This window comes from Protomyctophum bolini (genome assembly GCF_963924005.1).
Source record: "Protomyctophum bolini genome assembly, chromosome: 13".
NCBI classification, from domain to species: Eukaryota; Metazoa; Chordata; class Actinopteri; order Myctophiformes; family Myctophidae; genus Protomyctophum; species Protomyctophum bolini.
The window spans coordinates 13,717,075-13,861,253 of NC_137874.1; the positions used below are offsets into that span (position 1 = coordinate 13,717,075).

At 42.3% G+C, this 144,179-nt stretch overlaps 3 protein-coding genes across 5 annotated transcripts; 1 reads left to right on the forward strand and 2 right to left on the reverse strand.

Moving 5' to 3' along the window:
• The first annotated feature begins 18,079 nt into the window (after window positions 1-18,079).
• LOC308326732 (relaxin receptor 1-like) lies at window positions 18,080-116,620 on the forward strand. Of its 3 annotated transcripts, none has more exons than XM_080779736.1 (21): window positions 18,080-18,405; window positions 31,367-31,506; window positions 66,364-66,516; window positions 68,223-68,306; window positions 69,152-69,257; window positions 76,230-76,301; window positions 80,587-80,658; window positions 80,953-81,024; window positions 88,135-88,206; window positions 88,845-88,919; window positions 91,350-91,421; window positions 95,878-95,949; window positions 98,337-98,411; window positions 100,522-100,593; window positions 101,041-101,112; window positions 101,857-102,086; window positions 108,157-108,302; window positions 110,217-110,312; window positions 111,873-112,041; window positions 114,702-114,920; window positions 115,173-116,620. In XM_080779736.1, the coding sequence occupies exons 2-21, from the start codon at window positions 31,434-31,436 to the stop codon at window positions 115,400-115,402; spliced, it is 2,232 nt and encodes a 743-aa protein (XP_080635862.1). In that variant the 5' UTR covers window positions 18,080-18,405; window positions 31,367-31,433; the 3' UTR covers window positions 115,403-116,620. The 3 variants fall into 3 exon arrangements, with proteins under 3 accessions (XP_080635862.1, XP_080635863.1, XP_080635864.1); XM_080779737.1 differs by having other exon boundaries at window positions 110,217-110,309; XM_080779738.1 differs by having other exon boundaries at window positions 115,136-115,173.
• Window positions 45,142-46,455, reverse strand: LOC308327045 (terminal uridylyltransferase 7-like; the record flags this gene model as incomplete). The annotated part of the gene is made up of 1 exon (XM_080780180.1): window positions 45,142-46,455. One exon carries the CDS (start codon window positions 46,453-46,455, stop codon window positions 45,142-45,144), a length of 1,314 nt encoding a protein of 437 aa, XP_080636306.1.
• On the reverse strand, window positions 56,410-58,587 carry LOC308327046 (terminal uridylyltransferase 7-like; the record flags this gene model as incomplete). The annotated part of the gene is made up of 1 exon (XM_080780181.1): window positions 56,410-58,587. The coding sequence occupies one exon, from the start codon at window positions 58,585-58,587 to the stop codon at window positions 56,410-56,412; it is 2,178 nt and encodes a 725-aa protein (XP_080636307.1).
• Window positions 116,621-144,179: the final 27,559 nt, after the last annotated feature.

The window sequence follows — 144,179 nt, forward strand, 5'->3', positions numbered from 1 at the left end:
ATGATCATTTGAGTGCACCAGAGGCACACTACTATGCCGAGGGCTGGTGCAGGAGGGTCGGTGTGCCCTCGCACTACACCGGAGGTATACAGGTCTGATGATGGGAAAGTAGTGGTGGAGGATGAACTCCTTAACTTCATTGTCATAAAAATGAGAACTTTGACACAAGATGAAATTGTCTTGCTAACCTGTAACAACTTCTCGGCTGAATGGATTGAAGAGTCCAAACGGATTCTGTTTGAAATGTGCAAGACCACTATACGCAATATCAAGCACAAAGGACCACAGAAAGACTCAAATAATGTAAAAGACTGCATGAAAGTGCTGAATGAGTGCGGGGAAGACATCCCCAGGTTTGTCTCACACCATCTGGACCAGCTTCCACCTGTTGGATTTGGCAGCATTGATGCCTCAGCACTGCTCAGTAGAGTAAACCAGCTGAGCTGGGAACTAACCCGGGTAAAGGAGACCTTGGAGGCCCAGTCTGGTGTAAATGAGAACCTGGGGGAGGCTGCAGCGACCATGGACCGTAGGCTGACAGCGATGGAAAAACTCTGCGGACCCTCCGGCCGGACACCCAGAGCGGGGGAAGCACCAGTGGTGAGGCCCCGCGGATCCTCTGATCGGGCCCACGGGGCCAGTGGTACAGCAGCGGCAGTGACAGACCCCCGTGGACCCTCTGGCCCCGCCCTTGGGGCTGGTGGAGCCTCAGTGACGGTGATGGAGCTCCGTGGATCCTCTAGCCGGGCCCATGGGGCTGGCAAGATGCCAACGACCCGGGAAAGGGGGGAATTGGACCTGGCAACGCCCGACCGCCAGTCACGGGATGAGACCCTGAGCCCCTCACAGTCCCCAGCATGGACCACAGTCGTCAAGACGGGGAGGAGTAAGCAGTCCAACACCGGCACTGTACGTCCCAAACAGGCGCAGAGGAGGAAAATAGGAGTAGTAGGTACGGGCACCGAGAGCAACATCACAGCAGTTACAACCAAGCTGGTGAGTGTGTTCGCTACCAGATTTACCCCTGGCCTTGAGGCTGACACCCTAAGTACCTATCTATCTGACAGTTTAGGCACGCCTGTAACATGTCGCAAGATAGACTCACTTCAGAGCAGGTATAGCTCCTTCCACATAACTGCGGAATGTGAAGACATAGCAGTCATGTTTGACCCCAAACTCTGGCCAGCTGGCGTATATGTACGTCGGTACTTTGAGCCACGCAGACCCAGAGACAGCAATGATGGCACAGCCCTCAGATCTGGAGGGGAGAAAGACCTACAGCTCCTAAAGAACCTGATCGCCCATGCATCTCCACTCGGGAGCCAAAGCCTGCTTCAGGAAACTGATGGACCATTATGAACTTGCGTGTTGTCTCATATAATGCCCGAGGGTTGCGTGTGGGACACGGCGAGGCAGACAAATCACGCCGTGTCGTTGTTGACGAACTACTACTGAATTGTGACGTTCTATGTTTGCAAGAGACATTCCTGGCCAGACAGGACCTGGAAGGACTCAGCTCTGTTCATGTTGATTTCCATGGTGCTGGTGAGTCCACAACGGATCTCAGTACAAAAATAGTCCGGGGTAGAATACCAGGTGGAGTGGCAATCTTATGGAACAAAAGATATGACAATCTTGTAAATGTGGTTAGAATGGATGTTGATTGGGCCATCGGCATTGAATTTAACTGCAGTGACAAAAAGTTTATAATCCTAAATGTCTATACTCCCTATGAATGCACTTTAAATGAAGATGAGTATCTGAATAGATTGGCATGTATCATGTCTTTTATTCATGACAACGCGTCCACCTGCATCTATGTAGTCGGTGATCTGAATGCAGACATATCAGATGCCAATGCATTATTTGGTAACCATCTTCTCCAGTTCTGTACTGAGTATGGCTTGATCCTCTCTAGCAAGGAACTTTTACCCTCTGATAGCTACACTTATATCAGCGAGGCTTGGCATACAACCTCATGGCTCGATCACTGTATAAGTACTGTAGATGCACATGACTCTTTACAGTCCATGCATATCAACTATGACTTGGCTACTACTGACCATATTCCTCTCTCCATGTTGATCAATGTTGGTAATCTACCTCTGCTATCTCCAGTAGAGGGCAGCAAGAAGCCAGGGAAACTAGATTGGACCAAGGCCACCAAACACCAGTTGGAAATGTATCAAAGCCAAACTAATGCTCTGCTAGATAACATCAAACTCCCTAAGGATGCAATTTTGTGTCACGACTTAAATTGTAAAAATCCACACCATAGCATTGATCTGTGCACAATGTATGAACATATTGTGGAGTCTCTTTTAACTGCCAGCAAGCCTTTATATAAACATAGGGCAAATGGTGGCCTTGCCAGGCCAGGTTGGAATACATATGTAGCAGAACTGCATGCTGATGCTAGTAGGGCTTTCAAAGAATGGGCTGAATCAGGCAAAAATAAGTCTGGTCACCTGTTTGAACGAAAAAAGCAGACTAACGCTAACTTTAAATATGCACTCCGTTTCATTAAGAGACAGGAAAATACAATGCGGGCTGATGCACTTGCAAAGAAACTACAAAATAATAGTTCTACTGATTTCTGGAAAGAAATCAGAACTATTAATAACTGTAAAACATCTCTACCGTCAAGTGTCGATGATGCAAGTGGCCCGGAGGACATATGTAATCTGTGGCAGAAAAAATTCTCTGATTTATTTAACTGTATTCCAAGTAACCCTTTCCAAGTTGGCACAGTTGATGCAGATGAGGAGGTGGTTATCACAACACAAGAAATACATGAAGCTGTCCTGAAATTAGTTAACAATAAGGCCTGTGGTCTGGATAACATTGCTGCCGAACACTTGAAATATGCCAGCAGGAAACTGCATATTTTACTTGCCATTTGTTTTACTGGGTTTTTAGTTCATGGATCACTACCAAAATCCATTTTATCTGTAATTCTAGTGCCCGTCATTAAGGACAAGGTGGGTAAGCTGAATAGCTCTGAGAACTACAGGCCAATAGCTCTAGCCAGCATCTTATCTAAGGTACTGGAAAGAGTTCTCCTCAGTAGGCTGGAGCAGTATTTACTGACAGCTGATAATCAGTTTGGTTTCAAACAGAAACATGGCACTGACATGTGTATCTTTGCGCTCAAGGAGATATTGGACAAATATGCAAGTCAAAACACCACGGTATTTACATGTTTTATTGATGCTTCTAAAGCCTTTGACAGAGTCAATCACTGTAAACTTTTTAACAAATTATGTTTGCGAGGGGCCCCTAGATGTATAATAAGGATTCTGGTTTACTGGTATGCACACCAGACCATGCTGGTTAAATGGGGTAACTCCATTTCCGCTCCTTTCCATGTGACCAATGGGGTAAGGCAAGGCAGCATTTTATCTCCTTTCCTTTTTAATGTTTTTATGGACGATTTATCTGTACAGTTGAATGCATGTAAAACAGGGTGTATCATTGGTGACTGTTTCATCAACCACCTCATGTTTGCAGATGACTTGGTGGTTCTATGCCCATACAGTGCTGGTCTCCAGCAGTTACTAAAAGTGTGCTCACAGTACGGCCTCGACTTTGATGTGAAGTACAACGCTAAAAAGAGCATAACTCTGATTGTGAGAAGTAAGGAAGACAGTAAGCTGGTATTTCCTGATTTCTACCTGTCTGGAATGGCATTAAAAGAATGCAAAGAGACCAAATATCTGGGTCATTTTATAACAAATGACCTATCTGATGATAGAGATATATTTAGAGAGCGGCGTAAACTGTATGCCCAAGCCAACACACTCATACGCAAGTTTAATTTCTGCTCTGCTCCTGTGAAAATATCACTGTTTAAAGCTTATTGTACTCCGCTGTACACTGCCCACTTGTGGCGACACTACAAAAAGGGCAGCCTGCAAAAAATGACAGTGGCATATAATGACTGCATGAGACTGCTGCTCAAAGCCCCAAGATGCTGTAGTGCCAGTCAAATGTTTGTTGAAATAAATGTACCCACTTGCCCTGCTGTGCTACGAAACCTGATGTACAGATTTATGTGCAGGTTAACAGACTCTGAGAACAGCATCATTGCATCACTCTCTAACCCGGCTAAGAGCTCTGTCAGACTATCATCTAAGCTGTGGAGCCACTGGCGTTCTAGCCTGTATGTACAGAGATAAGTCCCCCCTGTTTGCTTGTTTATGCTTTGTTTATTTTATTTATAGTTTGTTTACTTTTGTGTTTTTATGTTTTATGTGTTCTGCCCTATGGACCCCCCTGTGAGTGTCTTGAATAAAGTTTGAATAAAGTTTGAATTGAATTGAGTTGAATTCGTTTTTTTATTTGTGCACTGACCACTGATTTAAATTCTGTCCTGTCCTTTAAGAAGGTAATTTGCCACTACAGTACTTTCACTTCAAGTAATGTGGCAAAGAAACCGCATCTTGATTGATTCTTGATTGCGCTGCGTGATACGTGTCAAGACAAACTGATTGTTTCCTGTGTAAACCGCGCCCTGACTGTCTCCATTATCTGGCTGTGCAATCAGAGATCTGGCTGTGTAATCAGAGAGAGAGAGAGGGAGAGAGAGAGAGAGAGAGAGAGAGAGAGAGAGAGAGCTTCGTGATACTCTAACTGGAACCTTGACACCTGTGCAAACATGTTCCATGGCTAAAGGGATATACGTAGGGCCTTAGTCCTACTCCTCCTCCAGTGTTATTTTGACTGGGGGGGGTCATATTTTGACAGCAGGAATTGCCTGTCATAATTTGACCCCCCAGTATTCGGATGTATTAGGATGTTGATATTCATTCATCAGCCAACACTCCCCACTGACAGGTAGTCGTCCCCCAGAGAGGACGTATAGGGCCTTAGTCCTACTCCTCCTCCCAGCCAACACTCCCCACTGACAGGTAGTATCCCCCCCCCCCCCCCCCCCAGAGAGGATGTATAGGGCCTTAGTCCTAGTCCTCCTCCCAGCCAACACTCCCCACTGACAGGTAGTACCCCCCCCCCAGAGAGGACGTATAGGGCCTTAGTCCTACTCCTCCTCCCAGCCAACACTCCCCACTGACAGGTAGTTACCCCCCCCCCTTTTAATTTACATCAAAAGGGCATGTGAGTGTCTAATTCAAACAAAGTGTTTTTTGACTGGGGGTCATATTTTGACAGCATAATTGCCTGTCATAATTTGACCCACCAGTATTCGGATGCATTATTATTAAGCCTTTTGAGCTGCACTGAAAACAGTGAAAACAGTGACATATGCTGGCAAATCCCATTGACGTATGTGGGATTTGCTGGCTCTTACATCACAAACAGAGCACTTGTTTGAGCCAGAAAACCCCAGACCACAGAAAATGTACTGAATGTTAAAACTTCCACTGCATATACTGCAGAGATTACCAGATTACATTCTCAAGTAAACCACCAGGACCAAGGTTTAGAACACAGGCACACACTGAAAGTTGAATTGATACTTGGATCAAAACAAGCACAACTGAACTCTGATCGTGTCGCAGGGACTAAAGAATCAACCTTGCCAAATAATTCAAGCATCTTTAATTCAAACATCTTGTGGCTAGGATGAAAGGGAAGCCCTGAAACCAAACACACCCCTGTCATGTCATGAATAAAGTTAAAAAGCCTTTAATGCCTCTGAACCTTTATTTTTTACTTCATCCTTGACTTGTCAGCACTCGTCTTTTGGAAGTGAGCCTAAGTGCTTCACCTTCTTCGAGAAGCTGTATAGACTTTGTGAGCACCTCTTAACCGGCTGTTTACCTACTGAACTCTATACAAGAGCACCCACTGTGTCTTCATTTTTGGTCAATTGTTTCATCATTTCTCACCATTACATACTGTAACTGAACTTTAGAGTTCACCAAGTTTAACTATACCATTTATTGCGACCGAAGGTTGCAGTTTACAGTATCATTAGATTATTATTAGATAGATTACAAGATATACAAGATATAATAATCTTGATTATTGATTAATCACATATTCTTAACTATGCACATTACCCTGTGTGTTTTTGTAGGAACTGAAAGATGAATGGCACTCACTCACTCTTTGTCTCTTGCCTCCTTAATGCTGCGTGATTTGCGCCTACATAAATTGTGCAGCCTTTTCTGTTTTTTCACCATTCAGATAGGCATAGGGCCACGTAAAGGCCGGGTTCTCTTTCCTTTATAGAACATTGTTTGAATCTATCAGATACCAGAGCAACAACCAGTGCAGGGTGGGTGGAAGTAGGGGTCGTATATACGTACAGTACATGCAATGCTTTTCGGCTTCAGGGTTTTTGTTAAAACAATTCTGTCTGTCTCTCTGATCCATTGCAGGTGGTGTGGGTTTGATCCTGAGATAATTTGGGCTGCTTTCGCTCTGATGTGTTAATCACATCACAACACTGTATGTTTTAGCTCTGTTCCAGCCATCTGACACTGATCAAATATGGTGTGTTTTCAATAATTCAGTGTGAATCCTGCCTGCTATCTGCCTCTATGGCTGGCACACAGGCAACCATACAGTAACAACTCAGTCAACACAGCTAACTCAGTACATTTTACTTTACTTTACAAATACTGCACTTAAATACAGATTTGAGATAATTTCCTTCATTTTCCTTTTTTTTGTTATACTTCTACTCCCTAAATCTATTGTACTTTTACTCCACTACAATGTTTTGTTAGTTGTTAGTTATGTGCACATTATTACAAAGTGTACATTAACTATTTTATCCTTGGGTTATTTATAAATAGCATACAAGCTCACAATGAGTCATGGTGCCACAGTCTTTCTTTCTTTACTAGGATCCCTATTAGCTTCCACAAAGTGGTCGCTAGTCTTCCTGGGGTCCACACAAAAATGTATACAATAAAAACAGATGATAATTGAAATTTAGAACAGACAATGTTATCAGCCATGTGTTGCGAGTTTGTGAATAAAAGATGAAAACCCTACAATACCTTGTCCCAAATTGATCACAGTCTTTAAATCCTGTTCATGTACTGTGACTAAGCAAAGCATTTCACGGTGGAAGTGAAATCCATTGTCACACCATTATCTGGCTAGCTGCTGGGCTCAGCAAGATAAGACGTTTATGATCCAGTGGCACTGTCACAGGACAGCCCTAGCTGCAATTTGTAACACTAGATATTTTATAATGGGTCGACCTACAAAGTTGCAACACCAGCCATAACAGCCCATTCAGCCAAACTGAAAATTGCTGATCGTATATTGATTGTAATAAACACGTGTTAAACTTGCCAACATTGCAACTGTACGAAAAGCTTGAATTATCCTCTAAATCTCACCAACATTGCAGCTGTACAAAAAGCTTTTATTATCCTCTTTCTATCTGCAAAGTGTTTGTTTCATAAAACTTTGGAAGCAAATATAAGGCCTCCTATATGCACATGAGATTTGTGCTTGTTTTCAATTACACAACCTCCTGCTGCTTCCTGCATGTGCACTTCCAAAACGGGTCGTATGTTTATAGGGCCGTTGAGTGATTACCAACTCGAGGAGCAGACATGGTCTTTTAATATCCCCCAAAGCACTTCATTACCACTAGGTCATTGTAACCGGGCGTTCAGGCAGGCAGTTTAGGGGGACAATGGTGTTTACAATGGTGACAATGGTGTTATTTTACAGTATGTCTGTTGGCTGTCACCTAAGGAGTTTCCCAAACTCTTTCAGCTTTGAGGCTCAAAAGATATATTATTAAAGATAAGGTGATCCCCGGAACCCAAAATAGAGCGCCTGAAGTCCTAACGTCACTCGCTCATCCCCTGGTTCCAAGTATTCCTCTATGGAGAATAAAATGGGGTCATCTTAAAATCGTCTCATAAGAATTGTGGTCCAAAAATAAACAAACTGTCCCGGTGATATTGTCGGGGAGGTGTCTCTGTATCGTTTATGACAGTCATCCCAGGTTTAACAACAACACAGACAGCTGTGTGTGTGTGTGTGTGTGTGTGTGTGTGTGTGTGTGTGTGTGTGTGTGTGTGATTTACTCAAGACCCACAAGAATGGGTCCATTCGACTGACCTGAGGCGCTACAAGTGTATTATTGCAATATTCATCACGTTTAAAAATGTAGAAATGATGACTTCAATATTATGTTCCCCAAATATGACTTAATCCCCAAACACTGTACTGTTGGAAGGCAGTGACACATCGTGGGATTGGGAATGTAGCCTATAATGAGGGCATAATGTTCCTTGCATGCAATTAAAAAGTTCATAATGACTTTTTTTGATCACATCCTCATATACTCGTTTATCAGCTTTTTGCTAGGCATTTATTCAGTATTTTTACAACAAGAAATATGCACTATTTGCAAAAGTATGTGTACAGTGCTGTAGGCTATGTACGCAGCTCTCAGGGCCTAATCTATCTATTCCAGGATGTGTTAAAAAGTTACAGCAGGTCTAATACTCGGTACTCAATACTCACTAGTGTGCCAGTAGATTGCTCTACGACGCGCTACGGTTATAGTTATTGTTGGCAGTTCACCATAGATATGCTTTTTGGTTGGATGAGTTTCCCAGCAGATGTTTTTTAACACACATGAGGAGTCTTGTATATGTGCCATCTAGCCGGTCTTGTAATTCCTCCTTCATCCATGTCTCAGCATAACTTTATATGGTATCTGGGAATACGATGGGAATAACGACAGAAAACAAAGGACATTTCATGAACCAAAAATAAAGCCAGTATGTTTACAGCATTTCATCCGAAGATCTGAAGTGGAACAATGCAATTAATAAATCAGATTTGGGGTTTCCCTATAATTTGTTCCTGGTGCATTTCCTCTAATATCGGATTTCCCTCATTTGACTTTGCCCCGGGCTGCACCTCGTAAAACTAAGAGCCTCAAATTGTTTTCTATTGGAAACAGTTACAACAGTAACAACAGCTGCTTCTCTCATTTATACATGATTAATGGTTGAGCGCTTCCGGAAGTAGCTTCTTGACGGTTCTTATTCCTAGAAGACGGTTAACAAACCACACAAAAGTAATTGTAAAGTTGCATGCTTCTTGGCCACTGGAACCCTATACTTCCAATAGGTACAGTATCTACTATACTAGACCACCTAATTCCCCCTCTACACCAAATGTTTGCGTTGTGAGCTTGTAGATCTGCTATTTTAGCTGAATGTGGTATAGGGATCATGTGGTCATTATAGTCAATACTGTGTGACATGGAGAAAAACTCATGTATTTGTATGCCAGAGTATGCCATGTCAGAATACAATTCTAGTCCTCATGGCACACAAGAAGTGTGCATTGTGCAACAACAGCCACAAAACTCAAAATACTTTGTATACAATTATAGTTTTTACCACCTTTTTCCTCCCAGTTTAGTTAGAAACTGATAGAAACTGCCTTCTTGCTCAGGGGATAAATACGTAGAATCTTGACCATCAGGTCAAAATTCGTGTTAGATCCTGTGTCTAGGTGAGACATGACCTTTGACATGATTTAAATGTCTCAACAGAAGAGCAGGAGACCATATACAACCACCCCAATTGTACAAGTTAGCCTATATTGTATTAACATGCTGGATACAATTAAAATGTATTCATTAAAAAAGGTTACATAGTGCTGCTAAGTTGCGCTAACCACTCTCTGTCTGCTTGCCTCTCTTTGCCTGCCTCTGTCTATCAGAGGTCTTCTGTTCCTGCTCCTCTCCTTTTGCTGGCTTATTGCTTTCTTCTGCTAGTTTTGATTTGTTACTTTTTTCTGTCTTTATTGAAATACTCCTAAATATAAACTGTTTCACATAGTACGATTTTATATATACATACATGTCTTAATGATACAGTATATGAAGTTGCGGTATATTATTTTACTGGACACTCTATAGTCTATAGTCCCTACCATGCAAAATAGACTCGGAGAGAGCACGGAGAAAGTTGTGAGACAGCAGAGAGATTGACGGAGTGATGTTCGCTCGTGGTTTATTTCAAAGTACACAGCAACAAAGCACAGCAGGCTCCTCCGACAGCCTTACGGCCTCAGAGAGAACTGACCAACTTTCTTTCAATTCCAACTGGTATATAAAGAATCACAATACACATTTGCTCAGACAGTGACCACCGTCCTGGAGGATCCCCCCCATATAGTTTGGAATTTGGATCACTGGCCGCCCTTTGCTTATTGCAAATGCAATGAGCCCTAACTATGGAAGCCAGGCAGAACATGTCTGTCTGTCTGACTGTGTGTCACGGTGTACCCACCCGCCACGACCAGAGGGCGCAGTTACTATTGAAGCCAGGCAGAACAGCGCAGTTAGCTGTCTAACGTGTGTGTGTCTGTGTCAGACTGCCACAACAGCGCTTCGTTGTCTAATGTGTGTGTACCACACATAACTGTCTAACGTGTGTGTGTGTGTGTGTGTGTGTGTGTGTGTGGGTGGGTGGGTGCATGCGTGTCACTGTTCTCACACAACAGCGCTTTGTGCAGAATAGCCGACAGTGAGTGAATGGATATTCAGCAAACTGCAAAACCACACATAGCTGTCTTCACGAGCTGCGTTCACTTCGTGCGTCTTACTTGTCTCTATGTAAATGTCCAACGCGTGTGACTCAGGAACTGAACTCAAGTGAACTCAGAACAAAAGGCACAGTATAAACAACCATCACCCTAGGGGTCCCCTGAGAAGTCTCAGGCAGACACCCCCATGTGACAACAGGATGAGCACATATTTGTCCCAAGACGTGAAATATTGTAGAATTATGGGTTCCCAGATTCCACAAAGTAATAACGAAATAACTTCCTCTGCATGCCTCTCTCTCCCTGACGCTTCTCTCTGCCCGCCTTTGCCTCTCCTCTCCCTGCCTGCCTTTCTCTGCCTGCGTCTCTCTCTGCCTGCCTGTCTCCCTCTTCTTGTCTCTGCCTGCGCCTCTCTCTAGACGAAAATCTACACTAGATGATTATAGGAGGTGTGTGTGTGTATGTGTGTGTGTGTCTGTGTGTGACGCTGTGCTCACACAACAGCACTTCGTGCAGAATAGCCGACAGTGTGTGAATGGATATTCAGCAAGATGCTAAACCACACATAGCTGTCTTTACGATCTGCGTTCACTTTGTGTGTGTACGCTCGCGTGTGTGTATGCTTGCGCGGACGTGCATGCGTGTATGCGTGCGTGCGTGCGCTGCAGTGGTCAACAACACCGACGTAAATGATGTTCAGCACTGATTTATGCAAAAAATTATTAAATGTATTATTCATCATAACCAGTACAGGCAGGCCCTCATTTTCAATGTAATGAACAATAATGAACAGCCAGGAATATACATTTATACACAGCAATATTAAATATATGAATCAGAAGACAGAAAATACTCAAAGAACTAAAACAGACCAAAACATTATTATGTATTAAAGCAGTTACAATCTTAAACAAAAGTGTTGTAAACTATCATTTCCTTGAATTGACCCAAGAAGGCATTCATCAGATTTTTGACCTCACTTGATTAGAGCAGTGAACAAAACTGGACGTGAGGAGGATGTAACGGGATTCTGTAGCCAGATCACCTGAATTATGCGTTTTTGTTATTCATGTACGGGTATTTATAATATGTTAGAAGTGAGAAGGGTGTATTGGTACTGAAAGTATTGAATAATGAACAAAGTTTTGAACTCTTCCTCCGTGGATATGCGTTCCATTTTTGACAAATAAAATTGCCAATTGGGTGCTGGGAATAAGCTATGGACATGTACTATGTGATGTTTGGGGAAAGCCCACCCCACCTACATTCACATTGAGTTCAGGTTGTCCCTGGCTATACAGTACATGGATAATATAAATCTGAGAGATAGTCAGTGAATAGAGGAAATATTCTCTGAGACTTATATTTAGAATTGCACTGTTTTCATATTAATATTTCAGTTGTAGATGGTGACATTATTCAGACAATAGTTGTGCAGACTATGATATGGACTGATGGCATAGGAGTGAAAAGAATTGAGTCCCTTGTTTGTGCCGAATCAGTACTCGTTGCACTTCCTCTGGTGTTGTGGGTGTGGACTTCGTTAACATTAAGGAAGTATTTAGACAGGTACATGGGTATCTTGGTGGTGTATCGAATCTTGTGGACCAGACCCATTGCAAGATGCTGTACTAGGAGCTTCTCTGTCCCTTAATGGTATTTTCGTCCAGCATCACCCGGTGTGGTCATGGGTGTGCTGGCACACTTTCCCCTAAATTGCTATTTTGGTCAAACACATTTGACACATTATAATTGTATATTCAAAGACTATGCGCGATTCCACGCATTTGTTCGTTCAGTTTCATCATCCCATAACGCAGCAAATGGCGTTTAATCCAATTGACCGACCTTTCCTTTTCGCTTGATACCGTTTCGTAGGGACGGCCTACACGCTCGATCTATATACTGTACTAAATGAAAGCCCGAATTTCGTAGTTTACATAGTACTTTGAAAAAGACGAGTGTTCTTGGCTCTGTGCAGGGTGGAGAAAAAAGGGGTGCAGCAACGCAACACTCACAATGGATAAGGGATCTCTTAAAGGCAATGGCATATGTGGCATGGTGATTGGTTAAAGTATTGTAACGCCCAAACCACACCTATGCATAATATAACGGGTAACGGAGGTGTTTAGGGATTTAGACAGGTAACCAAAATACCAACTTTAATGGGGAAACACCCCTTCCCCACTGCTAAATCCCAAAACAGTGTATTTAGAAAGATGAGATGAAATTGGAGCCCCTAGTGTGCCCAGCTCAGAACTGGTATCCTGCCTCTGGCTATTGAGGTATAGGGCGATTTTCAGCGGTGCCAGAAGAGAATAGATTAAATGATGTGGAAAATGAATTTCATTTTATGTTTTATAATTTTATTGTACCCTGTATGATGATTTGAGGGTTCCACTGTTTGAGGCAATGCAACAAAGAAATCCTGATCTATTTTGGGAAGATGATGGACAGAAGTTAGACTGGTTATTTAATTATGAAGTATTTAGGACAGCCCAGTTTGTTTCTAGAGCCTGGATTAGAAGACAATCCCAGCTCTTCAAGTAGGCTAATGGTGTATTTTATTTTATGGTATTTTATTTTATGTTGTATATTATGACATCTGCCTTAAGGATCTGGAGCGTCAGTTTGGTATTCACTTGATCATTGTTTTGCAAACCGTCATGTCGGTTTATTTTAATTGTTTATGTAAACTGTAAAAAGTGTCCTGTATGTCCATATGGGCTGGGCTTCTTCGGAAGCATGACACTTAAATAAATGATCAATCAATCATGTTTGTGTTCACACAAACCTGGAAAGCTGGGCATAGGAGGGGCTAGCGCCCCTCAAAAATAAGACACGATGATGATGCCAACAAAGCCCAACAACATGGCGTCACTAATAATAGGGGATAATAGACATACACACAAATATATATTGCACTTTTTTTGTCTTAGCCTAGCTGCCTTTGTCTTGGCCTAGCTGCCTTTGTCTTGGCCTAGCTGCCTTTGTCTTGGCCTAGCTGACTTTGTCTTGGCCTAGCTGCCTTTGTCTTGGCCTAGCAATTTGTTTTTGTTCTGCTGAGGGTAAGTTGTCCTCTTTCTATTACTAATTGGCTGTGAAAATGGCTAGTTTAAGTTTTGAGTTGAAATGCATAATAATTGCATTGTATGGGTTCATGCTATTTGTATCAGTTTGACGACAAATAACACATTTATACCACATTGTAATTATTGATGGTTGCTTTGCACCAGCCAATGCTTTTCTTAGTGACTCATGTAGTGCAATGAGGATTAATGCATGTTGCTTGGTAGGAAAATGTATACTGTAGGCCTACTTAATTTTTTATTTTGCACACATACTGTACAGGTAGGCAGTGGCAACTTGAAGACTCACTGTATTTTATGTGTCTGCTGCAGGTGAAAATGTCAGTGTCAGCATTTTTCCTTTCATTAATTATGAAGTTACTGAAACATATTGAGCAGTTAAATATTTTCTGCTGAGGGTTTGATATTCATTGGCAACTCAGAGACAAACTGCGTGCGTGCGTGCGGTTACGTCAGCCTGTTTATTCTGAAATTAAATACAAACTAAAAAGAAAAATACACTAAAATCCCGTCTATCAAAAAATAAATGACCACAAGACAACGTTTGGATAAGCTACAGACAGACAGTCCGTGTGGTATCCATCATGCACTGTGCTGATTCTCTCCCTGGTTTCACCGCCTTAATAACATCATGCATCTATAGGCGTCTGCAGTGCTCCGGATTGTGTCAATGGAACTAACGCAGTACTTTTGAGTTCCTGTATATTTTCTACATGATTTTTTAAATGAATGAATGTTATGTTATCAATAAAATATGAGTGTTTGGGGGCCTACTTGCAATCTCCTCTTGGCCCACCAGTGGGCCCCAGCCCACAGGTTGAGAACCACTGATCTACTGTGTCTGTATTACAACAGCAGTAGGTCTGGCCTATCACATTGAGACACCCATCAGATCTTGCTCTACCGATAGGTGTGAATCTTTGCAATTACACTCCAGTTTACCAAGGAAGAACCTCCATCCCACGCCTATTTCCTCCAGAAAAGATTTTCCACCATTTCGCGTTTTCGATAGACATTTTATTTGGAGTCACGTCAAGATGTATCAGTTTGATATTTCATATTCCATTCACATTGGTTGATTGCAAACTCCAAACCTTGCAAGCCCTGGGTGGCCAACTTGGCCAGGCAGAGATCTGCACTCCAAGGAGCATACTTTTACTTAGTTTATATTATTTTGGCTTAGATAATGTTATAGCTTATTTTGTACCTTGTTTTGTCTTCAGCCCACCCTCAAGTCTCATTAGAGGATAGAGAGGGGAGTCGGTCCCCCAGGGCGGGGCTGTAAAATAGTGATAAATGAATTACAAAATATGATTAATTTCCAACTGGGGACTGTGAACCATCTCCCAGAGGGCATTAGCTAGTTCACGGCATGTAGAACACGGGATGGTTCGTTAACTATATACTCTCCTCGCCTAAGGCTTGCAGTTGGCTGGCATTTTGTGAAATGGGACAGTACTTTTACTTTTGGTGCTTATACGTACAAATACTGTGCTGTGCAGGACTTTTACATGTAACATTTAGGCATTTAGCAGACGCTCTTTTTAAAGTGATATATTTCACTTTTGGTAATGTTATCGTCTACTCTGGCTTATGTGAATACCCCAGACAGTTTTTAAGTTGCTTGATTCAGTAATTTGATATTTGAAATTCATTTTAGCTGCCACGCCCCCTTTTTAACTTCAAACTCCATTTTAACCATGATAGATTCATCAAATACCTGGTGACTGGTATCTGGTGACTGATACTGCCCTCCTAATATGTGTTTTTTCATTTACCGTTTTCATTTATTATCTTTTCCAAAATAATGTGGGAAGAAGCTACCAGTGGCTTTGGGACTGCATGGTCGTATTCCTGCTGGAGATTGGGATAGATTGGATCCTTCATAATTCCACAAGCTTTGCTGACACACAGCGATAGATGCAGGGCTTCAAAGGGGGGAGATCACATCCGCTGATGCGTTTGTCCACTCCACACAACCCTCTGCATTGCTTTGCGGTTGAGGTCGGTGTATAGCTGCCATACCAGGCAGTGAAGCAGCCAGTCAGGATGCTCTCTGTGGTGCCTCTGTAAAAAGCTTTTAGAACATTGGGGCCCATGCCAGCTTTCTTGAGTCGCATTGTATATATATAGTCTATATACAGTACAGTGGTTGGAAATGGAATAATGGTTTTGCCCTTTGGATAGCTGGAGAGAGAGGCTGGCAATCTATCCTTTTCTTTTACTTACTTAACTCAACTTAAATCTTGAGTCGCATTGAAAACCATGAACAACACCCTCAGCACAAATCTATCTCAAAAGCACATTTGTGACAAATGGGAAATAAAAAGCACCTATAGCCTTGGATCAAGACGGTCAGAGATTATATATTTTTTAATCAATTCTGACCTTTTATGTAGGCTATCCGTCTTGGTGATTTCCCCATAAAGGCCCTTAGGCAGCATACCTACTGTTAACAGTAGGCCTACAGGTACAGTTTGGACAGTTGGAGTCAGGCTGGTAATTTCCTGCAGCATTTGACTTCAAACTCTTCAAAACATAACCACTTAAAGTCGGACTGCAATGGCTTTTTTTGGTTCATTTTATTTTTAAGTTTCAGTCTGAAATGAAAGCCTGTATTCGCTAGCATGGTATCCTCTTCGCGTTTGAGTAAGACTGCGCTGTGATTGGCCAGTGCACTTGTGCAGCGCTACTGTTTGTTTACAAGTGAGAAAAGGTAACCAATAGACGCCTTAACAGACTCTCTCACTGATGAGCACCAGCATGCGCACGTGCATATATCTGATTGTGTATCTGATTTTTATTGTGATCTCTCGCCCTTGAAATATAATAATCCTTGCGGTTTCTGTTGTGTGAACAATAATAGCAATTCAAAACACCCATTCAAACCACACCTTCTGTCACTGTCATAAGAATGCAGGGAGCACTCATGATAATGGCAGCAGTCTGTTTGTGCACGCGCAGCTGCAGCCCATCAAGCCTAATTTATGCTCCGTCCCACAAAGGGGTCGCGTGGGCAGAGAACGGCAGAGACTAGCAGACCTCTAATCATAGATATTTAAATAAATAGATGCCTCACTGGCCGCTGCAGGTCGTTGGAGCGATGCGTGTGCAAAAGGGGGAGAAGTGCACAGGAAGTGCTGAAGGAACGCTGCGTCGCTGCCCAAGTGAAGTCACTCATTCGACTCCTCCGCGTCTCTCGCTGCCACTCAAGTGACTACTGGCCAATCACAGTGTGCCTTTCCGAGACTTCTGTTACTCAAGCGGCTTCCGCTCCTGCTTCCGCTTTATGCATCGCATGAAATCTCGGGAAAATGTTGCCCCCTCTCGAGAACACACGCCCCAGCCGCACACGCCCCAGCCCAAGAGGCGTCTACCTTTATATGTCTATGCCTTTAATAAGCTCACAACAGTCGCATCGATGCATAGCATCCGCGACGCAATGTGAGCTTGTATATAAGTTGTTCTCTGAGCGCAATACTGTTGCACAATGAAGTAATGTCTTCCTAGGGTGCACATGAACTGAATTTATGTGATTGGTTGGTTAAATTCACGTCACATTTGGAGGACATTTGACATAATTTCTCCTTTCATTTTCAATGGCAAATATTGAGATTTGTGGGGACAAAAGCTGTATATAGGAGGGGTTAGTGCCCCTCAAAAAACGAGGGGCGCTCTTATCATTATACATCTCATTAACAACTGAATTTGTGATTGGTAGGCCTATCATTGGTTAGCCGATTTGCTCGTCTACATATGTTTGTGTTGCCACAAATTTACGTCATATTTGGCGGACATTTGACGTAATTTCTCCTTTAATTGTCAATGGCAAATATTGAGACGTGAGGGGACAAATATGTCATATGGCGGACATTTGACCTAATTTCTCTTTTCATTGTCAATGGCAAATATTGAGAGTGTGGGGACAAAAGCTGTATTTAGGAGGGCGCCCCTCAAAAATCACACCTGTGTGAAGTGAGGGGCGCTCTTAATCATGACATAACATGTCGATTTGATCAGACACATTCTCCTTTCATTGTCAATAGCATTTAATGTTTGTGTTGGCACAAAAAGCCGATTTGCTCAGACATATGTCTCCTTTCATTGTAAATGACAAATCAAAATCAGTTGTTTAATTGCGAGACGCATAGCCTACTCAGCCATGCTACTGCATTCTCTATATTGAAGCATTAATTAGTCATTCCTCCTGGATTTTTTTGGTGCCCCTTATGAAAATACAATGATTTTACAATTATGGAATTAAACATACTAATTTATTGCGAGCAATTTGCAAAAGCATGCCAAAACTAACAAACTACTACTAAATATCTACACAGCTGCTCCATATATCTCTCATTTGAGTCTCTCTCAGAGAGAGAGAGAGAGAGAGAGAGAGAGCGAGAGAGCGAGAGAGCTTCTGCTGGTTATAGTTTGAGTGGGGTAGCCTCGATACCCAGGCTTTCATTTTCGTCGGGGCAAAACAATAGGGAGCAGCGACAGCAGAGGACAGTCGAGGCTGTCTTATACGAACCTGTTCGTTTTTCCTTCATTCGAGTGTTCATTTGCAGCTTCTGACATCTGAGTTCTGACTGACGGCGAACTGGCTGTGACTGGCTGTCCTGGTTGTTGTTTAGTGCCTGTCTACATGACTTACAGGCTCTGCTCTGCAAGGAATATATAACCGAGAACCGACGCTAGCTTGTTCGGGGCACAAACACCGTACTGGAACGGACCATGCGTGCCGGTGGGAAAGTTTTGCGCACCAGGCTGGATAAATTGGTCACACTTTTCATGATTAACTTCATCCCAGGTAAATTACCACACCTTTTATACACGTTCTTATGGCATACTTTTGGCGAATTCATATCCCTTTATAAGCCTACTTTACTTTATAGCCTACGTAAGCTTGTATATTGTTTTATTTACTGCACTAATGGGCGTAGGTAGATAAACCCTATTACCTTGTAATTTAGTGAATTAGTGTTGCATTGCGACAGTAGTACGGCGGTTAAACTCATTATATGGAAGGTAGCCTATTGTGCATTTTATGACTAAAGCATGAAACTTTCAGAATATCATCTACACACCCCAAGGTTTGATTTCAGACGTGGAACCACTTTCTGACTGACCTCTGGTGACCTTGAGGGTTCATTGACCTCATAGAATTGCATTTTTGCACGTTTTGCTCCATTATTTTCCACTATAATAATTATTTGTTTGTTAAATGGAAGTTTTGTTCTAATGAATGACAACTTAAATCCCAATAGTCTACAGAGATGGTGAATCATGTCAACCTTTATGATATAAATGTTATGACATTGTAAACATCTAGGAGAGCGGTTAAGCATGACATGACTAAAGCATGACACTTTCTACAGTGCTAGCAAAATAAAATAAAGATGCAGCTCTTCATACAGCTACAAAAAGGACTGTATGAAGGCATTGGTGGAGATGGTCAAAGCCAAGAAAGCTGCACAGGAGCTTTTGTGGCAGCGAAGAGTAAAAAATGACAAGAACCACAGAAGGAGATAGTTGTCGTTATTTTAACATTATTGTATTGGTCTCATTTCTTTAATTAAGTTATGGAAGAAAAAAAATACAGAGAGACTTTGTTGATGAGTTTGTTTGGTTTTTATATCCAATGAATATCGTTACAGTATATTCAAAGGTGCTATAGGGCATAGCAGTGGTGGCCATTTTCTGGTTCCATCCAGCCAGAATCCATTTTTTTTCTGGTTCCATCCATCCAGACTCCATTCTTTTTCTGGTTCCATCCATCCAGACCCCATTCATTTTCTGGTTCCATCCATCCAGACCCCATTCATTTTCTGGTTCCATCCATCCAGACCCCATTCATTTTTCACATATAGAGCCAAACAATATATTCCAAACAATATATATATATATATATATATCGATCATTCTAAGCCTATGTAATCAAGCCATCCAGGATCATGGTAAATAATTAATGACCATACATTCTGTGAAAAACAAATACCGGTATCTCAAAACAAAGGCTATTGTATATTATATAATTAAATATCTAAAAATAAATCACAGAATCAAATGTTTTATCGTCATGATTCAGTAGGGTCCTGGATGGCTTGATTCTATAGGCTAGGCTTATTCTTTTTTTATATAATAGAAATTTCTATGGGAAAAAAACAATGGGGTCTGGAACGATGGAACCCGAAAATGGCTGCCAATGCTACTGTACGCCCTATTCATCTCATGATTTTGGTTTTGGGGCAGTATATGGCGAGCGTTCAGGGTTCATATGTTTTGGGGGAAGTAACTGTTGAATACTCTTAAGACTTTATATTTTTGGAAAGTTAGCTATAGAAGTCATTGTTCTCACATTAATACAAAATCTAATTAAAACATTTAAATGTTCAAAATGAACAAACCTGCAATGTCACCGGTAGGCAAGTCTCTGAACTGCCCACAGCCCTACTCTGAGACACAGACTGAGTGGACAAAAAAATTACCATAATGAGCACTAGTGAGTTCACTTAGAACCACAACCTCACACTCAATGGTCTTTTACCACTATCCTCATCATCTCTCTCTTCATTCCCTTCAGCCTCTACATCTTCTTTGTCTTCATCTTTGTGTATTAGACCTTATATTAATCATATTGGAAAATTCTGTTTTGCGCTTCAATTAGGTTATTGCTGCTCAAGGCCGCCAGACCTTTGAGGGCAGGGGGTAGTTGGGGATTAAGGGTCTTATGTATAAAAGGCAGGTGGCTCGCGCACATCCAGTTCCTGTCTGGTGCTGGACTAAGGTAATACAGTGAAGAGAAGAGAGTCCGCACACAGGTTTGCTCCAAAGGTGTTTTCTTTTATTCAAAACGCCATGAATAAGACTGATCACCTGATGAAAGCCGTTCACGGCCGAAACGTTGTGTCTTATTCATGGTGTTTTGAATAAAAGAAAACACCTTTGGAGCAAACCTGTGTGCGGACTCTCTTCTCTTCACTCTTGCTTATGTATACCTCGACACATTGCCGGGGCCTGGAATTGAATTGATTTCCCAGGTGCCTCATTCAGCTGTGGCCATCCTTCCTGTGAATGGGTTGTAGACGTTCCAACAGGAACTGTATTGAGAGACTAGGCATGGTACTTTCTCACAGGGTAGGAGAGTAAGGAGACGGTATCACATTCACATCCTAACAGGAAGGAGGACAAGCACAAGCATCTGATAACGCTCGATGCCTGCTTTTATCACAGACATGTTCATCAGTGTTCCAATGCAGTCAATGCATTACATCAGAGTGTGCATCATGCCGTGCTTTCAGATTCCAAGACGTCCGATCTACCTCATGAGCCACTACTGCCCCGTCCCTCCACTGGATTAGACATTTTAGACGAATTATTATATACTTTATGCAAATTATGCAAATGAGGAACAATTTCATCATTTAGTTATGGCAAGAGATTAATTTATCTAACATAATATAGATGTAGACTCTAAAACAACCTTGATATGTTGACTAAAAGCAATAACACTTTATAGCTAATTCCTAATTTGTACCTATGTTTTACATAATTTATGCCAATTATGCTAATGAAGAAAGGGTGTATCACTTCACCATAATAACAGATTAATTTCTGGATATCACAAACATAGACTTTGACTCTTAAGTCACCTTTCGAAGTTAAATGGATGCAAAATGATAGCCATTTCCAGTTAATTTGCTCATTAAGAAATTTATTTGCTCAAGATTGCCTTTTTTCACCTTAGAAATATTGCACGAATCAGAGCCTATTTGTCCTTGGACGATGCAAAAACGCTAATCCACGCCTTTGTTTTTTCTCGGCTTGACTACTGCAATGCACTTTTTTCAGGACTGCCTAAGAAAACAACTGACAGATTACAACTTGTCCAAAATGCAGCAGCCAGAGTTTTAACTAGAACTAAGATGAGAGAACATATTACTCCAGTTTTGGCATCACTGCACTGAAATGTGTACAGCCTGACATACAGCCTGACAATTTCCAGATGTAAATTCAGAAGTGTTTCCATGTCTAAAAAAAATTTCATGGTATTTAGAAACACTGTAGAAAGTGTCATAACATGCACAATACCTTCCATATAATGAGCAATTCTGAGGTCAATGACTCCTCAAGGTCACCAGAGGTCAGTCAGAAAGTGGTTCCACGTCTGAAATCAAACCTTGGGGTGTGTAGATGATATTCTGAAAGTTTCATGCTTTAGTCATAAAATGCACAATTGGTTTGGTTATCCGCCGAGAACAGCTGCCATATAGCTGCATGGGATCCAATCAAGTTGTGCAAAAGGTCCACTTCGACCCATGTTGTCAATGTCTTTTGATTAATAGCCTACTTTATTGTGGACAAGCAAATACAATAAAGGAAGAAGCTGGTGGTGCAGATTGTGCAGAAATACAAATGATTGGTAGTTTAACGTGGTTGTTTTACATTGGACGGCAGAAGGCAGTGGGTAGAATGGCCATTAGTGTGTGTGTGTGTGTGTGTGTGTGTGTGTTATGCACAATCTACAAAGCGCTTTGGATAAAAGTGCTATATAAATTAATTTAAATCTATAAAAACATTATTTTCCTGCCACAAATACAACATCTTCAAATGTTGCTGTACGTTGGCTGCACTTCACCCAACAGCATATAGATAAGGGAGTTTTATAGTTATTGGTCATGTTTTAAAACTCTACTTTGCATGTTTGTAATGTGTGAGATAATGTGTGAGAAGTAGGCTATGTGATATCTCGGTACAGTTGGCAGGTAGTTAAAGTATAGCTCAGTTTCACTGCATCTTAAGGTTATTATAGTTAATAATAATAATTAAAAAAAAAACTAACTGAAACTGTTTTGTGTATGCCTATTCACAGAATGTGGTAAAAGCGTAGCTCTGGTCCATATAGCTCTAATGCGTTGCAATGCCCGATGACGTCCAAGGCTCGCATAAATGCAGACCAGCCTCTCGTCTTTAGCGTAAATAAAAAGAACGTTTTTGCTTCTCACCAATACAAAGGCGGGTTGTGTCATTAGAAAGCCTACTTAACTTAGTGGAAGCACTCTGAGCCCCCCACCAAGGTACTTTTTGGCCAGAAAAATATTCTCTGTGGGTTTTCTCTTGGCAATATCGGTAGAGGGCGCAGTGGAGTAACTAAAAGTATTGTTTTTCTTCATATCATTCATGATTGCCAATGCCCAGGTAATTAAAATGCCTCAAGTGGCCCTGCTGTCAATAGTAAAGTACAAAACAACTATAGTAAATCAAAACTAGAAATGGAATAATGTACTGTATACAGTTCTCTCTCCAAGATCAGGAGAGAGCGAGGCACATCACACATGCCTGCAGGCCTACGACTGAGCTATTCTTATCGAGCAGTTCGGCTTGTGTATAATATTATTTGTCGTTTATTTTTGTTATCACAGGTTAAAAGAAGCATCAGTTGATACATCACCTAATCGCCCGGTATCGCCCGAAAAGATTAATAATTTTTATCTTTTCGGGCGACGCTCCTCCGCCCACTTTTTGACTATCGGCCATTCGGCTGCTATCGCCGGTTGTCGCCGGGTCCCATAGACAAATAATGCACTTTCGGAAAATTCGTTTGGCTGTCGTCCGCTGTTTACTGTAAGGGGTTATGGATTTTGAAATCAGGGACTGTCTGGAAACGGGCCTGTTTGTCTAATCACAGGACTCCAAACAATCCTTATTTCAGTCATGGTGAAGGAACTATAGTAAAATACGCACATCAATTAGTGGAGGTGCTGGGTTCAAAAAGTGACATAGGAAAAGAGAAGGGAACCCACACACTCATATGCTCCAAAAGATAAATGTATTGACGACGTTTCGAGCCAAGGCTCTTCATCTGGTCAAACTCGTTTGGAGCATATGAGTCATGGTGAAGGGACATTGCTAGCCTATACAAAGCCCCTATAAATGCTAATGCTGAGCAATAAATCCCTTTTCATTCACATGTCTATTGGTCTTTCAGACCAATTTTGAGTTTTTGAAGTCGTTTATCTTTGTTCATGAAGCTCTCAGAAGTTTAGACAGACAGTAGGCTGACAGGAAATGGGGAGAGAGATGGGGGGAAGACATGCAGTAAAGGCCGTCGGGATCGGGAGTCGAACCCGCGGCACACATCGGGAGTCGAACCCGCGGCACACTGGATTACCAGCCAAGGTGCCTGGACCATTGAGCCATGGCCCAGGCTGCAATTATATTTTCTGAAACATTTTATTTTAAAAACCATTATAGGGCAGCCCCGTTTAACAGTTTATCTGAATATCCACGCACACCCCTATAAAATAGACGATTTAGAATTTTCATGCAAAATGACACATTTTGAAGCAAAATAGCACAAAGCACAAAAAGTATTATTTCACCTGCCATGTCTGTAACTGGTAGACAGCTTTCTGAACTGTCCACAGCCCTCCTCTGTGACGCAGACCGAGTAGACAGAAATCGTGCCATCTTATAAAGAGCAATAGTGAGGATATAGATATGAAGATAGATTGAAAATGGGTAAGTGGTACTTTAAATGCAGGCCCGGATTAACCATGGTGTTTCATTCTTTGCCAACTACATTGGCAAAGAATACGTCAATATCCGTACCCTCCCATATGGGACGGTATATGCCAGCTACGGATATTTTTGTATTTTTGTAGTGTACGTGTCCAGTGTCCCTTTAAGCTCTTATACCATCTTTCACATCAATAACTTTTGTCATGATGTTTTAAATCACAGATGAACTTTGAGATGCCTCATTCAGCTCATTGGCATTTTGTGGATGCCTGGGTCATACGGCGGAAGAACCTGCAGAGGTCTTTCATCTCTGTTCTCTACACACTCATGCTCTCTCCATCTAATTCTAAGTTTGTGGTCTCCTTACATCAGCTTATTTATGCTTTTTTGGTGCGGCCACGCGGTGCAACAAGGAAGTCCAATAACTGGATGACGCAGGTTATTATAGTTTTGCAATTTTCATAAGTTCTGATTTTGTTTAGATTTTATCTGATTAGAAAACAAAAAACAAAACAGAAGAGGCTATTAGAAAACCTGATTTGGATAGGGACACATGATCTGATGCAGAGGGATGTCACTATATGACGGAAAGAGATGGGTCTGTTCCAAACACTCTTTCTTTCGCCCCATAAATCCCAGTAGAAGTGGGGGAATATGTTGTGAATTAAAAAGTCAGATTCTAAAACTGGATTTAGGGAAAACATTATGTTTAGTGAAATGTCAGTTCATTTTAATTGGTTTTTAAAGTGGGTTTTGCTATTTTAGATTATTCAAAAGCCTTCGTTTCTGAGTGGTGCCCAAGGAACAGCAATGTCCCCATGTCCACGTACGTGTCCCTATGTTTAGAGTACCAGTAGGGGGAAAAGTGGCGCTGGTGTGCTAGAAACAGAGAGAGAGATAGTGTTGCACTGTTGCCTGCTAATTACAGAGAGAGAGAGAGAGAGAGAGGTCTGCTAATTCCCCCACACAGTAACTCTGTCATTTATCAACCGTTTCGGACACGGGGCGGCTCGCCGGAACTGGGCTGGCACCCTGGGCACGTTCCTGTGGGCCTGGAAGTTCCGTTGAGGCGGGGACCCTCAGGTGTGTGGAAATAATACAGGCTCAAATTTATACAAATTTCTTTCCACCAAGCTGCTTCTTCTCATATCTGCATAGTGCACATTACTGTAAATCACCTCCATTGAGCTTCCTTCAATTGCACGGTTGCCTGCTGCCAATTACAGATAAACTGATCGTTATCTGCTCATAAATGAAGGCTCCCAACTTGAGCGAAAGCACCATAGTGGAGAAAGCAGCAGCTAAATTAACTCTTTCCAAGGTCAGGCTTGACTAATTCAACCTAATTAATGAAGATTAATGATGAATCTCCTACTGTATATTGGCCGTTTTGGAGGCTGATTCCCCAGCTGTGGCACCCGCTTTGAATGTTATAATCAGTCCCCACAGGAATCCGCTGAGAAAGTCTTGATTCCGCGGAGAACATTTCTAATTCCGTGGAGAATAATCCTTGATTCCGCAGCTTAGATAATATTCAGCAGAGATGAACTAATTTAACCTAAAATGACCAGTTATCAAGCAATGTTTTTATTTTGTTTAAATAATCAAGTAAAAACTTTTATGAAATGGATACAATTAATTGTAATTATGGATGGGTCATAATAATCAAAATATTCCAATAATGGGGATTTTGGGGATAAAATAAATAAATGATAATTGTTATAATTATAATAATTATTATTATTCATGTTTTAAGTATTTGTTTTGGTTGCAAAGGTTATTGTCATTCAAACCCTGGCCACAGTAACTACAGTTTAGACTTCAGAGGATACCTAATGTGGGTGTAATATTTATTTCTGCTTCAGCATTGTCATTGTGAGGACAGGACACAGATTCAGTAGAAACCATTGACACAGATTCAGTTTCACGTCCAGATATTAGGACGGACCTTATGTGCCACACTAACTGTAGTCCCCCAGCCCTGTGAAGAAAGTGTCCTCACTCCTCAGACACCTCACCATAAATGCAAGAACATTACTACCTAGCCTACTGGTATTCTGGGAGGAAAAACTGGGTGTCCGACTATTCCTTTCCGCGGAAGGTCGAGAAATCCTGAGATTCATGTGGGGACTACACCAGTATGTTCTTAATTCTTAATCAAGACCGATTCAATGCCTACCGCGACTAGGAAATGCGGAAGTGAAATCCCTCTTGGTGACGTACACATTTTTACACTCTATAATGCCAAGAGTGTCAACGGGGATCAGTACAGTGAATGACACAGCAACCACTGCAGTCTCCTGACAATACCATAAGTTTAAAAGAAATGCGGCTTTAGTGCCTTTTTTTGGATCGACAGTTGAGATAGATGTGAAACGGGGAGATGCAGCAAAGGTCGTCGGGCTTGGGAATGGAACTCCATGTCAGGCTGCATTCCTATATGGAATGCACCTTAACCGATAGGATCAACATTGAGGAACATAATTGGTTTCGTTTCCATCACATTTGGAACGGTTTCCAGAACCGGTTCATGACACTGTCAGAGCTGGTATATGGACTTCACGTCTGCTATAGTATTACTGGAATCGTTAAAATTCGAAAGGATCCCAAATCTTATAACCACATGTCTGTTTCAAAAATATTTTTTCTATTTATTTTGGGGCACAAAAGTAACTATGTCTTAGCTCAGGAACTTGGAGTACAAGCCAGTGCAGACAGAAGGTGGTTAGAAGTGCCATGGTTCCAGTCCAACACAGAAAGATAAATCAGATTATTTAGAAGGGCTGAAGAAGACTTAGAGATGAAACGTATAGCCGCCCTACGGCCTAGGCCCAAAGGCACACCAGGGTATCTTGTTATTTTTGCTATAACTTATTGATCAAAAAGCCAAGCCCAAATCTGTTAATCTAACCTCCTCTTTGTTCTTATATGAGAGTTGTTTTGATATATGAGAGTTGTTTTGATTTGCCAAATTTCCAATCTGTTTCCATTTGATCTCTCTATGAATCTTTATGGTTGGAATGAGAAAAACACAAACCCGGCTGTCCAAACCCGGCTGTCCACTTGAGCATGTTCTTGACTTTGTGGATCAGTTCACTTCCCAGTTGTGTTGCAGTTAACATATTATATCGGAAACCCAGACGTTTTTATTTCCAGGGAGAGAAAAAAAAAGTCTGGGTCCGAGTCCACTTCAATTCGGCATAGAGTAGCGCAAACATCGCTCACTCTCCGCTTATTTCTGATCTGCACCTTTGTTAAATTGACACACACGCACACATGTACACACACACACACACACACACACACACACACACACACTCCTCTCTCTCTCTCTGTCGCTCTAAGAGTCTAAGTAATTAGTCTCATGTTGCGCAGCTGCGCATAGTTTCTCCCGGCGGATTCTGCGTGGAGCTGCCTATGCCATAGAAAGCATAGGTGAGTTCCAGGCTAACATATCATTGACTGCTGTCAAAGTGAGTAAACAAACCCAGTAGGACTGGAACTTATTTCCCTAGTGATTTTTCTATAAATCACGTTGTGACGGGTTGTGAGCTTGTAGATCTGTTTCTTTAACATAATACATATATTCTCTAGAAATCCCAGAAAAATATTTGAAATCATTTGGGGAAAATCAAAATCTCAATACAGCAACGCACTGGTATTATATTTCATTGCGATTTGTAAAAAGTACTTAAAAAGGGCAGATGACAGTGATGTGACAATTTAATGAGATTTAAAGGTAGTGTAAGTAATATTTGTGGGTTAAAACAAGTATTTTGTTAAAAGGTTAAATCACTATATTGTGATAGTAATCATTGCTGTATAGAGCAGGGGTTCTCATCGTTTTTGGCTGGGGACCCCCGGAAATGCTTTGGCCTTTGACCCACGCTCTCCCCCCCCCCCCCCCCCATAACAAACTGACTGTAAAAATAACCTTAATAATAGAGAAAATATATCGTAAATGAATACTGAAACCAGATATAATCATTAAGGAATGTGTATGCAATGCATGTACTATGTGCACTATATCACTATTCCATTTTCCAGCCATTCAGTTGCAGTTCCGTGCAACAACCGGGATGCATAATGTTGCTTGCTTACCTCGCGATGATTACGATAAAGTCTCTAGAAGCATTAATATTCTAAACGAGAGGCATGTTGAAGTCAGAAATGAGACAGAAGTATGCCCATCTGGTCAAAACCATGGAGAGCTCCCTAGATGCTTTAAATGCTCACTGTTATGATTCACAGGGTGCATTTGGGGGTAGCACGAGTGATTTATAAACGTCTTTTACTGACTGAGCAAATAGTTCACCCCCTGACGAAGGCCATGCAGCCAAAACTTGTACTTTGTTTTTTTTTCCTTTTATTTTTATGTATTCATGCCACATGCCTTTCAACTAAAGGGATTGCAACTGTAATTGCCTTCGTTTTCCTGCTGCTGTGCCAATGGGATTATTCATTTATCCTTGACCAAAGAACACCTCGTATATAGTCTACGACCTGGCTAATATGAATGCACTTCATTTAGTGCAACTAAATGAAGTTGCGACTAATATCGCAACTGTTCTTGACTAATATGACCCCAGCGAACAACTTGGGAACTGTGAACAATTGTCTATCCGGGGCGAAATACCCGAAAATGACCACGCCCTTTTAGAAATGACCGCTACTTCAAACATGGCTCTATCTTCTAAACCGTTGGAGCTACAGATTTTCTGGTTTAGAAGATAGAGCCATAGATAGAGAATTGTTCAGTTCCCAAGTTGTTCGCGGGGTCATATTAGTCAAGAACATATTCTCTCCTAAATGAAGTGCATACATATCTTAGTCAGGTCCTCTAAAAAAAAAAATACGATCTACAAGCTTTAGGTTATCTCTGTTATGTTTGCTATTTCTGAAAATCTAAAAAATAATGACATTGGTGTGATTGGATTCATTCCACCAGTAAATCTTTTCCATTTCCTGAACAGTAACTTTTTTGTATATTGTAGGCTTAAAACGTCTCCACTCGCCGGTGACAAAACATCACATAATGCCAATTCCAGCTCAGAAATGAAAAGATGCTAGTTTAGCCGACAATCGGACCAATAGTATGTCGGAACTAAAGCCTGTACCCACCTAGGCTATACACATCACGACAGCCCAGCAACCAACAGTAACAGACACTTCAGAACCATGGACAGCAACCGCAGCAACAGACTTACATGAAAATCATTATGCACATTTCAGTCAGATAACTCACGAATAGATTGAACCAATCTTTATTATCGAATGAGAATACAAGTGTGCATATAATATTTTATCTTGGCGTTCGGCTCTGCTACATTTTTCTCCCTGCTCGGCACAATTAAACACCATCATTAAGATGATCCCGCACAGGAACGCACCCAGGGTGCTGGCCCGATTCCAGCGAGCCGCCCCGCATCCGAAACCGTTGAGAAATGTGGGGGTCCCTCTACTGTACTGTACTGTACTGTCACTGTACTGACCCACAGGAACGCACCCAGGGTGCTGGCCCGATTCCAGCGAGCCGCCCCGCATCCGAAACCGTTGAGAAATGTGGGGGTCCCTCTACTGTACTGTACTGTACTGTCACTGTACTGACCCACAGGAACGCACCCAGGGTGCTGGCCCGATTCCGGCGAGCCACCCCGCGTCCGAAACGGTTGAGAAATGAGTTGCCGTGTGGGGGTCCCTCTACTGTACCCTCTGCTGTACTGTACTGTACTGTCACTGTACTGTACTGGCACACCCGAAATCACCATATATACAGTTAATATGTTCGTGTGTGTTTGTGTGTGTGTTAGGTTGCGCACAGGTGGTGAAAAACAACCATGCTGTTTTCGTGCTCAGACGCACCCACCCACCCAGCCACCCACCCACACACACACACATACAGTAGCTCCGTAAGGGAGTGGTTGCAACACTCAAAAATCTACCGCTGGAAATGGAAGGAGGCTGCCCTATTGGTTCACCAATTGAAGGAAGAGCGTGTATGTGTGAGAGATTATGTTCAGGGGATGGAGGGAGGGAGAGGGGCTTTTCTTTTGAAAACAAAACGCCTGCAGTCTCTGAGGCTAGTGAGTTGAGGTTAAATACTGCTCTAAAGTGTGTGTGTGTGTGTGTGTGTGTGTGTGTGCCCGCGCGCGCACACACATTTGAGTAATGTTTCCACTACTGATTACAAGTGAGTAGGCTGTGCAACAGTTACATTGCCAAATAGTCTATGAAGGTGAGAAAATAAATCGGGGATCAGTGTAGGCCAGGGTCCTCATCTGGAGATGTGTGATACCTATATATGTTTTGGAGAACATACAACTATGAAGAGAGCTACGTCTCACATTATTATTGTTAAAATAAAATGCTAGTATTGACTTGACTTGATTGTTTACTGTATTCGTTAAAGTGAACAGAAATTAAGATTTTACGATATTTTTAGGGGGAAAGTGGCCTGAAGCCAAGTAGAACATGACCTGTACTTCCCCGACTGGCAAGTGCCTCCGAGACCTTAGTGTCAACCCCTGCCCTCTATGAACAGGTTAACCCACACCATTGCAAACAGCAGCAGCGTCCAAATAATGGGCATAATCATACTAGCCGAAAACATTCTGGAACATTCTGTGGAATGGGTGGAACAGGAATGTGTGCAATTCAGTCATGGATGACTGGCAAATTTTCTTAACCCATTGAGACCAGATTCTAAAAATGTCTGGATAAACGTCAGTGGTGCTCAACCTTTCTCATGTCAAGAACCCCCAGAATTATCTGTATTTTGGCTGCGGACCCAAATCTGAAAATATGTTGTTCCAGGGACCCCCCCAAGAAGCAAAGATTTGAGTTAAAAAAGTTCACTGTGAAAGAATATATATTCAAAGTTCTGCCACATTTTCATGGTTTAAAAAAAATAGCAGATCTACAAGCTCGTAGTGCTATGAGCTAGGGTTTGAGGTGATGATGTTCTTCCCCTCTTTTGCACTAGGTGTGTTGGTGTGTGTGTGTATTTAAATGTTGTACGAGTCACTGTGTACCTGTATTGTATCTGTATGCTGCAGGGCGGGTCCAAGACAAATTTCTCCTTCGGGAGACAAAAATAAAGGAACCTTGATCTGCTATTTTTTGATAGCTAAAGTATAACATAATGCTTAAAACACAAAAAGGAAAGGGGTTCCCGTCTAGAATGGAATGATGATCTGATGGCAGACTGAATCATCTTCCCCTCTTGTGGTTGTTCTGTTGTCTACTGACAGGTTCTGCAAGGAATATCTAACCAGAACCAGCAGCTTGTTTGGCACAATTGGACCGTGGGAACGGACCATGAGTGCCGAAAAAAGTTTGAGCACCAGGCTGGAGAAATCAGTCGTCCTTTTCCTAATCAACTTCATCCCAGGTAAGAGTATTGTTGAGAAACTCACTGTACAGTGTTTTGTTTTGCTTTCGTTTTAAGCTTCATTTACCCACTTTGCGCACAAAGCCTTTATTCAGCAACGCCCTAGTGCACACCCAGACGGAGTTGCGTATTACAATCTGGGAACTGCCAAATACAACCACAGTCTTATCACTACCCCCCACCTTGCTTGGTGCAACTAACTCTAACCTTTTTGGCTTTGTTTTCAGCCAGGCGGCTGCTTGTTTATCTTGTACAACTTGTCAATGCTGTCTTTACCCCTAGGGTGTGTTAGTCAAGTGGACTGAGACAGCGCTTTGCTGTTTTCGGCAACTTCAGTAAATGTTTCCTTCCTTTCAAATGCTAGAATCAGTAGGATCCCGAGGCCCCCCTGCAAGGATCCCGGTGGGCACTTTCACCACAGTGTAGCCTATAACATCACGGAGATGAAGACTTACCATCTTTGGAAAATAGCCCATTCAGCATTGCTCTGCTGTAAATCTAGATGTCTAGCATATGGACCTCGCACTCCCACAGGCGGCAACACCGTTTGCGGTGGTGGCTGTGTTGTGGTGTTTTAGTTAAGCAATATTACATGAGAGGGTGTTCTTTATCGTCATTAATTCACGCCTGCGGTGCTGCAGGAGGCAGCGCAGAAGTGCATTATGACACAGAACACCCTTGAGTGTAATATTGCAATTATAAGTTATATAGTGCTTTTCTGAGTACCCAAATATGCTTTACATGGGGGGGGGGGGGGGGCTGAACTCTTGGTTGTGCTACTGAAACAGTGAAGGAAATATGCATAATAGCAAGGTTTATGAACTACTATGCTTAACAGTCGTGAGAACAGGGAAAGTCAGCTCTCTCTCTAACTCTGTCTTTTACACATTGATGGCATGAATTAATCATCCCATGTTAACTTTTGGACAATTTTGTCCAAATCATCATCAGTCAAGTCCAAGTCATTTTCAGTCATAACTTTCCTACAAAGCACAGAGTATCATATTTTTCTATCCGTCCTTGATCCATGGCTCAGGAGGTACAGTAGGCTATGATTATCGGCTCCCCCTGGGTTAGTGTCGAAGTGTCCTGCGTGTGTGTGTGTGTGTGTGTGTGTGTGTGTGCGTGTGCGACTGTGCGTGTGTGTGTGTGTGTGTGCGTGAGTGCGTGCATGCATGCATGCATGCATGCGCGCTCAGCAGCATATAGAAAACAGTGCCGGACAGGACTGCAGCTGAAGCTTTCTTGCCTCCAGTCAGCTGATCACTGTGTCCCAATCAATTCTAAAAAACACAGCGATTGATGAGGATATCCTCATCTTCACAGTAAAAGGCACACCTCCAAGTGCTGCCAAATAAACTGAATCTGTCCTTCTGGTATCACAGACTCTTACTGTCTACACTATGGACAGCATCAAACCATAGAGTCTATGTCCCATATACTGTATTAAATGGCTGTCATTTCTACAAAGGACTGTACAAGCCAGGCGTGACAGAATTGTAAACATTATTGCCAAATAATGTGTCACCCATGTTTGATTCCTCTGTTGTGTTTCACAAAAGATCCTGTGTGAAAGCAGAAATGTTTCAACGCAATGACCCACATGTATTTGCAAATATAACTGCAAGAACAGCAGAGGTTTTTCTATTGGAAGTTGGCTGTGCTTTTTATTCAAGTTCAGAGGAAGCTTATTTCCTTACTAAACAAATAAGCAACAAAGTCTTATGCACACCTGTATGCTCTGAGGCTCAATGTATTTCAGAAAAATGCATATAAAGTGTACAAAGACCTGCACACCGTCTGCACTTGCAATACGGACTTTATTGGCAACGTTTCGGTCAAAGACCTTCTTCAGGCATCTTACTAAACAAATAAAAATACCAACCATTACTACAAGCCATTATACAACTAGGCTATACGTGTCAGCTCATTGTTATATTTGGCAGCTTGGGCCATTTCCACAGGCTGGTGGTCAGAGGCTTGAGTCGGAATCGATTAAGCTTAGCCGTTCTTCTGTGACTGTTGTTGTCCGATGTGGAATGAGATAGCAGATGTACAAGCTCGCACCGCAGCGCGCTGCCCCCCTTTCATCTCACACTCAGAGGCGTCATTCCAAAACCTACACGGTGTGTGCACTGCAAGGACGCGCTGTGATTGGCCAGTCGCTGTGATTGACGAAGTAATTGTACTTCATTACTTTACACCACTGCTATCCAAACCTGGCAGTGGTGGAAATTAACTATGTGCTTAAGTACTGTACTTCTTTTTTCCTGTTTTCAAAACAGTTTGTACTTTTTCTACAATTATTTAATAGACTTTCGTTATTACAAAATGTGAGTAGTTATTCCAATACGGTCCAATAGTAACCTAGCTACTCTACTGTACCTCTACAAATAGCCTATTGTTTTGTTGCCCATGCCCAGAATTGGGACACTGGGGTTAGTGTTGTCTGAGTCCAGATTTAATTATCCTATTTTGCTGTACTACTTCAGGGTCATTTTAATTAGATCATGTATTCCCGTAACTCCTCCGTTTACGTAAGTTTAAAATTATTTTTGTGTTTGTGGGGTATTGGATGGTTCATTAGTAGTTTGGTTTTTGTAGAGGCAACATGTCTCTCCTGGAGAATCAATAATATGTTTTAGAAGTTAGAGTTAGAGGTACAAGCTTGGATGGTGCACAATGTTTTTTTTCTGAATTCTCTCATTAGTAGTTTGTTTTTAAGCCCCGCTGTGATTGGCTAGTAGTCGCTGTGATTGACAGTTCTAATTTTTGCAACTATGCCTAAACATAACCCTAAACCTACTGTAGCCTCAGTAAAACTATGCCTAAACCTAACCTCAGTAAAACTGTACCTAAACCTAACCTTAACCGTAACCCTAAAGCTATGCCTTCCCGGGAGCCAATCAGACACATTGTAAGGCGGGTTGTTGATGGGAGTCATAATCACGTGTCCTTGAAGGGGCTCCTGCGGATCCTCTGAAAATATATTCATTATAGCATCACAACCAATTTCACCACTTTAACCCTATTTAATACTTAAGGCTATTCCAATGTATTCATTATAGCATCACAACCAATTTCACCACTTTAACCCTATTTAATACTTAAGGCTATTCCAATGTATTCATTATAGCATCACAACCTTTTTCACCACTTTAACCCTATTTAATACTTAAGGCTATTTCAATGTATTCATTATAGCATCACAACCAGTTTCACCACTTTAACCCTATTTAATACTTAAGGCTATTTAAATGTATTCATTATAGCATCACAACCAATTTCACCACTTTAACCCTATTTAATACTTAAGGCTATTCCAATGTATTCATTATAGCATCACAACCTTTTTCACCACTTTAACCCTATTTAATACTTAAGGCTATTTCAATGTATTCATTATAGCATCACAACCAATTTCACCACTTTAACCCTATTTAATACTTAAGGCTATTCCAATGTATTCATTATAGCATCACAACCTTTTTCACCACTTTAACCCTATTTAATACTTAAGGCTATTTAAATGTATTCATTATAGCATCACAACCTTTTTCACCACTTTAACCCTATTTAATACTTAAGGCTATTTCATTATAGCATCACAACCAATTTCACCACTTTAACCCTATTTAATACTTAAGGCTATTCCAATGTACCGGTATTCATTATAGCATCACAACCAATTTCACCACTTTAACCCTATTTAATACTTAAGGCTATTTCAATAAAGGAGAGAACACACCAATATGGAATAGCAAATGTTTATTGGAAAGATTTTGGCAGCAGTTTAGCAAAATGGCAAAGGCAAAATTATGGCATTATTTTGGGGATTAGACTCCAAATGCATTTATTAAATAAGATTAGCTTTTAATAGGGAGAACCCCCCATTGGAGCATTGGAGTCTAGACGCTGGTGGTGGCAGCTGAGCAGATGACCCTCCTTCCTTCTCAACACTAGATGGAAAGGTGGAGTCGGGGATGGAGGTGGGTTGCTTGTGGCAGACTGAAAGGAGAATGGAGAGGTGTCAGAGGCAGAGATATTTAAAGGCGGAGTCGAATCACCCGATTGGCTGCTGCAGATTGCTAGGATTTGAGAACAGATAATGATGGCCGAATGAATGCGTTGGTTAAGATCTTCCTTATTGAACCTACGCTAAAAGCTACATTTCAATAAAGGAGAGAACACACCAATATGGAATAGCAAATGTTTATTGGAAAGATTTTGGCAGCAGTTTAGCAAAATGGCAAAGGCAAAATTATGGCATTATTTTGGGGATTAGACTCCAAATGCATTTATTAAATAAGATTAGCTTTTAATAGGGAGAACCCCCAAAATAAGTCTTACCGAGGCAGGTGAGACCTGAAATGAAGCAGAATATGGCAAATGATACTTTAATTTAGACAGCATGAAGCAACAGGGAAAACTACGATTACTTTGAGCGACCACCACCAGCTATATGCAGAATGACGATTTAGGAAGCATGAAAGCGAGATGGTCGTCTAAGACCTGAGGTTAGCAAGGCTGGAATTGACCTTGCATTTAATGGCATGGGGCAACCAGCTATAGAAGCTGTATGCAACTGTTATAAGGCGTGAGCCACCAGCTATATGAAGCTGTATATGCAGATGATCTTAGGCATGTGCGACCAGCTATACGACGCTGGATATGCAACTGTTCTAAGCATGAGCAACCAGCTATATGACGCTGAATATGAAACTGTTCTTTAGCATGAGCAACCAGCTATATGACGCTGAATATGAAACTGTTCTTTAGCATGAGCAACCAGCTATATGACGCTGAATATGAAACTGTTCTTTAGCATGGGCCACCAGCTATATGACGCTGAATATGAAACTGTTCTTTAGCATGAGCAACCAGCTATATTTTAATATATTTTTAACCCACGATTTTGTAACACATTTTTCACCCCTGTGTCAATCATCTAATGTGATCCTGGGCTCTACACACCCTCCGCCAACCTGGGGAGAGCAACGGACTTAACTCATGCTTCCTTCATGCTTGAGTGTCCAAGTTGCTCCTTTACACCTGACAGGGGGAGTTTCCCTGGTTGGACGTAGCGCGTGGAAGGAACACGTTATTCCAACCAGTTCCTTTCCCCTCCATCAGGCGCCCCAGCTGGCCAGGGGGAGGCAGTTTAGAGACCAGGATTACTGCATGTTTTTGTGAGGGTATCTACCCTAGGGGACACGGGGAGAACATGCAAACTCCACACAGAAAGGCCCTTTCGCCAACCCCACCTTCGGGTATGGGCACTGATGACGCGGAGGAGGAAACACGCCGCCAGCACCCACAGCGTCCCGAGCGGGAATCGAACCCAGGACCTTCTAGCTGTGAGGCGACAGCACTACCGACTGTGCCACCGTGCCCCGCAACCAGCTATATGACGCTGAATATGAAACTGTTCTTTAGCATGGGCAACCAGCTATATGACGCTGAATATGAAACTGTTCTTTAGCATGGGCAACCAACTATATGACGCTGAATATGAAACTGTTCTTTAGCATGAGCAACCAGCTATTGCCTATATGCAGCTGATCTTCGGCATTAACAACCAGCTGTATGAACTTGAAGCTGTATGTGCAACTGTTCTTAGCATGAGCAACCAGCTATGAAACAAGGCATGTTAAAGCCGAGTGTGACAAATTTGGACTCATGAAGCGATATTTATAAAGCAAGATAGCCGACTGAGACCAGAGGCCATTCATTATTTGAATCTAATGGCATGAGCAACCACCGCCAGCTATATGAAGCTGTATATGCAAATGATCTCAAGGCATGAAGCTAGTTTAAACAGATTGGCAAAGTCAGACGTATGAGAGCCATTTAAGGCCTGAAGCAAATTTAGCCAGAAATGACTTAATAGCATGAGCGACCATGACCAGCTATATGTAGCTGAATACGAAATTGATCTTAACGAATAGGCTATACGCTGAAGGCTTCGGTGAGATATGCAGCAAAGCCAACAATAGAAGGCTAACCTGAGAAATATCCCCAAAAAACCTATAAAAGGAGCTGCATAATGAGCAGCTGAAGACCAGAAACTGACTACCAAATAACAGCTTGGGTTCCCTATGCAATTTGCCTCTATTGAGCAGATTTGAAACGCACCAATCTTGATACGACAAGGTGCCATAAGGCTTGAGTGAGCCGAGACAGCATACTTGAATATGCAATACTAAAATAAAGGGCAGAATGGTGAACGGACACTGAAACTTTGTGGCACCAACAAGCAATGAATGACATACATGAAATACCAATGAGACTGATTGCAGCTGATGATTATAGCATTGGCATGTACTGTATGCCACCGAGGTACTGTCGTTGATGCATTGATTGACGACAGACGAGGCCTGGCTGCAAACCTGACCATTCCAGCATCCGAGTCTTCCGAGATGAACGGCACTCATTTTCCATTAGCATTGATCATTCACCATGCAGGAAGCCGGACATGGAAAGGAAGCACAAAGCAGAATATCAAAGAATGCTGATGAATAAGCATTATTATGATCATTGAGTCCAGTAGCTAATTTAGTGCTCTGCTTTAGCATGGCCATTATGTTGGCAGCAGACAGTGACTTTATCTGAGGGCTATTAGCAATGACGTCGGCACATGACTAACCTTTTAGCAGTTTAAGCATTAGTTGAAGTGAAGCTGAAGGAGCAATGCAGTCGCCATGTGCTAGCAGGCTCATGACCAACTGAAACTTTAGCAGATTTAGCAAAAGCTGAAGGAGCAATGTAGTCAGCACGTGTTAGCAGGCTCTTGACTAACCTTTTGCAGTAGTTGAAGCATTAGCTCAAGGTGAAGGAGCGATGCAGTTGGCATTGTTATCATGACTGACCTTGTGGTAGCAGCATTAGAGGTTGATGAGATTTTTAGCAGGCTGGCAGCAGGCTGAGAAGACAGAACCATGGCAGGAGCAGTTGAAGTAGCGTAGCCGAGATGATTAGTGGGCTTGCGGCAGGCTCAGAAGACAGACTTCATGGGAGCAGCAGTTGAAGTAGCGTAAATGGGACTTTTTAGCAGGCTTGCAGCAGGCAGAGAAGACCGACCTCGTGGCAGCAGCAGATGAAGTACCATAGCTGAGATGATTAGCAGGCTTGCCGCAGGCTGAGGAGACTCATGGCGGCAGCAGTTGAAGTAGCGTAGCTGAGATGATCAGCAGGCCTGCAGCAGGCAGAGAAGACCGACCTCGTGGCAGTAGCAGATGAAGTAGCTGTGATGTTTGGCGGGCTTGCAGCAGTTTGAGGAGACTTGTGGCGGCAGCATAGCTGAGATGATTAGTAGGCTTGCAGCAGGCTGAGGAGACTCATGGCAGCAGCATAGCTGAGATGATTAGTAGGCTTGCAGCAGGCTGAGGAGACTCATGGCAGCAGCATAGCTGAGATGATTAGTAGGCTTGCAGCAGGCTGAGGAGACTCATGGCAGCAGCATAGCTGAGATCATTAGTAGGCTTGCAGCAGGCTGAGGAGACTCATGGCAGCAGCATAGCTGAGATCATTAGTAGGCTTGCAGCAGGCTGAGGAGACTCATGGCAGCAGCATAGCTGAGATCATTAGTAGGCTTGCAGCAGGCTGAGGAGACTCATGGCAGCAGCATAGCTGAGATGATTAGCGGGCTTGCAGCAGGCTGAGGATGAAATGCATTCTGAAATGATGGCAGCTGATTTAGTGGCATCTGGAGCAGGACCTGAAGCAATTAGAGAACGCATAGCAGCAGCATTGACTGAAATGATAAGATGTCATGAGAGCAGCAGCATTGCCTGTGATAAAACTATATGTAAGCAGCAGCAGCATGGCCTGTGATAAAACTATGTAAGCAGCATGGCCTGAAATGATGAGACGTGAGCTGCAGCAGCAGCAAGTGGAGCATGACCTAAAATGATAACATGTAAGCAGCAACAGCATGGCCTGAAATGATGAGACATGATAGCTGCAGCAGCAGCAAGTGGGGCATGACCTAAAATGATAACATGTAAGCAGCAGCAGCATGGCCTGAAATGATAACATGTAAGCAGCAACAGCATGGCCTGAAATGATGAGACATGATAGCTGCAGCAGCAGCAAGTGGGGCATGACCTAAAATGATAACATGTAAGCAGCAACAGCATGGCCTGAAATGATGAGACATGATAGCTGCAGCAGCAGCAAGTGGGGCATGACCTAAAATGATAACATGTAAGCAGCAGCAGCATGGCCTGAAATGATGAGACATTATAGCTGCAGCAGCAGCAGCAGCAGCAGCAAGTAGAGCATGACCTAAAATGATGAAAAACATAGCAGCAGCAGCAGCATGGCCTGAAATAATGAGACATTATAGCTGCAGCAGCAAGTGGAGCATGACCTAAAATGGTAAAAACATGTTAGCAGCTGAAACATGGCCTGAAATGAAAGATCAAGTTAGCATTGGAACATGTTTGCGAAACCTGAAATTAAAATATTTAAACAACTGCACTTTGATAGCTCACAGGAGATTCATTGACTCAAGACAGACATGCATGCAAATAAATGATTTCCTCCTCTGCCATCTCTTGATATGAAACTGGGTTTACGTTTGTAACCTATATTTTTAGAGCAGTAGCTCTAGCTGTGATATCATGTAAACAGCAATAAAGGTAGAATTGAAATTGCAGGCATGAGTTAAGAATTAGCTGAATTTTAGGCATGATATAGTAGCTATAGATAGCATTAGGTGCAGGCATGACAATAGCTGTATATGCAGCATGGTAGTTAGCATTAGCTGGATTGCAGGCATGATAAATAACATTGGTTGAAGCAGCAGTAAGAGCAAAAAAAATAATTCATAATGGCATTAAGCTACAAACTGTTGAAAGCTGGAATTGAAGCAGGCAAACAATGCATCTGGGAGGAATGAAGTCAGCTTGTTGGATTGGAATAGGCTGCAGGAGGCTGTTTGATGAGAGCAGGCCGCATGGAGGAAGTGAGGTAAAGTTCTTCGAGAACAGCAGTTCTGAACTTAGCCCCAGCTAAAAATATTTGAAAGAGGGCAGGCATGCAGCTAGTGAGCTGCCACTTGTGAGCACTGAGTGTGTACGCCACGGAGCACAGCGAGAGCACATCTTGCTTGTTGCAGACTGAAAGGAGAATGGAGAGGTGTCAGAGGCAGAGATATTTAAAGGCGGAGTCGAATCACCCGATTGGCTGCTGCAGATTGCTAGGATTTGAGAACAGATAATGATGGCCGAATGAATGCGTTGGTTAAGATCTTCCTTATTGAACCTACGCTAAAAGCTACATTTCAATGTATTCGTTATAGCGTCACAACCAATTTCACCACTTTAACCCTATTTAATACTTAAGGCTATTTCAATGTATTCATTATAGCATCACAAGTTCACAACCAATTTCACCACTTTAACCCTATTTAATACTTAAGGCTATTTCAATGTATTCATTATAGCATCACAACCAGTTTCACCACTTTAACCCTATTTAATACTTAAGGCTATTTAAAAAAAACAGCTCATAGATCTGCTTTTTCTTATTGAAAATTGTAATAAAAAAATATGAATGTATTTTAACACATCTTCTCTTATGGGGGTATCTGGCACCAAATATTTTCAGATGGGGGTCCAAGTTTTTTTGGGGGGGTTTTTGCATCAAGACGAGCCTTCCTGCCATGGTCAGCACCACATCAACGCTGGTGTGTGCTCCCTCCCCTGTGTTTTGATTGTCTGCTTTGAAATTGATGACAAGACGTGGACCACAGACCACAGGCTCAATGTTAGTTGAAAGGTTGCCAGATTCACTTGAGTGGTGATCGCTGTTTGGGATTCTGCTTCGTGCTCGGGTGAATAACAATTGGAAAAATGAAATTATAAATCTGCAGCCTGCGCCATGCTGAGCTGCTGCAAGTCCCTGCTGCTCTGTACACACAAACTTACCCTGGTTTCCTTATGCATGTTTATATTGGATTTGAAATCAATTAATGTTTTTGTTTGTACACAGCGAGGGCAATGCCTACACCCAGGGGTGGAAAAAGGACTCACATTTTTTTCATTCTCAATAAATTAGCCAGTTATGTAATCCTGATTGTGATCGAATGGCCAGAAGGTTGAATGTGGGTTAGGTATTTTGGACAGTAATATTAAGCAAACAAGGAAGAAGTAATTTCAATTCCTTGAAACTGATTCTAAACCCTTAAGCTTTATTTAGAATAGAATTGCAATGTTATCTCAGGCAATGGATTAGTATGGAGCCTTTCATAGTGGCTACTGGCTACATGGCCTTGTATGGCTATATTGCTTTTATGAATCAACTTCCAAATATGGCAACTAGTATCCCAATTAAACCTAGTTTATTACTGTATAATAAGAATTGCACAACAAAAATAATGTATTCATAAAAGTAGTCCCTGCATGTGACTGCCTGCACTAATGAGGAAGTTTATCTGTAAATGCATGGAGAATACAGCAATATTTGCCTTGAAGGCATGTACCGCACGTAAACGCACACCAAAAACAAAAAAGTAGCCTATAGCCATCATATCCCTCTATACCAGCAGTCATCAGCCACTGATGTAGTGTGGTGCAGAAACGCATTGCCCTCTCGCTGTATTTTAGCGTTTTCACTGTTTGTTTAGGTACAGTAGCTCAAAAATGAAACTAACGTCAAAGCGGTCCAACAGGTATAGAGGTACTATAATAGGTACATAGGTATTAAAGAGTTTAGAGAGCACAATTTCTGTGAGTTTGTTCAAGATGCTGTATGTGGTGCATAAAAAGGTTATGTATAGGAAGGCAGACCTGTCCCAGACAATGTGTGGGAGGTTCTGGATGTTTTATTACGCTACTAAAAGTAGATTTTCAACTCCACAACAGTCCTGCTGTGGACGATGTACAGTAGCTCACTCTTCTATTCTGTGAACGTGTGAAAATGAGAGAGTATCGCAGGGCTCGAAATTAACTTTTCTCCTTGGTAGCAACGGTGCTACCAATTTCAAAATTAAGGAGCACCAGAAAGAAATTACGATATAGATGTAATCAATTTCTTACATTCATAAAAACAATAATGTAACAACAGTGTGGTGTACAAATAACATAACATGATGAAAGTAGTTAAAAAGGCATGGTAGGCCATCACTATTCAATATGCTGGAGCCAGAATTTAAAATGTAGTGTCCAGACTTTCTGTCTCTCACAGTAGGCTGACAGGAAATGGGGGACAGAGATGGGGGGGGGGGTGACATGCAGTAAAGGCCGTTGGGATTGGGAGTCGATCCCGCGGCACACTGCCAGGCTTGGACTACCGAGCCAATAATATTTATTATTATGGATATAAATAAGTAAACACAATATTTCTCTGGCAAATACATGGACATTGTATTTTAACACGTATGGACAAACCCAAACCTTGACATGAAAACGGAGATTACACACATTTATCGATTGAGCTAGGCCTATATGGAATGGAAAAGTTATTAAACGCCTCTTTACATTTTTTTCTTAAAATTGCTAAATACAATGCACAAGTACTTAGTATTGGTAAAATTGATTATTTGCATTGGAAAATTAAATGGCAATTATTTGTAATTGGAGTCTGACATTATTCAAATGTGTCAAACGTCGACTTTGTTAGTTAGGCTGCTGCAGCGTACAGATTAAACAACTGTTCTGTGTTAGGGTTTCAAAACGGTTTCATTTTTGAGTGGCGCTATAGCCCCTTCTATATCCAGATTTGAGTGTCAAACATTGAAGATGTAAGTGTGTAAACGCAAACATTGTGTAAACACAAATAAAACATTGAAGACAGTGTGTAAACTCAACATTGACGACAAAAGTGAGAAATTGTGATTGGCCGGCGTGATTGGGTGGGAGATGTGCCATTGGTTGAGAATAAGATGATGTATGATGACAAGAGCTCCCCTCACTTGATTTTTATTATCATTAGGGCTTTGATGCAAAAGCAGCAGCTGCATAAGTTGTGGTGCTTAATGGAATGCATAGTTGCTCTCCTCAACTGCTCTCAACTGCTGCATAGCAAGAAAAGAAAAATGTATCCTCACGTCGATCCGCAAAACACTGGATCATTCACATTCACTACGTATATACAGTACTAGCGCGTAACGGTAGAACACACTACTGGCCGTGAGCACTGGTATGTCATTAAAAAATGTTTAAAAAAAAAAATCCAGAACTACATTAGTTCTATTGATCCAAGCCGAAACACAATCAGCGTCTACTAAATTACTAAATACTGTTCTGTTAGTTCTATTATATTATATTCATTAATCTCGTGTACCCCAATGATACTATTACCCACAGCAGTACAAAATAACTATGATGACTTTCTGGGACATTTTGTGTCAAGTGGTGATTCAGCACGCTCCATTGAATTGCATGGCTGGTGATGCCAGGACCCGAGGGTTGCAGTATCATATCAAGACTTTCATTAACAAAAAACAAGACACGGGGCATGGATCCCACGTCGATCTCGGACTTCATGCGTCATCATCTGTCAGTAGAGGGTTCCCATAATGTGAGTCGGGGCACTTCATTTATTTAATATAAAATATAAAATATAAAATAAACATTAACAAAATATATATAAAAAATTAATGAAAAATGTCATGGCAAAATCATGGCCCCCTCATGCATTGGAATGCTCTAATATAAAGGACGAGGCGGCCGTGATTTTTCCATTACCTTTTGAATATATTTGAATATCTTTTTTTTATGTTTTTTTAATTTGAAAGTAAAATATCCCTTTAATGTGCAATATTGTTTTCTCACTCAACAGTGAACTAATCAACATGCAGTATAAGATAATACAGCGTATTGGCACGTTTCTGTGCAGCCTGTATGCACTTATACTGTGTGACAATTAAACTTTAATACTAAAAAACTTTAATACTAAAAAATAAAAAAAATTGCTTCGACATAAGTACTCAACCAACATACTGTGAAAGGAAACAGGCAGCCACTGTTGAAAAATTATTGTGCAAAGATCATTTGAGAACCACTATGAGAACCACTACAGTCATTTATAACAGCGTCACAAACAGGACATTCTGGTGTTTTTGTCATGTGAGCCTTTCTCTTTTCTCTCACTTTTTTCTGTGCATTGTGTAATACCCTGGAATTGAACCCGGGTCTCCCGCATGGAAAGCCAACATCTTAACCACTAAGCCAAAGGGATATCCCTATGACTCAGGGGGATATTAGACTTATGAGGCCATCAGGCTGAGGCTGAGAGCCACTGCTACACTTGACAACACAAGATCTGGTTCCAGGGGACACCTATAACATTTGTCTATGTGGCATTCTTTGCAAATCTAGCGGATCTGAAAGCTGACAACACTGTCCATCACGGCACGTCAGCTTGTAGATCGGCAATTTTTTGAATGGCTGAAAAAAATAAAATAGGGTAGAAGTGTTTAAACTGTTTCTCATCCTCCAGTCTCATTGACTTTAACTATAAAGTTAAACATTAAAAAAGATAACTATAAAACTATTGAACTATTGAAAAAAGAATACTAAAGGAGATACTAAGTTGGTCAGTCCAGTGGTTTGCGGCATTCACTCGTGTGTGTGCGCACACACACACACACACACACACACACACACACACACACAGTTTAGAGTTTAATTACCTCTCTTGTTGACATGATGTACCATAAATTAATTTGTTGTGTTTAGTCATTGTTCTGTTCCTGTGCTTGAACTTCCTAGTGAGAACATCGGGATCGAAGAAATACTCCATCTCATCTGTGTATTGATGAGGATATGTATCGATAGGTGTCCCAAACACCTTTCTGCCATTGATGAAAGCCTTCATAATGAAGTTGGTCATTCTCCGCGACAGCCCTGTGGCCAGATTATGACTCACATCAAATGGATCTTCCATTACAATGTACTTGGAGGTCCACTGTTTTGCAATTTTGGTGAGACAGGCTTTCTGCCGGATGCAGATAACATGCTCCTTGAAGTCAAAGTCTTCTGTGTAAAAGCGGAGCAGGCCAAGCCACAGATCCCCCACCGTTTCAGTGTTCAATCTGTACTGAGACCACTGTTTAGGCAGTGCTTCCAAATCATCAAAATAATAGATGTTCCTCCAACCATCAGCCAGCACTTCTGGTTTCTCTTCTCCTTCATAAAGCTCCTGCAGCACAGGAATCACTGGTGGGTTTCTCTGCTGGAGGAAGAACAGGACCATGATCGCGTAGGCGTAGGACGAGAGGCTGCCACAGGACGCGTCCCCTATGTGACACATCTTGGCAAAAACTTTCATGATATAGCAGAGGATCGTCACTCTCTTGTCGATAGCAGAATATGTTGCCAATAGGCGCGTGTTGTGCAGGGCCAGGGTGTTGTAGAGACTGATGTCTCCTTCCAGCTCTGTGTGGACGTGAATGAATTTGACAATGGGCACCTTGGCTGTAGTGATTAGCAAGATGTTCCTCAGACCTGGGTGTTTCCTCAGTAATTTTGTCAGGTTCTCAATGATCCCAATGCAGTCCAGACCATCTGAGGTTGCTTGTCCCTCCATCACCATGCAGATATCAAGGTCGCTCTGTCTAAATCCAAAGCCATTCTTAGATGATCCAAACAACCGCAGCTTTGCTCTTGGAAACTCCCTTCTAACAAAGTTCTCCAGTTCGTGAACAATGTACTCTCTCACATCCCTTTCCAGTTTCTTAGGGGCAAAGTCCTCATAGCATTGCTCACACACATAGTTGAGAGTTTTCATGAATTTAGGTGTCATCGGTGACCTGCGACCCCTCCTCTTAGGGCTGGTGGTGTACGGCTTGCCCCGGTTCCTCTTGGCTTGGTGACCTCCGTCGGTTTGGGGGCAGAATCCCTGTCCTTGGTCCAGGATCCTCCAGCTTTCTGTCTCATTTCCCATATTACTCCTATTCCGACCTCCTGCCTTGGCATGGCGAGCCCTTCCTGACTCTTCCATGGAGCAGGTAGAATATTAAAATTTCAGTATTTGTATGGGTTATATGTATGCATGTGTTGACATGCCAGCATGAAGCCTTACTGATGCCCTTGCCTGTTTCAGTCTAGAAGGTGGTGGGACCAGTTGTTCATGAAACCTCACTGATGACTTTGCCTGTTTCTGTCTAGAAGGTGGTGGGACTAGTTGTCTTTTATTTTTATGTGGCCTGCATGTGACGACACATATCTGACCAGTGTCAACACAGTTTAAATTATCTTTCCCTTAATTTGCGATGGAGACTGGACACCAGCGTGGCGTCATTATGACATCAGCATGATTGATGATTTCCAGACCCAATGTTAACTCTTAATGTAGCAAGCAGTAGCCTAATTCATCTAACCTGACGCTGCCAGATCCAAGAAGCTTGCTACACAAATTAGTTTCACAGCTTATTGGGATCTGGGATCTCGGGAGCAAATTCAATGACAGGGCTGTTCCTCTTTTTCAAGATACTTGGTAGATGATTGGATGGGACCGTCTGTCTATCACCGTGTGGGCGTGCAAACACAACTAATCATATTGACGTGTCTATATAGCGTCACATCCGGTTTTGCACATATCCCGCCCTTAGCTCACGCTGATTGGTTCGAACTGGAGCTGTTCGGTGTTAGCTCAATCCCCTGAGCGATCTCAGATGGATCCTGTGTTGGGGAACATGGTTACCCAATACCGCCCCCATCTGGCAGAGTCAGGTTATAATTCATCTGCAATCACAGTTGAATTGTGCATACAGAGTTGATGTCTTCTCCTCTTTCCAGCTGTGACCTATTGCTCGTTATTGCTTGCTCGTTAAGCCTGAGCAACAGAGTAGTGTAACGTATTAAGTCCCTATACAGAGGGACTGTAGGGCAGCGGTGCCCGAATGGTTTGCAGAGCGGTCTTGATACCGGAAGGTCGCCAGTTCGAATCCCCCGACCGGCACGTTAAAATTACCACCGCTGAAGTGCCCTTGAGCAAGGCATTGAACCCCTACCATGAAATGTTCTATGAGCAGGTTGTGGCTGTAAACAAGCATCTCGAGCTTAGTCCACTTCCCTGGGTAAACAAAGAACTTTGCTTTGCTGTATAGGGAGAATTAAATGGCATGTCAAAATTTGAAAGAATTTAGAATCTATTCAACACATCGTGATCGAGCATCATGATAGTTCAGGCAATTATGGCAGTTAAGATGTTCACTACACACTCATATTCCCGCAATCCTAATGGTTGAATTGTCTTTTTAAGCAGAGCGCTTAGCAAAGGTCTCAGCACCTCCTCTGCAGCTTGCCTGTGAACAAACTCCCTCCATATCCCCAGCCTCCTCGTTGTGGAATTTAGTTCTTCACTATGTCAATGTTACATCTGTGTATCGGTTATCATCATAGTTTAGCCTTTGAAAGGATGTTATGTCCATGCAATAACTGCAATTTTAGTCTTGCTTCAGGGGAGTTTGTGATCTCAGAATTGATACAGAATGTGGCGGTGTGACTCTGATCGTGCGATACTACAGATGTATCTGTGCAAGCATCAATTTCATGCTTGCACAGATGCAACTGTAGTATCACACGACCAGAGTCCCCAAACGAATTGCATTATCATGTAATGCATTATCATTGCAAAACTAATTTCTTGTGAAAGAAAGCCGCAATTTATAAGATGACAAACTTTCACTTTTCAAAAATTCAGGTGGATATTTTGTCAGACGTATTCCATTCCTATGTTAGATCATGAATTGGAGTCTTGTGTATATGGTTTGCAATCACACCCACGTGCCCAATGAGGCAGATGCGGTCTCTTTTGGTGAGTCCTATATTTTCACTATTTTGGTGAGGATCCAAACATCAACCAAATACACTATGAAATAAAAAATGCATAAAATATATATTTTTGAGTGTGCAACCACTCCTATAGACAGCTTTGTGTCCCTGGCTGGGTCTGTCTGTCTGTCCCTGGCTGGCTGTGTACGAGCACAAAAATAGCACTTGGTTGGTTAGTTTTCAACACACACAACAAAGAAGTGTCACTGTTGTGCAGCCTAACACACACCCACACCCACACACATTAACTGTATATATGATGATTTTGGGTGTGACAGTACAGTACAGTAACAGTACAGTTCAGTAGAAGGACCCCCACACGGTAACTCTGTCATTTCTCAACCATTTCCAGCTCGCCGGAACCCTGGGCGCGTTCCTGTGGGTCTGGGACCCCCACACGGAGTTGCACCACTCACTTCACACAGGTGTGATTGTTTTCATACAACTATTCATTTAAAACCAAATCCCTACAAATATCAAAGAGGTATTTCAACGTTTAGGGGACAGGCTTGCAGCCTGCTGTGTGGCACAGTGGGAAAGAAAGTGCTTTCCCCACCATAGATAGACGGCTGGTTAAAGTTGAGGTGGCAATAGTATTGTGTAGCCAGACGATAAATCATCTCTGCCAACTGATACTGAATTCAATGTAGGGGCTAGATCAGCAGTGAAACAAACTTATGCTGGCATGATAACCTACAATTTCATCCCAATACGATGGACCGTCCTAAAGTCAGTTCTACTGGTGACAGCTAAATGCAAGATATCTAAATGCAATGTAGTTGCTAAAACTGAATGACATAACGTTTACGTGTAAAGACAACGGCATTGAGCAACCAATGCAAAGACGGTAGGATGGTCCTTCATATTGTCAGTGATCAGATTGCGTTTGAATTGATTCTATTTTGCACATGCACACTAGGAATGCCCAAGGATTCAGCTTAAAGGACAACTTTTGTTTTTTTTAAACCAAATCATGTTTTAGTTTGTTATTAGAGAAAGTAAAAGATCAGCGTAAATTTTGTTTAATTTGCTGCTTTCTTTCGTTATAACAATTTAAGCTTTTTTGACAGCGGATGGGGGCATTCGAACAAGTGGCTAAATATGTACTTTTTTTTTTTACAAAAACATTTATGGTGATTTCTTATTATTTACTGCTGGAGAGACAGCTAGACCCTGGTTACTGAACACAGCAATGATTGCTATCGGAATACAGCTTTAACCTTTTAATAAAAAATATCACTCGCCTTAAGGCAAATTGCAGAAAGCAGCCACCAGCGCTGGTTTGCACTGTTGCCAGTTCTGCTTATTATAAGCGACTTCGGGCTAGTTTTCCTGTAACATAGCTTAATATTCATACAGTAGTTGCCTGTTGCTTTGTAGCCTTTGTATTTTGTGCTTATTTCTGAAGTGTATAGTTGCTTATTTTGGCTTGATTTCATGATTCGTTTAAAAAAATAGCTGATGTAATAGGGCTCAAGTAGTGAAACTAGTTTCTTCTTTTGGATTTGTTTTCATAGACCTTGTCGCTTGTTTCACTCACAGAATCTGGCAACACGGAGCAAAGCGCATGCATAGGCGCACTCCACAGGTACTGGCACGCTCTCTCTCTCTATCTCTCCCTCTCCCCCCCACCGTTCATGTGCGCAGTGCTGCGAACCTGTGCGAAGTGTCCGTGACACAATTCTCCCTTTGCACAATGTAGTAGACGGGACTTCCTGGTTCTGTAAGCCCCGTCTCTTCACTTCCGGCCCATCCACAGTGCATTGATTTCGCTGCATTTCTACGGACAATATTATTATTTTCTCGTCACTGGTAAATTCTGTAAGTACGTTTAAAAATTACTTTTATTTGTATGGTTCATTAATATACCTTTCGTTTTTATCGGAATTGTTTTATCGTGTGTTTATTTCCAAAGAGAAATGATGTGGATTGCTACTAGGCGGTAGGCGGTACTAGGCGAATTGGCTGTGCACACTGCTACTGTAGATTCTAAGGTAAACCTTTTATTATGCTACAATCTGTTTAATAAGCTAACGTTTGTTAAGTGTTTTTATCAGTGGTGTCTTTTAAGCTTTTGGGGCTTTATTTAATGTATAAATAAATATACATCAAAATAAACGTTTACTGTTAGAGCAAGGACCCGTTTGGGGAAGCACCCTATGATGGTTTAATTTGTTTGTGCATACTGCATATACAGCATATCATCATGAGACATCATCACGTTTGTTAGACCTAGACTCGTTTGATAATGACAAAGAACACGTTAGCAACATTAGCATCATCATCATGACATTTAGCATCACAGATTAGCTCCGTCTGAAGCCAATCTCTCATATAGCCATTAATAAACGGTTTGCATAATTACAGTACATTCAAGCACAACTCAATACAACAACTGTTAACTGTGAATTCAATCAATTCATCATAATGATAAATGATGTTTGTGTTTGTGATGTTTTATAATGTTATGCCAAATATGTTCAGTATGTCTGCTTTTTCCACCACTGCCTGCATCTGATCACAGATAAATTTATTTATCTGTACAAACACTCTGTACTTTATTATTATTTTTTCATATTATAAGGCCTACATACTCTTATTATTGCATGACAAAAGGTGAAATTGGGCTATCTACATGCTCACAAGTCACAATGCAATGTGGTCTTGTAGATCTTTTTTTTATTATTCAAATATTAATAACCCTGTTTCTGTGTGTAGGGACCCACAACCAGGTAGCCTTCATGAGAAAATAATAAAATAATAATAAAGTACAGAGTGTTTGTACAGATAAATACATTTATCTGTGATCAGATGCAGGCAGTGGTGGAAAAAGCAGACATACTGAACATATTTGGCATAACATTATAAAACATCACAAACACAAACATCATTTATCATTATGATGAATTGATTGAATTCACAGTTAACAGTTGTTGTATTGAGTTGTGCTTGAATGTACTGTAATTATGCAAACCGTTTATTAATGGCTATATGAGAGATTGGCTTCAGACGGAGCTAATCTGTGATGCTAAATGTCATGATGATGATGCTAATGTTGCTAACGTGTTCTTTGTCATTATCAAACGAGTCTAGGTCTAACAAACGTGATGATGTCTCATGATGATATGCTGTATATGCAGTATGCACAAACAAATTAAACCATCATAGGGTGCTTCCCCAAACGGGTCCTTGCTCTAACAGTAAACGTTTATTTTGATGTATATTTATTTATACATTAAATAAAGCCCCAAAAGCTTAAAAGACACCACTGATAAAAACACTTAACAAACGTTAGCTTATTAAACAGATTGTAGCATAATAAAAGGTTTACCTTAGAATCTACAGTAGCAGTGTGCACAGCCAATTCGCCTAGTACCGCCTACCGCCTAGTAGCAATCCACACAGGGCCGGATTAACCATCCGCCGCTATGTGCAGCTGAACAGGGGCATGTGGCAAGGGGGGCATATTAAAAACAAAAAAAAAAAAAAACAAGTTTTTTTTTTTTTTTTTTTTTTTTTTTTTATCAGGTCAGGCCAGCCAGCCACAACCAGCGCAGCAAAAACAATCTCTCCTAAGCTCAGGCCAGGCCAGCCACAGTCAATTTCAATTCAATTCAGGCAGTGTTGCTGCAGCACAGTGCAGCGCACTAAACTGCCCTTTATAAAAAGTTTATAAACACTGTTAATGGAGGGAAGAAGTTCATAATATAAATAACATCAGATGGTACATTTCTCATGTGAAATTGCTGTAAAGGCCCCCAAAATGTCCCCCAAGGGCCCCCAAAATTTTGGCGCGCGACTTGGTGAGATCTGCCTCTGAAAAACTTTTGCAGATAGAACAGTCAGTGTTTCCCAAACTGGAAACGGGCACTAGGGACATGTGGGCACATGGACAACTGCCCAATTGTCCAGGTGCCAACATGTCCCTAGTGCCCAGTTGTCCTGGTGCCCACATGTCCCGGTGCCCACAGGTCCCTAGTGCCCATATGTCCCTAGTGCCCAGTTGTCCTGGTGCCCACATGTCCCTAGTGCCCAGATGGTTTTGGTGCCCGGAAAATGCCCAAGAAATGGCCAGAAAATGCCATTAAAAAAAAAATAATCTGCGCCCTCGCTTTGCTCTGGCGCGAGAGTCGCATTTCTGAAATGCATTTTACTGGTAAAAAAAAAAAAAAAACAATGTAATTTATTGCAATGGTTGCCAGTTGTATTCCAGTGAAGTTGTACTATTTGCCTATACCTTATTGTGTTCCATGTGTTCGGGGTTGGTCGTGCCCACGCTATGGGGGGGGGGGCATTAAAAATGATCTGCACAGGGGCACTCATGGGGGTTAATCTGGCCCTGAATCCACATCATTTCTCTTTGGAAATAAACACACGATAAAACAATTCCGATAAAAACGAAAGGTATATTAATGAACCATACAAATAAAAGTAATTTTTAAACGTACTTACAGAATTTACCAGTGACGAGAAAATAATAATATTGTCCGTAGAAATGCAGCGAAATCAATGCACTGTGGATGGGCCGGAAGTGAAGAGACGGGGCTTACAGAACCAGGAAGTCCCGTCTACTACATTGTGCAAAGGGAGAATATAATATAATATATATAGCATAATAGGCCTACCTATAATATATGTCCAGTCGCTTCCCATCTATCTGTGACTGTGCAACTCTCGTGCACGCCTGCTCAATCTCAGCAGCTGGGTTGGGTGAATGTGTTCTTTTTGTCATCTCAATGCAAATATTGCTGGTTTATCGGGACTAAACGATACAATTGCGGGATGGTGCGGGACTAAATGGGACTTATTTATTAGAGTTGATATTGAGACTATGGTATCTAGTTCACACTACACCAGTAGTCAGCCCTGAAACATGAGAATATGGTATCTAGTTCACACTACACCAGTAGTCAGCCCTGAAACATGAGAATATGGTATCTACTATCTAGTTCACACTACACCAGTAGTCAGCCCTGAAACATGATAATATGGTATCTAGTTCACACTACACCAGTAGTCAGCCCTGAAACATGATAATATGGTATCTAGTTCACACTACACCAGTAGTCAGCCCTGAAACATGAGAATATGGTATCTAGTTCACACTACACCAGTAGTTAGCCCTGAAACATGAGAATATGGTATCTAGTTCACACTACACCAGTAGTTAGCCCTGAAACATGAGAATATGGTATCTAATTCACACTACACCAGTACTCAGCCCTGAAACATGACGAGCCGATAGAAGTCCCCTCTACAGTGGAGTCATTTACCCCCCTCATCACTACAACATGGTACATGGAAATCAGCAACCGACCGGACGGTTTTGACGTGTCGATAAGGCGATATGGAAGGCAAGCGACGAGAGCTTCTCATCGGGAGTCTCCTGCCGACCTGCTTGCGACTGGCGACAGCCGACCGGCGTCGGGGCAGTGTGGAGTTGGCTTTACCAACACATGACTTCCCAGTCTTTTTGACATAGAGCAACTGTGGTTCCCAAACCTATTAGCTCAACATCCAAAAGAGAACTTAGATGTTTAGCCGGGAGACCCAATAAACTAGTGAGAATACCAGATCTGCTATTTTCATTTGTTTTCTAATTTAGGGAATTTATTTTAATCTTTTATTTGTGAAATTCCCAAATGTTTTAAAAAAAATCAATTTATGCAAATGTGTGATCTTTAGAAATAAATATGATTAATGAAAAACTTTAAGAAGGGATACTAAAATGGATTCCCAACCCACTGTTTGGGAAACAGGTGACATAGTGTCGAAGTCCCAATGTCACTCCATCCCCATGGATCAAAGAAGTATTTTGTTCTACCGAAAATACCATAGGATCATCTTAACATTGCGTCATGACTCATAATAATAATAAAAGAAATAAACAAATCAGCCCGGCAATTATGTCAGGTATGTGACTCTGTGTTGTTAGTAGAAGTAGGACATTAATTTACTAATACAGTTAAAATATGGAGTTAATCGGTTTCTGGCCGACAGCAACGATATGCATATTGAACAATGCCTACACATCACCACTGATGAGCAGATATACTAATTTGAGCTTTATAAGTTAATGTTTATTGGGTTGGGTTGTGATTGGTTTAGCAGCTTTAGCTGATTTGAGTAGTTCACTGTGATTGGTCCAATCTCTTTGTTGGGACCTACAGATGGTACTCGGGGAACAAAAATAAATGTGTCACTTTATGTCTGCGTTATATTCACATAACACCAATAGTTTAAATGAATTTAAAAATCCCATAGCTGGTGGGGACGGAGGCTCTCCATATTAACCGGAGCAATGCTAAAAGGTAAACAGACAGACGGCGCTTTCATATATGGAGTATATGGTTGTCTACGAACATACGCGTAGATAGCACCAGTAAGTACCGTTAGCCTAACTACTTTTCTAAACGAAGATGGCAGAGAAAAAGTTAAGGCATAGTAAGTCTTATAGTAACAGTTCCTTGCTGACTATTTAACCCTAACGTGACTTTTGCCTACAATATTGCGCCTCATGTTGCTATCAAACTGACCGTTGATCGTCACCCTCTGGCCAAACACGGTCTCACCCACCTAATAGGGATTCACATCCCTATATTTCCGCAACAGGTCTGATTGAAATACTCACCACTCACAGGAATACTCCATTTGGTTAGAGAAAGAACATATAGGCCTACCCTACCTGAGCTCCTGCAACAGTATGTTTAAAACAAAGTCCAAAATGATGTGCAGTGCTTAAAGTTGATGTAGGTTTATTCCACTTTGAATGTACTTTTTTCTAGATTTACTTCTGTCAGCTGAAAGTTTACCAAGGGATAAGTTCTATGATGTCACCACCACCCCAGAAACAGACCTATGTAGACGACATAACTTCTTCCCTATACCTCACGGTCTTGTCCTTAATTTGATTGTCCATCCACTATGTTCATTCAATTTCACAGTGAAAGGGCAGTGTTTACACAAACATGTCACAGCAACATGTCTTCATTTGGTTACATTTCTAAACTCTTCAGTTAAAAATGGATAAACAAACACGTAGGATGTTGTTCAGTGAGTTGAAATGAGAGAGACACTTGATCACATGAGGCCTTTCTATAATTGCATCTTATCTGGACTGTTAAGTTAAGTTTACAATTTAAGGTATGCAGCCTTGCTGTCACACGCTCTCTCTCTCTCTCTCTCTCTCACATAGCTAGCAGCTAGAGATAATTAATGCAAATGTGTTCATTAGGATTACAAAAATCAAACGGCCTCCGCAGATGGTCTGACATGTGAGTGTCAGGAGAGAGGGCGAGACGATCAATTTGACTGTAAAATCACCTTGCTTTCATTGTGTAATATAGTCATCTTTTGTTTCCAGAAAAAAATGTTTTGGAACATTAATGAGACACGTGTATACATGACACATTTAGGAAATGTCATGACATGGAAGCCTTCTACAAGCTTCCTGCTCAAAGTTAATAGAGTTCAAAATCCAGCACCCTAGTGTCAAAAACAGATCTAATAATGATGTAGCTCCCATGTGGTTCTTTGCCTTCATGTGGCATCCATTGTAACTGATATGATGATGTATTACGCCATATTTCATCCAAACTCCATCACTTCCATCATACAATTGTTATATGTAAATAATTGTAAAAGGTGCGGGAAAAATGCCTGAATGTACTTCCTTGGCCTTCTGGCAGCATGAACAAACAAATTTGGTGCTTATTAGTCCAGCAGTTTGTGATATAAACACTGGATGAACAAACGGATACAGAAATTCAAACAGTCCCTCTTTTTGACACTCCTACAGAGCCATTCCGTCAAAAAATGAATTGCCCCAAATTGCTTCAAGTTAAGCCACTGGCAACGTGGCTTTGCCAGTTGACCATTTTGACATTTCCTCTAGTGCCTCAGTATTGCACTCAGTCTTTATTAATGTGGGCATGTGATCCACACAGGAATTAGTAAATTGCCGAGACTTGTGTCTCGTCTGCTCTTTGGCATCGCCCGCAGACTCCAACCTCTCTCCCTGGGAATTAGGAAATTGTGAACAGTGTCGCTTCTCGTTCGGTCTCCTCCAACGCCCGCTCTTCTGTGACATCCTCTCTTTGGCTGTGGACTCAAGCCTTTCTCACAGGTTGTTCCCCAGGGGCCTCCGCTGCATGGATGTCTTACGCATGGGACATTCTCTCAGGAAGTGACCTATCTTTCCACAGTTTCGACAGCAGCGGTCGTTTGGGGCCAGCTGTCCTTGAGTGAGAATCTCAGGATCGAAGAAATAATGTATGTCATGGGAGACTTTGACTGGTGATCCAAACACCCTTCTGCCATTGATGAAAGCCTTCATGATGAAGTTAGTCATTCTCCATGACAGTCCAGCACCCAGATTGTGATTCTGGTTAAATGGATCTTCGATGGCAATGTACTTGGAGGTCCACTGTTTTTTTTTTTTTTTTGTGAGACAGGCTTTCTGCCGGATGCAGATAACATGCCTCTTGAAGTCAAAGTCTTCTGTGTAGAAGCGGAGCAGGCCAAGCCACAGTTCCCCCACCGTTTCAGTGTTCAATCGGTACTGAGGCCACTGTTTAGGCAGTGCTTCCAAATCATCAAAGAAATGGATGTTCCAACCATCAACCAGAACTTCTGGTTTCTTGGCTCCATCATAAATCTCCTGCAGCACAGGAATCACCGGTGGGTTTCTCTTCTGGAGGAAGAACAGGACCATGATCGAGTAGGCATAGGACGAGAGGCTGCCACGGGACGCATCTCCGATGTCACACACCTTGGCAAAGACCTTCATTACATAGCAGAGGATCTTCACTCTCTTGTCGATAGCAGCATATGATGCCAATAGGCGGGTGTTGTGCAGGGCCAGGGTGTTGTAGAGACTGATGTCTCCCTCAAGCCCTGTGTGGACATGGATGAACTTGACAATGGGCACCTTGGCTGTAGTGATAGGCAGAATATTCTTCAGACCTGGGTGTTTCCTCAGTAGTTTTGCCAGGCTGTCGATGATCCCAATGCAGTCCAGACCATCTGAGGTCGCTTGTCCCTCCATCACCATGCAGATATCAAGGTCACTCTGTGTAAAGGCAAAGCCATTCTTGGACGATCCAAATAGCCACAGCTTCGCCCTTGAAAACTCCCTTCTGACAAAGTTTTCCAGGTCATGAACAATGTTCTCTCTCTCTCTGTCCATTTCACGTTTGTCAGGGGAAAAGTCCTCGTAGCACTGCTCACAAACATAGTTGAGGGTTTCCAAGAATGCTGGTGTCATTTGGGGCAAGGGTTCCATTGCCATGTTCCTGAAATCTTCCGGGCAGTCTTTCTGCAGATGGCCGTTATTTTTACATAAGCAGCACACAGCCAAGAGGGACTTGCCTTGAGTAAACACTTGGCTGGTGAACTCATAGTGCAGGCCACTTTGTTTTTCATTCTTGACTTCAATGCCCTCATCTTTATCCAAGTCTCTCTCTAGAGGTGTGTGTGACATAATGACAGGAGTCAGCTCCTCTTCAACCGTAGAGGTAGGTGTGACCAAGTTTTTCCCAGAGGGCAGCTGAGACTCGTCAAACACTGGACCCCTGTTCTCGTCCACAAAATCTTGGTTCCTTCGTCGTCTTCCGAATGAGCTGTAAGCAGTGCTATTAGCAGAGTACCTCTTTCCCTGTTCCCTGTCCTCCCTCAGGTGGTCCTTTCCAAGCGGGTTTCTCCTCCAGTACTGCTGCTGCGAGAAATCTTTGATGGGCCCTTGATTGTTCTCGGTGACAGGGAACCGCTGCTGGAAGCCATCCCATTTCTGTGAAGGGCGGCTGGAAGGGATAACCCTGTTCTGTAAGGGGTGACTATAAGGGTCATTCATCTTCTGTGTAGGGCAATTGTAAGGGACGTCCATCCTTTGTAAGGGGCAATTGTAAGGGACATCCATCCTTTGTAAGGGGCAATTGTAAGGGACATCCATCCTTTGTAAGGGGTGATTGTAAGGGACATCCATCCTTTGTAAGGGGCGGTTGTAAGGGACATCCATCCTTTGTAAGGGGTGATTGTAAGGGACGTCCATAGTCTGTAAAGAGCCATTGTAGGGGAAGTCCATCATCTGTAAAGGAGGGCTATCTCTTGCCTTCTTGAAGCTGACATGGTAATGTGCAGGCCTTGCCATGCCAGCCTCGAAAACACTTAAGGCTTCCTCTTGACTTGGCTTGACTTGACCTCCTCTTAACTTCCTCTTGGCTTGGTGACCTCCATCAGTTGTGGGGGCGTATCTCTGTCCTTGATGCTGGAACCTCCAGCGTTCCACCTCATCTGCCATCATACCCCTCATGTCTGTCTGTATATGCGGTAGAGTGGCCACTTGGGAATCAATTTCCTGCTTGTGTCGAGGCGTCCTTGAGCGAGGAAGACACGCTTGACCTAAACTGCTCCGAGGCGCTGTTTCGAAGGATAATTAATTGCCTATTGCTCCTGTTGCTACTGGAATGCTATGTGCATATACACCCAAAACTAAAGGGAGCTAAATATTATACTATTAATCACGAGAAGCTTCATCAAATACATCATTCTTGAATTCAATTTGGTCTCATTGACAAATCTCTTTAAAATACTTACATGGTTGTGATGATGACGTCATCATAACTATATCTGCCCAAATGTGGAGTTCCACGCAACATCAAATATTTCCCCAAATATGGAGTTCCACATGGCTAGTGGCAGGCCTCTACGTAGAGCTCTTCACCGGGTCCCCCGCCGTGTTTTAGCCCAATCACTCAGGCAGGGTCGGAATCGGACGTATCCCCCGCGGATTTCGGGTCTGTCAATCATTATGTGTAATGTCCAAGTGGATCCGAGAAGACCCGTAGGCTACTGTGTGTAACGTGTGTGTGTACTGTCTGTACTTTTTTGTTGTTGCAAATGTTACGAGAATTCCATACTAAAAGGCTTTCTTACCTTTCTTTGTAGTTGTTACGTCCCCACCAAAGAGGTCCAGGTGTTATTTTGTGCAAAAGCTCCTTATTGGCTATTTCCCCTACCATAAGCCCTAAATTAATTGAATGGGAATTGAATGGGGCTATGGGGTGTTGTGCTAATTCGCTTATTTCCATCGCTCAAAATTATAATTTCTTTGTATATATCCTCTCTTCATAATGTAAATAATATCCCAAGCGGCACACTTTACTACTTATTTAGATGGAAATAAGCGAATTAGCATAACACCCCATTCAATTCCCATTCAATGCAATGCAATTCATTGAGGGCTTATGGTAGGGGAAATAGAAAATAAGGAGTTCTTGCACAAAAAAACACCTGGACCTCTTTGGTGGGGATGTAACAACTACAAAGAAAGGTAAGAAAGCATTCTAGCATGGAATTCTCCTTTAATACAATTTCAATCAGTGTGTGATTGTGTGCCAATCTGACTGTATACTCTCTCTCTGTCCACTGTGCGCTCATGCTGCACAGCGCTGCGGATGAGAAAAACGGGGGAAAAAAGTTCAGTTTGAAGTGTGATCATTTAGGCTGACCTAGGATCAGGTTAGTATTTCAGTGACATGAACGGCTGTGTTACGTGTGCTGATTATGCTGGTTTAGGATCAGCAGCGCAAGACGTACCACGCAATGCAAGCCCCATCCTCAGTTTGCCTTGCACTGATTTGAATGAAAACACAATTATTGTGCAATTATACTTTATATCACGATCACGGATCCCGACAACAGTGTTGACCTCAACGAGGTGAAACAAACTAGCAAAGCTCAAATCAAATGAATATAAGAAGGTTAAAGCAACCATGACAACTCGTGCGACAGTGCGTATCCCCACACGTGGATAAAGAAGAGAGCAAAGCAGGAGCTTTTTCAAGTGCATTGAGTTTCGCGCCTTGTTAATTTTCCAATCAGCCAAGACCGGTATATGCATCTGCTTCTGCTAAAACTCTGTGTGTAAAAAAACAAATGATCCGTTTCGTTTGGTTAATTTTAAATGCGCACACGAATGAGAAGAGTCTAATGAGAAGAGTCTCTCTCACCATCTGCTGCAGCGCGCAGCCTGCAGGGAACCTCTCCCTCTGTCTGTGTCTCTCTCTTTCTCTCTCGCGCGCTTTAATCATAAAATGGTAATTGGTCAATACGTCCGCTATATTATTTCATATAGTCCACATTTGCCTGGCTGGGTCGGGACTCTCGGAATGTCGGAAATAATCGGATCTCAGTCGGGCTCGGCGCTGCCATTTGAAAGAAATCTCGGAACGGGTCGGAATCGGACAAAATTGTCACGGATCCACTCGAGTTTGGTTTAACCATTTGAAAATATTTTCAGAACCATTTTTCTGGACCCGTGGAGAGCTCTACCTCCAAGTACAGGCATTGCACAACATCTTATTAGACTGGATTCATACTCCCAAGGGTCGTTACAGAAGGAAGAGATGCCACTGACATCATGGTACGCCATGACACTTTCATGGACGGTTTCAAACCTTGCACTGGAATACATAGCAGTGAATGGAGCCGGCTGGACCAGCTGCTAGTGCCATTGCCATATATTCTACACCAATGGCGCTAGATCAGATTAATTCAATTGGCGTACATCTATGCCAAAGGTGGGAATATGTTAAATGTTGTTAAATGCAAATGTTATATTCAAATAAAGCTTTTAACCACAACTCTAGTGTCCTAAGTCAGGTGGATGACACATTGTGAGCTTGTAGTTTGACTAATTTCAATAAAGACATTTGGAGCGCTTTCGGAAATACTGCGTTGGAGCGCCTAATAGTTAGCATTTCACAGTGCACTCAGTGCGCTATTTCCGAATGCGCCCTTATGGTGTATAGATGGGGGATAAAGAAGGGGGCCAAGGACAGATCAAAGTCATTGAAGTATTGGTGTAAATCAGGGGTCTTCAAAGTTTTTCAGGTCAAGGTTCTATTAGGTTGGTGGTCCAAATTTCAGCATTTGCACCGGAGATTAAAATCTGGGGTAGAACGGGGAAGTTATAGTGCAACTTTAACCGTTCTCTGAAGTTGGCTGGCAAAAATGATGTTCATTCATTCGTCCTTTCCTTTGAACTTGATAAAAGTGTTACATAAAAGGATGGGAGTGATTCATCGAATGCTACAGGGGCAAATAATTACTCTGCAATGGGGTTTAGAGTCGTGCTCGGAGTGAATGGAAGACGGGTTCGCATGAAGAGGGTTCCAAGCTCCCATGAAAGGATATAAAGGGTAATACATTTCCAACAGTCTTTTTCGTTTTCGTTTTCATCCAAAAGAACTAATGGCATCATTAATTTCTTGAATACAAGAGCATACAGTATACCAAGCCACCATGTCATGCAGTAGAGTAGAGTACTCCGCAATATGCCTGTTGAGCAGAGCACGAACGATGCCAGTATTATTGAACGGTGCTTCCGCTCCATTACGTAGATGTATGTATACGTGTCCGAGCACGGAAAGCTGCCTCCATTTCAGGTGCGGGAAAGCTCGACGGAACTGGGCCGGCCCCCTCGGTGCTTTCCTGGGGGTCTGGATGTTCATGTATCTTATTATTTATTCATGTATCTCTGGCCCTTATATTTCTAACGTCCCCCAGAAGGATTATGACTCAGACCCTGTTTGTAAGTGGTTTCCTCAGGGATAGTCTGAGTGTGCACTGTGTTGTTTCAGTGACCTTTTGATGTTAATTAACTGAGTACACATTGAGTTGAAGCACATAAACCGTGTGTGTGTGTGTGTGTGTGTGTGTGTGTGTGTGTGTGTGTGTGTGTGTGTGTGTGTGTGTGTGTGTGTGTGTGTGTGTGTGTGTGTGTGTGTGTGTTCAGTGGGCTTTCTGCATTGCGGTTGCGTTCGAACAGCGGCTGTCTTTCTCTCGGCCCCCCTCTGTGGCATTAACGATCCAGATAAATATCATTTGCAACGTCATTTGGTGACTATTGGGTTCATGCCATTTAAAAGAGTGTTTGCTAAATGTCAATAAAAGAGAATATTTAAAAATATATACTGTATATTCAAAGATTTAGCACAAATTGTCAATCTTTAATGGCAGATCTACTAGCTAATAGCGCCAGTGTATAAAACATGGTTCAAGTGGTGAAAACCTATCATGACACGGATGCTTTCCCGGTTGTAAGGAAACAAGGAACACAGATCATGTTCACCCACAGCACAGGTGAGCGAGGGATCTTGTGTCATTTCGCACACAGCCTGCCACACACTGGGTCACAATCCATACAGCTCAGCTTGCAAGCATGATTTATTCAAGCAAAAACAAATGCCACTGGTATGTTGTGCACACACACAAGCATGCATCACACAATTTGTGGGGACATAGTGGCATTCCGACGCACCACCATTCTATTTCTGCGTGCAGTTATGGCTATGCCTAATGCCTTGGGTAATGCCAGTGTGTAATCACAATTTGTGCACCCAGAAGCTACCTTGCTCTCTTTCACTCTCTCTCTCATAAAAAGGCTACTTTTAGACAGCTGGAGACCTGGATAACAAAACACTGCAAGAATACCTGGAAGCAGTTTCTTCTTTTTATTGAAATTTAAACAAGCACTGCTCTCTTTATTGACTGAGGGTAGAATGCAGTCCGTCAAGTGTCCTGTGCCTTAATGTGTCTCTATCAGGTTTCTTAAAGGGACACTTTACCCCTTTTGCAAACAGATCTTATTGTAATGATGTTTGGGAGACTTTCCTGGGGTTTTTATGTGGGTAATATGTGTTTTTACTGATATTTTAGTATTTCAAAGTGTTTGGTGGCTTTTAAAATGCGGTATTTATTCCTTCATTAAAAATATGATTGGTACCTAAAGTGTAAATATAAAATCAAATATAATATAGCCTATAATTGAAACCTGCTACTGCAGTGATTTTATCCTGTGTTCAATGCGTTTCTGCCAGGGATTTTTTCTAAAACGGAGGACGAAAATATCCATTTTGCAAAAGATCCATGTACGTATAGCCTAGGCCTAAGACCTGAGGCCCATTTATGTCAGGTGGAAACCTCATAATAAAACTGTTACGTTTCAGAATTAAAATTTGTTAGCATCAAAACTATTTGATGCTTTGTGTGAGACTGTATAGTATGATCAAGTAGGGCAAAGATCTTGTGCCATGCTTTATCCGTAAGTAATGAACATTTTCCGTGAATTACGCATTTAGGAGCTTCTTTATCTTATCTTGCAGCCACACAACCCACTATTATTAGCAGCACAACTTAGCTGTGTTGGTCGTGGAGTGGATGGCAGAATAGTCAGATACTGGACACAAAACAACCCTCTGTATCTAATATAAATATAATCCAGGCAGCACGCGTAACGTTGCTCTTCCATAAGGCAAGACTAATTCCCCAAATTGAGGAAATAGGGCTCCTGGCACGAGATGGAGCCCTTGATGTCTAACAACTGTGAAGGATGCTGCAATTATGATAAAATTGGCTGCTAATCACACTCAACCGCCAGTCACTGTCTCAAGGCAAGCAATTGAATCTGACATCAGATGACTGTGCCCCTCAAAAGGAGTTCCTTCATTTTATTAAGCAGTGGTTAACCTCAGGCCGCGACCCCCCAAAATAATCATATTTGAACTTGGGTTTTTCTTCAACACAACACAACAACACAACACAACACAACACAACACGGTGGGAGAGGGGGAAAAGAGGGAACACCAGGCAACAAACAAAATAGACGAAAATAACGATAAAACAAAAAAACAAACAAAAAAAAAACAAATAACAGATTTGCACGCGCACACACACACACACACACCATGCCATTTTGGTCACACCGTACTTCACCACTTGACGTCCAATTAATGTAGTTTATAGTTTTAGCACTTGGGCCCATAGTACCAGCAGGTAGGAGGGGGAGTGATTCAGGGATGACCGGTAAAGTGATTCCCTCTGCATAGGCATGCAAGGAAAGGGTCCCATACTGTGTGGATTTTTGCGACAGATTTGAAAGCTCTTGGAAAGAGCCAAAAACGTTATTAATGTATTTGAATTGTTTGATTCCCAGATTGGCACAAACGGCAAATGCCCCATATGATACGGAAAGAGGAAAGACATGGTGAACTTATAAACTTAAAATAATTTTAGACGTATAGTATCAACATAGGGATTTAGAAGGCTTTTAGTTGCCGTCGGGCAAAAACCTCATATCTCCATATTCTAACTTTTAGTGTTTGTTTTGTAAAAGCAAGCATTGGCCTCATTTCGTTTTTTAATCTACAAGCTTGAGGTTGTAGATCTGCTGTTTTGGAAAAGTATAGAATATTGGTTTTATTTGTATTATTAATAAAAATCTCAAAGTAACTAAACGAAGGTCTTCAAAGAATTGTGTTGGAATAGAAAGTAGGCCTACAATGTTTGCCTTTGAGATATAGTGGTGTAGAATTATAAAGTATCTGAAAACGGGAATACTCATTTAACCCATATTGGGTCGGGAACCCCTTTTGGTGTTAGCATTATGTTATGCTTTAGCTATTTTTGAAAAATCGAAGAACGACTGACAGAAACATAGCTTTTTCAGAAAACTGTCATTTTCAAACAGACATTTTTAGAATCTGATCTCAGGTCTAAATGGGTTAAAATAAAATGACTAATTGTACTTGAGTACTTTCCACTAATGGCCTCAGATCTGTCCTGTACCGCTGAGTCGCTGATAATTGTCCCACGTTACCATATCTCTCCTGCCCATCATCAAGCCCCACCAGATTCATGCTAAATGCTGAAACGTGTATGTAGGCCTACACTTTGGACATTTGAGATGAACTAAGCCTTGTTTATTTTGGGAGTTTGAGTAGTCTTAAGGATGAGCCACTTGGCTCCACACGTCACGCCTTGGTGGTTATAAACCTTTAGTTGTGCTCTTTTGGGGCATGCCTTTTTCATTGATGTTTGCCTTTGTTGGCAGTTTCAGTAGTAAGTAGGTAAGCCTTGCCGGGCCATGTGGCCCATAGGGCAGGAGCCTATTTCTTGTTTCCGTAGTGTGAGGCAGTGTGACGTACAGTACAAGAACAACCCCTAGGCATGGCACTATACTATGCAATGTCTGCCTCAGATGATGCACTACAACGGACACTGTCCCAGCGAAGACCATGTGTGCTGCCGTGGTGGGTATCAGTATAGTTGACAGTAACAAAGCACATTTAGAGGGCGGAAGCAGTTCAGGAGGTAGAGAGAGCGTCTTGGAATCTGAAGGTTCCAGGTTTGATTCCTGGCTCCTCCTGGTCAAGTGTCGAAGTTGAGCAAGACACTGAACCCCTACTGCTCCCGATGAGCAGGTTGGTACCTTGCATGGTTTCCCCCGCCATCGGTGTGTGAATGGGTGAATGTGAAGTACATTGTAATGTAAAGTGCTTTGAGGAAAAGCGCTATATATGCAGTCCATACGTCGCAACGCCCTATCCAGCCCTTGATGATCAGGGCCAAGCAGGGCGGATACAATTCCACTGAGTTGGTGGAAGTTTAAATATACCATAAAATAGGATTAGACCACAAATATATTTGTACTAATCTAATGATCACAAATTGCATTGACCAATCACTTAAGCCTACTTATACATTATATTACCCCAGTCCTGAATATTAGTGGTTTTCCTGCTTAAAATGGGATAAAGTACCATAATAATCCTCCCGGGGGTCGTCCACAGCCTGGAGTGAGGCTAGACTACAGATATGGAGGGCTATCACTTCGGGTCGGCCGGGTTCACTGGCACTGGCCTCACGATCCCGCCTATGGTAACGGGAGGGAATGTGTTATGGTCCATTTTTCAACTATTCGTTTTTTCCGCAAATTAATGCCCTACTTCGTCATACTGTCACCCAAACGTTTCTGATATATTTATTGAATAGTGAATACTTTATTAACAGTTTGCAAAAAAGGTACAGTACAGTGGTACAGTCAATTCATCAAGACAAACAATGATATGCAAAACATCATGTAAGAGTATTATTACAGGTAATGAGCTTAGACGTTTACAGAGGCCTACTTTCTATGACTGTTGGTACTGTATGTCATTCCACATTCTGGTGACATAGCAGTAGAACAAATTTGACCCCTCTTTTTTTTGTCCCTGAATATCCTCCCCTGCAGCGGTGTTCATCTTGTCCAGCCAGGCGGATGGAGAGGACTCCTCCTGCCCTCTGGGTCTGTTTCCATGTGGGAACCTCAGTGTGTGTCTGCCTCAGAGGATGCACTGCAACGGAATCAAGGACTGTCCCAACGGAGCTGACGAGCACCGCTGTGGTGGGTGTTTGTCAGTACAGTGCATGTGGTTTCCAAACTGGGGGTCGAAATGATTTTAGAGGGGGGTCCCCAGATGATTAGCTTAATGTGCAACACTGTTTTCTCACTCAACAATAAACAGACCAACATACAGTGCAGTACAGCATATTTCTAAAATGACAATTTAATGTCTTCCTACTCCTACAATTCCAACTTTACCAGACATTACCCTCCATACTTCGTAAAAACTGACAAATGTACTTGAACTGCTTTTTTCCGTATCCACCAGATATCATTGCCCCAAAAGAACCGATCTACTCATATCCATCTGTCCGTCCCTCCCCAAACTTTAAATTTTATCCCACGATTTTGTAACCCATTTTTCACCCCTGTGTCAATTATCTAATGTGATCCTGGGCTCTACACACCCTCCACCAACCTAGTCCCCATATATGGGGGACATGGGGAGAGCAACGGACTTGAACTCATGCTTCCTTCATGCCCGAGTGTCCAATACCAGTAATCCTGGTCACTAAACTGCCTCCCCCGGCTGGCCACGGGGAGGCAGTTTAGTGACCAGGATTACTGCATGCTTTTTGTGAGGGTACCTACCCTAGGGGACACGGGGAGAACATGCAAACTTTTCAAACAAGATGTCTCCAAAACGACTTGATTGTCATACAATTTCCTGTGCGGCTTCATGCTCTGTTGTGATGGAATGGCTTGTAGATTGGCAATTTATTTATTTATTGGCCATTTCAGAATTATTACTTTCTATTATTATTCTATTATTTTCACACTCTCTGAGTTTGAGAGTGTACAACATCTAATGGGACCTCTCAGTGGTGATTGGGGTCCCAGAAATAAAATATATCAAAGGGGGTCCATGGCCTAATGCAATCAGTACATGGGCAACTGGCGGCCCCCACCTTCACTTAATGTGGCCCTCAGGTTCATATCAGAATACTGATATAATATTGGTTTCAGCTGTTTACAATTCCACAACATGCAAACATGACCCACTTTAATTACTTCAATCTAAATTAGTAGCTCAATGCTCAACACAAGTATAATGAAAGGCATTTGAAATGACGTAAAAATGTTAATTTTCAGGATTCCAATTAAAAAACAGCAAAAAAATATTCAAGATTTCAATTCGAATATAGAAAAAATTGCGTTTTGAGCTTGTAGATCTGCTATTTTTGCTACGACAGCAATGTGACCCTCTGGAGTGAGTGTGGAAATATAGTGGCCCTCTCCATCGTCAAAGTTGCCCACCCCTGGCCTAATGTATATCAAGCTGGGAGTCCGTCCTTGAAATCAAAAAGCTTTAAAATCAGGCATGTTATGAAGTACTAGTTCATACCCGGGGATGTGCGCACTCACTTTTGGTTTATGTGTACAGTTCTGTACACAGTATTTGCTTAGTGAAACTTTGGGATAGGAGTTGGCCACTGTCATGTGCATTGAATGTATTGTTGTTGCTGAACATACCTAAACAAAGTATATATAAGTAGTCATTGTAGCCTATCTTTCAGAGAGAGAGAGAGAGAGAGGGGGGGGGGGCCGGGGGGGATGATGGAGAGAGGGGGAGAGGACGGACGGCATGTAAAGGCAGGTTCACAGGGAAAGTCAAGTCCACACAGAGGAACATAAATCGAAGAAAAGTAAATACACAACAAACAGTTAACAGCTTTTATCCGGGTGCTTTTGTTCTGTGCTTGCAGGGGACAACGTTGGATGGGGTGTATTATTTGGTAAAATCTTTCCGTCGTCCAACACCTTGGACGACAGCAATGAAACCGACTGCTGTAAGTGTGTGTGTGTGTGTGTGTGTGTGTGTGTGTGTGTGTGTTTGTGTTTGTGTGTGTGTGTGTGTGTGTGACTGTGTGACTGTGTGTGTGTGTGTGTGCATCATTCACCTCGTTTTGTGAGTCCCGTGCTCCGCTCAGCATGCTAAAAAATCATGTATTTTCTGCAGGTCCGAAACACTTCCTCTTTTGGCACAAATGTGTTCCCATCAGTTTAGTGAGCTTAGATGAACAGCAACTATGATGCCAAACACACCGCCCAAGTGTTCTTTTTATGTAGGCATTATTTTTTAAGAAGACAGATAATATTAAATCCTGTGGGTTAATCACCATGTCCAAGAGAGAGAGAGGGAGAAAAAGGGCCGATTCATACTCCTGTTTTAGAGCCGAATAAAAGTCGGTTCGGCTCTGTAGAGGGGGGGGGGGGGGGGGGACCGTCCTAAAGTCGTCTCTTCGGTGCTACTGAAAATTTCTGATCTGGAACGACGCGGAGGGTAAATCCGTGACGACACTGCCATGTGAGTGCAGTGTGTAGGACGGCGTTGCAGTGGTTAGGAGGGCGGGCTTGGTATGACGTAGCTATTGACTTTGGGTTCCATAACCTTGTCCGCATGAAGATTACAATTGTATTTGTTATATTAGATACCTACGAAAGGTTTAGGGTTAAAATGTTGATTGTGTGTGTGTGTGTGTGTGTGTGTGTGTGTGTGTGTGTGTGTGTGTGTGTGTGTGTGTGTGTGTGTGTGTGTGTGTGTGTGTGTGTGTGTGTGTGTGTGTGTGTGTGTGTGTGTGTGTGTGTGTGTGTGTGTGTGTGTGTGTGTGTGTGTGTGTGTGTGTGTGCGTAGTCTTGCTGGAGTATCCAGAAAGCTGCGACTGTACCCAGACCAAGGTGTGGTGTGTGGACGTTAATCTGGAGGAGGTCCCTCAGCTCTCCCACAACATCACCTGGCTGTAAGTGACACGCTTCTGGTTTCTACTTTATGTACAGTGCGTACGCCTGCATGTATTCTACACCAGTTCTTCTCAAACTTTTCCATGTCGTTTCATGTTGTGCGGCACGCGAAAACTTAATACGCTCAGCAGGGATTAAGCCGGGTTTTGATGACCCGTGGTCATTCCTCTAGCACCACTCTTCAAACTTTCCACTTCCACACACGGTATGTCAAAACATCATGGGCATATTGCCATGGAACAGGCTGCATTCATGCTCCCTGGAAAAGTGACACCATGACCTATCTTCTAGTGCCACCCTGAGTCCAAAATATCATAAGATATTTTCTAATATATCTATAAATGTCCCTGTCTGTCTGTACGTACTGTATGTGTAATCCACGTAACTCGAGAACCGTTCGCCCCACCGACTTCAAATTCGACACACGCGTCCCACACCCCTGCAGGGGGTGCAGTGCCCGGTGTTGAGTCACTCGGACCCACGGTTGTCCAGAAGGCCTCTGCCCCAAAAAGGCCTCTGCCCGGGCTCTGGACAGGGCCTCCTGCTCACGGTCTACCCGTATATGTGACCAGTCTCAATGTTTGAAGACACAAGTCGGTGCTAATGGAACTCCACAATTGACCAAAATACATTTGATTTCTTTTTGTGTTTTTTGTTTTAAGCCATATGAACAAAAATGAAAAAAGCCATATGAAAAAAAAATGTTGAAGGTTTTTATTCCAACAGATAGTCGTTTTAGTGTCATTAAATGGTCACAATTACAATACAATTAAAAATACCTTTGTTTTTACAGTTTTTTTGGGGGTGTGAACATTCCTGCTCCTATATTTACATACTATGGTTTCAATTGGCTATTCTCTATCTATTCTCTAGCTATTCTCCAGTTTCACTCATAATAAGTAGCAACGTGTTTCAGGCTGTGACTCAGTAAACACAACATCGTTCTTGTTGTTTGTGATGATGGCTAGTAACTTTGAATCGGCACGCTTGCTTAACGCTTTAAATGGAGGAACACAATTTAACTTAGATTTCATACACGGTGGCAGTGACACGGATTTAGAGCTCACAGACGAATCTGGCGATGATGATGAGGACCATGCGTCTTGCAGTAATCAACTCCATCCAGACATGATCTGCGACATGGCAGCGTTTTTCAAAGGACCAGAAAGACCTGCTTATTTTGGGGTTTATAAAGACGTGTATGAACAACTCCGAAATGACTCGATCCACGCAGAAAGTCAACGCAAAGAAAAAGTTCAACAGATCCACATCCATGGTGAACGCCATTGTGCTGTGCCGTGCTACGTTTTGCTTCGTCTATGGGTGAGTTTCTATTGTCTTGTTTATATTCACAGTCTAGTCTCTGAAAATCAGTGTGTTTATGATTAGTTTGTTAAGAAAGACGGATACATGATGCAGCAGCGTGTGTTTTCCTTTTCCGTGTGCTGCTGTTAGCGTTGATGATGTGTGTGTGCTGTTGCCTGTCGCGCGTCTCCCCACTGTAGTGTGTGCATGTGCACATCTTGTTACCAGGCGGCCCGGGGGGGTTTCCAAATCATCCAAATCACTGAATGCTCCTTTAAAGTAGCAGATACAGTGGGTGGGCTCTAGAACGGATCCAAGCGATTGATTGATTGATTGATTGATTGAATTGATTGAAATATTTATTAACAGTTTGCAGAATTACAGTACATTTCAAGCACAAACTCAATACAAAGACTGTTAACTGTGAGTGGATGACCCAATTAAATCAAATCAAATCAAACTTTATTTATAGAGCACGTTTTAAAACAACCAAGGTTGACCAAAGTGCTGTACATCAGTGGCAGAACAGAGAACAGGCAGGAGAAAACACAGAATATAAACGAGAAACACAATAATAAAAATGACAAAAATGTAGGCATGAAAGCATAAAATGGACTCAGGAGGGATTAAAAGCCAGGGAGAAAAGATGAGTCTTAAGGTGAGACTTAAAAACACCAATGGAGGGGGCAGAGCGAATGTGAAGGGGCAAGCTCTTCCAGAGCCTGGGAGCTGCAGCCGCGAAAGAGAGTGCGCCCCTAGTGCTTTTGCTAGTTATTCGGCCCTCTGATCCGCAGAGCTCTAGCCGGGGTGTAGGGTTTTACGAGCCCGGAGAGGTATTCGGGGGCCAGCCCATTTAAACATTTAAAAGTAAATAATTTGTGAAATTTAAAGGAGCTGTCAAGGATAATGCCAAGGTTTTTAGCAGATGTGCGAATATTGGGTGTAAGGGTAATTAAGCATTACACTTGTTTACAACAGGATCCACCATGTTCAATTCATCAAAACATTTAGAGACTTACAAATAGACACTTCTATATAGTTAAAGAACAGAACAGGAATTCATCATAAATGAAGCAAAAAGGGGGGGATTCAGATTTTATGGGGCCAGTTTCGAATTGCAGCCGTCCGTAGGTGCCCTTTTAGAGCGGTTTTGAAGGAGTCAAGGGATTCACATGTCTTAATGACTGTTGGTAGGGCGTTCCACATTTTGGTGGCATAGGAGCGAAAATATTTTAGTCCCTTGTTTGTGCCGAATCTGGGTTGTACATGGTTTGTTGCACTCCCTCTGGTGTTGTGGGTGTGGACTTTGTTTACATTAAGGAAGTATTTAGACAGGTACATGGGTATCTTGGTGGTGTATCGAATCTTGTGGACCAGACCCATTAGCGCTGAACAGTAAATATAGAGTCCAGGCATACTTACAGTGTATTTCATAATGACGTGTTGGTTTGTAACCCAGTGTTTGTGTTGTTTTTCTCCAGGATCAGCAACACCCTTCTAAATGCCCTTAAGCAACACTACAATGAGAATGGTTTAAATCCACGGCAGAGGAAGAAAGCTCCCCGGATTTTATTTGTGGTGGGGAACATTTATAAACTGCCTTGCTATTGTGTTGCATCATGCATTGTGTTGCACACCTCCTATTAGTCCCAGGGAAAGTGCAATATTTAAGTGTATATATTCGGTATAATCTTTAGTCCCAGGCAAAGTGCAATTTTAAACTGTATATATTTAATTGTGTATAATCTTTAGTCCCATGGGAAAGTGCAATATAAAACTATGACCACATGCTTTTGAAATTGTAGCATGATGCGTTTCATTTTTTAAATTAGTTTTCTTTTTCACTCACTAGCCTTATTTGTCATTGTCACACTATGCAAATTTCAAGTCTGTGAAAATAAACAAACTAGTCTAATTCTCATCTCTATTTATTCTTATTCTGAGAGTTTTCTAGATTACCATATTCTTCTCTTTGGGAATGTTGTCCAGATGCCACATGCAGTACAGATACAATTACTGCTTTACTGTAAATTTAGAAAATAAAAGCAGGTCTAAAACTACAAGTAACTTCATGGAATAAATTGTAGCATACTTGCAGTGTTGCTATAATAGGCCTATTGTAGTTTTACTCCACATGGATTTTTTTGAAAACTTTAGTTACTACTAGTTACTTAGTAGATTTTGATTATTATTAAAAAAACATACACTAAACGATCCTAGCTATATCAAAGCCCTGCTGCCCCCCGTTGAACCAGGGCAGGGTGCTTGCTGCCTTTGATCCTCGGGCATGGCCCTCCTGAAAGGCCACCTGTCTCGCCTCGTTACACGGGGAGATCGGGGCTTTCGCAGTCCGGGCACCCTGGATGTGGAATGCCCAGCCCTACCTGTGGAGCTGATGCTGGCTAAATCAGTGTCGTCGTTTATATCACTTCTAAAAACCTATTTGTGTGTTAAAGCCTTTTTTTATTGGCTTCTGTCGTTGTTATGTTTTTAATTGTTCATTCCATGTTAATTCTTTGTTACCCATTGATTTTATGTATTGATCTTTGGAAGCTGATTTCACCTCTAGGTCTTTCACCTTTAACCTCCAGAGAGGTATAGATACAACATTGAATCAGCATGCGTTCGTTTATGATTATTTCCATAAATGTATCAACCTCAGGAATAAATACACAATTAGTTTTATATCCTACGTATGTCTAGTTACAATTATTCTTGAACCTAATCATAATATTTGTGAATCTATAACTAATACAAAATAGAGTGAACAAAGATGGTTGTTTACCGACAAATTACAACAGTTCTTTAACGAATTACAGTCTCCGGCAGAGCTCTGGACTCAATTGCTAGTTCAATGACCCTCCAGTCACATCGTAGCGAAATGAGTCACGATCACAACAACAGCCGGAGTATTATAGGGTCTGCGTTGATGTTTACTGTCCAATCACAAGTTGATTCTTCAGGGGAGTGTACTTGACCATCTCCCATCTTTGACGTGTCTCCTCTGTCCGTGGGCACTTTCCTCCGGACTCGGCTCCCTGTGTGTGTACGTGTTTCCTTTGCCACCATGCAAACCCATTGTGAGATCAGCTTGTGTGTGTGTGTGCGTGTGTGTGTGTGTGTGTGTGTGTGTGTGTGTGTGTGTGTGTGTGTGTGTGTGTGTGTGTGTGTGTGAACCCTAGATGGTTCCCTTTGTTTACTTTCCTTCCTAGGTCGGAGCGCCCTGGACTTTATGGCTGCCTGTACAGCTCAAAATGCTGTTTCCACAGGGAGAGAGAGAGACAGTGTGTGTGCATGTGTGTGTGATATGCTAGGAGGAAGAAGCTGGTGCACTAAGTATCAAAGGTTCACTAGTTTAATGATTCTAAATTGTGTGAGAATGTGTAGTATTTATTTAGCATCATTTATGATTAATATATTTTTTCTTAATTAACATTACCATACAGATTAGTCAAAATAGCATTGTATTGACTAAAGTAAGTTACATGCCAACGACCTACTTGACTCCTTTTTTAGCAACTCCCACAGCGCCAACGACGTCTTTATCGTCTTTTTCAGACGGGTATAACATTGGACCAAAAAAAAAAGAATTAAATTAAATAAAAAAATGTATAGAGACTGGCGCTTAGGGACTTTTTGGCACTTCTTAAAAGCGATGAATGAGTTAAGGCGACCTGTTGTAGTTCACCGATCGTTTTTCTCGTCGTTTCGAGCTCTCTTAGAAGATGTGCTTCTCTGATCTACTCAGGCATATAATGATACAGACCCGAGGCCTGGGAGAATAGAAACGGAGCCAAATTAACATAATAATAAAGCACGGACATGAACCCATATAGTCATGTCCATTTCAACCTTCTCAACAGCAAGAGGAAGTTGAAGAAGTTCCGACCTGTATTGAGGGTCACCTGAGCCAAGTAGTTTTTCAAGCTTCAACAATGTTTAATGTATTATGTACTTTTCTTAGGTTACAGTAGGAGCTCCCAAACAAGAACATGAAACATAAGAAAATGCTATACGAGCACTGAGCAGTGATCATATTATAAGCCACGTCATGACCTCATGGACACTGCATCTTTGTATAGTGCAGTTTGTATAATAATAGAGTTTTCAATCGGCATGGGAAGTTCCATTTATGGCCTTTCCCTCTGGAAACATGGAACTCCCCAAGGTGCTCAGTCAATCTCCGCTTTATCTGTGCTTGGCCCCTTGCTGTGTGGCTCACAAAGTATCCTCACAAATATATTGTACTTGAGTGTTGTATTCATTATTTCATTGCTGGCTAGCAGTTAGCATTCATGAAGTTCCCAATGCCACCATACGCCTTCACTTTAAGAGTCTGAGTTTGCCCGCCCCCCACACACACACTCACTACACACACTAGTATCATTGGCACAAGCACACATTGTTTACCTTTTGTCAGAAGCGTTTACATGGCGGGAGCAACGCGGTACAAACGCACAAATTAAATCCAAAATTTGAATGGCAGAAGATCCACCAAGGACAGCTCTCCTGGATTCCGACTTCCATCATCCCATAGCTGGAGCGGTGGGGCAGTGCCATAGCAACCGGACCAATGTTAAAAGCTGCCGTGGGGCTCAACCATTATTTACACATACGGACCTGGCTTATAAGGTCTGCTAGCATAGTGGCGGGTCCGTATACGGACTTAGCAAAAAAGAAATTAAACTTAGATGTTTTAAACTTTTTTCTCTTTGGGGAGAATATTGGACAACAAAAAGCTGAAAGGAGGGTTGTTCAAACTGCAGTGGTGAAAACTTGCGCAGGAGGGTTCAATTCTGGAGTAGAACAGGAAAGTTACAGCTTTTACTTGAATAACCCTGGTATGCATGCACTCTACCAGGGCCCAAGGCCTTTTCTAATCTTTGCATTGTGTGTGTCTTCTATTTTCTTCCTTTTTTTGAGTGGTGCAGCCACAAGATAGTGCTTTTCCTGCCTCTGACCTCGACTTAACCCATTAAGACTTGAGGACTTCTAAATTCTCAAACTTTTTGGGGGGTCTATATACTTTCAGTAGGCTTCGATGTGAAAAGCTTGAAAACGAAACCAGCACACAGAGGGGGAAAAAAGAATACAAAGAAGGAAAACCCACATAAACGCAACTTTGACTCCAATAATAGAGCCACAATAATTTTATGCAAATTCTCTTTCTATTCTATTTTGGTTTGGTTTTCACGCTTTGCTGACTTTTCTGTTTGGAGGAGCGTTGAGTGATAGAAGTTTAATTCATTCTTAGAGCTCCAAGGCTTATGTACAAAATGTAAGTCAGGAGACTTAATTTGCATAATCATGTTTCAAAGGAGACGGTTAACACCAAGTCCTGCTCTAACCTTTCATTCATCTCTTTTCATGCATTATGCAGATTCCTTTATTTTCTCACTGTGTGTGTGTGTGTGTGTGTGTGTGTGTGTGTGTGTGTGTGTGTGTGTGTGTGTGTGTGTGTGCGTGTGCGTGCGCGTGCGTACACACATACATTATATACGTTCATGCGTGTGGGTGACAGGGCTCTTTATAAGCCTAATTTCTACTCGTGTCTACTCTACTTTTGATGTGTGGACAACGTCATGCAAAAAAGTATGAATTGGCCTTTTGAAGACAAGTGAGATGCCTTTGGGGTAACTGGGACATTTATGTGGTTTCCGTTTCAGGTCCCTAAGGAACAATATGATCCGAACGCTGCCTGACAACGTCTTCTCACAATATTCCTCCCTGGAGAAACTGTGAGTACATCACTACTAAATTAATACCAGGGTTGAAAGAAGTGTCATATGAAGAAAGGTTAAGACACTTACAGTTACCAACGTTGGTGTACATATATCTCGTTTAGCACAGAGGAGATATGATCGAGGTCTATAAACTTGTTCACCAGATATATGACTTTACAGCCGAGCCTGTTGTTCATTTCTGGGACAGCAGGTATGAGTTGAGAGGGAATTCTCTTTAACTAAACACTAAATTGTCATTCAGAAAAGAGAAAGCATTTCTTTACACTTAGAGCTGTCAGAGCATGGAATAAACTTCCGGAGGAAGTTATCCAGGCTCCACTTTTAAGAATAGACTTGACACATTTTGGTCAACAAAATATTTTTTGTATAACTATAGGGCTGGCTTGTATTGTCATGGTGAATACGGAACTTTGAAAGTGTATAGATATAAGAAAAGAGTGCGGGTCCACATGAACTTTGTTTATTTTAAAGTGTAAAAATAAAATAATACGAATGTATGTATGTATGTATGTATGTATGTATGTATGTATGCACTTGTGAAATGTATTTATGTCTGTTGTGAGTCTGGCGTAGAGGATTTCATCCTGTGCTGGAAATCTTTTCAATACATTTCAATAAATAAATCAGACAGTAACACACACACACACACACACACACACGCTGTCATAATAATAACCTATTCAACCAGTAAGTGCATTGAGACCAATTCTCTTTTACAAATATGCACTGGCCAAGAGAGAGGCAGAGATATTATTTAGCATTGCATGCATACATTATAGACAATGCAGGACCACGCACACACACACACACACACACACACACACACACATAGATACCATTGTACATGCCTAGTCAAAATAACACTGAGTGAGAGCACCCACCATGGTCCTCATTGCACTGCCATTGACGTATGGAGATATCCTGGCCAAAAAGTCACAAATTACATCCAAACTTTGTATGGCTAAAGATCCACCAAGGACAGCTCTCGTAGAATCCGAATTATGGAGGTTTGAAATTCCAGCTTTGAATTGAGGTAAACGGAGCCGAGTTTAAAAAAAAAAATTTTATTTTATTTTTTGTTAAAAGAAAAAGGGGGTTTCCCCCACCCCACCCCCCCACCCCCCAAACGGAGCTCAGTTTTAACGTCCCATAGCTGGTGGTGACAGAGGCGTTGCATAGCAACCGGATCAACGTTAAAAGATGCTGTGGGGCTCAACCATAGAGTATACGAGGGGTTACGAACATGTTTGTGTATGGCGGATAACGTCCCATAGCTGGGGGATACGAATATGTTCGTACTTCGCAGAGAAAGAATTAAGAACCAAGTCACATACGGTAAATGCAATAAAACGGCAGATATTCAACAGCGTACTCACCCTGTCATATTAAACTCCTCAGTGAAATTTAAGATGGCAATTTGAGTCTGCTCTGAAGGTCATTCCAAGCTAAAATAAAATAAAAGGTTCAGTTCACAAAGGGAGCACAGTGAGTATAGCGCGGCCAGGCGTTTGATCTGAGGTTTTTAATTAAAACAAACTTTGAACGAGTGTAAGAGGTAGATTACCAAGAGGAAAGGACTCAATGACTCACTGTAGAGCAGCGAGGGAGGCTGGGAGGATATATAAGTGGGCCAATAAATATTTATTTATTTATTTAGCTGTGTATAGTTTTAATGACAGGCTTTGCATTCTGTAGGCTACTGTAGAAAACGGCATAGGCTCACTTTTGTGCTTTACGAACGGTCTGAATGAATGAATACGTTCAATAACCTTTATTGAGAATATTGTTGTTAAGCATAGGCTAAATAAACGCTCCTGTAGCCTACAGACCAGAAGACCACAGCAACGAGAGAATCAGAAGCAATTGTGTGGACTGAGGCTTTGCATTCTTTTGCTACAGAAACCAGATTCCGATCATTTCCACCCACACATACAGTAGATGAACACATTCTGCCAGCCCCCTGAGCCAGATCTGTACTGTAATTAACTGTTATTACTTCCGATCTGATTACTCTATTGAATGAGCAGAGTGGCCGGTCATCATGTGCATCATTACACAGAATCAGAATCTTTATTGTCACATCATTGGTTTATAGCCTAGGTGCAGCTGCAAAGACTACTGCACGCAGTCCCCTTGGGGATGATGAATCTATCGTTTCCTCTCCTGCTAGAATGTCCCCAATGAAGTCCGAGCTGTGCTACTGAATCTGTTGGCAGTGGCATTCAGACCGAGGTGATATACTTATTGTTACTGGTGAGGAGCTTAATTTTGAACCAGCTGCAGGTGCTTTAGTGATGCCTGTTCAATGCCGGTAAATAAAGTGTTGCAATAATCGAGCCTAGATGAGTTAAAATGCAAATGCAAAATGCACCCTATTTTAATCTCTGGAAAGTAATGGAGAACTCAAGAATTAAATATATTGCTGCTCTCTATGTAAGTCCTTGCTGCCTCAACAATAAAATGTAAATAAATTGCTTCTCTGTGTAAGTGCTTGCTGGTTGGATCTGCTATCACCCTTTCCCTTGTTCCGTGACATTATTAAACTTAAAATGTGTCACCAGTAATAACCCTGATCCTCTCACCCTGGGCGATAAGACGGCTCTTGTCCTCCACCAATATGTATTCTTCAGTTTTAGATCTAATATTCTCATTTTTGTCATGACCTTTTATATCAAACCACTTTTATTAGATTGAAGTCAGAGTGCACATATCCGAGTACATGGCAGCATGCAATCTCTGACTCAATTTTATTATTGCCTCTTCTTTCCTCAAGCCAGTCATTCCAGAAGAGGTGGCATTAACAGGTCAAATGATCACTCATTAGTCAAATTCATTCTTTGTTTTACTTTAGGGGCCATGGTTTGTTTTTCCTCTCCACGCAACAGGGCGGCCTCCTTATATGGAAGTCAGTGCATGGCAGTACTATGCAAATACAGTACCGTAGTCATCTCTCAAGACATATTCTACTAACAGCAAAAACACATACTTAAACATATAATGTTGTTAGAAGAAAGAAAGCACGTTAATTTGGGTACGGGTCGGTCAAATTGCACCCGTGAAGACACCTATTGCAGGCTGATTATTATTATGATTAACCATTCAATAATGTCAACGTCAGTTTGTTTTTGGCTTTTCTGCCTTGATCATTGAAGTGAAGATGGACAGGAAAGAGGGGGAGAGACACAAAGCAAAGGTTGTCATGAACGGGACAAGAACACACGATTCAAGGTTCAAGGTTCAAGGTTGTTTATTAGTGCCCCCGAAGGGCAAAAGGTTTTACAGCAGGTCATAAGGCTTGAAACACATATAAATACATCAGTCAGACCAAAGTTATTGCTGCTGGTCGCAAGCGTGCGCTGCGCCCGGCCAAACACCAATCAAGCAATGTTTGGTAGTTTTTTAGTTTTTTTGGGCCACCACAATGCTTTTCCAATGGGAGTCGCATGTTTTGATCAAACATTTGTGTTTGATTGCTGATTGCTCCCCCCTCTCGTCAAAAAAAATGTTTTGGTCAAACCATGTGACTCCCATTGAAAATGAATTGGAGCTTCAGACATCGCACACGGACCGAACATTTGTTGTGTAGGTGTGTACGAAGCCTCACTCAGCAAAGCTTTTATGTTCTGATTAGGCGTTCCATCATGCTCGTTTAAGCACAGCTAGATTGGCTATTTCAACCAATCAAGTTGTAATGATGTATTATGAGATAATTTACATGGAAGTGTAATGTCTGCACATTGTGTTCTGCCTCGTTCTGGTGCGTTAATTTTTGCTTTGCTAATGAGAACAGAGACACGCGCGCACACACATTTGGCTGCATATAAACACACATGGACAACAGTATACACACTAGTAGTACTACACACACTTACATACAGTAAAGTAAAGTCTAGAATCTAGATCAAATCCCAAAGGACTGTGTGTGTGTGTGTGTGTGTGTGTGTGTGTGTGTGTGTGTGTGTGTGTGTGTGTGTGTGTGTGTGTGTGTGTGTGTGTGTGTGTGTGTGTGTGTGTGTGTGTGTGTGTGTGTGTGTGTGTGTGTGTGTGTGTGTGTGTGGCGCGCTATGAGAATCGTTAAAATGTGCCTCAAATCTTTCAGAAAATTGTCATGATTTAGAAAACGTTTTTTTTTTTTAATTTCGACGTCAGGCCTGAATGCTCTAAAATATATTTCTTTGTTAAAATGTCCAAGTTCTATATTCTTCCCACAGGCTCGCTGTGGTATGGAATCTCAAATGTTGCCAGGTGTGATGACTGTGTGCTCGTTTGTTATCGCCAGGTATCTTCAGAACAACAGTGTGCAGCTCATCAGCAGGCACGCCTTCAGTGGCCTCTACATGCTGGATGTCATGTGAGTATACCCTGCTTCCCTCCACAAGGAACGTTCAAGAATGAACATGGCATTGCTGTCGGGTTCTCAGTTTCTGATTACTGTCACTCCCAGAAAATGGAAAACATAACCCGTGTCCCCTTCGATCCAATGCAGTTGTTATTAATCAAACATTTTTTTATCGTTTAAATATTAATGAAAATAAATAAATAATGCTGAATGCTAAACTATAATAACATTGGTGATGTTTTGTTTGTGTGTACGTTGCATTTATACAGTGTTGTTCATCTGATGTCATCTTGATGTGTCTCCCAGGAGTCTGAGTGACAACCTGATAACCCATCTGAGACCAGGTGTGTTCAGAGACCTCCACCAATTGCAGTGGCTGTAAGTAGAAAATAAATGCTCATTCATACTTTCTTATACCTTTATTTGTAGTCCAGGTGTTATTTTTTGCAAAAACGCATTAGTGGCTATTTCCCCTACCATAAGCGCTCAATGGGGCGTTGGGTTTGAGTGCTAATTCGCTTATTTACATCGCTCAAAAATCTTTTTTTATATCCTCTCTTCATAATGTAAATAGTATCCCGAGCGGCACACTTTACTACTTATTTCGGTGAAAATAAGCAAATTAGCACTAAAACCCAAGGCCCCATTGAGGGCTTAAATTCTGAAAAGAGCAGGTGAGATGGTGAGACTGAACACTATATCAATGAGTACTATCAGAATATACAGTAGATCTATATTACCCTAATCCTATATAAATCCTTATGCAATTTCTGTAAATTGTAGGTTATGGGCTTACTGTAGGTAGTCCACAAGATGGAGGCACAATGCTTTGTTATTGCAACTGCAGGTCGCATTTACTATGAAATCGTGCATTTCCCGTCAGTCAGTTGGTCACCCCTGACCATATATGGTCATGCCTCGTGACATCACGTCTGACCTATTCTGACATTCCATAATGATGATCCTTCCGCATCCATCCTTCCTCTTCGATGTCTCCCTTTTGACTGATACCTGTCCATTTAAACTCTAGACGCCAAAGTTATCAGTGCAGCTGCGCCCGGCAGCCGGCGAAAACTAGTGTTCTCAACAGGCCCGGCCCTGTCTGCTGTCACCTAGGCAGAACAGATGCGTGAACGCGACTTCGCCCTTTAGAGCGAGGTTGCTTCTCACCCTCAGGCATCTTACTGTTGTAGCAAGAGCAACAGCTGTTATTGTACTATAGTCTATTGATTGATTGATTGAAATATTTATTTTGCAGGATTACAGTACATATCAAGCACAAACTCAATACAAAGACTGTTAACTGTGAGTGGACGATCCAAGCATTATACTTGTTTACAAGAGGGTCCACCATGTTCAATTCATCAAAACATTTAGAGACGTACAAATAGACACTTCTATATAGTCAAAGAACAGGAATTCATCATAATGACTACGATTGATTTAATTTATGGGTGATTCAAGGACTTAGACTATCTTTATCTAAATATTGCCTGTAACCTCTCTTATGTAGTGGGATTGCATAAGAAAATGTCAAAATACAAAGGAAACAGCTTGATGTAATTGAAAGATTGAAAATAATATGTAATCTGCTCCAAAATAAGAGGCGCAGCTGCAGCTATCTTTAGGAGAAACGGGGGCGTCATTTATCGTCCCCCGTCGAGCCCTTGTGATAAGAACAACAGGAGTACAGAGTGGCTGCAAATAAAATCAGTTTAGCTATTTGTGCAAACACAATCAAACAGTATTAAGTGGGTGTCCTCTGTATCTTGTTAAATAAATTGAGGGCGAATATTTTCAGGTCAAGATCGGGATACCTATTTCATCCAATCAGGATTTTAGAGAGAACGTGCACAGGAGTTGGAAACACGCTGGGCAAGACCCAACCTGTAGAGGCTATCATTTGTTTTGTTCGGACGTTGCAGGATTTTTGCGGAATTACTGCTCAAGGAAATTACGTTGAGGCTTTACAAATCATTTTACATTCTCCGTGAATGAAACAAGTTTTGTGATTGGTCGGAACAATATTGTATCCGGGGGAAATACATTTGTCGGATGTTCCGGACCTACACTTCCGCCGATAGCGTCTCTGCCTTAGGTTGTGAGTTTGTGACCAGGCTTTTCTCTTCGCAGATGAGTAAGCCTGGGGCCGAGGCAAAAATTGGAAGTGATGACACTAAGAAATGACCATATACGTGTTTTAGAATGGCTTTTATAACTATCTGTGTGAGAGAGAGAGCAAGTGCATTTTCCGGCAGCGGTGTCAGCCGCCAAACTGCAGACAACAGCCGCGGCAATGTTTCCGCGTTAGTCTGACACCCTACCCTGACCCTAACCTCACAGGGAAGCCACGGATGATTTTTAACGCTGCCATGCTGACACGATAAACCAATAACAACAGTCGTACAATCCATTTCCAATTAAGAAATATTGCAAAAATCAAGCCTGAAAAAGTTTGAGACCCCCTGTTCATGTAGGATAGTCTGTCTGTTATCTGTCTAAATTAAGTTAACTTTTTGGATATCTAATGTTACTGAAATAAGATCACACAAGTTGAAGTTGCTGTGACATCTAATTGATTTGCTGACAAAATAATACAATTATGTTGTTTAATCGCGTAAAATACAATATAGGACAACGGGGCACATGGTGACGGTAGAGATTAGAGAACAACGGGACACATGGTGACGGTAGAGATTAGAGAACAACGGGACACATGGTGACGGTAGAGATTAGAGAACAAAGGGACACATGGTGACGGTAGAGATTAGAGAACAACAGGACACATGGTGACGGTAGAGATTAGAGAACAACGGGGCACATGGTGACGGTAGAGATTAGAGGACAACGGGACACATGGTGACGGTAGAGATTAGAGAACAACAGGACACATGGTGACGGTAGAGATTAGAGAACAACGGGACACATGGTGACGGTAGAGATTAGAGAACAACGGGACACATGGTGACGGTAGAGATTAGAGAACAACAGGACACATGGTGACGGTAGAGATTAGAGAACAACGGGACACATGGTGACGGTAGAGATTAGAGAACAACGGGACACATGGTGACGGTAGAGATTAGAGAACAACAGGACACATGGTGACGGTAGAGATTAGAGAACAACGGGACACATGGTGACGGTAGAGATTAGAGAACAACAGGACACATGGTGACGGTAGAGATTAGAGAACAACGGGACACATGGTGACGGTAGAGATTAGAGAACAACGGGACACATGGTGACGGTAGAGATTAGAGAACAACGGGACACATGGTGACGGTAGAGATTAGAGAACAACAGGACACATGGTGACGGTAGAGATTAGAGAACAACGGGACACATGGTGACGGTAGAGATTAGAGAACAACAGGACACATGGTGACGGTAGAGATTAGAGAACAACAGGACACATGGTGACGGTAGAGATTAGAGAACAACGGGACACATGGTGACGGTAGAGATTAGAGAACAACGGGACACATGGTGACGGTAGAGATTAGAGAACAACAGGACACATGGTGACGGTAGAGATTAGAGAACAACGGGACACATGGTGACGGTAGAGATTAGAGAACAACAGGACACATGGTGACGGTAGAGATTAGAGAACAACAGGACACATGGTGACGGTAGAGATTAGAGGACAACAGGACACATGGTGACGGTAGAGATTAGAGAACAACGGGACACATGGTGACGGTAGAGATTAGAGAACAACAGGACACATGGTGACGGTAGAGATTAGAGAACAACAGGACACATGGTGACGGTAGAGATTAGAGAACAACGGGACACATGGTGACGGTAGAGATTAGAGAACAACGGGACACATGGTGACGGTAGAGATTAGAGAACAACAGGACACATGGTGACGGTAGAGATTAGAGAACAACGGGACACATGGTGACGGTAGAGATTAGAGAACAACAGGACACATGGTGACGGTAGAGATTAGAGAACAACGGGACACATGGTGACGGTAGAGATTAGAGAACAACGGGACACATGGTGACGGTAGAGATTAGAGAACAACGGGGCACATGGTGACGGTAGAGATTAGAGGACAACAGGACACATGGTGACGGTAGAGATTAGAGAACAACGGGACACATGGTGACGGTAGAGATTAGAGAACAACGGGACACATGGTGACGGTAGAGATTAGAGAACAACGGGACACATGGTGACGGTAGAGATTAGAGAACAACGGGACACATGGTGACGGTAGAGATTAGAGAACAACAGGACACATGGTGACGGTAGAGATTAGAGAACAACGGGACACATGGTGACGGTAGAGATTAGAGAACAACGGGACACATGGTGACGGTAGAGATTAGAGAACAACGGGACACATGGTGACGGTAGAGATTAGAGAACAACGGGACACATGGTGACGGTAGAGATTAGAGAACAGGGGACACATGGTGACGGTAGAGATTAGAGAACAACGGGACACATGGTGACGGTAGAGATTAGAGAACAACAGGACACATGGTGACGGTAGAGATTAGAGAACAACGGGACACATGGTGACGGTAGAGATTAGAGAACAACGGGACACATGGTGACGGTAGAGATTAGAGAACAACAGGACACATGGTGACGGTAGAGATTAGAGAACAACGGGACACATGGTGACGGTAGAGATTAGAGGACAACGGGACACATGGTGACGGTAGAGATTAGAGAACAACAGGACACATGGTGACGGTAGAGATTAGAGAACAGAAAAGTACTAGAATGGAGGACTTCGTTGTCCATCGTTATGGTTGTTGTGTTTAATACAGTGTTGTTGTGTGACTGTCAATCTATATGGAATAACAAGCTTTGGTGATTACTTGGCCCGTATGCGTGTTCAGTTCACGTGCACGTGCACATGGTTGGTTGAGTGTATGCGTGCAGCCAGCGCATCACACTCATTCAGAACATCCTCACTCTCACAGATCCGTGATTTCATACCCCCACCTTTGTCTGACTGTTTTCTTTTGTAGTACATTGTGTGTCTTATGTTAATGGAGGGAAAGAAGTTAATAATATAAATAACATCAGATGGTACATTTCTCATGTGAAATTGCTGTAAAGGCCACCAAAGGCCCCCAAAATTTCCCCCAAGGGCCCCCAAAATCAGCGCGCGCGTGGTGTGGCCTGCCAGGGCGTATAACTCCCGGCCTGCCCCCGCCAGCGCCGCGTTTGAAGCCGCTGCCAGAGAATGCACTCGCAGCTCGCTCCTTCTGATCTGTATGATTGATTGATGATCTGTTAAGTCCCGAAACACTCTCCTAAAGTGTCCCACGCCACATGGATACATTTTAGGGTAGGCCCATGTCCTTTTTACAGTACTTGAGCCAACAATATAATGTCTCCACTCTGCCATTTCCATCCGACAGGTTTTAGACTGTATAATCGACTCAGTTGAGATCTTGCCATTAACAACCTGCAGCTTTAATGTTATCCAGGTTGCCCTGATTGATCTCAGGCATGTCCAAAATGCAAGCAAAACAAAACGCATGTTTACCAATGCTATAAACACGGACGTTGACTGTGTATTATAAATGCCTTTGCATCTGGCTGGATGACAAACTCATTTAGATTTAATGTACTGTAGATGATTATGGTGACATTGTTTATAGGATTGCTGCTCCAGCAGTCTTAAAGCGTCTGAGGACGCTGTTAACGGATTACTGCACTTCATGAGAATTCAGGTTTATCCTCTCTGACAGAGAGGAGGGATACACGCTGGTACTTGTTTTGATTTGAAATCATTGCCAATCCCTGCTTATATTTCAAAAGGTGAAGATTCCAGTCCAGATGGTTAAGTGGTTAAAGTTAACCCTTAAAGTTAAAACAAACTCATAGATGAGAGGGAGGCTCTCTGTTTCAACACAGCTGTGTCGTCTTCTTCTTCTTTCGTGTAATGTCATCATATGTCCAGCTCGTATGTCGCAAAGCCACGCTCTTGTCTCTGGTCCCACGTGGAAGAGGCCAGCCTCTGAAGGAGGACTGTACAGAGGACAGGCTCTTGTCTCTGGTCCCACGTGGAAGAGACCAGCCTCTGAAGGAGGACTGTACAGAGGACAGGCTCTTGTCTCTGGTCCCACGTGGAAGAGGCCAGCCTCTGAAGGAGGACTGTACAGAGGACAGGCTCTTGTCTCTGGTCCCACGTGGAAGAGGCCAGCCTCTGAAGGAGGACTGTACAGAGGACAGGTGGTGATTATGTGGTCAGAGGTCTGCTCAGGCTTGCCACACTTGCATGCTGCGCTGTCTGCCAGGCCCCACTCCTTCATGGACGATTTGAAGCGACCAACACCCCAGTACGGAGGCGGTTCAGCAGGGTCCAGTGCCGGCGTGGTAGATGTTCTCCTTTGACTCCATCTCCTGGGTCTTGGATGTAGCGGTGCAGACGTGTTGGCTCAGCCGACTCCCATTCCCGCTTCCAGGTGGTTGCCAGCCATGCCCTTGTAGACAGGTCCTCAGGGATGGAACCAAGCATCTCTTGTACTGTCCAGTTGTAGGGGTGGTGGGACTTGAGTCTGCATGGGGGCGCTGCCTATAGTTGTTGTTTCATGCAGGATATGCCAGTCGTGTTCTTGGGCTTTCCTTGCAAGTGCAAGGGTCGCAGCCTCTCGTCGGAGGCCGGCCGGGGCAAAAGGCCAGGGCAAAATGACTGGCAGGTGGGGGTGGGCTTCAGGCAGCCAGTTACGATCCGGAGGGCATTGTTGATGACAGGATCAACCGTCTTCACGTGTGGGCTTCTACTCCAGACTGGAGCACAGTACTGTGTGGAGATCCGTATATTGTCCTGGCAGAGGCTCCCCAAGTTGTGTCAGTGAGGCGGAGGATAAGTGAGACCCTTGATGTCACTTTGGCTCTTACTTCCTGCAGATGTTGTTTGTAGGACAGTGTCCTGTCCAGCCGAACCCCGAGGTACTTGGGGGCTAGTTTGTACTCTAGGCGACGGACACCCACAGTTCCCTCTTTGCCTCTCTGTTGCACAGATGGTATGCGGCCAACACTGTCTTCCCGGAATTGAGCTGCAGACGCCACTTGAGACCTGCATGAGATGTCCCATAGCCTGAAAATAAAATGCCCAAATGAACCATTTCACCCCGTCTTTAATTGATTTTATGCTTAGCCCTGTTTAGCAAATACAGGCTTATTTTTTTATTTAAAGTCCTTGCTTGTCGGAGAGCACTTTAAGTGTCTCCCGTATTATGTTTGTCCATCTGATAGAGTTTAGCAAGAGTGGCCCAACTTCATGGAAAATGTGTTGCTTTCATCCACTTTCAACCTGTCATCCCTTGTCACGCTGAGGAAGGTTTGACATCCGGATTCCGGAACGCATCCGGTGTCGAGTCGGTCGGATACGCCGTTGTCCAGAACCAGCACAAAAGCCTCTGCCCGGGATCTGGGCAGACACGCCGTAACCTTGTAATATGCGTCTAAGCTTTGTTTGTAATGTGTGGTTCTTTGTTTCATCAGGTTATTGGATAACAACCCTCTAACAAGGCTGTCTCACGACACCTTCCGTGGACTCCAGTCTCTCCAGTACCTGTGAGTGGATTTCTTTCTTATGCAAATTGCAAGTGTTAACTCAATAAATCCAGGAAAGCATGTGCATCATTTTAGATTGACATGGCCAAAGCATTTCCGGGGGTCCCCAGCCAAAAACGTTGAGAACCCCTGGTTTCATTGTCTAACCCATGTTATGCTTAGCTGTGATTGGACCATAGCAGTTTGGGGAGGGCCTTTGCTATAGGTCAATTGCGTCATAAGATCAACGGACGTGTTCGCACACCTGCTCGGTCAAATGGGTGATGAGTTGGGGCAGGATTTGACCTTTCGGTTGGAGCTGTTTTTAAAATGGGTCAGAGTACCGTCCTCCGCTCCAAGGATCAACAAGAGCCAATAGTGAGCATGACAACAGCCCCTGGAGCCAAGAGCGACATTTTGCTCCGCACTGCTCGTATGCTCTGGTCCTCACGTGTGTGTGTGTGTGTGTGTGTGTGTGTGTGTGTGTGTGTGTGTGTGTGTGTGTGTGTGTGTGTGTGTGTGTGTGTGTGTGTGTGTGTGTGTGTGTGTGTGTGTGTGTGTGTGTGTGTGTGTGTGTGTGTGTGTGTGTGTGTGTGTGTGTGTGTGTGTGTGTGTGTGTGTGTGTGTGTGTGTGTGTGTGTGTGTGCGCTTCTCTGCAGGTCCATGGTGAACACCTCTCTAGAGCAGCTGTCCCATCCCAGCTTCTGTCATCACATGCCCGCTCTGGACTGGCTGTGAGTCAACTGTGTGTGTTACGTTTAAATGTCTAGATACTGTACAGTATACGTTTGAGTGTATTTCAGACCATCTCTATTGTTGTTGGACATTGTGTGTGTGCGTATGTGCGTGCGTGTGTGTTGTGTACCTGTATGCACTACGCACTACATTATTCCATTAAAACCGGGAAAGCATCTGTGTCATTTTAGATTTTAGCGGTGGCTATTCAAAAATAGCAGATGTACAAGCTCGCAGCGTGGCACAAAGTGAAACATTCTGAGCTTGCATATCTGCTATTTTTGAACATTTTTGGAATAAGAAAAAAGTGTGAGGACTACTGATTTAGAAGGCATGTGTAGAATCTGCCTAAAACAATAGAGAGCATGATGATGGAGGAAAGTGGACACAGGAAGAGAGTGGATATGGAGAGATGGGGAAGAGAGAAGTGTGGGAACAGAGGAGAATGGCCTTCTATAGTTACATTAGAAAGCTGTCGTTCCCTGATGTCATCGCTAGGGACACAAGCATGGCCCCTACACACTGTAGGAGTTTTAAAGTTGTCGGCGAGTCATCAGATCGTTATGTATTTCACACTACAGGAGTCTTTTTTTTAAATCGACTGTCTTATATCTGTGTGGCTTTCACACTATACGATTGGTCGCCTACTAGGCATCACACACTGCAAGTTGTGATGCCTAGATCAGATGTGAGGAACTGGGGATGGCAATGAAGGACCGGAAAGTCTGACGTGGCATTGTGAAATCCATGATCTCAACCGCGGTTGAAAAATGATGATGATGAGATGAGAATTGGAAGACCCCTTGGTAAACAAAATGTGGTGTATTTATTGAAATGCCAAATTCTTGTTTGTTTGTTAATATTTTGCAGTGTACGTACAGTACCCCAGGCAATGTTTAAATGCATTTCTCTTCTATGTTGCTGTTGGATATAAAATTGCAAAACCTAGTTTTCTGTCAATCTGTGGTTTGATTGTTCCGCGCTGCCTCCAGCTTGGTTTTGGTCTCGCATTGGGGCTCTTGCCCCACTCCGAATTGAGGTCTGGAGAAACTCACTTGAAAGAGTGGAGCAGCTGACTGGCTGGGGCACGGCTAAACAACAGTGAGTGGTGACAGGACCAGAGTACATCTGTGTTATTCCATCTGTGTTATTACAACCGCTTGTGGCCAAAAACTAAATCGGGCAATTCATATGCATCAGTAAATTCGGAAGAGAAACATTTTAAAACATTGCTAGGTTATGTGCCACTCACACTATAAACATGACTCATAATGTCACTTTTCACTTAAACTTTTCCCCAGCTTGCTTTCTGAGAAAGGCCTCTGATCCGAGGTTAAGCTTGGCCTCCTTGGGCTAAAAACAGCCATAGCCACTTTTTCGCCGTTTTTACCCCAAGGAGTGGTTTTTGTGCAAAACTAATGCTTGGAATGTATTCAGAATCATGAAAACCCCCTAGTTTGACATATGTCACATCGATGCTACTTAAAGCATAAGGAAAGTTTGACATTTTTGTCTGCCATAGGATGTTAATGGTAGGGTCACAAGAAACCCCTATGAAAAAATTGCCCAATACCGACAGCCGGTCAGCAAGTGGATTCATGAATGTATATATATATATATAGACAATATTTTAGGCCAATAAAATAGACTATATACCAAATTTCCCACCCGTCCACCCCATCTGCCACGATTATATCAGCCGTGAGACTAATCATGTGATCATGGTGATACATTCTTCTGTTCTACGAGCTTATAGTTAAAGACATGGCAAAATGGCTTTTTCACTCATTTTATTTTCACCAATCAATCGGAAGGTCCCATTCCATCAGTGCAGCTGTGCAGTGGAGTGGCTAGTGATTGTGTAACCTGTCACTCACGCAGCCCAAGGTAGAGGGTGAAGCATGTCTGTTACCAAGTTGCTTGTTTCTAACTTAAAATATTTTCAGATACATATAAATAATACATATATTTTCTTTCTACTTTTAATGACATAAACATGAACAGCTCGAGGTGTAATTATATAGTGGTGGTATAATAATGCTACTGCCCCAGCAGGGGCATGTTGCCTCATGTTGGGAGGTTTTAACGCTCTGGTGACCCCAGACCAGACCAACAGTGTCTGTTGACAGAGAACAGGGTTCATGAGGTTCATGCCATGGTTCCACAACAACCTGAAAACCTGGGAGAAATGGTGTTGTTGTGGAGAAAGGATAGGAAATAAATCGGAGTGAATCTCTAGCGAATAACATTTTTTGTCTTCTTCACGCACGCGCGCACACACACACACACACACACACACACACACACACACACACACACACACACACACACACACACACACACACACACACACTTTCTTACTTATTTTACTAACTCTCTCTCTAACTCCCCATTCTCTCTCTCTCTCTCTCTCTCTCTCTCTCTGTCAGTGACCTCGTTGGGAACCAGATTCAGATGCTCAACTATTCCTTGTTGAAGAACTGCAGTAAACTTACAGTTCTGTAAGTATTACGTCACTCTCGTGTTTAGCTGATCCTGTTGTCCTCGTGACAACTGTAGCCTAAATGCCACTTTCTTTTGTGAATCAAGGCAAAACTCAAATACAAGCTTTAGCCCTGATAAAGACCGGTATAGGTCGAAACATGTTGGATTAATAAAGTATATAGATGTCATAAGTTTAAAAAAAAATTGACTTGTACATTTCCAATGAGCACCTGGTTGTTTCTTTGCCTCGGTCAAATACAAGCTTGTTCCACTCTGACCACTCTCATGTGCGTTGTCCTAATAACCATTTCAACAAATATTTCACAAAAAAAAATATATTTTAAATGAATAGGTGTAGAGAGAAGACTTCACCTGGTAGGCAATTTGGAGCAGGTGCGATGATGACAGAGAGTATGATCATGTGAAAGGAGGGACATCCGCACACTGCCACTTGCTGGTTCAGAGCATTTTATTGAGCAACGTTTCGGTCTTGCGACCTTCCTCAGGCTCCGCAGTGTGCGGATGTCCCTCCTTTCAAATGAATAGGTGTAACATTCAGGCATATGGAGCAATAAAAGATTGTTTAGTTGACTCTGGGCTGACTCTGACCGGCCCGCGAAAGATTACTTGATAATCAGAAAATAAAACATACTTTCTAATTACCTTATGGGTGGACTAAAACCACATCGCTTTTATTTTGAAGCCCACATGTATTCTCACAGTGCACGCAATCTGCACATCAACTGTGCATGTGAATTGCACGTGATTGAGACCCTGTCTTCCTTCCTTCACCCCCCTGAAATGCTAAAAAGTCTGCTTTTTGGATTTATTGTTGATAACAACGTTGGTGAATGCAAATAGCCATGAAGCATGCAGCTCCACAACACGGTAGGCGCAGGTGCATTCTTTGATTACCAAACTTCCTCGCAGGAGGTCAAGTTAAATCCCATTATGCTTCATTGCTTTATTTAACCCGCTCTAACCCTAAGATGTTTTAAGATGCTGCGTCGTATGGCGTTGTTGTGCCCAGAATGTGGCATGCTTCTGAAGTTCAGAAAGCTTGGGCGATGCGCCGTGAGCTTGTGGATCGTCTGTTTTCGACACCGGTGTACCACAAAGTAAATCTGGCAAAATGAACGTGCACACATCAATATACAGCGCCTGCCATGGCTGCCAAGTCTCAACAATACCATCACTGGTTGGCTTATTATTGTGTTTTCAGAACATCGTTGTTTAATGGTTGTGACTCAACACTCATCTCTTGCTGATAGTAAACAGCGCGCCATTGGTTTGTGAAAGTGGCACCTCCAGGGTCCTCCAAATGGATGAACAACTAAGACAGCTACCTCGAATGTTCTCATTGTTAAAAGAAAAGGCTATTTACAGGACTCATGACGTAAAATAGTCACTATGCCTATAATTTGAGTCAAATGTTTCACTTTTCTTTTTTACCATTGCTTTGCAAAACAATGCCATTTACCTTTTGGCCCGGCCCTCCAAAATATTTTCTGTTTCTCATTTGGCCCCTTGGGAAAAATAATTGCCCACCCCTGTTCTAAACGAACACAAACAAACTCAGTTCTAGAAGGGGGTTGGAGCAGTGAATGGCACCACAAGATATTTAGTTGATCTCTTTCACAGAACCAGGCCATGTTATGCTCTGAACAAAGTAAATTACCGTATGTATGTTTGGTGGCATTTTAGAGGCCAAGGTTGCTGAACAATTAGGCATTTAGGCAATGCTCGTATCTAGAGCGGCTTAATTGTGAGATTAAAGTGAACTGGGTAAGCATGGAACACAGTCGCCAAACCACAGGGTAAATAGTCACACACAAGCGGAGGGCAAAGTGAGCGATGTAATGACTCAGAGACTATAGTATAGGATGTCAGGTAAGCATCTACTGTACGTATATTCTATTTCTATCGCTGTGGCTCCCTGGAGCAATTCAAAGGCAGAGTTCATGAGAGGCAAATCAGGCAATGGGTAATATTCTTCACCGTTATGCTATTGACACATCGCCTGAAGTCTAAGCACAGGCAGATAGGTTTGTACTTTCCACAAAGAAGGAACGGGCTTCAAGGCAATGGACAGATTATCCCTGCCGCCAGGAGATTCTGATCTCTGCACTCCATCCCACTCCGGCTTTGAATCAGGCTTATCTATGTTGTTTTTTGGGAAAATAACGTCTGTCTCAGGTCTTATGTTAAGTCTGGATTAAACAGAATGAAAGTGCTCCAGGCAATTCATTCTTTCATCTTTTTCTTTATTTTTTGATCATTTCTTTAATTCTCTCCTTTCCGTCTGTCTGTCTGTCTGTCTGTCTGTCTGTCTGTCTGTCTGTCTGTCTGTCTGTCTGTCTGTCTGTCTGTCTGTCTGTCTGTCTGTCTGTCTGTCTGTCTGTCTCTCTCACTCGCACTCTCTCTGTGTCTAAGAGAGGGTAATTTTGTTCGGGGTGTAATTGTGATTTAACCTTTTCTCACATTTATCGCATTCGTCAATATTATTGCTGTGTTGTGGCCCGTTATTTTTGTGAAGAGATTTGCTGTAGACAGCACTATAAGTATAGACTCTCGGGTGGATGAGAAGAACGGATCCTTTTTTTCCGAGGCCGCCATGATGATGATGTGTACATCATCTCTGTACCAAATATTGACCGTTTTAGTCTAACTGAAACAGAATTCATCATATCCTTTCAATAAGGTCAGGATCTCTAGTTTACATCTTATTCCACAGTAATTCAGAGGAAAGAAATCTCTCTCTCTCTCTCTCTCTCTCTCTCTCTCTCTCTCTCTCTCTCGTACCATTACCTATATTGTTGCTGTTGGGTAGAAACCTTGCACCTCCACCTCCACTACCTGTTTCAACTTTGTGTTTTGTACATCATGCCCTACTTCATCCATGCTTTTTTTAAATGAGGAAAGGGTTTTGGTTTTGGACATATGGTTTCCATCTGAGAGCAGCAAGATGTAACCTGCAGCCAGTTTACCTCTGAGACATCCAGTCCACCCACGGACGGCGTGAACAATCGGTTATTGTCCAGGCAGACTGGCAGGGCTTGTTGAGCTTTACTGCTAATGTTACTTCAAATGGTTCTTGGATGGTTCAGCGCCCAAGGCACCGATTTGTGATTTGTGTCATTCAAAGGAACAGTTTCCCTCGCTCTGCTTAGGAGCTCAAATCAAATATCTTAGAGGACAGACAGACAGACGGCCTCACGGGGCTGACGTCAGTTTATTTATCTGTCATCTGGGAGAAGAGTATACTGGAACACGCACAGTCCTTTTTAAAATTTGACTTCATGAGGCATTTCCCAATGGTCTACTGGGTGGGGAAATCACTGATGTGGTCTGCAGTCATGGCCTGTTAATTAAATCACAGGACCAAACGAAAGGGTGAATTTAATTAATTGTTGTGTCACTCTACCATGTGGACCCTAGCGTCTCTATTCTATTTTGGACAAACAACCTATTATTTTCACACTATTGTGTGAATTACTGCATGAATTAATGAGGTTTTGTTTATTTATGTTTTTGGTGTGTTATAATACCGCAAGGGATGGGTCTATGACAAGACACGAAAATAAAAATGTATTCATTCATTCATTTATTGTCTCCACCAGGCCGTTTTGCATTTGTGTCCGTGTGTGTGTGTGAGAGTCCGTCCGTCCGTCCGTCTGTTACTAGCTATTCTCCGGCACCATTAACCCGGTTGGTGCCAAAATTTGGCCCTGAATGATGAACCTCTGCCCCAAACTTTCCAGAACAGTCTGTTATAGCACCACCAGGATGCCGACTTTTGAAAAACACATTTATATTACTACTCCAGATTCTGTCCAAAAATCTCGCAAATCATTACACACTATCTCTTTAGTCATGTGTTCAAGACGGATCTATCCGATATTTCATATTCCATCCTAATTGACTAACATTGGCTTTCAAAGTTTGCAGGATTGGCCCGTTTTGTACAAAAAGCCTCAAATCATGAACGCAGCATGCAATTTACGTGAAATCTTTCACAGACTTTCCTACTAGGCTGAGGAATACATCCCACCCTTTTCATATTGGCCTGTTATAGCGCCACCAACAGGTGGATTTTTGCAAAACATTTTTAGAACAAAATTCCTCAAATCATCCAATTGGAGTAAGAAGAAATGGCACCCTTTTCACATTGGCCACATATTATAGCGCCACCAGACCTGCCCTTGTGGAGACCTGTGCCCCGAGGGGCACTTTTTCTAGTTCGTTCATTCGTTCGTTCGTTCATTCATTCATTCATTCATGCACATAGGATAAAGGCCCTACCTGTTATCCTTTGTGCATTATATCTATACACGGATGGTGTAGGCAACCTGACAAGGCCGCTCAAGGACACTTTGACACAGAAATTGGTAAACTTTGGATTACTTGACAACCGCTCTACCTCGTGTGCCACAGTCCTGACTAATCCTGACTTTCCCTTCTTGTCCTGTGCAGCTCACTGAGTGGCAACAGGATTACATCCATACCCGAGAACACCTTCCAGTCCCTGTGGAAACTGCAGAACCTGTAAGTAAAGTAAACAAATACTGGATGGAAAGCTCCCCTGAAAACGCAGTCACCCCGGGGGGGCATAGAGCCAGCGGAACTGCTCAGCCTGGTATTCCTAAACAGAACCTAAGTAAACTATGCTTAAACAATTAAACCTAACCTTCTAAAAACGGTGCCTAACCCTATTCCTAAGCCCCAGCATGCCTAACCCTAAACTTATTTCTAACCTTATTCTTCGTTAAATAAATTCAAGAATTCAAGAACCGCCCCACCGAGCAGCCAGCGTGAGGTTGGCGGAAAAAAACGAGGTTGAGCGTTCTGGCGAACATTCTGGATAGAAGTAAACGACCTCCTCCATCAAATTACAATTTATAATTTAGGCATTTATCAGACGCTCTTAATCCAGAGCGATTTACAGTAAGCAAGAACATGCAACACATGTATGGTAATACAGCAGTTCAGTGCAGCACAGCAGTTCAGATACAGTTAGAGGGCACGAGGAAATACTGTAGATCACTGGTTCCCAAACACTGGGTCGGGACCCGTTTGTGGATCGCGGACACATTTTTATTTATTGTTACCTACATTTTATTTATAATTATTATTTCTTCAAAAGGAATGAAGAAATAAAATAAAAGCAAAAGAAATTCCAAATAGTGAAAATAGTCGATCTACAAGATGGGTCCCGGGGAGGTATCAAATTTCTCTTTTGGGTGACGGGCTAAAAAGGTTGGGAACCACTGCTGTAAATAGAGTAAGTTATTATTATATTATTTTATCCATGTCACTGTCACCGTCTTCAGGACGGACACACAAGAGTGTTTTTTGCCTACTGTAGCTGTTGTCATGCCATGTCAGTATAGTAGTGATGCGCGGGACGGCTTTTTTTCATAACCCAACCGTCCCGTCCCGCCACAGGAGCCAGCCCGCACCAACCTGCCCCGCAAAACATTATATATGAATCAACGGCCCGCCCGCCCCGCGGCCCGCGGAAACAACAAAGTAGCTAATGACCGGCTTTTCAACACCCAGCAAGTCCAGTCAAAATTGCACGCCCGCACAGCACCACTCTCAATTAAGAAAGATTTGGTGCAGATGTGCTCATTGCGCTGATGACGGTCAGGTTCAGAGCCTCAGAACGGAGAGGGCACTTTTCTCTAATGGTCAAAAAGGCAGGAGCTAAAAAGTATAAATCAAGATGTAAAACGGTTAAAGGGAGTCGAACACAGGAAGGAAAGAACAGATGACACTTTATACAGGACAGGAGGAAATGAGGAAACGCGAGCGTGTGTGAGGAAGCCATGAAGCACGTAAGACCTAGAAGGAAGGGAGAAGTGAGTGTCATTTTAATATTTCCACTGGTTATTGCTCCAACTTGGGCCTTCCCGGGTCTGCTATAGTGTCGGCCATCCGTAAGAGTTTAAGGAGCGACGACACAATACTGCGTGCTGTCAGGGGAACTCAAGGTTGCCAGTTCGAACCCGGGCTCCCCCAGAGTCGGTGTCGAAGTGTCCTTGAGCAAGACACTGAACCCCAAATTGCTCCTGATGTGCTGGTTGGTGCCTTGCATGGTTTCCGCTGCCATCGGTGTATGAATGTGTGTGTGAATGGGTGAATGTAACGCACAACCTAAGTAAAGCTATAGATGCCTTATCAGACAACGTCACACTTATAAGCCCCGGCATGCGTGTGCAGGCCGGCAGCACAAGAACTCATAAGATGCAATGGAAAAGTTCTAACTGCACTCGCATGTAAAAAATGCACCATCAAACTGGCAGGCAGGCAGGAAGGCAGGAAGACAGACAGACCCTGTTCTAGACAGCCTTGGCCTAAAAAAGCCACATCGTAAATAAAACATACCTGACGTGAAAACTATTACTGATGCTAGCATTATGTTAATTGAGCGTTCAGCTCATAAATTGCAGCGCTGTCTTTCCCTGCAGCGCTGCAAAGAGAGCTAAAAGGGGTGGATTCAGACAGATGTATCTAATATTAACCATGGCCCTGTCTGCTGTTAATATTAACCATGGCCCTGTCTGCTGTTATTTATCTAATATTAACCATGGCCCTGTCTGCTGTTATTTATCTAATATTAACCATGGCCCTGTCTGCTGTTGTTTGTCCTCTACTGAGCAGAGAATGAAGCACAACCACATTTCTGAATGACCTGATTTATATGAATGAATATTGATCCAGAATTAGAATAGAATGGAAATACTGTCTGTCTTAAAGCTGTGATACGTATCATCTCACTTTCTCTCTCTCTCTCTCTCTCTCTCTCTCTCTCGCTCTCTCTCTCTCTCTCTCTCTCTCTCTCTCTCTCTCTCTCTCTCTCTCTCTCTCTCTCTCTCTCTCTCTCTCTCTCTCTCTCTCTCTCTCTCTCTCTCTCTCTCTCTCTCTCTCAGGGACTTATCCAGCAACAGGATAAAGGAACTGCCAAGGAACACATTTAAGGATCTCTCAAGATCTCTCCTCAAGTTGTGAGTATTAAGTCAAGTATCTGGTCCAAGAGTCAGGTACATTAATCAGTGAATGGAATTATTGAAGTTATACCTGATTGCAGACTAATTACTAGAAAAGAAAATTGCAAAGAAATGCACACTTTTATTTTGTAAAATGAGTCTCTCAAGGACTCGTCAAGCTGTGACTAGTAAGTCAAGTATCTGGCCTAAGAGTCAGGTGCATTAGTGAGTGACTATACACTACAGACTGCCTGACTGCAGACTAATTACCATAACGTTTTTTTGCAAATCAATGCACGCTTCTATTTTGGAAAAGGACTCATCTTAGACTGTTCCAGGTCTGAACCACATATCTGATTTAGTTCCATTAGAGCATAATCGTGGATTTATTTTCCAACACCTTTGGTTCCTGTAATTCTAGTGGTTAACAATAAATGCACTTTGATAATGTATTCTTTAGGGGTTAAATAAATACATAAATAAATAGGGACGAAGGTAACGGTAATGGACATACATTAGTTTCCACAGACCCTCTTTGAAGACACCTTTTTGGCTAATTCAAATCCACCATCTTGGAATATCTGGTCCCGAAAAGCAACCGGAAACGAATGCTATTGGCTGGAAGAGCAGCGAGGGCATGTCTTAGTAGAGCCAGTATAGAAGCGTACCCTATTTTATCATAGTTTTTTAAAACTAGCAACTGAAAGCATAAAGTATAATATGTCACAATGATTTCCAAAGTAATACAATCAAGTGTGATTGTGTGAAGTCTGGTCAAATCCCCATTATTGCTCACAAATATGTTGCAGTTTTATTTTTTACTTAATTTTTGTTCCCAACAATTACAAGGAATATTTCTGAACTCTGTTCTCAAAGTCATACATCAATGTCTGTCAACATCTCAATAGGGAATTAAGGACAGTCCATCATTAAAATGGTCTCTTCCAGCATGACAACCCCCCCCCCCCTCATCCTCCATAGTGCACGCATGAATTAATTAATTATGCCATTGCCTTCGCAGTCGCCCGTTCCGATTGCAATCCCAAAATAGAGATTTTGGACTGACATAGTACTGATAGTGCTGTCCACCACCATCATCATCATCATGGACAAAGTATCCCTAGTCAAATTATAAATACTGTAGATCGACTATTTTCAGTATAGGCCTACTATAAATGATGTACTTCCCCCCCCCCCCCCCCCCCCCTTCCTAGAATTGTAGTGGAGTGAATATTTGTCTTTGAAATGTAGTGAAGTGAAAGGCATAAGTATCCAAAGATACAAATACGGTAATAAATAAACACCAATACAATCTATGCTAAGGTAAGGGCCCATTGAAAGTGTTCTGGTAGCTGGCGGTGGCCCATCACCACCTTTACTAAGACACATTTCAGTTGGTTTTTCCTTTCATTTGTCATCCATTCCATAGCCTCGGCCTGGGCCGTGGCTCAGCGGTCCAGGCACCTTGTATAGAGCGCCGCAGTCCCCGCCCCCTTTCAGAAAAGCGAGTGGCCCAGGAAGTGGAAGCCCCATGCATTCTCCCATCGGCACTTTTAATATAATTTATTTAAAGACGGTTACGCCGCGGACAAAGCCAATTCGGATCGTGACGAATCATGACAATGAACACAATATTTTGGGACGATCAAATCATTAGAAAGAAGAAAAGAAAGTCAGGAGACAACACTATTTGTTTTATTTTTCGTCTTATAAATTATTTGATCGGCCCAAAATATTGTGTTCATTGTCATGATTCGTCACGATCCGAATTGGCTTTGTCCGCGGCGTAACCGTCTCTAAATAATTTATATTAAAAGTGCCGATGGGAGAATGCATGGGGCTTCCACTTCCTGGGCCACTCGCTTTTCTGAAAGGGGGCGGGACTGCGGCGCTCTATAGGCTGGTAATCCAGTCTGACAGTGTGCCACGGGTTCGACTCCAGATCCCCATGGGCTTTACTGCATGCCCCCCCCCCATCTCATCTCTCTCCCCATTTCCTGTCAGCCTACTGTGATTCTATCCCTCAAAAATAAAGGCGAAAGCCACAAAAAAACATAAAGAAATGCCATCATTCACCTGTCATCCAGCCTTTGTCAAGCTCTCACCACCTGTATCCTGTTTGTGACAGAAACCTTTCCTACAATCCCTCCCTGCGGGTTTGCCACGATCACTTTGCCCATCTAACCCAATTGCAGTCCCTGTAAGTACATGCATGCGCATGCACACTTATTGCACACGCACACAAACACTAGTTTTACTATACATTAGCATCACTGTTGGGCAGAAATCTACCTTTTTTATTTATTTGTATTAACGTCCTACTTTAAAAAAAAAATATATATATATATATATATATATATATATATATATATATATATATATATATGTGCATATATACATTGGGGGGAGACAGTGGGGGGAGATATGAACAAGCAGCCACAGGCTGCAATTCATGGAAAGGAGAGGGTGGGATGTTTTTTTAGTAAGCTTGCCAAGGATGAAAATGTATCAAACGAAGTCTTTGATTTAAATAAGAAAGGGAGAGTGCACATCATGCAGCCAATTACTCCCAAAGAAGTGCATGTGTTGACGGTGTTAGAACACTGCCTACGGTAGGTAGATGAAGTGTTCTCTATTGTTACTGCAGAGCCCTGGAGGGAATGGACATTCCAGACATTCAGCCTCAGATGTTTCTGCCCATGGACAAGCTTTCTCATATGTACGTATCCTTCAACCATGTTCAGCCTCTCTCATATGCTTCAGTGTCATATTGTCGCTGTCGGGCAGAATCCTTTTAATGTCCAAAACCATGACTTCTCAGGAAATTGGAAACATTACTTGTGTTCCCACTGGTTCCAATGTAGCTATCATTTAGTCACAAAGACATAGTTGGTTATATTTATAAAACACAAAAAAACACTGCTTTTATTTTAACTTTCAAAAGGTTTAAAAAATAGCAAAAATACCTAAAGTTTGGTTGAACACTGATCTATGATGTTGCTTTTAAACCTTAGCTATGTGTGTCTCTGTGTCCGAGCACGGAAAGCTGCAACACGGTAACTCAGGAAGGCTCGCCGGAACAGGGCCGGCCCCCTGGGCGTGTTCCTGGGGGTCTGGATGTTCCGGGGACCCCCACATGGTAACTGTCATTTCTCAAAGGTTTTTCCAAAAAAATTACAGTATAGAGCACAGTACAGTACAATACAGTACAGAGCACAGTACAGTAACTATAACAATACATGTATAGTTGCACCGCTCACTTCACACAGATATGACTTTTTTTGTAACATTCACATAACTTATCTTTCTTATTTCTTCTCTGTGTGTACGTAGCAACCTTTTTACTTTCCCGCTGTCTCCTTTCATACCTTATCATAAAACATAAAAGCAATTATAATAAGAATGCCTCGTATATTTAATGCGTTTGGTCACAGACATGATTCTTATTATAATCACCCTGTAGCTATTTCAAGACGTTCCAGTACTGCTCGTACGCGCCCCACGTCCGCTCCTGCAAGCCCAACACGGACGGGATCTCGTCCTTCGAGGACCTGCTGGCCAACGTGGTGCTGAGGGTGTCCGTCTGGGTCATAGCCGTCCTCACCTGCGTCGGCAACTTGTTCGTCATCGGCATGAGGTCACTGATACGCTCCGAGAACAGCCTGCACACCACCTGCATCAAAGTCCTCTGCTGTGAGTTCACATTACACACACCTTCGCTGTCCGGTTCAGACACTTTTATCCACAGCCGCGGAGGGAGCATGCAAGGCATTGACACCAGCTTGTTAATGCCTGTGCATTCCACACCTCTTGGGTGGACTCAGGGTTTAACTATATAAAGTGCCCCTCGGGGCACAGGTCTCCACCAGGGCAGGTCAGGTTGTGGCCTCCTGGTGGCGCTGCCTATAATATTATATGCCAATGTGAAAGGGGTGCCATTTCTTCTAACGCCTTGGATGGAAATTGGATGATTTGGGGCAAATGTGTTTTGCAAATATCCACCTGTTGGTGGCGCTATAACAGGCCAATGTGAAAAGGGTGTGATAGATATATTCCTCAGCCTAGTAGGAAAGTCACAGACCAATCCTGAAAACTTTGAAAGCCAATGTTAGCTATTTAGGATAGACAGATCCGGCTTGAACACATGACTATAGAGATAGTGTGTAAAGATTTGCGGGATTTTTGGATAGAATCTGGAGGAGTAAAAAAAAAAAGGTTTTTCAAAAGTCGGCCTCCTGGTGGCGCTATAACAAGCCGTTCTGGAAAATGTTGGGCAGACGTTCATCGTTGGCATCCAGGGAGTGTGTGTGCAAAATTTGAACAAAAAAAGCATGGGAATACATCACATAAAAAGCATTTATCATGAAACATGCGTAAACTAAGAACGTAACAGTGGAATATCTATACCTACTACTCTACTATGCTATACATATGTACTATGACGTGCTATGACTACATACAGTGCAATTATAGTGCTGTCTCCATAACATGCTATAAGTCTGTATCAAATGCTAGCTAAGTCTACAGAGATACTATCTAAGGGGGTAGGATAAGTGAAAAGGTGGGTTTTCAGACTACGGCGGAAGATTGGGAGTGATGCTGCAGTTCTGACTGCAATGGGAAGTGCATTCCACAGTTTTGGAGCCAGAAGGAAGAAGAGTTAGTGAGGGTACTTCCAGTTTCCCTGTGTTGGCTGATCTGAGTGTGTGGGAGGGTTTGTCAGTGCCGTATCCAGGGAATAATCAGCAGGGGGGCATTCATATTTCCAAGGGGGGCACTTGATTTTTCAAGTTCACATCCATATATAGCAATTAAGCTCTCACATTGGCCTATACAATAAAACAACACAAAAGGCTTGGAGAAGGGCTACAAGTATAGGTTCCAATTATACACCAAAACAAATAATATAGCCTAATTATTGTAGCCAACAGAACAAACAAACAAACATAGCCTATATACTGTCATGTGGAAACACGATCGCATCGCACCAACAACACAATGAACACAATGAGCATCTCCACGGCGGGAGGAAAGTAGAAAAAAAGACTATAGCCTATGCACCAACCATTAATCACCAACAAATAGTTGAGCATTTAGGCTTATAGTGTCTTTTATATGTGGCCATCTCCACGGTAGGGGAATATGAGTAAAAGTTTATGCACCAACCAAAAACAACAAGTCTATATAGTGTATTTATGTCGGGAGGCAAAGGGGGGGGGGGGATCTGCGCGTCTGCAGATTGCACGTTTGCCATTATGAAGGGCGCGTTCGGAAATACCACACCGGAGCACACTCTCCTATTAGTTTGCATTGCACAGTGGGCTCAGTGCGCTATTTCCGAACGCGCCCGAAGGCTACTTGGGTATTTGTCCCGTTTTACCTGATTCAGTGACGGTGTGCCAGAACCAAGAACCTCTGGTGGAGAAGCATGCGGTGGTGGTGGAGGTCCGAAAGTTGAGCTGCTGCTGTGGAAGTTGCTACAGCAGCCCTCTGCCTCACTGGAATAATGCTATCCGACACTCGCGAACCCCATCCGACGACCGAATTTCGTTGTGCATTTAGTAGTGCTCGGTGCTCGAACGACTCCCCGCATTGGCCCGCAATATTAACAACAACAGGCGACATGGTGTTGGTTTCAGTATCGTCATCAGTCTGCCTTTCTGAAGGTGCTGGTGGGTTTATAGAGTTTGGTGTTTTGGCTTTGAGCCAGTTCCTAATATCCATGATTCAATTTTACCGGTTTGGGTTTGTTTTCACTGTGACTGAAGCATGGACTGAAGTCACACAGGTAATGACGTAGCTTTTGGTGCGCTGCATCAAAACGAATCCGACTAGGTGCACCGACTATAGGTGCCAGTGTACTTGTTATTATTGCATTTTTATTACTATGAATTAATTAGAAAATGTAAATTTATTATAAACACAAAGAACATGAAAATAACACATTATATATATTTTAAACCTGTAAAACATTAAAAATAATGGTGGGGTAGGGTTCTGGACTGGGGGGGGCACAAAGTCTATCTGGGGGGGCAGCGCCCCCTAGTGCCCCCCCGTAGAAACGGCACTGGGGTTTGTAGGGTTCAATCATACTTGCAAGATATGGGGGAGCCATACCTTTGGTTGCTTTGAATGCCAGCATCAGAGTTTTGTATTCTGTGCGGGCAGCGACTGAGAGCCGGTGGAGGGAGCGGATCGACACACACACACACACACACACACACACACACACACAGGCGCGCACACACACACACACACACACACACACACACACACACACACAGACAGTGTGCAAAACATACTCTCTCCCCATGCCTTCGGTCTGGTGGAGACAATTAATGTCTGTGCTCGGCTCCGGAATCTGCCTCCTGCGCTTGTGAAAGAAGAAGGCATGCACAGTTGATTAAGAGAGGAGGAACTGGTTGGAATAACGTGTTCCTTCCACGCGCTACGTCCCCCTGTCAGGTGTAAAGGAGCAACTTGGACACTCATGAAGGAAGCATGAGTTCAAGTCCGTTGCTCTCCCCATGTCCCTCATATATGGGGACTAGGTTGGCAGAGGGTGTGTAGAGCCCAGGATCACATTAGATAATTGACACAGGCAGGGGTGAAAAATGGGTTACAAAATCGTAAGATAAAAAATAAAAATAAAAAAAGAGAGAGGAGGGAGAAGTGAATAACAAAGACTTATGTACAATCATGTCAAGACTGTGGTGTACTCGTACTTAGTTTTTTGTCTGTGCATTGTAATGTCCGTATTGTCGTTGTTTCCTATGATTGTTCAGCTGTGAAATTTCAGAGCCTCAATAAAAATACATTGAGAAAAAAAATAGAGGAGGGAGAGAGAATAATAATTGTATTCTTCTATTGCTACATTGTTATGAATTTTCTGATTGTGAAATACATCATTTTATGTGACCTGAAACTGACGGGTTCATGAGCTCCAGCACATTAATAAATTAAGCACTGGACAGTATGTCATGATTGAGGCTTGCCACTGTATAGTTTTACATCAGGGGTTCTCAACATTTGTACATTGCACCACGTACTATGTAAACTCTTAATTTCCATTTTGCAGGCATTCAGTTGCAAAAATATATATATATTGAAAATAATTTGGGGACTCCCTAATGTAATTTGGTGACAAACCCCCGAGGGGTCGCGACCCACGGGTTGAGAACCCCTGCTCTACATCACGCAATACATCACAACAGATATCAGCATGATACACACGTTTTTTAATTTAGCCTGGAGCTTTGGAGATTCACCTTTCTGAGCTATGGGCTTTGACAATTCAATCACATAAATCCTTTATGGTAACAACTAATGAAAGTCAAATAAGCACGCACGCACACGCACACACACACACACACACACACACACACACACACACACACACACACATCACACACACAATATTTTGCATCCCATCCTCTGGCCACTCCAACATTTTATCCTTCTAATCCTATACTTACCCACCAAAGTCAGAAATGTCATTTATATCTCTAGAGAGTGTGTGTGTCCTTTGAATTTGAAAGGACGGGAACTAAGTTTAAAGTGATTGTTCTTGTGAAAACAATCTTGTAGCACAGTGATTCTCCAATGGGGATACGTGCATGAGCCTCAATGTATTTTTGAGGTATTTGCAAATTAGTTTTGCACGAACCACCGAGCAGGATCTGAAAGTGAGGAAGGCACTTGCATGGAGTGCCCTGACTGGCATGACCAGTTTATGGAACTTCAATTCCGACAAATCGAGCAGCTTCTTCTATGCAACGGTGGAATCTGTTCTCCTATATATGACAGCGAATGCTGGACCCTGAAGCCAACCCTGCAGAAGTCTATAGAAGGGTGCTACACCAGAATGCTGTGTGCAGTACTTGCATGTTACCAACAATACAACAATACCCTGTGTGAGGGAATACCATGGGTGAGCCAGAAAGTAGCAGCCGGGAGAATGAGACTAGCAGGACACTGCCAAAGACATCAAGAACTGCCAGCCGTGGGAACCAACACATGGACATCGATCAAGAGGACGTCCCACACTAACATAATGTGGATGTACTCAAGAAAGACGCAGGAGCGCAAAGCACCAACGAGAATGGCCAGATGTATGGAGAACCGGGATGACTGGAAGCGAGGATGGAGGGCCATAGCAGTCTTGACAAATGTGATGAGGTCAGCACATTTGGGCAAGTGGTTAAAGCATAATGACATTTAGAAAATGTTGCCTTCTATAGGTTGTCAATGGTGGCCATACTTTAGAGGCCATTTTCAAAACGTTCCCCTCAGACAATTCCAAATTGTACTGTATACACTATACAGTATAATCGGCCCTCCTCACTAAAGTTCATTATAAGATGGTACCCTTACCACAAAATGGGTTCAGTTTCCTGATTGGTATGCACCAAACATATCGTGTCAAACAATAACAAGACAGACACTTATGACCAAATGTGATTACACACAGTGCACGCACGCACGCACGCACACACGTGTGAATATCAGTGGTGCGTGCGTGTGTGTGTGCACTTGTACCTACAGTAGGGTGACGAATGACCTCACCTGTAGACACTGTGACCTCACAGCACAGACCATTCATCATGGATTGTCTTATATTGCTGTCTGTCTGGCAGAAACCTCTCCATGTTTCAACTTTTCATCTGTTTTCATAAATAAATGCCCTACTTTGTCGTACAATAGTGTCGTGCAAAAGGAGTTTGTAGATCGCCTATTTTCACTCTTTTCAAATATTTGTTGTAGTACATTGTCAATTATTTGGAGTGTAACCAAATTGACCTGTGACAGCTGTGAGACTCCATTTTGTGCCCAAAACAACCAAAACATTTATAAAGCCATTCTGGGTGACCTGCCGTCTTACATTTCATCCAAATTCGACTTGTCCAAAATTGTCTCAACCTCAGGTCAAATGCTTGGAGCATTCAGCATTCAAATCCGAGGGGGGAAAATGTCTGGCCTTCTTTGGCCCTTGGTCGTGGAACGATCTACAGTCCAGACTAAAATTGGCTTTGAAAGTTCCCTTGAGAAGTTTCAAAAGGATCACCTTAGATGTACAGTCCAATCTGCACATGTTTGGATATGTACTAGCCTATGTTCATGCCTAGCTATGTATTATGTCTGTTCAGTTTTTGTATATTGTGTATTTTGCCCTGCTACAAAATAATTAGGACTTTGGTGATGTGTTGTATTTATTCATAGGTACTTTGAGGTGTATTATGGTTTTATTTGCTGTTCCAAAATGTAACATTGACGATGTAGTATGGAAGTGTAATTTTATTTCTGCCTCTTGGCCAGTTCCCACTTGTAAAAGAGACGTGGTCTCAATGTGTTTTTACTGGTTAAATAAAGGTTAAAAAACAAACAAAAAACTGCTCTTTTAAGAGCCATCCACTATTTGCTGTTCAACGTAATTCCAGCTATATGGTGTTGTCTGTTCTATTGTTTCGGGGGTGTGGTCTCGTCTGTTCTATTGTTCCAGGTGCAGACTGTCTGATGGGGGTGTGGTCTGTTCTATTGTTCCAGGTGCAGACTGTCTGATGGGGGTGTGGTCTGTTCTATTGTTCCAGGTGCAGACTGTCTAATGGGGGTGTGGTCTGTTCTATTGTTCCAGGTGCAGACTGTCTGATGGGGGTGTGGTCTGTTCTATTGTTCCAGGTGCAGACTGTCTGATGGGGGTGTGGTCTGTTCTATTGTTCCAGATGCAGACTGTCTGATGGGGGTGTGGTCTGTTCTATTGTTCCAGGTGCAGACTGTTTGATGGGCGTGTACCTGTTATTTCTGGGCGTGTCTGACGTGAAGTTCCGGGGACAGTACAACAGGAACGCTCTGGTCTGGATGGAAAGCGTGGAATGCAGAACCATCGGCTTTCTCGCCATGCTCTCCTCTGAGGTAAATGGTGCATATAGCGCCTTTATCCAAGGTGCTTCACATAGATTACATTCACCCATTCACACACCGATGGAGGGGGAATAGATTACATTCACCCATTCACACACCGATGGAGGGGGAATAGATTACATTCACCCATTCACACACCGATGGAGGTGGAAACCATTCACCCATTCACACACCGATGGAGGGGGAAACCATAGATTACATTCACCCATTCACACACCGATGGAGGGGGAAACCATGCAAGGCACAACCTGCACATCAGGAGCAATTAGAGGTTTTGGTTTTAAGATGTTGATATTCATTTTGTATTCATCCTTAGGACCCCAAATCACACCGTGGAAAGCATAAGTGTCTATTTCAAACAAAGTGTTTTTTGACTGGGGGGTCAGCAGGAATTGCCTGTCATAATTTGACCCCCCAGTATTAGGATGTATTAGGATGTTGATATTCATTCATCAGCCAACACTCCCCCACTCACAGGTAGTCGTCCCCCCCCTCCTCCTCCCAGCCAACACTCGCCACTGACAGGTAGTTACCACCCCTTTTGATTTACATCAAAAGGGCATGTGAGCTCAAACCCACAATTCAACATTTTGGTTTTAAGATGTTTATATTAATTTTGTATTCATCCTTAGGACTCCAAATCACACCTTGGAAAGCATAAGTGTCTATTTCAAACAAAGTGTCATATTTTGACAGCAGGAATTGCCTGTCATAATTTGACCCCCCCAGTATTAGGATGTATTAGGACGTTGATATTCAGGACGTATAGGGCCTTAGTCCTACTCCTCCTCCCAACCAACACTCCCCACTGACAGGTAGTTACCACTGCGGTAAATAAAATAAAAAAACTCTTGTATGTAGCACAATCCATTCTACTGCAGCTGTTCCATCCTGTGTGTAAGAATACATTGAACTCTGTGTACAAAGTGTCACCAAATGTACTCCTCCGAGTCCTCTTGGCTACATTTTGTACACTCTAAGGGCCAGCCTATACACTGGGGACGGAACGGAACCGCACCGTGGGCGGAGCGGAAGCAGCTATAGGTGGCTCAGGCTGCACCGAAAATGCGTCCGTCCTGCGGGGAGTTCTGTATTTATTTATTTCCCCCTCTGAACTTGAAGGCGAGGCATGGGGCTGCGTAACCTCCGCAAAACGGAGCGGAGATATTCTGTCCCCCAGTGTAGCCCGTCTCTGCCGGGCGGAAACCTCATTATGTCCAAGACTGTGCATTTTCGGGATTCAAATTCGCTTCACAGTATGATTGATCAAGTAGTGCATTCATTTATGGGAGAAAATAATTGCCAATATTGCAAGACAGAATTGCTTTGAACAAAAGTTAGAATATGGAGTTAAGAGGTTTCTGCCCGACGGTAACGGTATAGGTATTGTATGTTGTGTATGTTCCACTGTCCAGTGGTGGAAAACAACTAAGTAAATGTATTTAAGTAATGTACTTGAGGTATTTGTACTTCCTCGAGTATTTCCAATTTCCAATACTTTTACATTTACTACACTATACATCTCGGATCCAAACATTGTACTTTTAATCCACTACATTTATTTGAAAACTTTTGTTAGTTACTTTGTAGATTTCTATTATTATTACAAAGCAATGCATGTATACATCAACCACTTCAGCCCTATACATTTCGGCCATTTGAAAATAGCCAATTTACAAGCTCACAATGCATTGTGAGCTTGTAGATATGCAATTTCCAAAATATTTTTATACATTTAAAACTTGAAATGGGACATTCTTCGTAATTATTACTTTTACTTTTGGTACTTAAAGTACATTTAGATACCAATACTTTTACTCAAGTACAATTAATTTATTTCTACATTGCAGTATCGATACTTTTACTTAAGTAAAAAACATGTGAGTACTTTTTCTGCCACTGCAGGTGTCCGTGCTCCTCCTGACCTACCTGACCTTGGAGAAGTTTCTGGTCATCGTCTTTCCCTTCAGCAACCTCCGTCCCAGCAAACGACAGACTGTGGTGAGTCATGCTGTAGGGATGCAACAATATTGTCGTATTAACAAAAATATCTCAATATTGAGCACCCTGCCATTTAGCTTAACTTAGCTAGCTTAGCTTTAGTCGACCAGTGCTGCAGCCCAACTCTAGCACCAAGAAGCTAAAGTGGCTCACAGCCTCACACATGCATAAGTAAGTCTTGCCAAGCCCTGAGGTCCATAGGGCAGAAGCCTATCTCCTGTTTCCTTAGCACGAGTCAGCTTGATGTATACAAGTACACCCGGACATGACGTTAGTATATCATACGGACTTTCCCCCAATCCAACCCTTGATGTCAAGCAGGGAGGCATGTTATGACCCGGCCAGGTATCGAACCCTGACCTCCCAGTCTTAGGACGACAAATTTGCCTTAGGACAAATTAGCCTAAGCATACTTTTGTCTGAGCACGTCATAACAATAACAATAATAATAAAGTGAACATTTGGAACGTAATTTATTTTAAATATTGTGATTAATATTATATCACAATATGTTACGACATTACTCATAAGTTAATTTATTAATAGCCAAGTGCCAGCAGACTCGAATTGCACCAAATGCCAGGCTGTGGGCTGTCCACTAGCCATTCAGCCCCTGGAATGCATCGGGCGGTAGGGGAGGGAAGAGCGACCTCTGTATCTGCACTTACGGTATACTCTACAGTACTGGTTGGTCCGGTCACCTGAACAGCAGGGAGAAGAACTCTACAGTACTGGTTGGTCCGGTCACCTGAACAGCAGGGAGGAGAACTAGGCCATCCTGTTACATCCTTGCGGTGAAGCTCCTCTCTGTCAGGGGAAAATATAGAGGCTGATGACTTAATGTGTACCGGCGGCGACAAGCCCTCCCACTAGACCAAAATAGGGACCAGCTGAGACACACAAAATGCTACATTTGGGACGAAGTGGTAAAAAGAATTGCTAGAGAAGCTGTATCTTGCCTGTGTATTTTTGGTTTTTCGTCGTAAACCTACAATCTTCTCTGGCAAACTGGTCAGTGAATAGGAACACCCTGCATGGACCCCTGACATATGCAGCCCGAACCAGGAACCCCTTGAAAATCTGTGCAATCCAGTTCATGTATTCCAGTTATTAATACTATTTGTAATCCAGTTTGTATCCTATTTAATCCAGTTTGTAATTCTATGTAATCCAGTTTTATGCTATGAATAAACTCCTGTTTGCTCATAGGAGAGAGAACCAATGTGGAACAATTACGGCGCAGGTTAGGTGTAGATGTGGTCAACAAAGTGTAGTATAGTGTGCACACTTACCGATACTTTGATATTAGTCTAGCTCTGTAGGTGAAATGTTACCATTATGTTTACCAGTGATGGAATATGACCTTCCCACATGGTTTAAAAAGAAAACGTAAACTGACCTACTGAGGTATTTGATGGATGAATGGTCAAAGTTGTGTTGTTAATAATTTTTAATTGTAACACCAGAACCACCCTTACATTAGATAGATAGATAGATAGATAGATGGCTCTCTTTCCTCTTCCACCAGAGCTAAACAGTTTACTGTTATCCTCCTATCAGATTGTCCTGCTCTCCATCTGGGTGGCGGGCTTCATCATTGCTGTCGTACCCCTCCTGAACGAGGACTGGTTTGGGAACTACTACGGACGCAACGGGGTATGCTTTCCTCTGCACTCCGCCCGAGAAGAGAAGCCTATTGCCAAGGGTTACTCCATAGGAATATTCCTGGGTAATTTGAATTGATACAAATCCATCATTGCTTCAATGTTAACAGTCCAGTCATTGGTTATCAAACCACTGTTTAATTTCAAGGACCCCCGAGGGGTCCATTGGTTTCCATTTGTACACTTGCAGAGAGCCCTTGCAGACCTGTAAGTGTCCCTGCACTCCACTTGGAGAACCACCACTGCAGACCTTTCCTGACCAAAAGTCTGCCTCCCTCTTGAATGCTCCACTGCAGCCACCAGGCGTCAACGCAGAGAATGTTCCCTTTTTAATCAATGAATGGTGCTCCACTGCTGACGTTGCCTTGTGTTCGATGGCAGCATCCAACCTCATAATTCACCCTGGTTAATGTTTTGATGCCAAATGCAACGCAACACAGTGGGTGGAGCTTTGACCTTATGCTGCCCGTGCGTGCGTGCATGTTCACTCACAGTCACACTCGGGTCTATCTTTAAGGCAATACAGCAGGGGCAACCATCTCACTTACTTACTGCAAACATTGAATAAGTCAATAGTTTTACATGAGTAATGAAGGCATAATAAAGTCTTATTCACATCAGACAATGCAAAAACATTCCATGGGGCTTTTAAAATACTACTGAAGCTACTTGGTTTAAAAAAAAAAAAGAAAGAAGACAGATTCTCAGTTATCAAGATAAGAAGTTTATTTGATAGGACAGCACCACACTGAATACATATAATATTCTTCAAACCACCAGGCACACCAAACAGACACAGGGGATAAGACAAACTCTCAGCACTGTGAATGTTAAGAAGGCTGCGCCGCCGGCCTGATGACATCCAAGGATGCTTGATAAGCAGCTGCACTCATCATTGGCTTGCTGAGACATGTCTACTGGCATCTTCATTCTGTCCCTGCATGTCCCAGGAATACTGTACCTACAGTACCTGTCTGGAATCTGCTCTGATCACATACCACTGCACCTTGTGCACAAACAAACTAGCACCAGCTGTCTGAATCGTTAGGGATCTGTGGCACTCACACCATTTTAACATGCAATGCGAGAGTGCGGAGTAGCCAATACCGACTCGGGACCTGCTGCCCTCCACACTTCTTGTCAGCAGGATCTGCAGGCACTGCAGTCTATTGACTCCACTGTGGTGCCGCAGCGTGTATATGTAGGTGGCGAGCCTCTTTCCCCTCCTAGCTGTGCCTTGGCTTGGCTCCAACAGTGCCAGTTTGCTGACCTCATTCTTCTCTCACTGACCTTGTCTGTGACACGCGAAACCCGTTGAGGTCCATTTGTGGTGCCATAACTGCCATAGTGTTTAGTCACTATTCATTCAGACGTCCACACTCTCCTCATCCCGTGCAAGGCATTCCATTAAGTGCCCTCCAGACCTACAGATCCTGTCCGGACAAAGCAGTCGAGGCACCACTGTATTCTGAGGGCATGTACTGTAGTCTGTGGTAATGGTCTATATTGGTCAGTAAACAGAATGGTTGAGCTTTAGCTGTCAAACTATATAATCATTGGTGTGCGGTTGTAAAAGTACAATTTGTGTAGATTATTAATAGGTAGGTAGATAAGATTATAGGACTTTAATATTATGTTGGATAGGTTAGTGTTTGAAACTGAAGATTGGGTTTAGATTGATTGTGTTTTAAAACCACACACTTGTAAAAACTTGAAACAGGTTTCATCCCCTAGACTGCAGTTGTTTTGCTTGTTGAGATGAGTCAACTCTAAGCTAATTGGCAGAATGGAGCAGACAAAATCTAAAACATCAAAATACTTTGATGCCAGCTGTTCAGCAGTAGACTAGATAGCTCTCCGGTGTCAAATGCACAGCCCAGAAAATAATTGGACTCCCCCTGTGCTCAACGGAAGACACTCCAGATCACGCTATCCTTAGAATGCAACAACAAGAGTGCAGGCAGCGCAAGGTGAAAAGCTATATGGGGAGGCCTGGAGGGTCATCATCGAGACGACTGGGCGTGGTTGACGGGTTGAGCGTCACAGCCCTGGAGAGAGGGTGACGACCTGGTCCAACCACTTCCAAAGGAACAACAGCGGATTGGAGCTGAGGAGAATACACCAGCATTCCTCGAACCTGCACATCAATGATGGTCCATTCACAGCCAGTGAGCTTGCCAGAGCGAAATCCACAGTGAGAGAGGGCACTGGGCCGGATGGCATACACCCAGTGGTCTTAAATTGTGACAAAGCTGTGAACATATTTTCTAATGCAACTATACAGCACTATACAGTATGTTCAGTGCTGTGTGAAGGAAGAGTTGACTCTTGGCCACTATTCCGAGAAATTCCTCCCACCGCGTCGGAGAGGGCCGAGCCGAACCACACATATATTCTATCCTACGTGACCCCATTAAAATGCATTGAAAATGGCTGTGGGAATTTCATTATTGTCCACCCCAGGCTGAAGGCATGGGGAGGGAGTATGTTTTATTTTATTGGAATTGTGCCCAGGGCGACTGTTTTGAGGCGAGCATTCTGATATTCATAAATATACACTAGTCTGGAACTGTATCCAAATAATCAAAAAGTGTGTGTGTGTGTGTGTGTGTGTGTGTGTGTGTGTGTGTGTGTGTGTGTGTGTGTGTGTGTGTGTGTGTGTGTGTGTGTGTGTGTGTGTGTGTGTGTGTGTGTGTGTGTGTGCGTGTGTGCGTGCGTCATGCAGGCCTGAACCTGCTGGCGTTCCTGGTGATCGTGGTGTCCTACTCCAGCATGTTCTTCTCCATCTATAAGACGGGCATGAACGTGACAGACGTGAGGAGCAGGCTGCACAGAGACGTAGCTATAGCCAAGAGGTTCTTCTTCATTGTCTTCTCTGACGCCCTCTGCTGGATACCCATATTCCTGGTCAAAGTGCTCTCACTGCTGGAAGTGGAGATCCCCGGTGAGTACACTATTATATCATAGACACGCTGCTGCTGCTGCTACCTCCGGATGCAGCAGGGACTTTTATTTTGAAGACCCCAAAATTCACCCCAAAATTAACCAGAAGCAAAATCTCCTAAAGCTAATGTAGCATACCGTCTTTTTATAAGTCATCAGAAGTGTTAATTCATAATTGATTAAGTGTTAATTACGTGTATGAATTTGCCTGCTCAGGTAAAGTGTGACCACTCCCCGTTCTCCTGCCATGCAGGCACCATCTCCAGCTGGGTGGTGATCTTCATCCTGCCCATCAACAGCGCCCTGAACCCCATCCTGTACAGTCTGACCACCACCTTCTTCAGGGAGCAGGTGGAGGTGCTGTTCTGTCGCTGGCAGAGGAGCCTCTGGTCCAAGAAGGAGAACCGCAAGAGCATCACCTCCAACACCATCTTTACGGAGATGTCGCGCAAAGCCTCCGGCCAGCAGTCGCTGTACGGCTAAGCGTCTCTCACTGACTCGGACCCCCGCTGCGGATGCATGGCGGAGGGTGAAACCCCAACACCCACTGTGCAGTCTGGAGGTGGATGTAACGGACCGCTTTATCAACTTTCAACATATCTTCGTATATTTGCTCCTCCTGCTTATGAAAAGATGGTACCATTTTTGTCTAGTAGGTCTGGAAGACAGAGGATACGAGTGTGGAGTGGAACGGGGAGATTTTTAATTTAGCACTGAGCGGGTTTTAAATGTCAGAGCTTGCTTCGGAGCGAGGAAACGAAGGTGAGCGCTGAGTGGGGAGGAGCGGGGTGTGGGCGGTGAGCGGGACAAAAGCCTGGAGTGAAGAGCGGGTTTTACCCCCACTCCGCTCCGCTTACATGACTGAATTATCCACAGCCCTTATCTGAGACACAGAGTAGACAGAAATGGTGCCATTATATATTGAGCATTTGTTAGGACCAATTATATGAACATAGGTTGAAAACGAGTGAAGTGGTCCTGAGCCAAAAATTGGTCTCTTCTTCAAGTAAAAAGGATTCTGCATATCATCGTATTGCGGTTTACTTTACGTATGTCGCATCGCACACCTCGTCAGATTCTGTCTTAAAAGATGATCTGATCTGCGCAGAATATTCAGAAGCAGATCTGCCTGCTTGGACTCCGGCAGAAACCTTTCATTCACCGTTTCTGCAGTGGAATGACTTGGCGTAGGACGTAGGTTCCTACGGACACTGAGACTCGAAAATGTTAAAACAATGTTAAGATGTTTCTACAAGCTTTATCGGAGAGAAGAACAAGAAAAGGTTGGTGACAGGTGAATCATGATTGGCTAAAACCGCACACTGTATTTGTGGCCTTAGTGCCTTGTATTATTTAATTATTATTATTTATTATTATTAGTATTATTATTAGTAGTAGTATCTCATCCTGATGAGATCAGGATGAGATTAAATACGTCGCCCTCAAATATACCGTTTTGCTAATAACAGCTAGTTTGTTCAGTCTTATCCATCTCTGTAACAATGTGTGACATTCATGCCAGAGAGTTTCATGTACAAAGTGCTTCATTCCACGTGCCACAGAGACGATGATCATTGCGTATTACTGTTACATAATGGTGTTTTATTTCTTCCATTATATAAGCTACGTTTAAGTTGTTAAAAAGCTGCATGTCTGTCGACATCCAACAGCTTATTGAAAATACTGACTTTGACTTGTCTTTGTCACCACCCACTTGCACCCCCCCACCACATGGCAGCACCCCCCCCCCACCACGTGCCAGCACCCCCCCCCCCCCCCCCCCCCACGTGCCAGCACACACCCCCACCACGTGCCAGCACACACCCCCCCCACCACGTGCCAGCACCCCCCGACCCCAACATCTTCCAAAGTGCTAATTTCTCTACATGTCTGTTTGCTGTGCTTCAGAATAACAATGATGCTGTAATTAAGGCAAATTACCAAACAAGATGCGTGGATTGCATAGATTATCACTACTATCACACTTTGCAATTCAGTGCTAAATCAAGCTACTGTACAATACATGGCCCTAATACGTTTGTGTCTGTTCCCCCTTTTGGCAGAAGTGATTCATATCCAATCTTATTTGCAGGGCCCGATACCGATATATTACATTATTATATTTATATTGAACTCATTGCTTATTTTTTCATTTGTTTCGATAGTGAAAGATGGTGAGCCGTGAGCGCCCCTCCCCACCAACAGCTGACACTCTTAAGAGACAGAGACAGGCCCAATGGCTTTGATATGGCATGTTTATGGCCCATATGTGGCCGATTCCGATATGCTACCGATTATATTGTGCGTCTCTAGAAATAATACACCAGCAAGAGATCCTCACACAATAAGTAATGAGTCGCGGAAATAGTTACGAAATAATGCCACTGCATCTTTAATCCTCATGCCTAATTGAGGTCTTATGAAGATGTGACATGTTTTATCATGAACATTAGTGAGGACCAATTTTATGCAAGATAGGTTGAAAAGTGGTGAAGTGGTCCTTTAATACAGATCAGTAAATTATTGACATAGAATAGATCATTCAGTAATCTACAAAAGACAAACGAATCCTGGAAGTTTATTTACTAAAATGTATATGCCATAGGGCAGGCAATATTAATGTTACAAGACAGCCAAACAAGATGCAATTTCTGCTGTGGTTTCTGATTAGAACTTTAGGTGCTAAATAAGGTACAGTACATACTAATTGTTGTGAAAGAGAAAGAAAGAGATGCAGATAGGTGACGGCCTGGCAGAAAGAAAAGAGCCCTGTCAGTAAGTTGACGAAGACATGGTCCTACACATCCTATTGAAGACATGGTCCTACACATCCTATTGAAGACATGGTCCTACACATCCTATTGAAGACATGGTCCTACACATCCTATTGAAGACATGGTCCTACACATCCTATTGAAGACATGGTCCTACACATCCTATCGAAGACATGGTCCTACACATCCTATTGAAGACATGGTCCTACACATCCTATTGAAGACATGGTCCTACACATCCTATCGAAGACATGGTCCTACACATCCTATTGAAGACATGGTCCTACACATCCTATTGAAGACATGGTCCTACACATCCTATTGCCGTTACACATCAGGTGACGAGAACAGGCCTTTGATGGACAGGGGTACGTCTCTCAAGTAGCGTTCTGGGCTGTTCATTGCTTGGTCTTTATTGTCGTCTGTTGGAACACTTTTCTTCACACCCCTAGAGTGGCAGGTAAATCTCCACTGCAACAACAGCCATCTTTCAATGATTGATAATCTTCACGAAAGAGAGGAGTGTATAGGTGCAGGAGTCCTTGGTGAGATATTGTTGATTAATTTATTTAGACTACAGCGAGTTCATCTCACACCAAATTAACATCCAAATAGAATGTTGATGCTCTCTCTCTCTCTCTCTCTCTCTCTCTCTCTCTCTCTCTCTCTCTCTCTCTCTCTCGACTTTCTTCTGTTGTGATGGAATTCGGCACAACTTTGATTATTTTGCAGTAGATGAAATCAATATTGAATGACTGGAAAATGTCAACGACTCTTGAAAAGCTCACACAGTAGGAAAAATAAGAATCACTTTTTTAATATGAATAATAACTATCATATGAAACAAACTCAGTCTGTGTTCCATGTTGCATGAAATATATGAAGGTCCAGGTGGTCATATGCTATGTGGTTGGTTGGAAGCAGATCTCTACTATAGTGACGGGGAGAGATCTGGGGTCAGCCCAGCCAGTCCAATCCAATCAGTAGCAGATCTCTCCCAGTGACGGTGAGAGATCTGGGGTCAGCCCAGCCAATCCTCCAATCCAATCAGTAGCAGATCTCTCCCAGTGACGGGGAGAGATCTGGGGTCAGCCCAGCCAATCCAATCCAATCAGTAGCAGATCTCTCCCAGTGACGGGGAGAGATCTGGGGTCAGCCCAGCCAATCCAATCCAATCAGTAGCAGATCTCTCCTAGTGACGGCTAAGGCTGAGGTCAGCCCAGCCAATCCAATCAGTATAAGCAACATGGATTGGTATCAGCCGGCTCGAAGGGTCCAGCCAAAATATAGGGCTATATGGCATATGTTTTTGCCATTATGTCCAGCTTTGAGCGTTTGTGTAAACACAAACATTGAAGACGGAGGTGAGGACGCAAATTGTGATTGGCCGGAATGGGATGATGTAAGAGTGCCCCTCACTTCACACAGGTGTGATTTTCAATAATATTAATTATGTTGTACATTATGGAAAGATTATATTTTGAAGCAAATGGGTAGGAAGGAACAGAGTTTGAATATATATTGAAATGCATTTATTTTTTATATTGGCCTGCCCTACTGTATATAATATAAATATTTTGAAACATATGAGATGTAAAAATCTAAATAAATTATTAGTCATTAGATGTTGGATGTCACCATTTTGAGTCATGAATCAGTACATGAACAAATCATTTAATCTGTGGTTGCTACTATTTATACCTTTTTACTGAACTGCTATACTATGCTGCATTATGCTGCGATTACATGTATTCAATTTATTCATGTTTCATAACATGTTGCTGTTGAGTTTAAGTCAACAATCGTGACCAAGATGTTTAACAAGAGGTTTACTTTGGTTGCTACATTTAAATATAGGCCTACTCCAAATCTTCCAAATAAAAGTGGAAAATCAGTGGCCTGGCCGGTTGCTACTGTATTGCAACCACAATCCATGTGTTTGTATTTGTTTAATCAAATAACAAACACTGCATGGTTTGCACACACACACACACACTTTATCTGTGCCCTCTGATTGTGTGTTTTCCGTGCTAAATTATCGTCTAGTCTAGTGTGAGTGTTCAAAGATCCAATCTGAACCCTCCCGATCGAGTTGTTCGGGGCCGCTTTGGGCCACTCCGACCATTTTCAAATATGTTTGATATTTATCTGGATCGCTATACGTGCAACGGCCAATCCGCTGCCCACTAATTAAATAGTTCTCAGGTCTGGTGTTTGTCCTCTCTCGTGTTTTCAAATGGATTTGGCTAGGCGGCCGTTTGGCCTCGCCTTATTGTAGATACGCCACTGGTCTACGCAATATATAATTTATAATTATACTAAATATTTAATTGTTCAATTTGAGCACTTAAAAAAAAGTAATATGTAATACAATATATTACTTTAAAATTAAGGTAATAAGTAATAAGAAATATATTCCAAATATAAAGTAATAATACCCAACACTGCCCCTACATATCTCTGATTACCACTTCATAACCTTCTCCGTCTCTCTCTCCACTCTCCCTCAAACTATTACCACTCAACGTAACGTGAGGCCCTTAAACGTCTCTCCCTTACCGCAGCAATTCCTTACCCTCACGCTCAACTGAGACTGTAACCTGCTCCTTCCTCTCCACTATTTCATCTGTTTGACCATCACTGCCGTCTCTCTTTCAAGGCAGCCCTCGCCAGCTCCTTGGTTATCTGATATATCCTCAGAGCTGATTGAACAGGTCTTGGAGCAGCTGAAAAGAAGTGGCACAAAACAGGTTAATCAGATTAACCTCAGATTAAACTTTCACTCACCCCTTTCTGCCTTCTCCCCTCCCACTATCTCTACTGCCAAGTCTTCTTTCTACTGCGTTAAGATTCAGTCCTCTGCCTGTAACCCAAGGAAGCTCCTTTCCCCCTTCTCCTCCCTCCTTGAAACCCATCTCCTGCCCCGTTCATCACTCTCCACCAAGGCTTTCATCACCTCACAAGGTTGACGTGACTTGCTAGCTGGGGCATGCACGCACGTTGGACTGTGACTGACATTCTCAAAAATACGCTATTATCGCTATAAAATGTCCATAGAGAATCTATCTCCGCCAAGGATGCTTTCAAACTTTTACATAACTTGGTAGGCTGTCATTACATGGATCATTTTGTGGTGCAATCTGAACAATCGGCTCTGACACAATGTTGTACCGTGATAAGAAGCACAAATCAGGCAACAATCTGTAGGCCTATCTCTGTGTGTGTTGTGTTTATTGCGAGGTGCAGCAGAGGGGAGGCTGGCTGTCGGATAAAAGAAAAAGTATTTGTAATGTTGTCTTACTTTATTTAATATCAAAATAACATAGTACTACTATGTAGTAGTAGTAGGTGGCTGCGTTACTACTGTCGGGCCATGGCTCTTTAGCCGATTGGTAACTGTGACCAACTAGTGACCACCCAGGGCAAGGAAGGACACAACACTTTCTTAAGTTGACTGTTTTATTCCTCCATGTGCAAAGGCATTTAACAACATATGACATTTTACACAGGAGAGGCGATAGCTCTCCACTGTCCAGACAGAGGCTCTCTCTTCAGTGTTTGTCGAGATGACTGATCCTGTTGTGCTTTGATCAAGTCCATGCACAACAGGTGCGCAGCCACACCCAGCTCTGAGTCCAGTTCTAGAAGCCAGGTGTGACTGCCTAAATCAGTCCTCCATCTCACTCTGACACAGGGTTACCATTCCTAATATAAACAACAACAGACTCTGAAACAGGGTTGCTATACCTAAAATATTAAAGCCCCTCAAACAACATTGGTCATTCCCGGAGACCAGAAGCATGACCAGGTTGGCAGAGGTGGCTCTGGGCTTGTTAGGCTGCTGCAGGGGCTGATTGGACAGGCTGGGAGGAGGCTCACCAGTGGGGTCACGATGGTGGCTTGTTGGTGGGTTCTCCAGCTGCAGCCACACCCAGCTCTACTCTGAGTCCAGTTCGAGTTTGACTCAGGCCAGGTGTGACTGCTTAAATCAGTCATCCTCCATCTCACAGTAACGTACGCTGCTTACTGATATGAGGTTCCGGGTTCGCCTCCCGGGTGGCGCTACATTGGTGGCAGCGGTGGGATGTGGGTTCTGTAACCTCGGCAACACAGACTAGCACCATTGAGCGTAGTCGACAGCACGTACCCTGCCTGGGGTAGAGGTCCCTCCAGTCAGTCGAGCCTAGCTCCTGGCTGGCGCACGTGGGTGGGGCGACTGTAGGCTATAGGTGGCTGCGTTATTACTTGCTTATCGGGCCATGGCTCTTTTGCCGATTGGTAACGTACGCAGCTTATTGATACGACATTCTGGGTTAGCATTTTTTGCATCCTTTAGAAGTACAACCGCTTTGCACGAGCTACAAGCCATATGTGCTACCTGCTTTTAAATGTGTGTGTCCTCCGTGCACGCCTTCTCCGGGTGCATATACTGTACATTAGTCCGACATAGGCCTACCAATAGTCTGACATACGTGGCCGGATAAGACTCTCCCGTAGCTTCCACGTGCGGTTAGGGTTTGGAGTAGGGTGTTTGTCTTTGTCTGGTCTTTAATAAAAGTTTTTTTTGCATTGTGACTACAAGCTGTGCGACCTCTCCTTCCTTTACAAGTTTTGTCTCCCGTGGTCAGCAGCACTTCCCCACTATTAGTGTACGCTCCTACCTCTTTTTTGGACTTTGTCTGCCTATCTTTTTCCAATAGTACTGTGAGTTTATTATTTGCAGTGTACATGTATTTGTCATGCATGCTCTGTAGGGGGGTTAGGAAAGCATCTGTGTGGGTTTGGGATTTATGCTACATATACTGCACCACCTGGCTGTCCATCACAGTGTTCTTTTTTTATACCTGTCTTTTACACCTATTTTCATTTGATTTCTTACATTATAGTTACCTTTCTGTTTGATCCACAGTGCAAATAAAAAGATGGAAAGATTGTTTTATTGTATTGTGTGGGCTGAAGGCTAAGATATGGTGTCTCTCTTTCTTGTCTCTGCCGGCCTACAGTGATCCTCAAACGCTTTCATGTCAAGGCTAAATTAATAATATAGTTGGCCGCAGGCCGCTATCTGAACATATTTTGTGCCAGGGATCGCCATACAAGATTTATTTTGTTAAAATGTTTACAGAAATATTCAAAGTTTTCAAGAAAACTCCTCCTAGATGTAGTAGAAACTGGCCGGGTTCTCTGAACACAAATACAAGGAAAACAATTGACTGGTTGTACTGTATATGGGGCATGCAAATTGTAGCAGATGGTGGACCTTAATTATGCTAAAATTGGTTATGAGCTAGTGGGACTTCAATTATATTTTTGTACATGCAGCTCCCGACCATTTGCAGAGAATGAAACAAGCAGTGATACTCAACCTCAGGCCCGCGGGCCACATCAGGCCCGCGGGACCATTATGACTGGCCCACCAATGAAAATCTAAAAAAAAGAAGAAAAAAAAAATCTGGAAAATGAAATAAAAAGAAATAAATCTGAATGAAGTTATCTTTAATTACATTATTATAAGTAATACTATTAGAGTTGGAAATGGAAATGGAAATTGCGGAAATTGCGGAAATGGAAATTGCGGAAATTGCGGAAATTGTAATTGCGGAAATGGTGGAAATGGAAATTGCGGAAATTGCGGAAATGCGGAAATGGTAATTGCGGAAATGGTAATTGCGGAAATTGCTCTTCAGTTATAGCTATCTATTTTCAGGTAGATTGTTTTATTTTACTCAGTCAGCCATATCACTACTCATTTTTTTTCATGAAAAAGGTCATAGCTGGGTAATCTATTTTCAGGCAAATTGTGTTTATTATATTTTATTTTACTCAGCCATAACAATTTATTTTCTGTTAACCAACTTGCTGGCTATGCAGGCAGACAGCTACTCATAGACAGGCAGACAGACAGACAGCTACTCATGGAGAATTGGACAGGCAGGCAGTCAGACAGCTACTCATAGACAGGCAGACAGACAGCTACTCATGGAGAATTGGACAGGCAGGCAGACAGCTACTCATGGACAATTGGACAGGCAGGAAGGCAGACAGCTACTCATAGACAGACAGACAGCTACTCATGGACAATTGGACAGGCAGGAAGGCAGACAGCTACTCATAGACAGACAGACAGCGACTCATAGACAATTGGGCAGGCAGGCAGACAGCTACTCATAGACAGACAGACAGCTACTCATGGACAATTGGACAGGCAGGCAGGCAGACAGACAGCTACTCATAGACAGGCAGACAGTAAGACAGCTACTCATTGACAGACAGACAAATAACTACTCATGGACAGACAGACAGACAGACAGGCAGGCAGGCAGGCAGGCAAAGAGCTACTCATGTTATGTTATTATAACAGCTACTCATGTTATGTGCAATAATTTGTGCAGTTATGGAAACAGCTCTTTGTGTTTATGCAAGAAAATGTAACACATTTATTTATTTACATATTGTGTGCATGCACATTGTACTTTGATACATTTTGCGAAAATAAAGCAATTGAAAGAGAGAAGTTATCAAGTATCATTAATGTCGTAATTTTATCTACTGGCCCCTGGCCCCTTGCCATTTTTGTAATGTGGCCCACAGGTAAATCTATTTGAGTATCCCTGAGCTAAGGAACCAAGCCAGATAACAAGAAGGCACAATGACACATATGCATAACATGAGCCAGGAAAGATGCTTCTTGCTGTGCAAGAAGAAATATGCCCAAACTTTTCCATGGCTGCAGTCACCTTTTAAGAAATGGTTATGAGGTGAGGTTTTGAGGACAACTGTTTTGAATTGCTATTATTGTTCAAACATAACAGAAACCAGGGATTATATAGTTCAAGGGCGAGAGATCACAATACAAATCCTAATCATTCTTCCTCCACACTGGGATAAAAACAGCATCTGAAAGTTTGATGGTGCATTTTTTACACGTGAGTGCAGTTAGAACTTTTCCATTGCATCTTATGAGAGTTGGTGTTCTTCTGCTGCCGTGATGCGCACGCATACTGTTGCTTATCAGTGTGACGTTGTCTGTTAAGGCGTCTATAGTAATCTCAGCAAGGCAGATGGCTTCCTGGTTAGAGTGGGTGACAATATTATCACACAAAAAGATGATACATCCTGGAGGCTAATCTTTCGGGTGATAAAATGCCAAATGGCCACCAACGTAATCAAAAAAGTCAACCAAAGAACAAGATTCCTTTACAGGATCTCCTCACTGGTCAACAAAAACACCTTGAAGACCCTAACAGGAGCCCTCGTACAAGGTTTCTTCGACTATGCATGCACCTCTTGATACCACAGCACCTCAAATGCCCTAAAAACAAGGCGCCAGACTTCCCAAAACAAACTTGGCCTCACCCCCCGAACCCACCTCACCCTTGCCCACTTTGACAGGCTGGAATGGCTAAGGGTCGAAGACAGAGTACAGCATCTTGCAATGGGTCTGGTCCACAAGATTCGATACACCACCAAGATGCAGTGCAAATATCCACTCATCTGTCAAAAATCTGGGTGTGTTCTTTGATAACAACCTTAAATTTGATAAACAGATTAGCTCCGTGGTCAAAGCAAGTTTTTATCAACTTAGGCTAGTGGCCAGGATCAAGGGCTACCTTTCCCAACCTGACCTTCAGAGAGTTATCCACGCCTTTATCTCATCGCGGCTCGATTATTGCAATGCGCTATATGTAGGCATGGACCAGTCCACCCTCAGACGTCTGCAGCTTGTCCAAAATGCCGCCGCACGCCTACTCACTGGTACGAGGAAGCGTGATCATATCACTCCCGTTCTTGCCTCCCTCCACTGGCTTCCTGTTAAATTCAGAATTGATTTTAAGATCTTATTATTTGTTTTTAAATCTCTTAACGGTTTGGCTCCCCTGTATTTATCGTCACTCATGGTCCCTTACACCCCATCCAGGGCCCTGAGGTCAGCTGACCAGCGGCTCCTGACTGTGCCCAATTCAAATCTCAGGTCCAGAGGTGACCGTGCCTTTTCAGTTGCTGGCCCCAAACTCTGGAACTGTCTACCCCCTCATATTAAGTCTGCTCCTTCCTTAGAGGCCTTTAAGTCTTTACTAAAAACCCATTTCTTCAACCTGGCTTTTAATGTTTGACCTAATTAACCTGTGTACTTTTTGTGTTGCTTCGATTTTGTAATATAACCTGTGTACTTTTGTGTTGCTTTGATTTTGTTTTACTATGTTACTTGTGTCATGTTTCCTGTACAGCACTTTGGTTGGCCTCCTGGTCTTTGAAAATGTGCTCTATAAATAAAATTTGATTTGATTTGATTTGATTTGAAGATACCCGTACCTGTCCAAATACTTCCTTAATTTGAACGAAGTCCAAACCCACAACACTAGAGGGAGTGCAACAAACTATGTGCAACCCAGATTCGGCACAAACAAGGGACTAAATTATTTTCGCTCCTATGCCACCAAAATGTGGAACGCCCTACCAACAGTCATTAAGACATGCAAATCCCTTGACTCCTTCAAATCCACTCTCAAACTGGCCCCCGTAAAATCTGAATCTGTCCCTCACCATAGAATTGCAATTGGGGATGATTGGATTCTGTGCTTAAATATAGGCCCTGCCCAGTGCCCACACATCCTACTCTAAATGTGCCATGTCTTTGCGTGCGTGTGTGTACGGTAGTAATGCACATAACTCGAGAACCGTTTGCTCCACCGACTTCATATTTGACACACCGTTCCACCGTTCCAAAATAGTGGCACTATAGGGCCAACTCTTTAGAACCCAATAGGAAAGTATAGAAGTGCAGACAAAATGAATAGTAAGCTGCAAACCAGTAAAACATTGTGAATGAAAAAATACTGCCTACAAGAGGAGACCATAATATAATAGCAAAAGGATTCGAGACCACAACATGAATGAGCGGGGTGTGTGTGCGTTAAGGTGAGGTCACTTCATCAAACAACACAACGTTCGAGTGAGTTATTACTCTGCTGGCTCTTCAAGAGCACTTAGCCACACAGTTGAAATATACTGTTCAAATAGCAACAATCTGCATAATGATGCCTAATGTTCTGTCTAACGGGGTTGAGATCAACCTCCCATTATGGGCTCTTTTCTTTTTTTGAAAACAGCAAACATCATGAAAATACGAGTCACCCATGATGATCCTATTTGCAATTTAACAGCGCCAGCAGCCCTACTTGAAATTCAGCTCAATGAATGTCTTGCATAATGAGGTGCGTTTCAGACATTTAACCCTGAACCCTTCGTTGTGCCAGTGCAGTGCTAGCGATGGGAATGATTGATTAATTATTATTATTAAATTAATTATGTTTTGAAAACCTTATCGATCGATTAACCGGTTGGTTAATAATCAGTGTTTATTTTTATTTAATTTTCCCTCAATGTCTAACATAGAATATTTTTCTGATATACAGAAAGAATATAAAAGGCATATTATATTCCTTAATCAAATATTTATTTGAACATTTAAGATACAGGGCAATCTTGGCATCCTATGAGAACATTTCTCAAAGAGAAAACTGCAGCACTCACGGAACTCTCGTTTTAAGGCACTTTTAATTATTCTTTTAACCAGTTGACATAGTATGCCGCAGAGCAGCAGTACAACAAACGCGTTTCGGCGTTCTAAGATAGACAATGCTGATGAAGGCTTTTTTTTTAACCGGCCCACATGTGTGTTCCTCGGCCACAAACGTGCACAGACCATACTCTAAGGCACAGACAGCATTACATTCACAGAAAAATGGAGGAATGCCCAATGATGGAACTGCAGAATGTTCGATTAATTGTTAACCGTTATGTTTAATTAACGGCGATTAATCAATTAACTATTAACATCCCTAGTAAGTACCCCTCCCACTTGCTCAGATCAGCTAACACAGGGAAGCTGGAAGAACTTTGGCTAAAAGATCCAGGACAACACTCCACACGTCCCAGACTCTTCTCCCTTCTGCCTGCAGGCTCCAAACGGTGGAATGAACTCCCCATTGCAATTTAAACTGCACCTTAGTCATTATTGACCTGGCGTCCTATAGTTTCAATGTACTGATTATTGGCTATCCTACTGTTGATAGGTTCTTATACTTATAATCCTAGATGACTATCTGTCACAGTCTCTCTCTCTCCCTCAGTCTGTGACTCCACCATGGCCACTCCCACATTCAGTTCCACCACACTGCAGTCCCACTTACACACCTGTGTCCAACTCTCTCATCAGCCAACCTGTGAACTCTTTGCTGGACTCTTTGCTAACACTCACTGTCAGTTCATAACCTGTTGTCATTGATGTCCTGCCTGTTCCTGCGTTGACTTTTATGTCATTCTCGATTGCCTGATTCCTACCTGCATCTACCGTGTAAGATCTGCTTATTGTTTATTAAATACTTTATGTTTACTTGTTTGTTGTGACTTTGCACTTGGGTTCAACTCTCTGCATCCTTTACACTATCTTTGCATTTGATGTATTACCTTGTGTTGCTTACTCTATAATTGCTCTGGATTAAGAACGTCTGCTCTATGCCTATATTGTAATTGTACTTTACAAGTACAAATACCTCAAAATTGTACCCATTTAGGACTGAGGCTGATACTCTAAATACTGAACTAAAAATTCTGAAAATTAATTCAAAAATTACAAAATGTACTGTAGGTCTATATACTTTGTCTGTATCGATCAGGAACAATGTTATTTGAAAATCTCGTCTCTTTTCTTCTCTTTTAAATTTTAGAATACTACAGCGACGTAACCGATCCCTCCATACCCACAATCCACCTGGGGATGCCCAACACTGAAAGAGGTCAGTTGACGCAATGTTTGTGATTTCATGTCACAGGATATTATGTGTCTTGGTTAATTTATGAGTCTGGTGCACAGTCTAACTTTGATCAGGTTCCTGATTATCTTCACAATTTGATGACGAAACAATTTGCAACATTCCCATCAGTGAGTGTGATCACGCTTATAAATACTCGTTGAGAGAGAGGCTATCATCCCAATGGACTGTGTTTATGAAGCTCTTTCTTCAGTCTTCCGACCACTCAAATTCTCTTTACAATCGACGGACAGTCGATGCAAGCTTTCCTTCTCACCCATTGAGATGCATGCAAAATGACAGGATTTCTCCATATAGACAGGCTTCTTTTGTTTAAAGTGGGAAATTTGGTATATAGTATTTTTTATTGGCCTAAAATATTGTCTATACATACATTCATGCTGACCGGCTGTCACGGGCACGGGCAATTGTTTTCATAGGGGTTTCTTGTGACCCTACCATTAGCATTCTATGGCAGGCAAAAATGTCAAACTTTCCTATTGCTGGCATGTGACATGTCAAACTAGCGGTTTTTCATGATTCTGAATCCATTCCAAGCAATAGTTTTTCACAAAAAACATTGCTTGCCTCAGCAGGACACTGGTTAGCCTACAACCTTCATCCCACTGGTTTCAAACTGGTAAAGCCCCCCCATTTTCCTCCATTTCCCCTCATCCCATCCTAATCATTATAGTACTCCTCTATACACTCCTCCATTTGAACACCTCTAACTCCATAACCTTTTCAAAACTTATCTCATCTTCAGAAGTCAATTTCACACTTGGATGACCCGATAGTTTATAGGGTACATATAGGTCTACCACATTGGCTCTAGCCTCTATTGCCTGACAGTGAGTGATTCCCCCGGTTCGATTCAAGGCTAGTTATCTCTCTCTCTCTCTCTCTCTCTCTCTCTCTCTCTCTCTCTCTCTCTCTCTCTCCCCCGTGTTGCCAGTATCTCACTCACTGTACAATCAAATAAAAGTTCAGCATGGGCATTATAAGTTTAGACAGTGTACGTACGGTATTGATGCATTAGGATTCAGGAAGCTACAGTAGGAAGCAGATCGGCGCTTTTATGAGGCTTCCGCTCCCTGGCCGATAGTAAACGCAGCCATTCACAGACACCAGCAACGGGCAGAGCCACTTCATTATTTAGGTGCTTGCCTTGTGTGTGTTGCTGATGTAAGATTAGCCTTAATCAAGGATATTGTTGTGGACATTCAGTCAGACAACTCAAGGAGGATGTAATATATATATTTATTGAATATAAGATAATCAATGCAATATATTTATTATGGTTTGGTGATTTATTGGATCTGCTTTTTAGGTACTCGGGTCAAGCGTCAGCATCAGCATCAGTCCCGACCATAGGGACTCTGAATCCCCCGTACCTAAACAGTAGATCCAAAACGACAGGTGGTAGCTGGGGTGGAGGTGGGTGAGCACTTGTATACAGCAGCACGGGTATACAGTATAGCATCAGCAGAATTGAGCGCAGGTTGTATGACAGCAGCACGCTGATACAGCAGCAGTAAGCAAGCAAGAAGGCAGAGGAATGCAAACCTCTGGTTCAAGTAGCCGGTATGAGATGGGGTGAGCGTGTGATTGGCTGAGTGAATCATGTGGATGAAAGCCTGATGCTGCGGTGGCCCAATTAACGGCCGGCGTGCTGACTGAGGTTCCCTGACTGAACTTGCTCCGCGCATGTCTACGACAGGCGAAAATGTGTTGTTTGTAATGTAACCTAATGTAACGTAGATTGTATGTCATACATTTCCAGGTACGACACCTGACTGCCAGGGTTGTTTGAGAGCCCTTTTCTCAGCTTAGATTTCAGGTTTACATAATCGCATCTTCTTCAAATATTTTCACATTTCAATTTATGACATCATCAATTATTATTACTTTTTGTAATAATGAAAAATGTTACATTTAAAAAAGAAAATTAAATAGCTCCAAACGCTACTCCAAACGGACACAGATACGGACATAGGGACACACGAAGGCAGTCATTAGAGTGGTGTGCACCGCTCACAAATGAACTATATCCAGGGCCTTTGTGAGGAGCAAATCTTGCACACACAGTACACGTACAGTACCATATGAAGCGCTTCCCATGCAGTTCTGGGATACAGAGTTTGACAAATTTGAGAAGTATTGTTACATTCTTTAAAACACATACTTAGTCAGCTCAATAACATCCTCAGCCATATAGAGGGAGTAGACAAGTTTATAGAGTGGTGTGATCTACACCATCTGAAAATAAATGTAAACAAGGAGGTCATAGTGGACCCCAGGTCCATAGGAGACCACAGCATGATTAGTGTCCATGACCATAACATCAAACGGGCCCCCTCATATAAATACCTGGGAGTACAGATCGATGAGGACCTGAGCTGGCACACGCATGTTACAACACTGTGTTCTAAGATACACCAGCGTCTACACTTTCACAGAAGACTTAGGCTTTTCGGAGTCAGTGTAAATATTATGTTGACTATTTACAGCACTAGTATAGAATCTTAAGATACGGTATGTCCAGCTGGTTTGGCAATTTAACTGTACAAATCTCAAATAAGTAGGCTAGCAAATATGGCTGGGAAGGTCATGGACATGTCCACCCCCCCTTCATCTTTGAACAAGCAGTGTTGAGACAAGCTCGAAATATTGTTTCTGCGTTTGTGTGTGGACATAGATATCTCTGTCGTATGGCCAGGGATTTTTTCTAAAACTGAGGACGAAAATATCAGTTTTGCAAAAGATCCAGAGTAGTGTGGCCTGGGCCTTAGAATCCACACAACAGGAGGCTTATACAAGAATGCTCCACACCCTACAGTGTCCAGAATAACAATGCTGACAGAGTTGTCATCCATGCCAATTAAACAGACATCATCATCATGTGCCTTTACTATGCAGCAACACCCCGCAGATGTCTTCCAGAGCAAAATGCATACCTTTAGAGTATATAAAAAAATCTGTATAAAAATAACCTGTCAAACAAGACAAACTATTGTATTTAGAAGTTAACATAATTGCACAGATTGCTGTGTATTCGTTGTGATCTGCACAATTTGAATTCATCCATAATGACAATCTCCTGTTTGCTCAAATTTGTTTTCCTTTGCCATTTCATGGTTGGATCGGACAGATTGGAGAACCAGAGAAGGGGGAGACGTAGAGTAACCATGGAGTGCGATGATCCCCCAAAGAAAACATTACATTTAGTAAATGCTGTGTATAAGTAGGACCATTAAAGCTTCACACTGCCAGTGGATATTGGACTTGACAGAGTCTGACAGACTATTACTTAGTGTCAGAATCTATTATAACAAAATCTCTGTTATTCTCGTCCAAGGCCAAAAACAACACCCTCCCTGTCTCGTCTCCCCATAACCCCATAACCCCCGGGCTTCATTCACGCTCCTATTTTGTAACTACATACTGTATAAATATTTGTTTGTATTGTATTGTGCACTTAATACTGTACTGTATAAGAAATATGATCAGCCGGAAAATTATAATTATAAATAGCGTAATAAGCTAAGCTTCTCTCTCTCTCTCTGCACAGTCTCACAAAAACCTTCTCTTCAGGAGGATCTGGTTCAAATAAAAGCTGAATCTCTTGGATAACAGGCTTAAAAGTGGATGAATATGTTACATTTGAAATTAATCAATCTACAAGCTTGCATCACAATGCAATGAGTTGTGAACTTTTAGATTAAAAATTGAAGTGAAAGTAGTTAAGTGCTTTTTGTAAATATTGAACCAATGAAAAGTATAAACTTCAAGAGCTTGTGAGTCGTGACTAAATATAATAACTACATTGGATTCATTGGAACAGGTTATTTTCCTCATTGCTTGAAAAGTTACGGTTTCGGACATGCGGTTCCGTCCGACAGCGGCAATTTGTACATACAGACTGATGGTTGTCGATATACAGTAAGCAGTCACTCACACTTGGCCTGAGTCAAACTAATCAGACTTGGAGATGGGTGTGACAACACGGCCTTCCCCATGCACAACACAGAGAGAAAAGGGCATAATGCCCGCTTGTTATTTTATCATCTTGTATCTTAGTCTCATGTGGCGATCTACAGTACATGGTGCACATTGGGAAGTTCTATAGAAAGGATTACAGTACATTTGAAAATGTACTTGGACCAACTAGAGATTTGACACAAATATTACCAAACAATGCATCACTTCCGTTGGGAAACTTGGTCCACTGTCCGCAGAGGTCCCTATTCCCTATCCCTCAACCTTTGGTAACAGAGCACCGTGGGACTAGAACCCACTCAGTGGATTGTGATGGTCTTGGGGACTACAGTACATCTGGCCTGTTTACATGCAGATCATGTTCAGTTGATTTAACTCCCATTGATGTGCATTGTCCCGTCCAGATAAACAAATTAAGTAAATGGTCCCCAACCGGCTGCAACCACACCATGATTCCAAAGCAAAGTTGTATTTAATATGATAGCTCTTCTGGCAGCGAAACATGTTAGACGATACTTCTGAAATGGAAAAAAGTTGAATTGTTGTTTGAATGTGTTGTTGTTTATATTAAGAATGTGTCTTGTGGGGGAGGGTGATGTAGGCTATGTCTGTTTTATATTGAATGGTGCCGTATTCACACATTAGAGGTGGTTGGAACCAATTAATCACCTGCAGTCACGATAAGGGGCACAGCACATAACTGAATTGTTATAAATTAAAGTGTGTGTGTGTGTGTGTGTGTGTGTGTGTGTGTGTGGGGGGGGGGGTACACTGCATTGTCATCCATGGTGTTTGGGTTGAGAGTCATATGAAAGCAGGGAATCATAGCTTCAAATTGACATATTGGTTGTTCAGTTTGACCCACCAGTTTTGGAAATATGGCTTATAGAGTAATGTCTTGCAGAGAAACGGTGAGTTGAGAAAACAGGCTTGAAAGCTTCACTTCTGTGGTCTCTAACATTACACCTCTAGCTACATGTTTAAGCATTTTACAACACCCACCAACACATTTTACAACAGCATTTTAGCTACATGTTGAGTTCAGCTCTGACATTTATTTCAGACATGCTCTAGTATGTGAAAAGTCTGCCTGTGCTATTAACTCATTTTGGATAAAATAAATGCAGTTTTTCTCTTCTGGTGAAAAGCTGGAGGCTTCACAATGACAGCCCACAAATTATAGTATGAAATATGAGCCCTATTCTGACCTGTGACGACGTGTGTTTAACACATCTAAACAAATTGTTTAGATGTGCGTGTGTGCATGATGTCTGGGCTTTTAGAAGCAAGAAAAAAAAGGCACTACTGTGGGAAGAGGAAGAGGAGTGCTCCTAGTGCATCTTTGCAATAGAAATGCATGGCAGAAAGCTGCTGGTGGAAACATTTTCTGCGGACACAGCCCCTTATCGAACATAGGGCTTTCTGTTGCATTCAGAACGCTCTGAAGTGTAATACCGTTAAAGATCCCTATAAGACGTTCACACACACCTATGGAAGCATCCTCCGACTAGATCACATCGCACATCAGAAGCCTTTAAAAGTTTGCTAAATCGTCTGTATCCCTGTCTTTAACACGCACGCACGCACACACACACACACACACACACACACACACACGCACACAGAGAGAGAGAGATCATTTCACAGCAGTTTGTCGTTTGTACTCCGCAGGCTCGTCCAGAGAACTGCTCCATCCGTGCTGTCCCAGCAGCAGGAGTTTGGCGTTGTGAGCTTGTAGATCGGGTATTTATCTGTGAAACATGTCTGATCTGGATGAGCCCACAGTAGTACGAACAACACTCTGCCTTCACAGCAGTGCACTGTGTTGTTTGCACTGCCAGGCGCATCCAGATCACACATTAGATTCACAGCAGGAAGCTATCGCCTTCCACAAGCACTGGCACCTCAATTCACAGATAAAATATATCTGTATAAATGTTTGCTAGTCATTGTAGTCAATATTGTCCAAACAGGCCAGTTTGACCAGTGTGCATCGTTTCCGTATCCGCCCTATAGATCTAGAGCGGATCAGCAGCCTGCAAAGCAACTCGACCCCAACCCAGTCTACCATTATAAATAAACTCTCAAACCCACAGTTCCACCAAGGCTCATGAAAATGTCACTTTTGGAAAAAGGTAAATGCAATATTACTCAAAATGTGAAAGTAACTAGTTACGTTACTGGAAAAAAGTAATAATATTACTGAAAGTAATATTACTTTGGTTACTTGACAACACTGCCAATATGTCAATTTGAAGCTACATGTATAATACCCTGCTTTCATGACATGAAAAAACGAAAATTCTAAGAAATCCAATGGCCAATCCTTCAAAATGTGTCACAAATCATCACAAAGCTTGTCATAGGAGGCACTAGCACCCCTCAAAAATGAATGAATTTACAATGAATGTGACATTTTACTAAGCGTGTGCAGTGCTGTTAAATTCCCTGACTGACCCATGGTTATAGCTTCATCAAGCATCCTGTTGGTTTATAAGACCACATTTGCCTCCACTTCCATCAGCCACCTGGGCCCTGCTCTGCTCATCAAAACCACCAGAGAAGCAGAACATCAATATAACATATGGTGACAACCCTATAACAACATCAATCAGCTTCAAAGACATTCTCACCAGCTGCCTGCATGGTGGCACTTGCAGATTTATTCATACTGTATCTCAACTGTGAAGTATAATTTTGGCAAAAGGAGAAAGCATTCAATTCAATTCGGCTATCATGTGTAAAAGATAAGATGGCCTGTCAATACTCTGGAATGAGCTAGTGATGAATTTGATAGGCTACAGAAAAGAAAAGGGGCCAACTTTCAGATAATTTTTTTTCTTTCGGTCACCAGCCAACTCATTGATAGTCGACGTACGGTCCTGATTAAGTTCTAAACCACACTATTTTATTTGATGTTCTTTTTTATTATTTGTGTGGTGATGTTGACCTGATGACATGAGAAAAAAAACATCTTAAAATCTCCTTTTCCAGTTGTTACACTAGTGTTTCTCTCACTCACTCACTCACTCACTCACTCACTCACTCACTCACTCACTCACACACACACACACACACACACACACACACACACACACTCAATGAGCCCATTCATCCAAACAGAAAAGTCCTGTTTAATTGTATTAAATAACGTCAAACTCACCAACATTGCAGCTGTACGAAAAGCTTGAATTATCTGCAAAGTGTTTGTTTCATTAAAATTCACCATAGACATGTTATGAGCTTCTTCCTGTCAAGAAATTCAGAGTTTGGAAGCACTCGTCGTTATCAGTAAAGCAACATCCTGCTGCCTCCTGCATTATGTGCCAATTCAAAACAGGTGGTACACATGGGCTGTTGAGTGATAGTCAACGAGCACTTCCAAACTCCAGCACTTATTAAAAAATCATCTGCAAGGAATTTCTTGACAGGGAGTAGCTCATAACATGTCTACAGTGGATTGTTATTAAACAAACACATTGCAGGTAGGAAGAGGATAATTCAAGCTTTCCGTACAGCTGCAATGAATGGGCTGTATATGGGAAGTTGCACCTATAGGTAGCACCTTGCTGCCAAGATGGCAGCATATCATCAATAATTGTATACTCACAGCCTTTGTCTGTGGAAATTAAATGTACTGTCCATGGTGCTGAAACACTGTTACCAGGCAGTTCAGGTTGTAGTGTCAGGGACAGGGGGGGGCAGTCAGACAGATATTTTGTGAAGCCACTAAGGAAATCGGGACTTCCTGAAAGTTCATATAATGACCCACATTGCTCATGTTATAGCCTACTTTACTTTTATAAATACACAATTTTAATTGCATACCAAATTGTGATGCTTTGTCACAATTGTTAGTTTAAAGTTTAAACTGTTTAATGTCCACATCATTCCATTAACAGTAAGTGGGTGTGTATTGGGCCTGATGCGCTTGATCAGAGTAGCAGATCCAATTAATCGGCAAACCGTAATAATAAATATAATATATATATTCAATATATATTCCATTCATGAATTGTCCTAACTGAACTGTTATGTAGGCTATAAACACAACATCATATACTCGAGGGTGTTTTATCTATAGAATAGGTTATTGGCACTTAAGCACTGCTTACGGATCTTGGCTAAAGCCTTGCAGCGTTGCTGTCGTGCCAATAATTACGGTAAATCACACCCTTGAGTGCAATATTGCTTAAGTCGTACGCCGTCTAAACTTTCTCGGCAAATAGGAACCGGACGTGCACATTTCGCTAACACTTTCTGCACATAAAAGTGTCATTCCTGATGGATTCGGGAGCTGCATTCCCAGCTCTGCATTGGAGCAGGTCCTTAGACAAATATGAGGGAGACTAATATTATCTCATAGGAAAACAGTCTAAGGTGCTTATTAATGTGCTGGCAGCAAGTATGTTACCTAACTATAAGCAAATAGTATTTTAATGAAATGAATACATTAGTAATGGGGAAAAAATGACATGTACTGTGTTTGTATTTTCCATGACAGTAGCTGTGGAGCCTAACTGCAATGACCTTTCATATACATAATTAATGTTGTTCGGCTCTTTGCAAACTTTTGGTAGACGTCACATGATGCTGGATACTGAATACTGAATACTGAATACTGGAGTGTGTCCTGTGGCTGTTGGAATATTTAGTCCACAATTAGAGTGGGAAAGAAATGTATGGGTCGCTGCCCTTTAATTGTAGCTTCCAGTGTTTTTATTACATCAAATATGCTTTCTGGGCAGATTGTTTTCTTTAATTATTTTTTAAAGCCAGTGAGAAGTCAAAACGCAATACTTTGAGTGCGTGCGTGCGTGCGTGATGACAAAGTGAGAGACAGAGACAGAGACAGAGACGTAGCGGGGCAGATAACTGTAATAATCGTTCACTTGCGGATACAAGCACCAACATTTTGCACACATACACATTGCTCTTTTGATAAAACCATGTGGCCAAAAGAATGTCAAGATGGTGGCCATTTTTCAAGATGGCCGACATTGAATATAGGCTATACAGTAATATTGCATTTCACAATGAAATCCCATAGACTTGTACTATTTGAATGATCTTGATAGATACTTTATTTGTCCTTTTCGGAAATTTGTTTTGTGCCAAGCAAGCAGTCATCAGGATATACATAAAAGTAAAACATATACAAACAAACAGATCACACAGTACATAGACACTAAAGAAACAATGCCAACAGAAGGCTTGGTGTCAAATCATACATTTTTCATTATGTAGAATCCAAATTTGGACCCATGGACTTACTCACTGGCTTCCTTGTACCATATATCAGTCCCGGAATCCTAATATTCTGCTAAATTAGAGGTTTGTGTTATGTCTGACGTGGGTAAAATGGATGTATATAGTGTATATTTTACACCGCTGCTGTGAAACTCAGCATGGGGTTCAGTATCAGCTGAGTAATTAGTATGGTAGAAATGAGTAATGGGCGATATAAGAATGATGCTGACAGGAAGGGGGCATAGGGTGAAGACGAGCTGGCAGAGACACAGAGCCAGAGCATTATGCATTATGAATGTTAGTTTTAAAAGTAAATTAAATCTGGCAACGTATCTGTGTCATCTTAGATTTGAGTATAGGCTATAAGTATAGCATATTGGTTGACGCGTTATATGAGCTTGTAGATCTGCCATTTCTTTTTTTAAATCGTGACAATGTGTGCAAATCTTTGAATATAAACATTTTTGACTAAAATCTTTGCTTCTGGGAGTTCCTTGAATAATTTTGAGAATCACTAATTAGAGCAACATACATTTTTCAGAAAACTGTTAGGATTTAGACAACATTTGTAGAATCGGCCTTATACAGTATACTGACCTACAGTAGTACAGTGGGCTCTTTGTTGTGAGTCACCTACAGTATAGCAGTACGTGGTTCCCAAACGTTTTCATGTCAAGGACCCCCAAAATGACACTCATTAGCCCGCGGACCTCCATTAGAAAAGATATGCCAGGGATCTTTACAACTCTATAGCAGTGATTTTCAACTATTTTCATTTCAAGGACCCCCCAGTTTGATATGCAACAGGTTACGGACTCCCATTTAATGGCATTTCTATCTCTGGGACCCTCAATTTATATTGTAAAATCAATGTTAATTTAACTCTGAGAGTATACAAATGTCCATTTGTACACTCTCGTAGTTACAGACCCATAAGGGTCCATTTGGTTCCTAACTATCATTTAGCTGGGGACCCCCTGGAACTCCCTCAAGGACGCCTGGGGGTCCCCGGACCCCACTTTGGGAACCATTGACCTATAGGACCCAGTTAGAATCCAGATCCTTTCATCAGTTTGCAGTTAGAAGTGCAGGTCTTCGCCAGACTGGATGGTCTACCCAGGGGTTTGTCAGTCAGCCATGGGTTGCCACCATGCAGGATGGGAGGAATATTTCTACAACAGATGTGCAACTTTTCCTACGGTCATTACGGTCATGCTCAAAATGACCCATAATGGATCGTTGAACATTTTTATGCAACTTGATGACCGTTTTAGTCAAAACAAAAAAAAGGTTACATCAAGGATGAAATTCAGGGGGTAAGTGCATTTGCATAATTCATGCATTCTCTGTGAGTGCTGTCTCTCTAGTTAATCTAGTTAACCTACCACAAGGAGAGGACAAAGTAGATTAAAAAAGACTGTATGGCCTGCAGCTAAGTAAAAGCTAAAAGAAATCTCTCTGCTGTTGGACCAACAAAATTTACTATTTTCCCCGTTCCTTATGGGCAATGGTAAAATGCTTGTTTTGAGCTATTGGGAAGTCATTGTGACAAGGTAAACTAAACACTTGAATAGATACACCCCTTCAAAAGTGTTACATTATGAACCATGCAGTGAGTCAGATTCCATAACGATATTTAATAACAATAAAAATAAGTTTATGTGTATTTTCACTGTACTGTATATTTGCAAATATACAGTATGAAAATGTGTCCTGCATTTTACTCATCCTAGGAGCAGTGAGCAGCCGTTGTTCTGAAGCACCCAGGGAGCAGTTAAGGGGGTATAAAGTGTCTCGCGCTCAGTTTAAGGTGAGACACCCCAGGTGAAATCATGATTTTTCTTTTTTTTTTTTTTTTGCTATTTTGCTTCCTAAACATGTTTTCTTTCAAACTAAAGCAAAATACACATTAAAAATACAGATTTAGATGTTTAGTTGGATAGTTTATTTAAGCCAATGACAGCTCGTTTTTCGGGGTGAAAAGCCACCATCTCTATTTTCATGATTGGTTGTTGGTACAAAGGAAGTGACCATATTTGGATCAGACCACAGTCAGCTTGAGGTCCAGACCTTTCCAATGATATATGCCATTATATGTTGTTGCCAAGGTTTGGATGAGATATTTTGTCTCAAAATAGTGGCTTCAAATAAAACGTTTTGGAATTTTACAATACAAATCTTTAAAGGCCGTTTTCTCAAAATAAGTTTTCCTCATACTTGGGACAAAGAATCTCCACTTCAGTTGAACTCACATACACCAAACTTTCCAGTCTTATTCATAACTATATTCCGCAGACATTTACACATGGATTTGTTGATATATCATTCACAGCCTGATTTACATCACATTTTATACCAAAAAAATGCCGAAAATTGGGTTTTTTATGCCTGTTGACACTAATTTCTGATTTGTGGAGTGATAATTAGAGATATCAAAAATCCCATGTGTAATTTTCTTTGTCTCTAATGTGTCAACAAAATGAAATGATAATTTTGAACCTGGCTTTATCCGATCTTCAGATTTATCGTCCCGAAATGTATGCAAATTAGCGCATATAATGCCTAATTTGCATATTTAAACATATAATTTCAGAAAACTTGTAATACAAAAAATCTTAGTTTTAATATAAGTAATCAACTGGAGAAGTTTCATTGTGATAGCTATTATTTAACTTTTTTTCCCTATTCACCTGGGGTGTCTCGCCTTAACACATTGCTGAGGGGTGGAATCAAACCTGGAACCCTTGCCTTCCCAGACATGTCCTCCCCAAATGTATTGGCATCATGGGCCTTTATCAAAGTTGATTGATGAATAGTAAGCATTTGGAGTAGGTCGCTTGGCATCTATCCAGCCTAGTGTGAGCAGCCAGCTGGTATATGTCATCACTTGATGAGTTGGAGTGCTCATAATTACTTATTGGTCTCACCCGTGGAGCATCACACATTGAGACACAGTTTGAGAGAAAATGGTGATATACAGTCATAGACGTCCTGACATCACCTGTTCATCACTAGCTGGTTCACAAAAGTAATTGTTCTGTGGAGAATAACATTGGGTCATCTTAGAATCGTCTTATATTAAAATGGTGGTCCAAAAATAAACAAAACTGCCGGCGATATTGTCGGGGAGGTAAACTTGTGCATAATAAGACTGTTCTGCATCTGTACACACAGGCCAAACGTTGTACTGCTGGTCTACATTATTAGTGAACAATAGAAATTCTACTCAAATGCATGAATGCTGCTAATGAGCCCCCTCAAAGTCACTGATGTGATGAGGGACCAAGTACGTTACTTGCTGGGAAGAAACTGGGTCCACTGGTCTGGGACCAACATGAAAGACCAACGTTATGTTACACTCTGTGCCCAGAGTGTGGGTCGCCTCACTCATGTTTCCCCCCAGTTCCCCTTCCCTCTCCGTGCTGAGTGTGAGACTTTGATTACGCACACGTTTGCAGATTCACCGTTTTGCCCGTTAACTTGGAGATGTGAGGCGGAGCATTTTCCAAGATTTCCACTCTGGAAGGGGTTTTAACTTTGTTACGTTTTCAACCCCTGATAACGCTGTTGCCGTCTAAAGTTTAGATTATAAACGGAAGGCACATATCATATTTTATTTTGACGTTTTCTCTAAAGACCATTGCCGTGTAAAGGTGGCTTTCCAAAATAAATGCCATGATAATGTCAACTGGTATATTGCAGTTCGTGTTTTTTGGAGGATCACTGGTGGCAGAGTGCAAGAAGACATATTGCTCTTTTGCATTTGATGAAATCCACTGTCTCACAGCATGGCAGGTTTAAAGTAGATAACTGCACACAGTGATAACAGCACACTTTATGTCCTTAATGTCAACGAAGTCCACACTCACAAGCCACAACACCAGAGGGAGCTCAACAAACCATGTGCAACCCAGATTTGGCACAAACAAGGGACTAAATTAATTTCGCTCCTATGCCACCAAAATGTGGAACGCCCTACCAACGGTCATTAAGGCATGCAAATCCCTTGACTCCTTCAAAACCGCTTTGAAAGGGCACCTACGGATGGCTGTAATTATATGTTTTCTTTTCCCTTTTACCTCCTTTATGATGATTTCCTGTTTTTTGGCTATATAGAAGTGTATATTTGTATGTCTCTAAATGTTATGATGAATTGAACAAGATGTACCCTCTTGTGAACAAGTCTAGTGCTTTATTGGTCGTCCACTAACGGTTAACAGTTTTGCTTGAAATGTACTGTAATTCTGCAAACTGTTGATTGAACTTCAATCAATCAAACACTATCCACATGAACCCTTGCATCCCTAATTCCCTATTCTGGGCGAACGTTCAGCTTAAATATCACATCCAGCGAACGTTGTGAGCTTAGTTGTGGATTGGCTATTGGCTAAAAAATATTTGGTGTAGAGGGAAATTTGAAGGGGGCCATCATGTATGCAGGACCACAGTCAACAAAGTACTAGAGCCCTGCAATGGATGGGGTTCTGATTACAGTACAATAGAGGCTATGCACGTGACATCATCATCATACCCGTAAGTTATGTGGGAACTACTTTATGGCCTGACAGCCCATACATCCAAACAGAAAAATCTGATTGCATTAAACAACATTAAACGATGTTAAACTCACTTTGCCACTCACTTTATGTATGCGCATACCCTCTATAGCAGAGGTGGGCAACTTTGACGATGTGAGGGCCAATATATTTCCACACTCAATCCAGAGGGCCACAGTGCATATTACTGTCGTAGCAAAAATAGCCGATCTACAAGCTCAAAACGTGCCGCAAAGAGACGCGTTTTGAGCTTGTAGATCAGCTATTTTTTGCTATATTTGAATTGAAAACCTGAATAATGTTTTGCTATTTTTGAATTGGAATCCTGAAAAGTAACCTTTTTATTGAATTTCAAATGCATTTAGTTATAGTTATGTTTGAACTGGTCTGGTAACATAACTACATTGGACACAATAAAAGACAATAACATTAAGTACGAGTCATTTAATACTATAGTCATGAAGTAATTAAAGCAGGTTTGGAATTGTAACAGCTGAAATCAATATTATATCGGTATTCTGATATTAACATGCGGGCCACATTAAGTGAAGGTGGGGACACTTTTATCCATTGTTCTGCAGTACAACAGGCCCAAGTCTGGCACATCTGGGTTGAGTCAACATAGCCTACTCCATTGTCTCTGGTCAAACTAGCCTCTGCTCCGAAGAGACCTTTTTTTTCTTTCTTGCCGTTTGAAGAAGCATATCGTGAACAAAACTCCCACACTGACTCTGGCTCTGCTCTTGCTCAGCAGCATCAGTTTTACTCAAATTGACGTTTCGGTCATGAACTAAACATGATATGAGCAAGGGCAGAGTGGGGGAGTTTTTGTTCAGGAATGTTTGTGCATGACTGCTTCTTGTGTCACTGTCGCACCTGCACCTGAACAATGTGTGAATATTTTTTTGGCAAAAATGTCTGTGCCGTGAAAGACCATATAGTCTACTGGAAGCCCCCATAAGTCCCATGTTAGGCCCAGAAATGTTGGTTAGTATAAACTTTTATGATGTCATCTATAGGCTTAGAAAATGAGATTAAGCATGGTTTGCTAAAATTGACATGAAAGAAGAACACAAGTCCAGGGGTGTCGCAGCATATACTTTTATAATATTGAGTAAACTTCAGTTTAACCACTGAAACCCTCTCGCCAAAAATAGAAGATCTAGATCTAGTTCGGCTATTTTTGGTGAATGTGCCCCCCAGAATATAGGGATGCTGGGTTTCAAGTGGTTAAATGTCAACTCTGAAGTTATTTTCAATCTGTCGTAATGGAATCAACCTTTCTCTCAAGTTTTTCTCGTGGCACATATCGTAGAAAAACATTGCGTATGTGATTACATTAGTGTGATTACATTAGTGTGATAACATTAGCCTACAGTATGTGGGCACACCAGAGACACTTGTTGAAGTCTAACTAGGCCCATATGGCTTTGATCAGTTGTTTTATTTTTATTTATTTTCTGGAACCACTATAGCCGCTTTCAACAGTCCTCATGGACCTCCCCACAATGAAACAAGGAATAAATAACGAAATAAATGTGTTGCTTGTAGATCCGCAAATTCTTTGGGGAAAAAATAAACATATCTTTGTGAAAGTGGTTTACAATTAACAGGGTTAAAATTGAGTTGTCTAATGAAATGAATATCAAGTATTGAAATACTGAATCAAGCAAATTAAAAACTGTCTGGGGTTTACACAAAAGCCAGATGTTCAAATCACCCCAAACCCAAACATGAAATGTCCCTTTAATTTGGTCTTTGGGTTTTTCATTTATTTATTATTACTAAGACACAAGAGCTTGCATTTAAATAAATTGGATCCATTTCCTGAAAAGTAACGGTATGTGACAGAGGACTGGTTCTTTAA

Coding starts and splice junctions, on each gene's coding strand:
- LOC308326732 (XM_080779736.1), top strand. CDS start 31,434: ATGAGTGCCGAAAAAAGTTTGAGCACCAGGCTGGAGAAATCAGTCGTC. Junction 76,302..80,586: donor TATTCCTCCCTGGAGAAACT/GTGAGTACATCA, acceptor TGTTATCGCCAG/GTATCTTCAGAACAACAGTG. Junction 88,207..88,844: donor CTCCAGTCTCTCCAGTACCT/GTGAGTGGATTT, acceptor GCTTCTCTGCAG/GTCCATGGTGAACACCTCTC.